The sequence below is a fragment of the Macadamia integrifolia genome, chromosome 2, assembly GCF_013358625.1.
Source record: "Macadamia integrifolia cultivar HAES 741 chromosome 2, SCU_Mint_v3, whole genome shotgun sequence".
NCBI lineage: Eukaryota > Viridiplantae > Streptophyta > Magnoliopsida > Proteales > Proteaceae > Macadamia > Macadamia integrifolia.
In genome coordinates this window covers 6,362,007-6,506,185 of record NC_056558.1, presented here as the reverse complement: position 1 = coordinate 6,506,185, position 144,179 = coordinate 6,362,007, and the positions used below count along the sequence as shown (strand labels likewise).

The window sequence follows — 144,179 nt, the reverse complement described above, 5'->3', positions numbered from 1 at the left end:
TGGTACCAGTTCTGTGATTGTCGTATGCATGTTGCATTCATGCATTGATTATGTGCATTAGAGTTAGTTGTAGTCACGGGTTACACTTTGTGGCCCAAGTCTCGCTGGTATCATGTACCTCGGGACTATATTTTTAAATGGATAAGCTTCGTGGCCGAGGTCTTACTGGTGTTACGAAGTCCATACTCAACTACTATTTGCATGCTAGATTAGGTAAATGATCTTGGGTTACACTTTGTGGCCAAGGTCTCTTTGGTATCATGTACTCGGGACTGTATTTGGAGATGGATTACACTTTGTGGCCAAGGTCTCTCCGATATCGTGTAATCTATACTAACTGTATCATTATGAAGGCATGTAGTATATATGTAGTTAGGTATCACTCCCTATGCTATGCACCCTTTCCAACAGGGGTTGAGGTGTTGGATAACCCATTGTGGTATGTTTGATGAGCCTTTTCAAAGTGCCACTCTTGCTATACAATCTGATTGTTACCGGAGGCAAGAACCTGTCTGGCGTGGTCGATGTGTTACCGGTGTCATGACTGTCAGAAGGGGGTTATCAGGGGTTTTCTAGGTGACCCATGGACACATATGGGGATCAGCATGCTTCTAATCATGGCTAGGGTTTGTATCGCTGCATAGTCAATATCGTTAATGAGATGAGGGATATAGCCTAATGTGTTGTAGTAGCATTCACCAGACTTAGTTTGTATTGTTATGTGGATAATAAACAAATGAACTGCATCACGAGCATCATGGACTATGTGTTTAATTTTCACAATCGTGCATTATAAATTATTATTGCTATCATCTTGCTTGGATGTGTTTGACCCCACCCCTCACTGAGTGAGTTGGAAAACTCACCCCACGTAAACACCCCTTTTTGGATGATGATGTAGGTACCGTGGTGCCAATGGCAAGTGACCCAGAATATTTTAGGTTGGAGTATGGTATGAGTGACTGGTGGATGCCAGAAATGGAGGAGCATAATCAGGATTGTGCTTACAATCACTGTGCTTACGTTGCAGTGTGAGATTGTACATCAAATTTTGATATTTGTAGATATAGTTGTGGTTTGTATATTTTTTTGAGATTATATTATATGTCATAGATGAATGTAATAGAATAACTCAGTTATTACTCTTATCTTATCATTAGATATTTCTCCATTTTATTTATAATTCTGCTACTATACTCTGATTTCGCTGCTTGTGTTGGTCTATGTTGTGAGATTGTGAAAATTTTAAGGTACTGCTATCAGAGATCTTGGTAGGTTTGTGAGACAGGTACGTGTCTTACTCACACCACCTGTATTCCTAATGGTAAGTTGGGTCTACTGGGAGCGGGGTGTGACACGTATGCTCTTTGGATTTTACAATGCCCCTACTATGTTTCAACAATGCATGATGAGCATATTTCCTAATATGGTCAAAAAATTATTAGAAGTATTTATGGATGACTTTTCAATTCATGGGAATTCCTATTCTGAATGTCTTCATCATCTTTCTCTAGTTTTGAAAAGGTGCATATCTAAGAATTTGATTTTGAATTGGGAGAAATGTCATTTTATGGTTAAATCTGGTATTGTTTTAGGCCATGTAATATCCAAGGAGGGAATTAAAGTAGATAGAGCCAAAGTGGATTTAATTGATAATTTATCACCTCCTCAATCTATTCAGGATGTCCAGTCTTTTCTAGGGCATGCAGGCTTCTACAGAAGGTTTATTAAGAACTTTAGCCAGTTAGCCCGACCTCTCACTTCATAACTTGCCAAAGATCAAACTTTTGAGTTTTCTAAATAGTGTCTAGAATCCTTCAAGCAACTTAAGAAGCATTTGACCAATGCACCTATTGTTCAACCACCTGTTTGGACTGAACCTTTTGAATTGATGTGTGATGCTTCGGATTTTTCCATAGGAGCGATTTTGGTCCAAGGATTAATAAGTTGCCACTGTCATTTACTATTCTAGTAGGACCTTAAATGATGCACAACTCAATTATACAACCATTGAAAAATAATTCTTAGCTGCTGTGTTTGCATTAGAAAAGTTTCGATCTTACCTAATTAGTACACATGTGGTGGTGTATACTGATCATTCTACTCATAGATACCTAGTTCAGAAGAAGGATGCCAAAGCCCATCTCATTTGGTGGGTTTTACTTTTGCAAAAGTTTGATTTAGAAATTAGGGATAAGAAAGGAGTTGAAAACCTAGTTGCAGATCATTTATCCTGGCTTCCCAATTCCTTGAGTATCGATTCTCTAGTCAATGAGAAGTTTTCATATGAATAGTTATTTACAGTGTCCAGTGAACCATAGTTTGCTGACATTGTCAACTTCTTAGTTTTAGGTGTGACTCTAGATCATTGGTCCACCCAAGATAAGTATAGGTTTTATTCCCAAGTTAAGTACTTTTTCTAGGATGATCCTTATTTGTTTAAGATATGTCCGGATCAGATTATCCGATGATGTATTCTTGATCATGAGCAATATTCTATTCTCTGTTTTTTCTTTGATCATGTATGTGGTGGACACTTTGGACCTAAGAAGACAGCCACAAAGGTTCTCTAATATGGATTTTATTGGCCCACTCTTTTTAAAGATACTTTTGATTTTTACAAGGCTTGTCCCACTTGTCAGTCTTTTGGTCGTATCAATAAGAGGAACATGATGCCCCTTAACCCTATTTTGGTAGTTGAGATCTTTGATATATGGGGCATTGATTTCATGGGACCATTCCCTAATTCCTTTGGGAATTTGTACATACTTTTAGCCATTGATTATGTTTCTAAATGGATAGAGGCCATATCTTGTAAATCTAATGACCACAAAGTGGTGGTCCAGTTTTTCAAAGAGAACATTTTTTTTCTTCTTTAGTGCACCACATGCAATAATTAGTGAGGGGTACTCATTTTTGTAATCAACCTTTTGAGGCCTCAATGAAAAGGTATGGGATCACCCATAAGGTATCTACCCCTTATCACCCCCAAAATAGTGGCCAAGTGGAGGTGTCTAATAAGCAAATCAAACAAATCTTGAAGAAAACTATTAATCCCAACCATAAGGATTGGTCCCTTAGGCTCATTAATGCCTTGTGGGTCCATCGGATTGCATTCAAGACCTACCTTAGTCAGTCTTCCTATCATTTAGTGTATGAAAATTTCTGTCACTTACCAATTGAATCAGAGGACAAGGCCTTTTGGGCCATCAAGAAGCTCTACTTTGATTTGTCTAATGTGAGAATTCATCATAGGCTCCAACTATCTGAATTAGAGGAACTTAGGAATGATACCTATGAAAGTTTTAGGATTTACAAGGAAGACAAAAGCCTTCCATAATAAGCACATTCTACGAAAATCTTTTACAATTGGTGATAAGGTTTTATTATACAACTCTCAATTACATCTTTTCCCTGGTAGGCTTATATCCCAATGGGATGGCCTATTTATTGTCCATAATGTATATCCCCATGGGGCTGTGGAGATTCTGAATCTAAGAACAGGAGTAATTTCGAAGGTTAACGCTTAGCGTTTGAAACCGTTCCTCGAGTTTCCTACTACTGGTAGTGAAAAGGTCATAGATTTCATGAACCTCTATACATAGATGATTGACTTTACCTAGGTATGACCCCCTTGCATTGTCTTTGTTTTTAATTCTTTCCATGCATTGAGGACATTACATGACTTAAGTGTGGGGGAGGGAAACCAGTTTTTGCTTTTTCCACTTTGTTTTACTTGTTTTCCTTTTGTTTTTTATCTTGTTAAGGATGAAGTCCTACCTTGGCTTTTAGTTAATGATCATACCATTCAGTTGCTTGATGTATGAAAATAAAATTTTTGATTAAGTTACCAATTTTAAACATAAAAACACCCTATTGAGAAAAAAGAAACAAGCCTGTGTCTTGAGATGGGATTTTTTTTTTTTAAATAAGAGACCCCTGTTTATGGTGTTGGACCATATGTAAGACTGTGGGTTCCTTGTACTTTTGATTTGGAGTTGAGACCTTCTTTTTAATTTGGCATGAATTGACAAATGCACAATTTTAGATGAAGTGTGAAATGTGTTATAAAGAAGAATAAGAGTTGATTTCCTTGGAACTAGATAGGGCATTAAGCTTCAGGAAGCGTGGTATCTTGATCGAAATTCCTAAGGAGAAAACTTCTGAAAGAACTCTAGCATCACTGTCTTTGTGGGCATATGCAAAAATTGAAGCCACATAGTAACTTGGGTGTCTGATGTTTGCTCCACTATGTCCTTTAGGCCAAAAGTAGTGGACTAGAATAGAGTTTATAAAACGAAAAAAGGAGAAAAAATGTGCAAATGTCATTAATCCTTGGTAACATGTTTGGTCAAAAACACTCCAATGCCTTAGTCCTTAGTTCTCTATTTCTTCACAAGTGGTTTGCCTTAAGATAAGGATATTTTGGAAGAGACGAGGTGAGTTCCAAATTAAGAAATATACTAGTGCCTGGAATTGATATTGGATAATAAAAGTTCAAGTGTGGGGGTCCCTTGTAAGAAGAATTATCTTTGCTCAGGATCCGTATGGCCCTTACCTTTAGCCAAGGTTGGGATTTGTTTATTCTGAATTTTGGGTGTACATTCACTGTAAACACCTATGAGACACAACTCATCCACTAGGAGTGACCTAGGGGTTTAAAGGCTTGTTGCAAATACTTAGTACAACCGTGATTCCTACGAAAGTGAGTTAGGTTTTTTGTTATTTACATTTTAGTATTTTTTTTTTTTTACTCGAGGACTAGCAAAGTCTAAGTGTGGGGAAATTCTAATGAGCACATTTATGTGTGAAATCTAAGTAGTAAAGCATGCATTTTTACATATTTAGAATGGAGTTACCTTGGGTTTTACTCTATTTTTGTAGGTTTTGTATTTTAAAGGCCTCAAACATTATCAGACTTCATATCTCTCTGACAACAACTACTTAGTGTAGTTGATGAGCTATGGTGTGCGAAATTTCCTTGCTCACCAGGAGGTCTCAAGTTTGAATCTCATGATTGTTTTTTTTTTTTTTTTTTTTTTTTTTTTTTAAAGAATTTTGTTGAAGATTTCTTTCTTTTCACTCACTTAAAGCACTAAGGGCATGGTGGGGATTTCCACATCAAATTAGAAGATTGTCTAAATCTTCAAAGTAAGGAAAATTGTGGGAGGGGTTTCTTGTGCAAGAAAAAATAAAAAATAAAAAAGAAAGAAAATAAGCAAAAAAATTATAGGAAATTTCTCCAAGTTTATTTCCCTTCTCTCTCCTCCACCTTAACATTTTTAGTTTCAAAATATCTCACCTGCCAATTGTGGTTTTCCCCCTTTTAAGAAAGAGAACTTTGTTACCCTACCTCCCCATTCCCTATAAATACAACTCATGTAAGAGGAGGGGAGACACTTCATTCTTTTTCTAGGGTTTTTTTTAGTTGCTCTCTCTCTCCCTCTCTCTCACTCTCTTTAGTTTTAATTCTTCTATTTTTTTTTTCTAATCACTTTTGTAATAGCTTTTATTTCAATTAATGCAAGCAATCTTTTATTCTTATTTAGTCTTTTATGTTTATGATTTATACAATTGAGTTATAATTTTTAAAGTTATAGTTCTAGGCTTAGATCTAGGTGACAAGATCACGAGCCGTGGAGCATCTTTTTTTTCTTTTTCAAATTCAGTTTTTATTTTTAAGATTTGTTTTCTCTAGGCCTAAAAATTTTAGATTTGGTTATTTCCATATCTGGTTTTTAGGGTTGTTAGTATCTCAAATCACCTAAGTTTTCAAGTTCAAGCATTGATTCAGGTAGGTAGGCTTCTTCAATAGTCTTCTCTCCCCCCCTCTCATTTCCTCTTCTAACTATCTTTTCTTTCTTAATTTAGGATTTTAATTTCAGTCATTACATTATTGTTTCCCCTTTCCCCTAAGATTCATAGCTAGTGTATGTGTTGGTTTTGCCCCTCCTAGCCATAGAACCATCATTTTATTATTTTTATTTTAATTGCCTCCCTTTCCCTAATGCCAAGTAGAGTAACCCTTATAAGAGTGACTCTCTGGTCAAGTAGGGAAGCTCATATTATGATGCATCCCTCGGGCTAAGTAGAGAAACCTACTTGTGAGTCTCTCGCTAGCTTTATCCCCTTTCTTTTACTTTATTTTTATCTCAGCATTTTTTTCTTTCATTATTTTTTAATTACGTGGGGTGTTTATTTTCAGTTATTTATTTATTTAATTTTAATTCTGTGGCTTGTGTATTTAAATTCTTAGATGATGAATGGTTAAGACGTTATTTTAGATACATATTTTTAGGTCGGTAGTTAGAATTAGATCACAACCATTATTAATCGGTTCACTTTCGTATTATTAAAAGAAGTAAAAAAAATAATGTAGCTGCTTTCCCTGTATTCGACCCATAGCTACACTGATCCGTATGCTTGCAGTTACATTTTAAATCCTAACAATACCCCAATCCATTCTTGCCCTTGTTGACAACTCGGGTTGGTAACTTGGATACACCTTGTGCGTACTTTTCCAATCCCATACTAGGGAAGTACTTCATGTTCTTCATTATTTGGCCCATAGGAGGGCTCAATGTTGCCTCATAGTCAATCGAGCTATTTTCTTTGACCGCCCCTTTTGCAATCACGGCACAAGTGCCTTCTATCTCAAATCCATCGAGGCGGACCTCTTCTATCTTCTCTTCCCCTTCCTCTATACTGGCCACAGTATTAACTACTTCCAGGTCCCCTGAGACGACAATCACTTTTCCTTCATAAATGAACTTGATTTTCTGGTGAAGGCTTGATGACACAGCCTTAGCATGATGTAACCATAGCCTCCCTAATAGTATGTTGAAGGAAGCTGATATATCAATGACTTGGAAGTTGATGTTAAATTTCACCGAATTGATCATCATAACCAAGGTAAGTATTCCCAGAATTTACCTCTTGGTGTTATGATGAGCACATTTATGTGTGAAATTTAAGTAGTAAAGCATGCATTTTTACATATTTAGAATGGAGCTATCTTGGGTTTTACTCTATTTTTGCATGTTTTGTATTTTAAAGGCCTTAAGCATTATCAGGTGTTATATCTCTACAACAACAACTACCTAGTATAGTTGGTAAGCTATAGTGTGCAAAATTCCCTTGCTCACCTGGAGGTCTCAAGTTCGAATCTCATGGTTGTCTTTTTTTTTGGAGAATTTTTTTGAAGATAAATTTGGTTGAAGATTTTTTTCTTTTCACTCACTTAAAGCACTAAGGGCTTGGAGGGGATTTCCACATCAAATTAGAAGATTGTCCAAATCTTCAAAGCAAGGAAAATCGTGGAAAGGGTTTCTTGCGTAAGAAGAAAAAAAAAGAGAAATAAATCTTGTCAAAATCTTCTTTCTCCTCCACATCATCACTAGAAGATTGCCTAAATCACACAAAGAAAGAAGGAATATCGTCCAAGGAAAAAAAAATCGGCCAACAAGGGTTGTGCGCAAGATTTGAAGAGAGGGAGAAAAAGAAGATAAAAATAAATAAAAAAAAGGAAAGAAAATAAGCAAAAAAATATTTATAGGAAATTTCTCTAAATTTATTTCTCTTTTGGTCTTAAAAGATATCACTTACCAACTGTGGGTTTTCCCCTTTTAGGAAAGAGATATTTGTTACCCTACCTCCCCATTCCCTATAAATACAACTCATGTAAGAGGAGGAGAGATATTTCATTCTTCTTCTATGGTTTTTTTTAGTTGCTCTCTCTCTCTCTCTCTCTCTCTCTCTCTTTAGTTTTAGTTCTTCTTTGTTTTTGCTTTAATCACTTTTGTAATAGATTTTTATTTCAATTAATGCAAGCACTCTTTTCTTTTTATTCAGCCTTTTATGTTTATGATTTATGCAATTGAGTTGTAATTTTTAAGATTATAGTTCTAGGCTTAGATCTAGGTGACAAGATCATGAGACGTGGAGCATTTATTTTTTTCAAGTTCAGTTTTTTTTTTTTTAATTTATTTTCTCTAAGCCTAGAAATTTTAGATTTGGTTCATTCCAGATCTGGCTTTTAGGGTTGGCAGTATCTCAAATCACCCAAGCTTTTAAGTTCAAGCATTGATTCAGGTAGGTTGGATTCTTTAATAGTCTTCTCTCCCCCCTCTCATTTTCTTTTCTGACTACCCTTTCTTTCTTAATTTAGGATTTTAATTTCAGTCATTTCATTATTGCTATCCCTTTCTCCCAAGGTTCATGGCTAGTGTATGTGTTGGCTTTGCCCCTCCTAGCCATAGAACCATCATTTTATTATTTTTATTTTAATTACCTCCCTTTCCCTAAAGCCAAGTAGAGTAAGCTTTGTAAGAGTGAGTCTCTGGCCAAGTAGGAAACCTCATATTATGATGCATTCCTCAGGATCAGTAGAAAAACCTATTTGTGAACCTCTCTCTAGCTTTATTTCTTTCTTTTACTTTATTTTTATTTCAACATTTTTTTTCTTCATTGCTTTTTAATTGTGTAGGTTATTTATTTATTTAATTTTAATTGTGTGGCTTGTGTATTTAAATTATTAAATGACGAATGGTTATGACGTTATTTTAGATACATATATTTAGGACGGTAGTTAGAATTAGATCACAACCATTAATCTATTCACTTTCGCATTATTAAAAGAAGCCAAAAATAAAGTGGTTGTTCTCCCTGTGTTTGACCCGTAGCTACACTAATCCATACACTTGTGGTTACATTTCAAATCCTAACAAGGTTTTGGTACCGTTGCTGGGGAGACAATTCTATGTTATTTTTTGCTTTCTTTTGGTAAATCGGAGTGCTTTGTTTGCTTTGCTTTATATTTTTTCTTTTTTTTTTATTGAATTCCTGAGAATAACAACTTGCAATAATAGTTGTATCAGTGGAGGTCACCATGCCTCACAGTATGATAAAGACAGGTTTCGCCCTGTAGCAGTACCTCAGGAATTGACCTGAGCAACCCCGGATCCTTGTCGGTAAACTCCCAAAAAGCAAAAAAAAAAAAATAAAAAATAAATAAATAAAAAAATCAAAAAAATCAAAAAAATCATCAAAAAGTTTTGCTATCCATTCTTTTGTGCTTGTCTTACTTTAGTTGTGGAAAGTTTTTCTGTTGCATGAGTGTTAAGTGGGTACGTAATACTAAGAATCGGTTAGAAAGAAGAGATCCAACAAGTAGTGACCCTATACGTTTGCTCTCTCTAAAACCCTTCAATATGGGAGACCAACAGCAAAACCCTTCACCTAAATCTCTGAAAGATAGGTTCTACCCTGCTAGAACAGCCCAACCTTCCTGTATAGTTCTACCACAAGCCCAGGGCAATAATTTTGAACTCAAATCTCAATACATCACTATGTTGTCCCACTTCCATGGGTTGACCTCTGAGGATGCATACCTATTTCTAAGGGAATTTAAAAAGGTATGTGTTCTAATTAAGATCCAACAGCTTTCTGATGATGCTGTTAAGCTTAGGTTTATCACTTTTGCATTGAAAGACCAAGCTAAGAAGTGGTTGTATGGATTACCCACAAATTCCATAACCTCATGGGAACAGTTCACAGTTGTCTTCCTTAAGAAGTTTTCCCCAACTCACAAGACCAATAAGCTTAGAAGTGATATCCTTCAGTTTAGGCAAAAGCCTAGTGAGTCATTTTCCAAACTTATGGAGAGATTCAAGGATCTACTCCAAGAATGCCCCCACCATGGCCTAGACCTATGGCATTTATGTCAAATAATTTATGAGGGTATTGATTACCCAACTAAACAAATGATAGAATCTATGTGCCCTGAGGGATTCACATCCTTTACAGATGAAGAAAAGGCATGGGAATTCTTACTTGACTTAGCTGACAAAACCCGTGAATGGGAATCAACCCAAGAGAGTGAAAGAACTATAAGAGGAAAAGGATATTTTGTGGATGGGATAGTAGCCAAGGAAGCCCATTTGGATATCCTAATCAAGAGGATTGAGGCTATTGTTCCTAGAGAGTCATAGAAGAATGCCCTAACACCTCTGGGGGCACTTCTAATGATAGTGTTAATGCCTTATACCAGAATAATCCATATAGTAACACATACAATCCAGGATGGAGAAATCACCCAAATTTTTCTTGGAATCAGGGCAACCAAGCAGGACCTTCCAATTTCTATAATCAAGGTCAACCTGGACCCCAAAGGCCTCCCTTTGCACAACAATCTTTTTCTCAAAATACTTTTCCTAGGTCAAATGTAGGACCTCAGGCGAGTTTTCCTAGGGCCCCTCTTCTATCATCTTATCAGCAACCCCCTGGGTTTACCAACACTGGAGAGGCAAGTAGAATAAATGACTTGGAAAAAAATATGGCCCTCCTCATGACAAGCCATCAAAATCTTACGAGAGAACTTACCCAAGTTGTCTCAATTATGCATGAGAGGAAGAAGGGAACTTTACCCAGTCAACCAGAGCCTAACCCTAGGCATCATCAACCTGTTAGTTTACAAGGACCAACTAATGCACCACTGAATATAGTACAAGGTCAGACTCAATAAGGGCCCTCTAACCAATGTAATGTTGTTTATGCCCTTAGGAGTGGCCAAGAGTACCAACAGAGTATTCCTAAATCTTCCCCATCTATTACTCCTATTAACTCTCCTTCTGTTAAGGACACAAGTGTGCCTCTTATTCCAAGTTCGTCTGATGAACCTAAAGATTTTTCTGAAACTAAAGATGATTTGGTTGAGGAAACCAAAAATGATTCTTCTGAACAGGGGCAAATCCCTAACAGTCCTTATGTTCATCCTGTCCCATTTCCTAATCGCTTGGTAAACAAAAAGAAGACTGCTTCCATGGACAAAATTTTAGAAGTCTTCAAAAAGGTAGAAATAAACATCCCTCTTTTGGATGCCATATCCCAGATCCCCACCTATGCAAAGGTACTGAAAGGTTTGTGTACTCACAAACGTATCACTAGTGTGCCCAAAAAGGCGTTCTTGGCAGGTAACATTAGTTCCATAATTACTCAGCCTATAGCAGCCAAGTATAAGGATCCAGGGAGCCCTACCATATCTTGTGTCATAGGTAACACCTATATTGAGCATGCTTTACTTGACCTTGGCGCAAGTGTGAATCTTTTACCTTACCATGTGTACAAGCAACTAGGATTGGGAGAATTAAAAGCCACTGGAACTACTCTTCAGTTGGCAGATAGATCTGTTAAGATTCCTAAAGGGATGGTTGAGGATGTCTTACTAAAGGTGGGGGAATTTATTTTCCCTATTGATTTCATTGTGTTAGATACTAAGCCCTTCTCAACCAAGGATGAGATCCCAATAATTCTAGGAAGACCATTCTTGGCTAGCAGTAATGCATTAATCAATTGCCGGAATGATTTCCTAAGATTATCTTTTGGTAACCAAACTGTTGAGTTTAACTTGTTTAGGATTGGCAAGCAACCACATATGGAAGAAGAGATCAATATGCTTGAGGATTTTCTGGATTTTTCCTATGATTTAGTTACCAACTTTGATATTGATTTTGATTCAGAATTCCAACAGTATATGGATGAGTTGGATGATAAGAGTGAAAATTTCTTTTCTGAAGTCTTGAGTCTTCACACACTTGTGGAGCCCTTAGGACCCCTTTCCAATTCCATTCCCAAACCTTCCATAGTTGAGCCCCCTAAGCTAGATCTTAAGGAGTTGCCATCTAATTTGAGATATGCTTTCCTAGGGCCTGACCAGTCTCTTCCTGTAATAATTTCTTCAAATTTGACTTCTAGCCAGGAAGAGGAGTTACTTAAAGTGTTAGAAGATAATAAGGAAGCCCTAGGTTGGACCATGGCTGATATCAAGGGTATAAGCCCTTCCATTGTGCAACATCATATACATCTTATGGAGGATTCCAAACCATCCACGGAACCCCAAAGAAGAGCTAACCCAGTGATGATGGAAGCTATTAAGAAAGAGATCCTAAAGTGCTTGGATCATGGAATAATTTATCCTATTTCTGGCAGCCAATGGGTAAGCCCAGTTCATGTAGTGCCTAAGAAGTCTAGTGTGACTGTAGTTCCTAATGCCAATAATGAGTTGATCCCTACCCGTGTCCAAACAGGATGGCGTGTGTGCATTGACTACAGGAAATTAAATGCGGCAACCTGGAAGGACCACTTCCCATTGCCATTCATTGACCAGATGTTAGAGAGGTTAGCTGGACATGAATACTATTGCTTTCTTGATGGATATTCCGGCTATAACCAAATCCCAATTGCTTTAGAGGACCAACATAAGACCACTTTTACATGCCCATATGGAACATTTGCTTACAGGCGTATGCCCTTTGGGCTTTGCAATGCCCCTGCTACGTTCCAACGATGCATGATGAGCATTTTTTCTGACATGGTCGAAAAATTCTTAGAAGTATTTATGGATGACTTTTCAATTCATGGGAATTCCTATTCTGAATGTCTTCATCATCTTTCCCTAGTTTTGAAAAGGTGCATATCTAAGAATTTGGTTTTGAATTGGGAGAAATGTCATTTTATGGTTAAATCTGGTATTGTTTTAGGCCATGTAATATCCAAGGAGGGAATTAAGGTAGATAGAGCCAAAGTGGATTTAATTGATAATTTACCACCTCCTCAATCTGTTAAGGATGTTCGGTCTTTTCTAGGGCATGCAGGCTTCTACAGAAGGTTTATTAAGAACTTTAGTCAGTTAGCCCGACCTCTCACCTCATTACTTGTCAAAGATCAGACTTTTGAGTTTTCCAAAGAGTGCCTAGAATCCTTCAAGCAACTTAAGAAGGAGTTGACCAATGCACCCATTGTTCAACCACCTGTTTGGACTGAACCTTTTGAACTGATGTGTGATGCTTCGGATTTTGCCATAGGAGCAGTTTTAGGTCAAAGGATTAATAAGTTGCCCACTGTCATTTACTATGCTAGTAGGACCTTAAATGATGCACAACTCAATTATACAACTACTGAAAAAGAATTCTTAGCTGTTGTGTTTGCATTAGAAAAGTTTCGGTCTTACTTAGTTGGTTCACATGTGGTGGTGTATACTGATCATTCTGCCCTCAGATACCTAGTTCAGAAGAAGGATGCCAAAGCCCGTCTCATTAGGTGGGTTTTACTTTTGCAAGAGTTTGATTTAGAAATTAGGGATAAGAAAGGAGTTGAAAACCTAGTTGCAGACCATTTATCCCGGCTTCCCAATTCCTTGACTGTTGATTCTCCAGTCAACGAGAACTTTCCAGATGAACAATTATTTGCAATGTCCAGTGAACCATGGTTTGCTGACATTGTCAACTTCTTAGTTTCAGGTGTGACTCCGGATCACTGGTCCACCCAAGATAAGTATAGGTTTCATTCCCAAGTTAAGCACTTTTTCTGGGATGATCCTTATTTGTTTAAGATATGTCCAGATCAGATTATCCGACGATGTGTTCCTGATCATGAGCAACATTCCATTCTCTCTTTTTGTCATGATCATGCATGTGGTGGACACTTTGGACCTAAGAAGACTGCCGCAAAGGTTCTCCAATGCGGATTTTATTGGCCCACTCTTTTTAGAGATGCTTTTGATTTTTGCAAGGCTTGCCCTGCCTGCCAGTCTTTTGGCCGTATCAATAAAAGGAACATGATGCCCCTCAACCCTATTTTGGTAGTTGAGATCTTTGATGTATGGGGCATCGATTTTATGGGACCATTCCCTAATTCCTTTGGGAATTTGTACATACTTTTGGCCGTTGATTATGTTTCTAAATGGATAGAGGCCATACCTTGTAAATCTAATGATCACAAAGTGGTGGTCCAGTTTCTCAAAGAGAACATTTTTTCCCGCTTTGGTGCACCACGTGCAATAATTAGTGATAGGGGTACTCATTTTTGTAATCGGCCTTTTGAGACCCTAATGAAAAAGTATGGGATCACTCATAAGTTATCTACCCCTTATCACCCCCAAACTAGTGGCCAAGTGGAGGTGTCTAATAGGCAGATCAAACAAATCTTGGAGAAAACTGTTAATCCCAACCGTAAGGATTGGTCCCTTAGGCTCATTGATGCCTTGTGGGCCCATCGGACTGCATTCAAGACTGACCTTGGCCAGTCTCCCTACCGTTTAGTGTATGGGAAAGCTTGTCACTTACCAGTTGAGTTGGAGCATAAGGCCTTTTGGGCCATTAAGAAGCTTAACTTTGATTTGTCTGATGCGGGAATTCATCGTAGGCTCCAACTATCTGAGTTGGAGGAACTTAGGAATGATGCCTATGAAAGTTCTAGAATTTACAAGGAAAAGACCAAAGCTTTCCATGATAAACACATTCTGCGTAAATCTTTTGCAATTGGTGATAAGGTCTTATTGTACAACTCTCGATTGCATCTTTTTCCTGGTAAGCTTAGATCCCGATGGGATGGCCCATTTATTGTTCATAATGTATATCCCCATGGGGCTGTGGAGATTTTGAATCCAGGAACAGGGGTAATTTCGAAGGTTAATGGTCAGCGTTTGAAACCGTTCCTCGAGTTTCCCACTACTAGTAGTGAAGAGGTCATGGATCTCCATGAACCTCTTTACACTGATGACTAATTTTTAATCAGGTATGACCCCCTTGCATTGTCTTTGCTTTTAATTTTTTCCATGCATTGAGGACATTGCATGACTTAAGTGTGGGGGAGGGAAACCAGTTTTTATTTTTTATTTTTTTTTCACTTTGTTTTGTTTGTTTTTCTTTTTATTTTTTGAGCTTGCTAAGGATGAAGTCCTACTTTGGCTTTTGGCTAATGATCATACCATTCGGTTGCTTGATGTATGAAAATAAAATTTTTGATTAAGGTACCCATTTTGAACGTATAAAAACCCTGTTGAGAAGAAAGAAACAAGCATGTGTCTTGAGATGGGACTTTCTTTTGAAAAATAAGAGACCCCTGTTTTATGGTGATGGACCATATGTAAGTCTGTGGGTTCCTTGTACTTTTGATTTGGAGTTGAGACCTTCTTTTTAATTTGGCATGGGTTGACAAATGCACAATTTTAAATGAAATGTGAAATGTGGTATAAAGAAGAATAAGAGTTGATTCCCTTGGAACTAGACAGGGCATTGCGCCTCAGGAAGCGTGGTGTCTTGATCGAAATTCCTTGGGAGGAAACTTCTGAAGTAACTCTAGCATCACTGCCTTTGTGGACATATGCAAAAAGTGAAGCTACATAGTAACTTGGGTGTCTGGTGTTTGCTCCACCATGTCATTCAGGCCAAAAGTAGTGGAGTAGAATAGAGTTTATTAGTAGAAAAAAAAAAAGAGAAAAAAAATGTGCAAATGTCATTATTGCTTGGTAACATGTTTGGTCAAAAACACTCCAACGCCTTAGTCATTGGTTCCCTATTTCTTCACAAGTGGTTTTGCCTTAAGATAAGGATGTTTTGGAAGAGACGAGGTGAGTTCCAAATTAAGAAATATGCTAGTGCCTGGAATTGATAAAGGGTAATAAAAGTTCAAGTGTGGGGGTCCCTTGTAAGAGAAATTATCTTTGCTCCGGATCGGTATGAGCCTTACCTTTAGCCAAAGTTGGGATTTGTTTATTCTGAATTTTGGGTGTATATTCACTGCAAACACCCACGAGACACAACTCGTCCACTAGGGGTGACCTAGGGGTTTAAAGGCTTGTTGCACATGCTAAGTGCAACCGTGATTCCTACGAAAGTGAGTTAGGTTTTTTTTATCTTTATTCTTTTTCTTTTTGTTTTGCTCGAGGACTAGCAAAGTCTAAGTGTGGGGGAATTCTGATGAGCACATTTATGTGTGAAATCTAGGGTAGTAAAACATGCATTTTACATATTTAGAATGGAGCTACCTTGGGTTTTACTCTCTTTTTGCAGGTTTTATATTTTCAAGGCCTTAAGGACTATCGGGAGCTATATCTTCAATTTTACACGTAAAGAGGTCCTATTTCTTTCCATGGTTGCGAAGAGGATGAAATTCTGAGCAAGATGGACGTGTTCAATTAAAAGTACACATTCGTTTGGTCACCCGTACAAATGATTATTCTTTTTCGGGTCAGAAAAAGAATAATGGATCAGAACTGAACCGAGATGCAGAACCAGCCCGTTTGCAATTGTCCCAGAGGTACAAGGAATACTCCAAATGCCAACAAGGATCGATGGACCACATCCTTAAGTGATTAAAGATTTGTTTTTGGTAACAACAGCTACCTAGCTTAGTTGGTGAGCTATGGTGTACAAAATTCCCTTGCTCACCAAGAGGTCTCAAGTTCGAATCTCATGGTTGTTTTTTTTAGAGGATTTTGTTGAAGATTTCCTGCTTTTCACTCACTTAAAGCACTAAGGGCATGGAGGGGATTTCCACATCAAATTAGAAGCAAGCAAAATCGTGGAAGCAAGAAGAGAAGAAAAAAAAAAGGAAAGAAAAAAAAGGGAGAACCAAAGATTGTCCAAATCTTCTCTCTCCTCCACATCATCACCAAACCTCCACATCATCACCAAAGATTGTCCAAATCACACAAAGGAAGAAAAAAAAATCGTCCCTAGGAGAGAGAAAAAAAGAAGAAAAATAAATTAGAAAAAAAAAAGGAAAGAAAATAAGCAAAAAATTTTAGGAAATTTCTCAAAATTTATTTCTCTCTTCTCTCTCCTCCATCTTAGCACTTTTGGACTCAAAAGATCTCACAATCAATTGTGGGTTTCTCTCTTTTAGGAAAGAGAAAATTGTTACCCTACCTCTCCATTCCCTATAAATACAACTCATGTAAGAGGAGGAGACACAATTCATTCTTCTTCTAGTTTTTTTTAGTTGCTCTCTCTCTCTCTTCTCTCTCTCTTTAGTTCTAGTTCTTCTCTATTTTTGCTTTAATCACTTTTGTAATAGTTTTTTTTATGTCAATTAATGCAAGCACTCTTTTATTTTTATTCAGTTCTTTTTATGTTTATGATTTATGCAATTGAGTTGTAATTTTTTAAGTTATAGTTCTAGGCTTAGATCTAGGTGACAAGATCACGAGCCGTGGAGCAATTTTTTTTCAAGTTCAAGCATTGATTCAAGTAAGTAGGCTCCTTCAGTAGTCTTCTCTCCCCCCTCTCATTCCCTCTTCTGACTACCCTTTCTTTCTTAATTTAGGATTTTTATTTTCAGTCGTTACATTATTGCTATCCCTTTCCCCCAAGGTTCATGGCTAGTGTATGTGTTGGCTTTGCCCCTCCTAGCCATAGAACCATCAATTTATTGCTTTTATTTTAATTGTCTCCCTTTCCCTAAAGCCAAGTAGAGTAACCCTTGTAAGAGTGACTCTCTGGTCAAGTAGGGAAGCTCATATTATGATGCATCCCTCGGGCTAAGTAGAGAAACCTACTTGTGAGTCTCTCTCTAGCTTTATCCCCTTTCTTTTACTTTATTTTAATTTCAGCATTTTTTTCCTTTATTGCTTTTTTTTTTTTTAAATTACATGGGTTNAATTTTAATTGCGTGGCTTGCGTCTTTGAATTCTTAGATGACGAATGGTTAGGACGTTATTTTAGATACATATGTTTAGGACGGTAATTAGAATTAGATCACAACCATTAATCAGTTCACTTTCGCATTATTAAAAGAAATAAAAAATAAAGTGGCTACTCTCCCTGTGTTCGACCCGTAGTTACATTGATCCGTACGCTTGCGGTTACATTTTAAATCTCAAACATTATCCCTTCTTCATTTATATACTGCCTTATTAGATTATGTCTAAGACGAACATGTCTCCTTTTTTACATTGTATACTCTGCTTTTTGCTTTAGCTATAGCTATAGCTATAGCTTCCTAACTATCACAATGAAGTAATATAGAAGGCACCCGTTTTGGCCACAATGGAAAATCTGCCACTAGATTTCTGAGCCACTCGACTTCAGTTCCATCCTTTTCCAAAGCGATAAATTCCACTTCCATGGTGGATCCTATACCACATGATTGTTTAACTAATTTCCATGAAACCGCTCCACCACCTAGTGAAAACACGTATCCACTAGTTGCTAATGATTTATTTGTATCTCATATTCAATTAGCATCACAATAACCTTCCACAACAGTAGAATTACTACTGTAATGAAGACCATAATTTATAGTACCCTTTAAATATCTCATTAGCATGTCTAGGGCATGCCAATGCTCTTTACTCAAATTGTGAGTGTGTTGACTCAACTTTCCAATTGCTAATGTTATATCTGGCCTAATACATTTCATCAAATATGAAACAGTACCAATAACTTGTGAGTATTTCTTTTGATTTATTGGTTCACCAAAATACTTTTGTAAATAGCATCCCACCTCTAAAGATGTCTTTGTCTTTGTCTTTGGTGAATCATAATAGCTATACTTTTTAAGCATATGTTCCACATAATGTGCTTGAGATAAGATAATCTCTCTTTCTTTCTGGATTATCTTGATACCAAGAATAACATCAACCTCACCCAAATCTTTTGTATCAAAATTGGGCATCAATAGATTTATAGTTTGCATAACAATGTCTAAATTTGTACCAATGATTAACATGTCATTCACATAAAAAAGTATAAATACACATTTATCTTAATGAAATTTACTATATAAACATCTTTCAGTGTCATTTACAACAAAACCATTTGATATTAACACCATATCAAGTTTAGCATATCATTGTTTTGGTGCTTGTTTCAGTCCATATAGTGATTTTATTAGTTTACAAACTTTTAGTTCTTTTCCAGATACTATATACCCTTCAGGTTGTTTAATGCATATTTCTTCTTCTAAGTCACCATTTAAAAATGTTGTCTTCACATCCATTTGGTGTATTACCAAATTATAGATAGAAGCCATTGCTATCGTTACTCGTATTGTAGTAATTCTAGCAACCAGAGCAAAAGTGTCAAAATAATCTATATATATATATATATATTTTTTTTTTTTTTTTTTGTCTAGAACCTTTGACGACAAGTTTAGCTTTAAACTTATCAAGTGATCCATCCGATTTCAATTTCTTTCGAAATATCCACTTGGTGTCTATTAGACACTATTGACAAATCAACTAGTTCCTAAGTATGATTGAATGAAATGGAATCTATTTCACTTTTTATAGTTTTCTTTCAAAATACCGCATCTTGAGATGTTATTGCCTCTTTATATGTAAGAGGATCCTTGTCTATAAGATAGACAAGCCAATCATCTTCTGAGTAAGTAGACTTCTTTTGTCTCTTACTTCTCCTTAGTTGACTTGCTTCATTTTCACTAGATGTAGGATCACTTTCTTTTGACATTTCTTCTCCTAAACTTAAGTCTTTTCCTATACTTAAGTCTTTTGCATTTTCCTTACTTAATTGTAAGCTGGACTTAAAAGGAAAAATATTCTCAAAAAATTCAACATCCCCGGATTCTGCAATATCATTTTCTTCACACACATCATCTAAGGTTTTGAGAATCATACAATGATATGCAGAGCTATGCTTTGCATATCCAATGAACACACAATTAAAAGTCTTAGGCCCTAGTTTTCTTTTCTTTGGTCCAGTAATTGTCACTTTTGATAAACAACCTTATACTTTTAAATGATTTACACTAAGTTTTCTACCATACCACAATTCAAATGGTAGCATTCCAATCTTCTTGTGGGGTACCCTATTTAAAATATAGCAAGCAGATAGAATTTCCTCACCCCACATATCAAGCGGTAAACCCGAACTAATTAACATTGAATTCATCATCTCTTTTAATGTTCGATTTTTCCATTCAACTATACGATTTGATTATGGTTGATAAGTGACTGTAATTTCATGAATTATACCATGATTTTCACAAAAATCATTTATGCTGAAATATTTTGAACCTCTATCAGTCCTAAGTCTTTTAATTTTCTTTCCCAATTGATTTTCAACTTCAGTTTTGTATGAAATGAATGCATTTCCCACTTCATCTTTTAAATTAAGTAAATACAACTTGGTGAATCTTGAATAATCATCAATAAAAGTTATAATATATTTTTTACCACCCCTTGATTCATGACTTAAAATCACTTAAATCACTATGTATCAAGTCTAGTAAACCACTTTTCCCAACAACTGATTTATGAGGTTTTTTGGTAAATTTACCTTCTATACAAGTGGGACACTTGTTTAGGGTAGGCTTAACTTTATTTTTAAGCAATCCTAATTTGCACATTTTAGAAATGTAAGGAGCACTACGATGTCCTAATCTACCATGCCATAAATCATAAGAGTCAACAACGTAAACAGAAGAACTTGACATTTCATTAATAATTTCAGATACACTTAATACAAACAAACCATCACTCAAATAGCCTTTGCCCACAAATACATCATTTTTCAACAAATTCAACTTTATTCGACTCAAAAGACAACTTCAACCCAGCCTTGTTTAGAAGTGGCCCTGAAATCAGATTTCTTCTTATATCCGGAACATAGAATACATCTTCCAAAACAATTGTCTTTCCAGAAGTAAGTTTTATTGAAACTTGACCTTTTTCAACTACACTTGAAGATTGGGAATTTCCCATGAAGACATTGTCATCAGTTTTTATAACAGAGTACCTAAAAAAGGAACTTCGATCTCCACTGATGTGCCTTGTAGCACCAGTATCAAGTACCCAATCTGTTGGTTTTTCAACTATATTAACCTCTGTTATCATTGTAGTAAAAATCTCACTTCCAATGAGATTGATCTTAGCATATTCAGACCCATTCTTTTTGCTCCTACAATCCTTCTTGAAATGACCTGGTTTTCTACAAAGGAAGCAATCACTTTTCTTTTCCTTGAAAGATTTGTGCTTCTTAACATGAAGGCCCTTCTTTGAGTTTCCTTGCGTCCCTGTTTCAACCAAATTTGCTTTGAGTTTGAGAATCTCAACAGCCTTGTCTTTTGCACGGTTCCTTTCTTCTATTTTGATCCAGACTACAACTTGTTCAAAGGTCCACTCCTTTCTTTTGTGCTTCATGGTTAACTTAAATGGGTTCCAAGAAGAAGAGAGTTTCTTAATTAATGAATCAGTGACAAATGCGTCTAGTAGAATTATATTCTCCTTTGCTAGCCTCTCAACAAGTACTTGAAATTTGTCAAAATCTGGAAGGAGATGTCCTCTCCATCAAACGTAACAAAATTCAAAAAGTTTGACACCATATACTTACTACTCCCTGCATCCTCAAGTGTGTACTTCTTGGATAGAGCATCCCATATCATGTATGCACTTTCAAAAGAATTAAAACATTATATAACTCAAGTGAAAGTGCATTCAAAATTCGATTCTTGCATTGAAAATCGGCCTCCACCAAAGCATGTCTTTTTGCTTCAAGTTCAGGATCCTGACTTTGTAGCGGCTTAGGTTCAATCAATGCAAAAACAACCCCAATTTGAGACAAAGCGAACAGAAGCATTTGCTTCTACCTTTTGAAATTTTGACCACTGAATTGGTCAATTTTTTCAAATTCATAAACAATCATCATCTTCTCCATGACAGGTTGAAGTGATCCAACTGTAGGCCTAACATTGGTGGGTATTGAGAGATTAGTAGATAGTAATGGTGGAGCAAAAATGACTGGAGGAATTGGTACATCAATATTGGTAGGCAAAGTTGATGTGGCCCCTTCATTAGTTTCACCATTTGCATTAGGTGAATCAAAATCCGTATCATTTGTCATAGCCTTATACCTAGTTTCAAACACCTTAAGATTTTAAGAAATAGAAACCAGCCAATAGGTATAAGACATTGACAAAAACAATTATACTAATTGAAATGTAATTACAAGTAAAATATGATTTACTTGTTCAAATGAGTAGTAGAAATTGTCCCACTTAAGTAGAGTTGAGTCGTATATGTAAATACTCTTCTTAAGGTATTTCAATGCCCCGTATATATGTATGCAATTGGGTTGACCGTACGTTCTCGCCTCCAAGATAAAACAACTCTCCAATTGCTTAAAACGCACTCCAATAAACAATTCCCACAGGTATGTCAGAAAATAATACTCAGAAATTCAAACAAAAAAGGATAACAAAGAGCAAAACAGAGAACATAAGCACTTGCAGCAAACAAAGAAGTTAAAAACTCTTATAGTATATCAATACCCGAATACAGACAAATTTCTTGTATATATTGAATGTAGGCCTCTATATACGAATAGGTATACCTGTACAGGTAGCCATACGTATACAAGTGTCTCTTTATATGGGAAGGATACATTCACTTATGGGGAAGGGTACATGACTCATACATAAAGGTGCATATACATATGTATGTACATTTATTGGGTACATACATTAATATGTATGTCCCTTAAGGAAAAGTGTGGAGCCAAGCCAAAAATTACATGTAGTAAAAGTAGTAGGTTCTTTGAACCACCCACACCCAACCCCGGCCACGGCCTTACCCAACCCGGCCCGAAAGAACCCCAGGAACCCCACACACATGACAAGGGAGGGTGCCTCTCCAAAGGGTTTGCACCCTTAACAAACATTCCCATATATATGTCCGAGTTTTCTTTCATCTCTAGCTAATGTGGAACTAAACTTTGTGAGAAGTTTTAGCTCCTTACTACTTCACAAGTGTTAAAAGACAAAACAAGAAAAGCATTTTTGGGAGGGAAAGCTGAAAATTAAAAAAAGACCTTTTGATACAAAAGACTAAAAGCAAAATTTCAAAATGACCATTTGAAAAGACAAATATAACCATATTTTGAAATTTAAATTCCAACATACTCTACTATCGACTTATAATCAAGAATCAATTCAGAAACTTGTTGGCAAAGCTACCAATTCTTCTCTCTAAGGTTGATTTTTTCAAGTGATGCTGTGTGGCCGCCTGTACACCTATGTGCCATAGGAATTCTCCAGTCAAATCTGATACCAAATTATGGGGACCAAAAACATGAAATTGACTACCATTCTCTTTAAGGAATGATAGAGGGTGGGAATGTACTCAGCCGACATGTTACAAGCTCTTCTATACCTATTTTCAAAATTTCAAGGCTTAGAAGAAGTAAAGTTCTTTAAGATTTAAAAAAAGATAAACTTCAAACTCAATACATTAATCAACTCCCTAGAATGAGCATTTACAACTCTTACATATTTAAAAGAAAATAAAGCCTAAACAATCCCTATTCAATGTCAACCACCCATCTAATTAAGCTCCTACCACTAAGAGCTGAAAGAGAAAAAAAAAGGAAAATAAGTAAGAATAGAAGGAATTCTTTGACTAAAATTGGACCCTTGTTGAAAAAGAAACCCCATAATAAAAACATGCTAAGTGCAAACAGAGAAACAAAATAAATATCTAATCCCACTTTTTGTAATTGGAATAAGAATTCATAACCAACGTAGGTTCTCTTTTAATAGTCTTATTATTGATGGTGAGAATGCTGGATACAAATTCTGCATCCCCACATCATGAAACGTGCAGTACAAGTTTAAATGAATATTACCTTAAAACCCCACAAGTGCAGGTTCTCTGAAGGATTACAGCACTCGAACTAGCAACTCTGCAGGGGTGACAAAGATAACACAACAGAAATGTTATTCTCGTCATAATTAGAATTTCACAAACCCTAGCTCTCCAACCTAAAGAGATAAGAGAGAGAAGAACTGGAGAAGGATAAATGGCTAATACTCTAATCCAATGGCATTTTGGACTAGGTTTCTTAAAGATAAGTATTATCCCTATACTGAGTTTGTGAACCCCTCATCTCTTCAAAAGACTGGATCTTATTGTAGAGAGCACCCGCACTTCATGTATTTTGTTCCTCCAACACCTAAAAATAAAAAAGTAAAAAAATAATTGTGGGGTTTATGATTATAAAAGCTTTTTATTAAGTTCCCTTAAATTCCCCTTGTAACCAAATGGAGCCTAAAGGAGAAGAGTGGCAAAGGAAAGGAATAGAGTGGAGAAAGATATAGTTTCACACATACGCTCCTATGCAGATCCAGGTTTCCCTTTCTACATACTCCTCATTTTGTTGCGCTGTAGTCGTGATGATGAGTGGATGCCCAAAAATATGGATATTAATCGGTTTGGTTAGGTTTAAATGGTTCAGATTAGTTCGGCTCTATTGTAATTGATAGAAACCAAAACCAAAACAATTATTAATAAGTTTCAAATTCCCAAATCCAAACTGAATACCAATCGGTTTCAGTTAATAGGCTTGTAAGGGGTTCAATTATACAGATTATTACCGGTTTGGTTTTAATTTTTTGTTATGTGGTTCATGTGGATCAGTTTTTTTTTTTTTTTTTTTTTTTTTTTTTCTTTGGGTGGGGAGGTGAATTAGTTATGCATATTATTTGGTTCGTAATTGGTTTTCTTCGATTTTTAATGGTTTTGTTATTCAGTTTTATTCGGTCAATGGTTTATTAGTCCAAAACCAAAACTCATTCAGTTCATTTTCTTTTATAATACATAAAAGCAACACCAAACCGAATAATAATCTTCCGGTTGAACTGGAAATATGGTTCATATTCGTCTTAGCAGTTTGGTTCTTTGGTTTCTATTCAATTTTATTTGGTTAACGGTTTATCGATTTTATTTTGGGTGAAAGATTCAAAACCAAATTAACCAAATCATTTTCTTTATAATAAGTAGAACCAACACCGAATCAAATAATATTATCCATTCCAGTTTAACTGGTTTCGTTTTGTTTCGATAAATAATGTCCGTTTGAAACCGGCACCCTTAGCATGAGGTCCTATTTTGAGTAGGGATGTAAATGGATGGTTAAAATCCAAATTCAAATCCGCATCCATCTCTGTTTAGGGGCATCTAGATCCTGATATACCATATATGAAGAAAGACCATTCAACCAATATTAAACCAGGCTTTATGGTCGGTATATATTAGTTCTACCAAGGTGATCGGTGTTACTAGACCTGACCTCAACACGGACTAAGCAATTTTTACCATAAAAAAAAAAAAAAAAAATAAAAAAAAAACACGGACTAAGCAATTACTATGCTCACTACACCTACACCTCACCTCATACAACAAAGAGGTCCATGAAGGCGTAAGTTGGAGAAACAACCTCTGGTCTTAACCACATTCCTTAACCACACAAGAGTAGACAGTTATTTAACTAGGCTTTGGTCTAGGTGGACCATGGTTAAGTTAACCGTTACAAGGTTGGCCAACTCAACAACAAGTGGAAGTGGATCTACCGATAAGCAGAGAGTCCACATCGTCCTTCAAGAAGATATCTCAACCAATCAAGAGAGGAAGGAAAATCACTATATAAAGGAATCAAAACAAACTAAGAGGGTAAGACTCTAATAATGCAAAAGATTGATCAAGAATTACTACTCTAGTTTTCAGGATTTGATTTAGGCATCGGAGCCTCCTTCTTGGAGTTCCCTCCAGGCCAGTTCTAATCTATGTTGTGTAAGTCCTCAAGGAAGACGAGATCTTGCACTCATATATCCTAATCCAAAATAATTATCAGATCTGATTAGATCATCAACTAATGATTTTGGAGATTCTTTGAAGTATAGACAGGCTCTAGAGAATGAGGAAAAAAGCTAAAACAACTAAGAAAGATGGATTAAGAGAAAATTGTATTCATTAGGGGGAGGAAGGTCCTGATTATATAAGTCAAAGAGTAAACAAATAGTCAAAAATCCGAATTCAATCCACATCCGTATCTGTTTATGGGTATTCAAATTCAGTCAAGAAATATCCAAATCCAATCACATCTAATCCTAATTCGATCCGTATTCCGTATCCAAACCATTTACATCTCTAATTTTGAGCTTCATGGGTATTGTGTAACCCCTACCTAACATTTGAATCATTCCAAAGTAATTTTGAGGAAGTGATCAATGAATTTACAAAAATTCCCCCCGAGGCCGACTAATTAAGCGCCCTGGAAATGTACCAATTTTTATGATTAGGTATCTATCATAATAAAACCCCCACTATTTTAAAATAGTTTGACACTATATAAATCCATTTGGTCATTGCTTTATGCAATATTTTATTTTCATCTAGTTAGATAGATTTCCATCTAATCCTTGCTTCTTATTTTTAGGGTGAAAATTTACTCTATGCTGGCCATACGATGTTTCAAACAGATTCAGATGGATGCATGACATTCGATGGCTGAGATGGCTGAGAGGATCCAGACAAATACCCCAATACATAGATGCACAAGAGTGCGGAATTATATGTTTGTTTAGTAACCTCACTTACATCCAATGTCAAGCATGATTTTTAGTGAATCCAATGCATAACGCACTAGTTGCAACCTCTGCTGGTAGAGCAGGTGCCAAGTTTGTGGTCTAGGGATCAACTCCTGTCACACATATTCCCCCCCCCCTTATCATCCCCCTCCCCTCTTGTGTGTGTAAGTAAAGTCCCCTTGGGCAATTCTATAGGATGTAAATAACAAAAAAAAATCAAGCATGATTTATAATTTTGGTATCGGATTGGGCATAAGAACTATGGCCAATACTGATACTTGCCTAAAGTACCTGTGGAATGATTTTATTAAAAGGGTAAAATTGTTTGAAAAATTAATTTTTACTTAAACACAAGGCAAAACCGTCCGATACAGCTCGATACAATCCTTCAATATCGACATATAATGGTCTTATACCACTATCAAGTTGTACTCGTACGATTTTTACTTTCCACCATGTTATCAATATACAAATAGCATTGATCACAATAAACCCCAAGTGTTTCGGTTTACAATCAAACCTTTATCGTTTTCTGCAATCACTAGTAATCCAAATAGGGGTGTCAATTTCGGGTGCACAACATCACGCCTGACTTAGCCCGACCAGGAAAACCCAAACTCAGTTTGGTCCATGCAAGGGTGCTACCAAACAAACACCCAACTGGGGCAACCAATGAATAGCTCAACTCAACCCAACATGCTTAAAGCCCATTTAGAACCCACTCAGAGCTTATTCAGAACCCCTTTACTCAGCTTAACACGTTTAAAGCCTAACCCATCTACAAGCCGTTCAGCTCAATTATTTGTAGCTTGATTAAAGCCTGATACCCAACCGACCATTTATAAATGGCACCATGCCTAGCCCATGAAGCCTGATAACTTACACAACAGTCACAGGGTGAGGTCATAAAGTGACAAAGCTTGATTAGGCCCAACCAATTGACACCCCTAAACCCAAGTGTGGCGCACACTCAAATTTTACAACAATGGACATTCTTCCCCTTGTTTTTATTTTTTGCCTAAAAAGACTAGGAAAATGTATATTCAAAATGAGGGGAAAGATTATAGAATTAATGTATGGACATCTACGAATGCAAAAAACACAACAGAAAGGGCAATCCCTCTTTCGAATGCCATCAGCAGGTAACACTCCACTCCTAAGTGGAAAAAAATGCATATTATTAACCTTTCTTAGAGAAACGATATCTAGGTCTGTATCGGGGATCCTTCAACAACTCTTTCAAATGAGGAGAAGCCAATCATGTAAGAAGTGGTCGCTTCCTTAGCCATGAAATTAACAATCAGATTTGCCTCCACATAGCAATGAGAAATTTTACATCAAATTGGAGAAGAAAAAAATGATTGATGATAATTCCAATCTTGCATCACGAACCAAGGAATTTTCTTAGCTTGGAATGGAAGAACAATAAAGAGTCGCACTCTATCCTAGCATCTAATCCCCCAACTCCTTTGTTTTATAAAGGCCAGAAATAAACCCAGCAAATTCAGCTTCAAAATTTGTTTTTTTGGCCAACAAACAAATCGAATGAGCAGACAACACTAAAGTGATCTCTGAAAATACCATTAGCTCCAATTCTTTCTGGATTTCCCAAAAAACATCCATCAATTTTCAATTTAATCCAATCAAAGCCGGCCTGCACCAAAAAAATCTCTTAAACATTTTGTGGAGGCCAAGTAGGGAGACCTAATCTCCTAGAACACGAGATCTCGAAAACACCCCTAACCAAACCATGCATTTTGGAACTCACCTCATTAAGATCCTGTAAGTAAGATCAAATTACAGACTTGTCTGGGAGTTCCTTTTTTATTTTTATTTTTTCAAATCTTCGAGAATTTCTTTCCATCCACCAAGTGATATGGAATAACAACAGCACCTGAGAACCAAGCACCTTCTAACAAGAAGCAATTAGTCGCTCTTCCACCACCAAAGGAGATCCAGAAAAGGAGCAAAGGGGGTGTCAAGTGAAAACGCAGCAATCTAGACAAAATCCCCAAACTGCCTTAGAGAGACTACAACCCAGAAACAAATGTTACAAAGATTCAGAATCCCCATTATAGAGCTCACATCTAGAGGCCATCTGAACACCTCTACATTGAATTTAATCATCCACAAGAAGCTTCCCATGGACCGACCACCATCCAAAGGTAGACTTCCTAGGAAGAAGGTTGCGACCCCAAATAACTGAAGCCCAAGGCACCTTAGGATTTCACATTCTACTCCTCCCAAGCAGGTTTAACAGAAAAAATCCAAAAAGGATTCAAAACTCCAATAGCACTTATCACACCACCTTGAGATAGCAAATTAATCAATCTAGCAGCATTAAGAATATTATTCATCATACCTAATGAAGCCGGAAGTAACAACCATTTACTTTCACGGATAAAATCTTAAAACCTTGGACTCAACTCAGAGACGAGATACGTCCAGCCCTAAAGACTATAATCAAATTGCTACTCAACCAGCTATCCTTCCAGAAAGTAATACTATTGTCCTCACCTACAATCCATTTTTCCTTCTGAGACGCACCAAATTTTCCTCACCTTTGGAAAAATTGATGAAGCCTTATTAACAAATCTAGCTTTGAAGAAATGACACATTGTCGAATCTTCATGCTTGATCTGCCAAGCAAGAAACTTACAAAGCAAAGCCTTGTTCACATCACGAAGCCTCCAAATGCCAAAACCACCTTCAAATTTTGGCCCATACAACTCATCCCATTTCACCACCACAAACTTCTCAGCCTCCACATCACCTATTCAAATGAAATTCCTCATCCAAGCATGGCCACCAGTACACTAACAAGTCATGTATAGGAATCCTAGAGATCACCGAATGAACAAACTACACCCTGCCAGCCAAAGATAAGTGCTTTCCCTTCCATCCAGACAATCGGCTTTCCCTTCCAAGAATCCTTTTTTACTCTTTCTTTGAAAATTTCCAACCCCATATAGTAAGAGGGAAATCTACAAATAGGCACCCCTAATCAACACAGAAATACATTGCCCCCTAAAAGAAAAAATAAATAAATAAAAACGAAGAAATGGGGTCACCCTGCCACAAACCTCTTTGCACACTAAAAAAACCCACAAGGCCACCATTAAAATTCGGAAATTCTGGTTGAAATGAGAATCGAATGCAACAATGCATCCACTTCTCACTAAATCTAAACCTCCTCAGAATCACTACACCCTGCCAGCCAAAGATAAGTGCTTTCCCTTCCATCCAGACAATCGGCTTTCCCTTCTAGGAATCCTTTTTTACTCTTTCTTTGAAAATTTCCAACCCCATATAGTAAGTGGGAAATCTACAAATAGGCACCCCTAATCAACACAGAAATACATTGCCCCCTAAAAGAAAAAATAAATAAATAAAAACGGAGAAATGGGGTCACCTTGCCACAAACCTCTTTGCACACTAAAAAAACCCACAAGGCCACCATTAAAATTCGGAAATTCTGGTTGAAATGAGAATCTAATGCAACAATGCATCCACTTCTCACTAAATCTAAACCTCCTCAGAATCACAAACAAGAATTCCTAGGAAAGAGTGTCAAAAACTTTTTGAACATCTAATTTATTACTAATACTGCCACCACTAAGATATTGATGCATTAAATTGGCTAGCACCGACGCCAAACCAATATTAGAAAGAATCAGCTTTCCATTTTGAAACACCCCTTGCTTCTTCAAAGATCAACCTGGAAGAATATGAATTACTCTCAATACCTAGATCTTTGTCAGGATCTTACAAAAGAAATTTCTCATGCAAAAAGACCTAAGCTTATCGAGAGAACTTACACCATCCACCTTGGGAATCAAGACAATAAAATTGTTATTGATCCCCTTGGGCATCACACCCAAACTGGAGGAGAAAAAAAAAAAAAAAACCAAAACCGTCAAGCATACATCATCACCAATTATATCCCAACATTTAAGAAAGAACACACTAGAGAATCCATCCAGCCCAGGAGAACTATCCAGATCCAGATTCCAAATAACTCTCTTAATCTCCTCATTATAGGGGACAGCCTCCAATCCAAAGATATCAACCTTGTCAATAATAGATGGGATGCAATTCAAGATATTTGGGTGATTTTCTTGGGACTGTTTCATGAAAATTTTCAAAATATTCCACAATATTATCCATCATTTGACTCAGTTCGGTGACCAGAACCATCCTCCTTCAGCAACAACAATAACAACCAAAACCTTATCCCAACTTAATGGGGTCGGTTATATGGGGATACCAAGCAAGGACGAGCGCAAGGATCCATGCAAAAGATTGACGGGTTATGGCTAATAATAATAAGTGTCAACTGTCAACCTGATGCACAACTACAAATCAACCACCGGCTTATAACGACAAACTATAATAAGGTACCCGTTGTCTACCTGACATACCATATAGATCAGTCAAGCCAATGTGTCCTACATGCATTACATCCACCACCAAGATAAGTCATCACCCAACCTACTTTCATAAAAGGAGGAATGAGATAACGAAACCTTGATAGCCTCGCTAAGCATGAAACCGTGTCTTTAAATTTTTAGAGTGCCACACCTTAGTGGATAAGTGAAAAAACTTAATAGTTCTTGTTCCCAGACTCCCCACTAGCAATCCACCTAATACATGATTTGTCAGTCCAAAGATTCTCATGATTTTCAAGGGCATTCAAATAAGATTAACACAATGCTCAAAAATTAGACATACAACTTAAGCACAATCTAAAAACCTCAATAGATTTCTACGTTTACAGCACAATACTTTGATTCTTTAAAAACCCTTCAAACCAAAACTAAAGGATGTGCAAAAAATGTGCAAGTCTGAGATGAAACTCTCATAAGCCTCTCTTACATAGAGAAGGAATGCCCAAGAAATGCGGCCAAAAGAGTCTCAAACAGCTCTAAGCCGGTCGATCACCTAGGTGGCCAATCAACCCCCTGGAAATAACCCTTATAAAATGGCCGTTAGAAAACCCCGTTGCTAGTCTACCAAGACATCATCTAGAATCTCTGCCCGCATAAGCTTTACAGTCAACCTTTGCTCAGTAAAAATAACATAACTTTTTCTCTCAAGTTCGGATTGACCTAATTTTTTAACCACACAAAATATAACTTGGAGAGCTACAATTTTCATGTTCTGAGATACATATCACAAATAAACAACCATATAAATTTTCCTTGAAGTTGCTGGGATTTGATCACCATGGGACCGCAAGGTCACATGTGATCATTTTCCACCATCCTGATTGCACCAATTTTACCTGCTTGAACTTTTGGGAGTGTCTTGGTAGCTTGCAATCCAGAGTATTCACTATAAAATCACACAACCTTTCTTTTGCTTTTTTTTTTTTTTGGGATTTGGAAAATGGTTCAAAGAAGAGCTCTGAATGTGTTTTTAAAATTAGTGCCCCTTGAATTCTAATTTGCTTTTATACCTGGTCATGCCAAAGGGCTAGGCCAACTCATTTTTGATGAATGAGTTGTTACCCCTGCTCTCTTTGTTTCAAGTAAAGAACACCAAGGGAAGAATAACTACACTTGCCGCAGTGGCCATCAAAGCAAGGCAATAAAGACCCAATAATTTGGGGATAATGCTTCAGATCCAGAAACATTACCACAATATATAATTCTTGGACTCGCTGCGAATCAGCAATCAACACCTATGAAGCTGCATATAGTCACAAGGGAAATAATGCACTCAACCACTGACATAGGAACCTGGAGCCTTTTCATAAAGCATGTTTCTTGCATGAATTTTTTTCTTTTTTCTTTTTTTTGGGTAAAGTTTCTTGCAAAATATCAACACAAGAGATATCTAACACCACCAAATGAACCCATGTCTCTGGACTTACATTCTCAAAATAAAACATATTGAGAACTAAGCATCTTAAAGATTTTAGACACTTCCGTATCCAACTGTCAAGTTTCAAAAGAGTTAAGATGATGCACAATTTCAAACATGGAAAGCTCCTTGAAAACAATGGAGATCATCTTCAGGGTTGTAATCTCACCTTCAACAGCAACCAGAACAAAAAGAAGCTTTAAGCACTGAAACATGCTGGACATTAGCCTATCAAGCCAAGGATTCAATCCTGGATGAGGGGTGTAAAATGACAATGCTGATATTCAGAAACCAAAACTAGAATAAGAAAATGCTTGTGCATACCCAAACCTGCAGTAACTTCACTGGATCCATGATCATCGTCCCCTGTGGTTCATTGGATCCATAGTCCAATGAGACACATCGGACTACCTTGTATAGTGCACATGCAAACAAAACCAAAGGTGAAAATAAAACGGATGCATCTCTTACCAGTTTGTGGAAGTATGGTCATGAATTAACTTCGGTCTGTGAACCCAAAAAATTGCTCCAAAGTTGGGGAGGTAAAAACATTAGAAGCAGTACGTTCCGGTCTGTTGGGAGAGATGTGGAGCTGATACTTGATGAACCTCTGAAACAAGTAGCAAGGATTAAAGAAAGATTTGTAATCGTGCATTCTATAAGGAATACAAGAAATTAGAAATCAATGGACAAAGTAGCAGAAGAAACAGGTCAAGAAAGACGAATATCATACAGCCAGCTGAAAGATGATCTCAGGATTTGAGTCAATATGCCAATCTGGTTCCAGTTGCCGAACAAATGATGTCCTGCCATTTTCTGTGCTACAGAAGAGAACCTGCAGATGCATTTAGTACAGAATTAAAATTAGTGGCAAATATAAGAAAAAAAAAAAAAAAAAAAAGCTAGTGATGACAGAAGGAAATAGACAGAACTTTAGGAGGGTTGCACAACAATTTATTGACAAATAAGATCATTCATATGAAATTTCTGGAATTCAATCACAAGCATCAGAGATTTTAATGCCTAACAATTAAAATCAAAACTGAACAGTGAAATATTGCTAGTCAGAAGACTCCACCACAATGAGCAGACCAGCGATGTCGGCCTAATCAGAACAATGAATGTGTTACCAACTTCAGGACTTATTCGGATAATTTCTATGGGAAATGCCACATTTCACCAACTTCGGAACTTCTTCGCAAAACTTCACTAAGAGTTTACTTCCTCTCCCCCCCCCCCCCCACCCACCCACCCACCCAAACAAAACCCCAGGGATAACTTTTTCACGCATCCATACTATCAAATTCAGCTTGTTCCAGAAAAAACTATTCTGAAAAAGTGAAACAATTGATAGGCGTAACTATTCTTGCTAAGTTACAGCTCAAGGTAAACCAAACATTATAAGCAACTAACAGGAGAATTTAAGTATTAACAGAAAAGGCAACATAGAGCAAAATTGAAAATTTAATAGCAATTCAAGGTCGCAGGAAGCAGGTGGTGGTAATGCTGCAAAAATAAAATATATAGTTAGATCCATTTATACAACAATGAGAACCTGCACAACTGAATTGGAAAGACATCTTAGGTAGAGACAAACTAAATCCATAATTCCAAAGGAATCATATGGTTCATCAGTATTTTTAACACTCCCAGTTATATTTTTCCAATATCTGATTATTACCTTATCTTTAACCAAGCCACCAGAAGTGAAAATCCCAGCATTCTCTAATGCCAAAAGAACTTTTTCCTGCACAGAATTGTTCCCTTCTATAGTCAGCAAGGATACTATAGTCAATAAGGACGGCTGGCAAATAGCATAAGTGCAATAAACATGTGAGGTCTGCCTCAATATCCAAGCACACAAATAGGTACATGAAATGCACATCAGATCAACTCCAGCATGCATTTGGACATAACAGGCATATCAATACTTTCCATTGTCTTAATGTTTTCATGAAACAATAATATAATGCCCAGGGGTTACATGCGAATATTTAAAAAATAACACTAGCACAGACCCCACTTTCATCATCCAGGATTCTTTCCATGAGATAAAGATCACAGAACTTTGTGATCTCCAGCAATATTTCCAGCACAGAAGACCTCACAGTAACTTGTTTCTGTCCAGAAAGAAAAGTAGACAACAATGTCAGTATTTCGGCTACATGGATCTGTCTTTAACAGTTCCACTTAATGCAAAGAAATAACAGAAAAGAAAAGTTTGAAAAAGCAGACGGAGAGTAAAAGAACATCCCACACCTGAAGCTCTTCTGGACTGCTCTCCTCAAGGATTACACCAAGCAATTGGCATGTAACCTACAAACAAGAGGGAAAAAATACCACGATACAAGCTATTTAAATTCCATGATAAGGAAGAAACAAGAATCCCTCAAAACAATAAACCAACATGTCCAATTCATCACACCAATGAAACCAAAGAACAGTTTAAATATAAGACAGCTTCGAATTGCATCAATTAAACTAACCCAGATTATTCCACTGGTATATCATTAAATTAAAATGGAAACAAATCCAGGAATTTTTTATCCTCCCAGCTTCAAATTGTTATCCTAGTATGGTACATACTAAAGAATTTGGGAACAGAAGCAGGGTATTGGATAACTTCTCTGAATTGAGAAAGGGAAAAAAACAACTCATTGGTCATCATGAAATTTGATACCTCTAGAAGGAAGTGAATCCAATGTCAGATCCCTTTGTAATTCAAAGAGGCAAACTGCCATCACATGATGTCCTACCTGACAACCCAAGAACTAACCAGCTTAAATCTACACATCATCCTCCAATGCAAATTGCCTAATATCTAACCAACATGTACTAGCAAATTCTGGCAGTGAATTGACCATAAACCATACTTGCTTCCCAGGAGCCCTGTGTATGTGATCACACTTTCCACTTGAGTTACCTGCTAAAAATAAGCAGAATCTTCTATATCTCCATAGAATACAGGCATCTCAAGCATGCCAGTTGATACCAAAGTCCCACTCAAAGTAGGTCCATTCCCACAAAACATGAAAATAAACCCAATTCAGCATCTCTCTCTCCAAAAAAATAAAATATGAAAATAAACCCAATTCAGCATCTCTCTCTCTCTCTCTCTCTCTCTCTCTCTCTCTCTCTCTCTCTCTCTCTCTCTCTCTCTCTCTCTCCCCAAAAAAATAAAAAAAGAAAAAAAAATTAGCCTTTAAAAATAAATGAAAACCAGGCTAAGCCTCAGCGCTTCTGAAGGTCCTAACACCTTTCCCAATGCCTTAAACTTTCACATATTTCCCTTTTTTCTCTGGGCAGCCTACCCACTGCATAGATATAAGACATGTCAACTTATGATTGAACATGCAATGCACCAGACAGGTATTCACTTTATTGGCAGAATATTTTTTTTTTTTTTTTTTTTTTTTGGGGGGGGGGGTGGTGGGGGGGTTGGTGGTGTTTCACTTTTCTTTGTTACATGGTTGAACCAATCAATAATTTGTAGTCCAACCAAATTTAGCAGATATGCTACATATTCCACTTCCGATAAAATTTCAATTCACTTGATTAGAATAGATTACATATATGGCAGAAGGTTCTAAAAATGCCTCTCATAGGATTTGGTGTAGAGATTCACACAGACCCACATTATTGTATTTACACATGTTCTGCGTTACCTCAATATCAATAAGCATTACTTTCTATCAAAGAGGTTAACTGTCAGATGAAAGGCGATGTGATTAGTTGCTTAATAAATGGATAGATGACAGAAAATCAAATACCTTCCTTGCTTCACACAACTTTTGCCTTACTATTTGCCCTAGTGTTGGCTGAAACAAAGAAAGCAAAGGTGTCAAAATACAGAGAATAATAAATAAGATGCAATTTGATTACAAAAACAATGACATTACACCTTTACTGGCTGGAAGAACTCATCAATTACATTCTGAGCTCTTGAATCCTCTAAAGATGAACTCAGTCCAGAAGTCACTGTAACTGCGTCTGTATGAGTATTGACTCCAGAACTACTAGGTGCCTGGGCCTGACGTTTGGGTCGTCTTCTTTGATGTGTTGGGGGAGTTCTCAACAACCTCCAAGTAAAAACTAAAGCAATAACAAGCCCCGCAAGAGCACCAACACTGCGAGTACTCTGACATCAATACAAAGGAAGTGAGAAAATCCCATTTATCAGAAAAGCTAATTTGCATGTGATATAGCTTAGCTCAAGACAATTGTAACATGTAAGTTGGCCTCATGTCCCAATTAACTGACACCCTCCGAAGCACTAAAATAGGGCGAATCATGAAGACCGTAAAAATCCAATAAAATCCAATGTTGAAGTTTCTAATGATTAAATCCAGTGGTTAGTGCAACTTCAAGAAACAATAGCATCGAGGAAAGGACAAATTGTGAGTAGGGAAGTAGTCTCAGTTTCAAAATAGGCATTAGGAACAAATATTGGTGAAATGTTCGAGAAGGATGGATTCTTCGCCCTTCGGATAATCAAAGTTACTGTAAATTCACTTCTATTAAAAATTATCACCAGAGAGCTCACAATCCCAACCCTTAGAAACATCCATTTCTAAATAATCAATAACTCCTCCCATAATACCAATATGAAGCCAGCACATGAATCATCGATCTCAAAATTAATTTCCAAACAGAATTAACAATCAGTGATTTGTTGTAAGTAAAAAGAAGAACAATCTGTTTGAAGAATAATGAAAAGGATGATAATTAGAAGAAACATTTTTTGTAAGTAGAAAAACCTAACAGATCTGCAACCAAAGTAATAAAATTCGAACGGAGATTCGAGAAGAGAAGGTAGAGATGAGAACCAGATTATCGGGGGAGATCGATAAGAGGTTAGACATCTGGACTGTAAGATACGCGCCTAATCTCTTGAGCAACTGAACCAAGTCGTCTTTAGAGGAATCAGCCATGGCAGAAACTCCAACTCTCCTTTACCTTATTGCCTCAGATAAATCCAGGAGCTCTCGAATCTGCCATGATTTCTGCAAATTTCGCGGGTGAAACCCTACAACGCCAGGTGATCCTTTTCTTCCCGCTAAGGAGAGAGAGAAACTTTGTCGACGAGCTGGAGGACAGTAATAAATTTCTCTCTTTAGCGAATCTGCCTCGCTTTCATTGTCCTCCTTTGTTCTTCTCTTCACATGCTTTTTTTTTTCTTTTTTCTACCATGGGGGCGCCGCCTGTGTCAACCGATTGGTCTCGCTTGGGCTTGGTCGCGGGCCTAACCAAGCGTCACTATTTTTTGCCCTCGCACCCATGGTTCCAGTATTGGTATCAGATCACTCGATAGGGGCGATTCATATCGGTTGAATGGTATCGATTAGGGTAAAAAGGTTAAAAATCTATTTACCGATATGGATTGATATTATATTGGTTTTGGGATGGTTGATGCCCATTCTAATATGGTGAACTAAAACCATGCTTGCACCACAACCGCTTGAACAGATAATCAGGCTTGCATATGACAGTCATGGACATAATTATAAACAGTCGGTCAGTTTTCTTGCTTTAATCAAGCTAGACGGGCTTTAAATGGACTATCGAGCCATTTATCTATAAATAGGCATTAAACAAGTTTTAAACGTGTAGGGTTGAGAGGGGGTCTAAAGACTCTAAACAGGCTTTAAATAGGCTATAAATGTGTACGGCTAAGTTGGGCTCTTAATCAGTTGGGCAACCGTTGGATAGAATTTCTGCAATAAGAAGGATAGTAAGCACAAACCTAACAAGAGCGGGAGCCTCGTGTATTGGGTACGTCTTTTTTTAAAACACAACCTGAAGCGTTTTGCTGCAAAACAAAAAGTAGAAAATAAATTAAAAATGTAATTCTGAAAAGAAGATAAAATCAATTAACATACTACATTTACAGAACTTCCACTAATATGCAAAACCCTAACTAGATGCATAAGTTAACAAAAATAGTGTTAACTAAGTTCGCATGAGCATATAAAACTCCTAAATAAAAATATAAGTAAAAAAATAGAAATAAAAAATCACAGAAAACTATGCTATGAAAATATTAGAACAAATCCAAAAAATATGAGAAAATCATAATAAACATGGAATCACATTCAACATGTTTATCAATATTGAAATGTCATAAAAATGATAGTAATTTCATATACAGTGAAAACATGCTACAAATGATGAATATACCCCTGAGATTAAGAAGAACTTGTGAGATTTAGCGAGATTCAGAAAAGAACCTGTGAGCTTAGGGAGATTCAATGAAGAAGCTGTGATTCCTTCAAACAAATCAACAAATTTATGCTTCAAGGTCAGCCTCTCTCTCTCTCTCTCTCTCTCTCTCTCATTTGAAGTTTGAGCGATCGACACTTACAAACTTATTATGGATATTGGATGCTATCTGCAATTGATGAACATTATCTATGTTTCTACTATGTCTAAAAATTTAATGTCTTTGTCTAGACTTGATTATCAAAGTTTTAATCTTAATTTTGGAAATAAAAATTTAAATGGTTATAAAGATAATGTTCTAATTTTTACTAGAAATTAATGTGATAGTCTTTATAAGTTGAATTTGGACTCTGTTTATTAGAAATCCCTTATTTATCTACATGTGAATAATGGATCTAAATGTCAATGCTACAGTGATGATTCCTCGACCTTGTGGTATAGTCGCTTATGATCATATCTTCAGACCTAGAATGGAAAGGTTAGTGAAAAAGGGTGTATTGCATACCCTAGACTTCATTGACTTTGGAACTTACCTAGATTGCATTAAAGGGGAGAAAACTAGAAAGAATAAAATGGGCCACAAGGAGTGCTACGCTTTTAGAATTAATTCATACTGATATTTGTGGACCTATCGACCCTTGTGTAATTGATGAGACGTATTTCATTACCTTTATCGATGACTATTCTCTGTATTCTTATATTTACTTATTAAAAGAAAAGGCTGGAGCTAAGGACATCTTTGAGATATTCGATGCTGAAGTTGAAAATAAGTTAATCAGAATGACTAAAGCTCGTGAAATCTGATAAAGGGAATTAAAAACTATAATAAACAGACAGATTTAGATAAAGTGAGAGACCCTTTGCCCGATTCCTCAAATTGAAGGGTATAACCCCAATATAGACTTCTTGATACGTCTAAATGAAACAAGTTTGCAGAGAGATGCAATTGTACCCTTCAAAAAATGGTATAAAGCATAATGAGTAATCTGACATTACTTGAGTTTTGTGAAGTGAGACTTTTACATGTAAATAAACCGAGTTCCCAATAAATCAGTCCCTAGAACTCCTTATGAGTTATAGATAGGAAGGAAACCGAGATTGAGACACTTAAGAATGTATACTAGATCCAGGTGCCACTAGATACATTAGTGGAGCTTGAATATATTTATTAAAAATATTTTCTATCGCATCTGGTGATAAGGTATTTATGGGAAACTCCCAAACTTCAAGTGTCATACGCAAAGGGCAAGTCACATTGAAACTAATTTCTGGAAAGACTTTGATTTTGGATGATGTGCTTCATGTTCCGGATATTTGTCAAAACTTGGTGTCAGTGCTATTTTTGAACAAGGCTAGAATGAAATTATCTCCTCAAAAGAAATATTCAGTGGCAAGAATGTAAGAAATAGAATATGGGCAATAGGTATAAGACTTTGACAAACACTTAATAAAAATATTATTAAATAAAGAAGGAGAGTATCACTTACTGATTCAAGTAGAGTTACAGAATTGTTGAAAAAAGTCCTCCAACTATAATAGAGTTGAGTCATATATATATACTCTCCTTAAGATATTTGAATACTCCGTATATTAACATGCAACCGGGTTGACCGTACGTCATCACTTCCAAGATAAAACAACTCTCAAATTGCTTAAGGTGCACTCCAATAAGCAAAACCCACAGGTATGCCCGAAGGTAATACTCAGGTATTCAAAGAAATCCAATGATAGAATAAAAACAGAGAATAAAAGCACTTGTAGTAAAACAATGAACTTAAAAACACTCCCATAGTATAACAGTATGTATTTTGTACAATACCCAAATGCAATAGTATTTTTTGTAACTTATAACCAAAATTAAATTTCTGTATATATAGAATATAGGCCTTTGTATACGAATGGGTATACCTGTACAGGTACCCATACGTATACAGATATGACTCTATGCATGTATGGGGCAACGTATCTATATATTGATACGTACAGGTGAATGTACAAACATGTATATATATAGGTAGTTGGGTTCATATAGGTACATGTGACAAAGGTGTCCCTTAGGACAAAATGTGTAAGGATGTGAAAGTTTCAACATGTAAAAAGAAGGTTCTTTGAACCCACAGCCCCACCCCCCCACCCATACCCGTGTACCACAGGAAACCCCCATGTACACACACATGACAAGGGAGGGTATTTGTCACGTCCCGTTCTCACAGAACCGGACCGGTGACCGGGTTAACTCCGGTTAACCCAAACCTGTCAGGATCGTCTGATACAGTACCCAACCACAGCATACACACATCTAAGATAAACGTTTGAAAGTTCAGCGGAAGACTTAATTTACCTGTAAATACCCCCAATATACTTGATACCCAAATTGTAGTATATAAATAAATACATTTGGGTCTGCAGGCATGATATTTACACAAAAAGAATAACAATTCATGTATCAAGTACACAAAAGGGGTCATCAAAAGAATCAAAAAGTGAAACTCTTTACGGCGTCAATACTGTGGTCCCGCAGAACAGCCCTCGCACGTGCAATCCGTACCATGCTCATACTCCTCGGGGACCCACCAATCCTCATCGGGAAACTTAACTATGGGGCCCGACCCTTGACCTTCAGGCGAGTGACCTGCAAAATCATCTAAAAGAGGTGTACACGTGGGATGAACTCACTAGCTCAGTAAGTGAAAAGAAGGACCACACAACAATCCACACAGCAATCACATCCATATGCACTACATGCTATGCAATTCATTTTAAACCTCATCCACCTAAACATTACTAAGTCTTTGGTTTAGTGCTACTACAACCACAGTGCGCGTATACTCTGGGTACGAGCCGCGAACTCCATCCCACGATACGCCCATAGGGCTGTCGGAGAAGGTCCACCGTGAGTACTCGGAAAAGTAAAGCATGCCGACTACCGGCTCTCAACATAAAGTAAATGATAGAAAGTAAAGGTGCTGACTCCAACAATTTAAAAGCAGTACGATTGCCCCTCTTGAATACGCCACCAAGGTTGCCAACTGTCATAATGACCAGCCGGGCATATGTCTAACTTCCACAGTGACCCGACAACCGCGACCACTGCTTCCCCCCAAGTGGTAACCCAACACCTCAACCCCTGTTGGGAAGGGTCGTTGCACGGGAAGATGATAATCCTAAACCGCATGCTCCTATATGACATAGTACGATTGCATAGTGCCACCGGGTCCCATTGCACGAGCCACCAATGCACTCGTTTCCAAGCCGACTACGGCATCTAGTCTAATAATGCATCATGGATAGTGATCCCATCATTCATCACATAAGCACATCAACCATTTAGCATTGAGAAAGTAAAACACAACACACATGTCATAATCCTATGAGGATGATTAAGCTACACATAATTTGCATGATGACATGGCTAGTCTAGTTACAATTGAATGATGCCAAACAAGCCTTAAAATAAAGTCAAACGTCCTCTCCCCCGTTACCTATCGTGTACAAAGACTCACGCCCGGTACGGGTGAGATTCGATGCGGGAAACGTAAATTTTGGTGAACCTATCATTAGTGAATGAGGTTAGCATTAACCCATGTTGGGGTCAAAACTAACAAGATTTGATGACAAAATCAAGTTTAGAATCATAAAAGAAGGTTGCACGTCTGTTTTGGGTCCGTTCGGACACAAAAATCATGTTGGGGGCCTCTCGGGTGGGTCGAACAGCCCACCGGTCACGACCCACCGGTCATCTTAGGTGGGTGGGGAGGCCCGTCAGTCGGCTCGTCGGTCGGCCCATCGGTGGGGACCGAGGGTCTGTCCTCTCAGCCGGGCAGGTCGACCCACTGATCGGCCCATCGGTGGGGACCGAGTGCCTGCCCTCTCAGGCGGGTGCCCTTAGGCGGGCTGTGCGGCCCACCGGTCCCAGCCCACCTGTGAGGGCGGGAAAATGCCTTTTTCTCTGAAACTTTTCCCAACCCTTGGGGAATCAAATGGGGCTTTTCCAATCCCATTTTTCACACATTCAAGGTCTTATAAGATGATTCTAACCTAAATCTAAGTTAGATTTAAGGATTGAGAAGCCATCCTACCTTCTTTGCTCAAGAACTTCTTCCAAAACCCCAAAATCACTTCTTAGCTCAAGAAATCACCAATGCTTCTCCAACCTTGTAAACACTTCTTCAAATCCTTCAAAATCAACACATAGACCACCTATTAAACCTTAGATTCATCATCTTAAGTGGGATTTACAAGATCTCAAGAAACTCTCCCCAAATCAAGGGTTTTACTTGGGTTTGGCGAAAGTTTAAGAAACTTAGCCTTTGCTCACCTCCAATCGTAGATCTCGTGTTGGGGGTCACTCTTCCAGCATCGGAATGAGAATATCAAACCTTGGCGCCGCTTAAATCCTTTCCTTCCTCCTCTTCCTTCCCCTTTCTTCTTTTACGTTCTCTTTTCTCCCTTCTTTTCTCTCTCCTCTTTACTCTTCTCACCAAACCTCTTAATGTAATAAATGAGAAAATGAAAAACATAATAATACTATTTATATTTTTTAAAACCACTAGTAATCACATGGGTGGGTCACTCAGGTGGGCGGATGCGCCCACCTGTGACCGCCCACCTAAGGGCCGAAAATTGGCCAACAAGTGGGATTTTGATGGAATTCGACTCTTGACATGTATCTCACTCTCGGCACAAGGTATATCATATGTATACGCTTTAGGATACGACTACATACCAACATTATCCGTACATGGCCTTATGATATGTGCATGTGCACGGCTTGGGTACACCCGTCTCCTCTGGCATTGATTCGGACTTGTCTGGCCAACCTGTGTTCAAAGTCACCCTTGCCATCATGGTCCATAAGGAACCCGCCTTAACCCTCTCTGGTTCGGATCCTGCATGGTTAAAACGGGTCAACCGTGTAATTAGACCGGGTTTTAAAAGTAGGGTATCACAGTACTCCTCCAAAGGGTGCTATATATATATATATATATGTATGTCCAAGTTTTCTTTCATCCCTAACCAATGTGGGACTAAACTTTGTGAGAAGTCTTAGCTCATTACAACTCCACAAGTGCTAAAGACAAAATAGAAAAGAAACTTTTGAGAGGAAAAGCATAATTTCAGAAAGACCGTTTTGAAAAGACTAATTTGACTATAGCTTGAAACTTAAATTCCAACAAATACTTATATGGTCAATAAGGCTCTAAGAAGAGTCTGTTTCATATAAACTATTATTCTTCTTTCCACTTATAAGCTACAAAACTAATACACCAAAGCTGAACACATCTGATTTGACTAATAACCATGAATTACATACTTTAGAGGCATGTAACCATGTAAGAAATACTATAAGATAACTTCAGAAACTCAAAGTAACCACAGATGTTCTACTAAACTTGTTCGTCTGTCAGTTTTCACTAAATTATTTACATAGCTTCAAGGCCTAAACAAATTTTTACTTGTACATTTTTTAGGGGGATGGGGTGAGAAATGGGTAGGGAGAAAACACGAGCTGATATATATATTTTTTTTTTATTGCCCTCTTCCGGGCATTTCTATGTGGACTAAATCATCTTCATGAAAAATCAGAATAGTTCTTTTTTATCAAAGTCTAATTGCTGTGAAACTTCTCCAAATTCAGGGCAAGAAGACTTGAATGATTGTGCATGCACTTTATTTTCCCCACCAGGCATGGGAGGAGCTTGAAAATACTAGCCAAAAAAAAAATTTTTTTTTGGGTGGAGGTGGGGGTGGGGTTGGAGAGGGGAGGAAATAGAGAAAAACCAAAGAGAAAAACTGTTCAATAACCATTTGGCAAATTGGAAAGTGTCAAAATGCTTTCTTTGATCATAAGCATGAGAATGAATATGGTTCGAAACTTACTAAGTCCCATTATTCTATTTGTCATTGCTCAAGTTTGATCCACGCCAAAAATTCGTGTTGTCCCAAAATCTGAAATATGAGGATTCATTTCCCCACTAACAAGATATTTCTTTCTTTAAGATCTCTATGGATTATTCGAAGGTGGCAATCTTCATGAAGATAAAGGAGACCCTAAGTGATCCCATTTATGATCTTTTAACGACTTTGCCAATCTAACTGTACACAATTTTTAGGATTTGTATTCATCCAAATGAAAATTAGAGTCATAACTAGGATTTTAAAAGCTGACATATAATTTATTAAGAAAAATGTTGTATGGTTGTTAAAAAAAGACTAAAAAATAAAAAAAGAAGAAGAAATATTAACTGGTGTGTGGAGAAAAGAGGATGGAGTGTCAAGGGGATCAGTTTAACTTCCACACTATACAGAAAATTGGGATGTATAACCATGTAGATCCCAAAATATGAAGTGTGAAAAGCAAACAATCCCCCCCCCCCACATAGAGAGAGAGAGTAGTCAAGGCTCTTATTGGGTACAAACTCATAGATGAGTATCTTTTCCTCTCCCTCCAAGCAAAATCCCAAGAGCCAGAGCAAATTCCGGTGTTGAAGCTTTGTAAATAGCACAACCTTTTTCTTGAATTCTTCTGCACTTTGCCTTGAGTTTCTTGAGAGCCTCTTCACAGCAATCTCTTGTCCATTAGGAAACTTACCTTGAAAACAAATTACAAGTGATTAATAAACTTCTCTACTTCATGAGAAAATCAATGCTACCTTCAATTACTCCAAATTCATAATATCAGTGCTACCTTCAATATATAAGTACTCAGATTTTCTATTCCATGGCACATTGAAAATTGACATATAGGAATTCTAGTTTGGTTACTATATATATTTGTAACTTCTTGTTTACCTTACAAAATTCACCAAATCCTCCTTTACCAATCTTATTGACATTTGCACAGTTGTTCATAGCTACAAGGATTGTATTGAAATTAAATTGTGTATTAATTGCAATCCCACTTATGCACAAAATGAATGAACCCAATAAGAGCATGAAGAATAGGAATCATTGCCTTCTTTAGCCTCTTGAGATGACAGATGTAAGATCATATTCAATACTAAACCGTAAAGAATTCAAAGGCTTGGACACTGAACTTTGCATAAATAAGTCGAGTTTTCAAAATAGATAAAAAAAAAAAACTAAAAACTAAAAACAAAAAACAAAAACAAAAACAAAAACTTAATCTTCGTACTATTCTCCTCTGATTTTTTTTGTTTTTTGTTCCGAATTACCGAACTATACAAGAGAGAAGAGAAAAGAATCACTCCTGCAGCAACCAAAACAACAATGACAACTATTTCATGGACGATTTTCCATATTTTTCTTGCATAAAATTAGAAGGAAAAAATAATTGGTGCAGTTTCACATCTGATACCACACAATTGCATATTAAGATATTCATGAGTGTCACTAAAGAGCAGGTTTTTACAAGGCATTGATCCTTCTAGATGATTCCAACCGATCCCCGCCGATTCTGTTTCAGTTCTGACCATTCATGTTGATTCAAATAAAAAAATCCCGATTCAATTTTTTATAACCCTATTAAAGAGTAAGTTCTAGTTTTGAGCTCGAAATCAGAAGCATTGTTCTCAACTCAAGGTTTGGATACAAAGTATCAAAAACTAAGGAATTAAATATGGCCAAAGTGTCTCATAATGCCATCAACATGGTCGTCCAGACTAGAGAATTAGTAACACCAACTGATTCCCTAGAAATAAAGTTGTAAACACAGCCAACAAGACAGAAGGATACGTGGAAAATATCCTTGGGAGATGAACAAACCACTAGTAGAGTAGTAGATATAGAAGACAAAATATGTATTGAAAATCCTCCTCGGTCCCAACGATAAAGAAATGGCCACAAATAATGTGAATAAGGCAAGCAATTGTTTGATGAAATTAGAAGTAATTTTCTATGTTATGAAAAAATCCTCTTTCTCATACAGGAAAAAGAAAGCTTTGAACATGGTCAAATGGGTCCATGTAGAGAGATGGATGCAAATTTTCTATATCTACGAGATATTAACTTGTTAAGTGTAAAGGTTGGGCATGTTAGCATTGTGTTTTATGTCTGCCTCTCTTTTCCCCTTAGGAAAAGTCCTTTGTCCCTCCCATTTCGGCCCTCTATTGGTTGAGCCGTTAGCTTCAGTAAAGCTAGCAACATTCTCAACGTCGTCTCAAAAATTAATTACAAAACAAGTAGATAAGAAGGACAAGTAAATGTAAAACAACATCTCTGCGGCTTTGCAAAAGTAAACGCCGTAAATGGCATTGGGGCTCCAACCAACGGTGGCGTTGCAATAGGCATTATTGGAGTTGGAGGAGAGAGAAGAGAGGAGGGTGTTGGGGTTGCACTGGTAGGTGTTGTCGGAAGCGTAGAGAGTTGTGTGTGAGCAATCGTGGTAGAGATACAGAGGGTTTGTGTAGTTATAGAAGCTAAGAAAGAAAGAGAAGGTGACGAGGAAGTGGAGCCCATGCATTGTGGATTAGGTCCTCGTACGAGAATTATTCTCGTACGGTGTTTGATACACATTTGAACTCCAGCGAAAATAAAAACGAATTAAAAGAGGAGAGAAATTTAGGAAGAATCCAAGTGTAGATCAAAAATTGTACGAGAATCATTCTCGTTCGAGTACCTGATGCAGACTCAAGCCCATGCATGGTTCCGTTAATTGTTTCTCCAACTCTCCACCTCTACCATTTATTCTCTCATTCTCTGGATTCAAGAAAGTAAAATCCATCAAGAGTTGAGTAGTCTCTGACCATTGCATCAATTTGGCTTTAGATATTAAGAGGTTTCGTCATGTCCAGTCGGTGTCCTTGCCCTACTTAAGCGCTAGATCTCCTTACGTGCCTACACATAGGCTAGGTTGAACGTTTCAAAACATGCATATTGTCTTCCCATTTGGTTAACTATTAGGGCCCGTTTGATAACATTTCTAGAAACGCGTTTCTACCATTTCTGTGTCAAGAAACGACAGAAACGGAACAAAAAGCGTTTGATAAACCTCTGTTTCTGTTTATTTTAGAAACATAAATAAAAATTTATATTGATTTATGGTTCAAGAAACAGAAACGACGGAACAAGTAGAACTTGTTTCGTCATTTTTTGAAACAGACTTGTGGACCTTTCTTTCCCCCAAACCCGACATTATTCCCTCGACACCAACGTCCGAGCATTCGATGCCCATTGAGTATGGACATTTCTTGACAAACTTGAGAGAGTCGACCAGTGTTGAGCGGAGGAATCAACATTGAGGGCTTCAAGGTAGAGAAGCTTCTCACGGAAGAAGACACCAGAATCAACAGCAAACCTTGGGTTGATGGGGAGAGGAGCAAAAAAGCAGAGCCTCAAGAATCACCTTTTGGCTGTGTGTTTTAGGTGCAACCGATGGCTTCAGCTCCAGCTTCATCAGTTGTGACTATGGCATCATCGATGGTACCCGAGAAGTCAACTTCAGTGACCGCTCTAGCTGTGGCTCCGTCGAAGGGGAAGCATTACAGAGGGGTAAGACAACGGCCATGGGGGAAAATTGAGGCGAAGATTAGAGATCCAGCGAAGAACGGAACTAGAGTTTGGCTTGGCATGTTCGAGATGGATGAGGAATCTCCTGCGCCAATTTGTAAAAACTAGGGCAGAATTTGTTTTCATTTTTTTTTTCAAAAACTTCTTTGATTTATGGATCATATAAAGGGGGAATTTGTTATTTCGATCAAGGATGGGTGAGCTGATGATCTAGACTGGTCAAGATCTTGCAAGTATGAAGTAGTGACGGGTTTGGCGGAGAAGCTCATCGATGAGAACCTTAGTGAAGGTTCCGAAACTTTGAGGGAAGTCAACCTTGCAGCCCTCTCTGGGGTCTTCTCCAAGACTCTTTGTCCGCTTCAAGCTACCATATCGAGGCAGCAGGAGCACCGGCCTGTCGTCAATGGTGATGGTGAGGTAGGATCTGTGCAACATCGTCGCTAGAGGAACAGGGTCTTAGGAGCTATTCGGTCATTCCGAGAGGGTGCAAGGAACGTGTTGTTCATTTACTGTGTTGATGGTGGTGGTGGTTGAGCTGAGAAGTGGGCGGCGGAGCTATTTTGGTCGACTCGAAAGATGGGGGATTGTGGATGTGTGGAGGAGGCGGAGTGGAGGTGGGGGGCGACATTGAACTTGGCCAAGCTGGCTCTTATGATAGAGAAACGTTTCAAGAAACAAGAGGTTTATCAAACACCCAAAATTCCATTTCTGTTCCCAGAAACGGAAATTTCTATTTCAGTCATTTTTTGAAACATAAACGGCAGAAACATTATCAAACAGGCCCTTAGAAAAAAAGCATTTAAAACAGAATTTTAAACTCATTTTTGTTTTTTATCAGTTAAAACATGTTTTGTCATATCTTTCCTAGAGATATGGGAAAAAAAGCAAATGACAAACATTCTCATTCCAAACATGTTTTAAAATGAGTTTAAAACATGTTCTCCTTTTTTGGTGTTTTCTGAGACTTGACAAGCTGAACATAATGTAACTTAATTGACCATATCTTTCTCCCATACCAGATTGACATGATTCTTCCGCCAACATATATGAAGTTTTGTTTGTGGTATTTGGTTATATTGATAGGGAGGTTTCTATCCACATCATTGCTTATCATCCAACACCGGTTCTTAATGCATACACTACACATGTCTAAAGTCTTATTGAGCAATGTGGCCTTAACTATTTAGTTGATCCCAAACTAACTTTTTTACTTTTACCTTTTTTCGGGCTGCAAGGGGGGAGATGGGGAGCAAAAAAACAAGCTGGGTTTTTTCTCGTTAGGCATTTCTAGGTGGGCTGAACCATCTTCATGAAAATTTTCAATAGTTATTTTATAGCAAGGTCTAACTGCTATGAAACTTCTCCAACTTTAGGGCACATAGACTTCAGTGATTATGCACTTAGTTTTCCCCACCGGGCATGGGAGGAGCCAAAAAAGACTAGCTAACAAACTTGGTGAAAAAGATTAATCGGACGACCAAATCTCTTGGCAGGGATAATAAAACCTAAAATTTCTCTTAAAAGTTATTTCGATAAAAAAATGATCATTTTCCCCCTAAGGTGAGTTGGGTGTTCAAATCTTATCAAAATTTCCCAAAACTTTTAAGATAACTCTGCTTAATCTTAATCATAATAATAATAATAATAATAATAATAATAATAATAATAATAATAATTATTATTATTATTATTATAATAATAATAATAATAATAATAATAATAATAATAATAATAATAATAAAAGTTAATTCTCAACTTTGGTGAGAAGACGACATTGTTTGGTTACCATTCCACATAAATATATGTTCAGCAAGCCCCTAATTTAGGCTCAATTTTGACTGTGTTCCTAACCAAATTTGTGGTTGATATTTACATCATTGGATGGTACTCGAAAACAACTTCCAATGATATATGACTCATCAAAATCAAACGAATAAATCTCCCAAAATAACTATCAGAAAATCAACCAAAAAAGTGATCATACCTGACACTGGAATTTTCTTAGGCCAATGAAAGGTGCCATGTGGCACCTTATTGGAGACCCCTCTAGAGGGGTGTCTAGACACACAACCAACTCCTCTTAGTGAAGTCTCTTGTTAAGCACAACGGTTTCTAGGAATTCAAATTCAAAATTTGAATATGAATACTAGTAGACCTAGTCAATGTATATCCCAATTTAGTAGGAACCTGTTAATGCGCTCATAAAAAATTTGAGCTTATCTCATTGTAACTCAATATTATATAAGGACAGCCAAACCCAACGATATAGGCAAGGTAGATACACTTCAAATTTGTTTCTCTTACATGGTATCAGTCGACCTTAGAGATTCTTGGTGCCAACATGTCTTCTTCTTCCACTGCTATCTCTTCCCCTTCATCCCGAGCTCCTCCCAATATTCAGCATTATCTTACCCTAAAACTCACTTCAGAAAACTATCTCCTTTGGAAAACGTAGATATACCCTTTGCTGTGAAATCAAGACTTTATCGTTTTTATTGATGGCAGTTCAACCTGTCCTTCCTCCACCCTTCTTGCTGCAGGAACTACCGATCCTCAACCCAATCCAGCTTATAGTGATTGGGTTCGTAAAGACCAGTTAGTAATGAGTTGGCTTCTCTCTTCTCTGACTCTAGATGCTCTTCCATATATAGTAGGTCTCACTACAGCTACTCAAGTTTGGAATGCCTTTCAATCTGCATTTGGTACACTATCTTACATAAGTGTACTTCAACTACAGATGCAATTGCAGAACATGACAAAGGGATCCAAATCAATTTATGAATATTTGCGTGAAGTAAAATTTATCTCTGACCAATTGGCGGCTGCCAACAAACCAATTGGAATAAAGAGCTTAATGCTATCATTTTTCGAAATCTTGGGTCTGACTTTAGCAACATAGTTGCAGCACTAGCAACCAAGGCTGAGCCCATCTCTTTCCACAATCTCCATCGCCTGTTGCTCAGCCATGAGCTTCGCCTCAAAACTGCACTCTCTATAGCTGAAGCAAATCTCAGCGATGTTCAACTTGCTGCCCCTGTTGCATTCTCTCCCACTCTAGCCCGTACAGGTCCAAACCCACCACAGTATGATAATAATAATTATACTCGTGGCTCCAACACAAAGAATAAAAGAAGAGACCGATGCCAAATCTGTGCAAAATTCAACCATACTGCTGCCAAGTGCTATTATCGATACACATATAGCAACAATGCTGCACCACAACCTATTGCTCACATGGCTGGAATTCTCCCTACTCCAACCACTGCTATGCCATAATGGTTTTCAGACATGGGAGCCACACATCATATTACTCCAGATCTTGCCAACCTCCAAATCGCTTCTGGATATAACGGTAACGATACCTTAAGGGTTGGTAATGGTGTTGGTCTACCTATCAGTAGTATTGGTTCATCTACTTTCAAATATAATTCTCATCCATTCCATTTTTCTAATATTCTCCATGTCCCAACAATGACTAAAAATCTGTTGTCAGTACATCAATTTAACAAAGACAACCACTGTTATTTTGAATTTCAGCCCACTCATTTTCTTGTGAAGGATCAGGTAAGAAAGACACCACTCCTCCAAGGAGCTCTTAAGGACGAGTTATACCAATTGCAAAATCTCCACTCCATCAATAATCAACCTTACAAAGCAGCCCATATTGGTGAAGCAGTCTCATCAGACGCCTGGCATGCTCGGTTGGGACATCCACACTCTCGCACTGTTCGGTCTATTATTAATCCCCAGTCATTACCTTGTTCTGTTTCAGCACTTAATAAATGTCCAGCTTGTTACATGGGCAAATCTTATAAAACAACCCTTCCTATGACAGGCACTATCTATCATGAACCTCTTGATTTAGTTTTTACAGATTTATGGGCTCCTGCACCTCAGACTTCTAGTACTTCTTATAATTATTTCATTATATTTGTGTACGACTTCTCCAAATTTACCTGGTATTACCCTTTATCCAAACATTCTAAAGTTCAATCAATATTTGAATGGTTTAAACTCATGGTAGAGAAACAATTTTCTCGTCCAATCAAAGCACTCCAATCAGATTGGAGTGGCGGGTTTTGCCGTTTAAATACAACACTTCAGAATGCAGGAATCCTTCGCCGATTTGCCTGTCCCCATACCCATTAACAAAATGGAGCAGCTGAACGAAAAATCCGTTGTATAGTTGATATCGGTTTAACTCTTATGGCTCATGCATCTTTGCCATTACATTTTTGGCAATATGCCTTTGAAACATCTATATTTTTGATCAATCAGTTACCAACTCCAGTGCTCAATAATTTGTCTCCTTTCCAATCTTTATTTAAATATGCCCCTAATTATAAATTCTTTTTAAGGTATTTGGTTGTACGGTATTTCCACTCCTCCATCCCTATAATTCAAATAAGTTTTCATACAGATCAATACCTTGTGTCTTTTTGGGGTACAATCCAAACCATCTTTGATATTGATGCTTGGATGTTACCGCAGGGAGAATCTACATTGCAAGGCATGCTGAGTTTATAGAGATCACTTTTCTATATGCGGCTCACTACCATACCCCTATACCACCATCAACATCTCATGACCCTTGGCTAGCAGTCACCACTTCCCCTCCCTCCTCAAGAGCACTTGGATGCGTGATGCCTAACACAGGTTTGCAAACTCTTGATCCCATACAACCTCCTTCTTCCCCTCCACCAACTAATACTACTGATATAGATCCCACCCCCTCTACTAATGATGATGCTCTAGCTGCAACTCTAATTGTTTCAGAATTACAAATGGTTCCTACGGTACAAAAGAGTCATCCTATGACTTTGAGGCCCCATCCTCACCCATCAACAAAATTTCCACTACCATCAGCTTCATTAGCTCAATATCACTCTGATATAGTGCCATCATGCTATTCGGAAGCTCACAAAGATACAAGGTGGCATGAAGCAATGCAACAAGAGTTCAACGCCCTTTTAAAAAATGGCACTTGGACATTAGTACCTCCTGCACCTGGGCTCCATGTTATTGGCTCAAAATGGGTCTTCAGAATCAAAAGGAAGTCTGATGGCACAGTTGAACGTTACAAGGCAAGGCTCGTTGCCAAAGGGTACAATCAAAGAGAAGGCATCGACTACACTGAAACCTTTAGTCCAGTAGTCAAGGCTACAACTGTACGCATAGTTCTATCTATTGCTACAGTTAACAAATGGGAACTTAAACAACTTGATGTAAGTAATGCATTCCTACATGGAAATATCAAAGAGGATGTCTAAATGTCACAACCTACTAGTTTTACTAATCCTAACAACCTTCAACACGTTTGCAAGCTTCAAAAATCTTTGTATGGACTCAAGCAAGCTCTAAGAGCTTGGTTCAATCTGTTGAGTACTTTCTTGATTCACCTTGGTTTTGAAGGTTCAAAGACAAACACCTCTTTGTTCTACTTTAAAAGGGGATCACAATGCATCTACTTACTGGTTTACGTGGATGACATTGTCATCATTGGATCCAATCCCAAGCTAATTCATCAGATCATAGTGGCTCTTAGAGAGGAATTTGCAATCCACAACCTAGGTTTGCTACACTATTTGTATCGAGGTCGTACCACATGACAAAGGTATCCGCTTATCTCAACAAAAATACACTGTGGATCTCTTATAAAAAACAAGAATGGATGGTGCCAAACCTATTTAAACTCCAATGTCTACCTCAACAAATCTGTTTCAAAAATCAGGGGAGCCCCTACTTGATGCCACTGAATACCGTAGTACGGTGGGTGCATTGCAATATGCCACCCTTGCAAGACCAGATATTTCTTTTGTGGTCAATAAAGTATGTTAGTTTCTTCAAGCGCCCACAGAAGATCATTGGTAGGCGGTCAAGTGCATATTACGGTATCTCAAGCAAACACTGACATCTGACCTACTTATTTCATGAGACTCCACCAATCAACTTCAAGCTTACAGTGATGTTGATTGGGCAGAGTGTGTCGATGATCGACGGTCCACAAGTGGCTATGCAATATTTCTTGGCTATAATCTTATCTCCTGGTCCGTGCGAAAGCAGCAAACCATTGCTCACTCTTCTACTAAATCTGAGTACCGAGCATTAGCAAATGCGACAGCAGAAATAATATGGTTGCAGTCTCTTCTACAAGAATTGGGACTCCCTATGATCGAAACTCCAGTATTATGGTGTGACAACTTAGGGGCAACATATCTCACGGCCAATCATTGTTCCATGCTCAAACAAAACATATCGAGGTGGACTTTCACTTTGTTCGGCATTTGGTCTCCCAAGGTCGTCTTCAAGTACGATTCATCTCAACCAAAGATCAAATCGCTGATATATTTACCAAGCCGTTGTCCACCATTAGATTCAATTTTTTACGTGACAAGCTGAGGAATACCCATCACCAACCATCAGCTTGAGGGGAGCTATTAAGCACAATGGTTTCTAGGAATTCAAATTCAAAATTTGAATTTGAGTACTAGTAGACCTAGTCAATGTATATCCCAATTTAGTAGGAACCTGTTAATACGCTCATAATAACTTTGAGCTTATCTCATTGTAACTGCAATTTTCAAATTTGAAACTCAATATTATATAAGGACAGCCAAACCCAACGATATGGGCAAGGCAAATACACTTCATATCTATTTCTCTTACATCGCCAAACCCCTCCTCTATCACACCTCAGAGAGCTCAAAATCTCTCACCCATGAAATTCCCTTTTGACCCTTCAGAGCGGCAGAGCCCATTATTGCCCAGAACCCAGGAGAAAGTCTGAAATCTAGGGGGATCCCAGAAAATCCATGCAACTACGAAAAAAGACCCTAAAAAAGATGTGAAAATCGTCTGCAGCTGTTGTAATGGTGTAGTGAACATTGGGTGGTTGAGAGCCCCTTGGGATGTATGTTCAAATACTCTCAGTCGTCTAATGCTCATCCCCCCTCACTGCTCACCACAAAGGACGTAGATTCAAATCCAAAAATTATAAAAATACCAAAATACCCTTGAAAGTCTGAATTTCACCTAATCCATCGCAGAAACATTAGAACTCTACAGAATAGAGCTGGTAAATCCCTTTTGACCCGAAAAAGGTATTTTTGTCTCTCCTCCATAAACCATTTTAGTTCGATCTTCAAAGAAGACACAGACCACCTGACTCCTTCCCATGGATGAAGACTTGGAAGCTTCCAATCAGATCGAAATTCAAAGTTTATGGAAATGCATTCATGAGGGTTTACCCTTTTTTTTTTTTTCTAAAGGCATTTGCCACGCCCTCCCATAGTTAGTAAAACTGAACCGTAAAAAAAGGGAAATGAATGGAATGAGTTTTAAACAGTGAATTTTTAAATGATACAATTAAATAAACAGTAAAAAAAATAGAAAATTTTGAAAAACAGGGAACGCGTGATACAGATTTAAAAGGTGTAGATTTTAAATAAATGAGATACAAAAAATAGTATACTCATATAAATTAAGAAAAAATTATGTAAATACATGCATCTAATGTCCCAATAACTATAATATCCAACATGAATGCATATATATCCCATGTCTCATTACAAGTTCTAAGACATATCGTTGAATATTATCTAACACCAATTCTAAATTCGTACACCACACATGTTCAGAGTCTTATTGAGCAATGTGGCTTGAGTGAGATGTTGTTCATTGTTGCTGACTATCGAGGATGCATGTTCAGTTGAAGTTGGGAGTCATCACTAGAAACACTTTTCAGCGAATGCATCAATTTATAACTCAATTTTGAGGTCCTCAGAATTCGGAAGAGAGATATGATCAATTAAATAAACATTATGGCAAAAAAATCAAATCTTAAAAACGCCATAAAAAAGGAACGTGTTTAGAATGAAAATACTCGCCATTTTCTGTTTTTTCTCATTATATTATGGAAAAATTGTTTTAAACGGTAAAAAAACAAAACGTGTTTAAGAGGCATCTAACAGTGCACCCTCCTTTCTTGTGAGAGAGTCAAAAGGTCGATGGGCTGCTTCAATTTTAGGACTCAGAACAAAAAATTTATCTCTGGAGAATCCAGGAAAGGACTTAACAGTGGGGTTTATAGCTCATGACCCTACTCTTCTACTTATTCGAAAGGGATCAAATCGATAGGATAGGATCCTTTTGGCCTATGCTTTGAATGCTTTCGATTGTCAAGAGGCACTGAATCTACTTGAAGAAGAAGACTTCTAATTGCCTGATTGCCCTAGGTTGGAATTCACGATTCTGATTGATACTTTCAATCTTCTAAAATGCTTCAAGGATGCTTTTAATTCCGTATAAAAAGTGATATAATCTATTATCATTGTGAAACAAGAAAATAGAAAATAATCATGTTTTAGAATACGTGCTAAACCAAGAATGGATTCTAAACACAACCTTAGGCTGTGTTTGGTATGCATTCTCAGAATGAGAATCTGCATTCCCATTCTGAAAACACAGAATGTGTTCTTAACTGAGAATGAGAAAATTGTTTGGATAAAATGTTTGTTTAAAATGCATTTTTGATGTGAGAATGTTCAAACATTTTATCAAACACCTCATGGGCAAAATCTCTTTGGTGAAAATCCCAAACAATATTGCTTACATCAAACCCATAAAGATCGCGAGGAAAACAAGAGATTCTAGGATTTTGGATTCGAGAGGAGATCTTAAGGAGAAAAGGAGAGAGATTTGGGGCAGAAGAAGCGGTTCTTAGAGAGAGAAAAGTAATTTTTGGAGATTTATAAGAATGAGACGATATTCCTTGGGAGAAAAGGTGCCTTTCATAATATTAGTTGTGGAGCAATTTTCACTGGGCTGTGCCAAGAGCTGGAGTCTGGAGAATGGAGAATGGAGAATGAAGACTGCATAATGGGAAAATATCCCATTCCAGAATGATCAGCATTCTTAACTGTGTTCTAGAATTTTGAGAATGGAATACTTACCAAACATTGTTTTTAACAGTCCAGAATGTGTTCTTGATCCAGAAATCATTCCAAGAGTGCATAACAAACACAGCCTTAGTTTATCCTCCTCATTTTTTAGCGAAATTTGTTAACCTTGAACATCTTAACCGACTTTGATACTCTTATTATTTGATTTAGTTTTTGTAATATAATCGACTTATTCATTGGAGAGGGGGTGGAAGGCTCCCAAACTTCTTTTCCCTTACTCTACAATTAGAACCCTTTCTTTGGTGCCAAGCAAGGCACTTTGGTACCATCAAAAAAGCATGTTAGGCACTTTGGGCTTTGGCCATGAGGGTACATGAAGTCTTACAACCAAGTTCACGTGCGGTGCGCAAATCTTAAGCAGATGGATAAAAGAGTCACCTTCCAAACCAAGCTTATAAGGTCGTAGAATATAGTTTCTCTCCAATGCCACCCCTAGAATCCATTGCTACTAAACCCAAATGAAGGTATTCTGGTAAAGGAATATTTTCTTTTCTCCCCCTTTAGTGAAGCAGGGAGCAATATCTTCCTACACCCATACAAGGTTGTAGGCCTTTTTCTTTCAAATTATCGTTGAACAGTGGTCTCCTTTTGTAGTCTAAATACTCATTTTGACATGCTTTATTTACTTACATTTTACAAAAACTGATTAATGAAAAAATATATTCAAGGATCTGTATTTACAATGTAAACAGAAATGGAATATCCACCAACAATTATCCATAGTTCCCCGGCAGTCAACCCTCGCTCCTCTCTTCTCTACATTTTCACCCCAAAAATATTAGCACTAGTCAATAAACCACATAAGAGAATAAAAAAGAATAGTTTCACACCTGGTGAAGATGAAACACTTTGTAAAAGTCCAACCATGACTACCTGCATGTCAATAGACAACAAGATCAACATCTTCGAAGTTATAGTCTAAAGAACAAGCTACTGCTAGAACAATCAGGAGCATCAGCTGCATAAGCAAATTGGATTTTGGATCCATAAGGGATGAGTTGCTGGATGTCAACTATAATACTTAGTAAGAAAATTGGATTTTGTAACAAAGTAGTGAATCAATGTGTATTGTGTAAGCAATTCATCTATGCACAATAGACAATCGTTTCTTTACACAAAACAATCGTAATTGAATCCAAAACGAATGCCAGCAAATGAATCCAAGGTTCAAGCCAATCCCCCTGCCCGCCTCCAAAAACAAAAAACAAAAAACCAAAAACAAAAAAAAACAAAAACAAAAACAAAACAAAAAACAAAAATACAAAAATTACAAAAATAGTAACAATTAAAGAATGGTATTGGAGAATTTTCAGTTGACAGCACATACACATTCACATGTAAACCACCATACTGACAAATGCTCACATGCATAAGCACCCATGGCTTCCAATTCAATCAGGATTCGTATTACCTTTAGTCAATTCTGCTGCCCTACTCTAAGTGATTCTCCATCTTCAAGCTCTCTTTGTTGTTATTTACAAACTCTAGGTTGATCTCCATATTCAGGGCTCTCAATGTTATTTACAAACTCAAGCGGAGTCTTTATCTTGGGACTCTCATTGTTATTTACAAAGCCCTCAGTTGATTCCGAAGAAGTTTGAAGACAACCCCAACCATTTTCTTCAATGCCATTGTAAAGTTCCGCCCCCACAGCATCAACTGCATGCATACAGTCAACAGAGCTACATCTGCTTCTGCTTGAAAGCTTCCCATCTTCAGACTGCCCAGACCTTCGATGAAGTGAACAGTTCCAATTGCTATCTAAAGCTGGCACCCTGAATTAAGTAGAATAAATGGTTTACATTTTTCTGTTATTGTAGGCCTTAAAGATACTTTAATAAGCTCTTGCTGTCAAAGCCAAAAACGGCTGATACACCAAGATGATCAGTCTCCTCAAGAAATAAAGGAGAGGGAGCAAGCCTATTAACTATTTCAGTTGTTGATCTATGAAACAAATTAAAATTAACTGCTTTCTAACAGGTAGTTAAGGCTGAGTTGGAAGTTTGGATGCAGGCAATAGTGAGGTCAAGGCAGTCACAACAAGGTGAGGTCAAGGCAGTCACAATCAAGGGATTATATAAACACTGGAAGCAAAAGGTAAGTTGCTAGGTGTTCACAAGAATTATAGCAGAACCCTGGTCTTCTGTTTGATCCGTCATGGCACAAAATTCTTGTCAGATTAAATAACAAGAAACATGGCTGTTCGTTTGGATTATGAGCAATACATAGCATCCCCAAAACTCAAGAACAAAAGACTAGATAACTGGGTTGACAGGAAAGAACATCATACATAGATAACGAACATAAGAGGATAGCAGTGCACCTTGTATGTTTCACTTGTGAAAACACTGGAACCAAATATTTTGACCTCGCTTCAATCATGCGAGTTGGAATCCTTTCAATCTCAATTTCCCCTCCTGAAGCATTTTCCCCTACTGTCTCCATGTCATTCATGACCATTACCTGAAAATATATCTGACAAATAATTATATATGCAAAGATCCTAAGGTCAAATGACCAGCAAAGATGAAAGCAGGAAAGTTTCTTTTTTTATCAGAATCACAAAAAGAAAATACCTTATATTTTGTCCACAATGGGATTCTAGCTTGATGCATCTCCAATTCAGTTTCTGAGATATACAAATGATAACTTTCCTCATCATTGATCTTCGCTTTTGTAAGTGCATGCCCATCAGAAAGAAAAATGGGATTTGCCTCTTTTACTACCTCAGGGAAAATTTTACTCCTATCACCATTACCTTGTTCACCATAAATGTCAAGATTATCTTCTCGATCTCTTCGAGTTTGTCTCTCACATATATCCCACTTCTGGAGTGCTTCCACAGCCAATCTTGCATCACATTCTGGAGATGATTCACAAGTAGTGTTCAAACCTGACACAACACTCCCAGATTCTGGTCCATCAGATAGATGCAACACATATTGTATCACACAACCATAAGGAGAGAACACCAGAAGATGGTACTTGGTCCTCAATGAGCTGTTGTCTGCATACAAATGATTTCCTTTGCAGTCATGGAAGGCAGAAGCAATAGCCCCACAAAGGGAACTGACCCTGCCAGTCGCAGCTGCTGCAGCACCACTTACAGTGCTTCTCCACCCATTATTCCCATTCTTTATTCTGCTAACAACTGACAATGTAACAGGGGGACCAGATGCACAGAAGCTCTGCTGATTCAGTTTTGACGGACCTGAATTTGGTGGCCAACAAACTGCAGTATTAGCCATCACACCCAGCCCATTGTCACCATTAGTAAGTCCAGAACCAGTAGATTGTCTGTTTACTGATCCTCCTGAAGGAGATAATGCAAACAAGTGACTCGTTCCCCTTGAGGAACTAATCATGATCCAGTGGCTGTCCTCACTGAAACTGATGTCCTGTATAACCTGATAACAAAATGAAAAAATGAGAAATAGTATCAGAACAGCTAATAACTATATGATCCAGAGATAAACAACAGGATGCTTTTACCGCATTTGTCAATCCTCGTTGCAGCCGGTAAAGATGCGCATGAGACCCACCAGCGTAAGATCCAGATGAACCACCTCCAACTGGGGGCATTATTTGAAAAACATTGATGTTGTGACCTTGAACTGAAGCAGTCACCAACAGAAGTCCACTGGGATCAAAGCACAATGCAGAAATAGGACTCCTATGTGCTCTAAACTGGGTAATAACTGATTTAGAGATAAAGTCCCGCACAATTACCTGCAGGAATCAAGATAGGCAATACTGTCAACGGAGGATTGTTGTAACAACACTTGTATCTTCACAGGAAAATGTGGGCTAAGGAAAGCAAAACTTAGGCTTTGTGTTGAGAAGATCTGAACCAATTTTGGGATAAAACAGGGTAAAATTTTGCTTCAGCAAGATTGGATTCACTTCAAACAATGGAAAATATGTTAAATAACCAAACATCAAAATTTTAGATTAAAGAAGTGGATACAGTGGGAGAAATCAAATGAATAACAACAAAAAGGCGAATGTCATTAACACAACTTGCAAGATATTTTAGCAACAACACACAGTACTAACAATGAAGCAAAGCATACCGTTCCAGCATTATCTGAATCTAGCAAATGGCCATTGACATTGCTGTCATTTTTCCTGCCTGGACTTCCAGATCTCAGAAAATTATTGCAATCAGGTAGAAGTTCAGAGTAGTATCTTGACAGTTTCTTATAGCCCATATCTCCAAGGGTCGCTATACCAGAAGCAAGTTGCTTGCTCGATTCTTTCGCGTAATGTGCGACAAGGCCACCATTTACAGAACCAGAAATACTTGCAGCATGTGTAAGATCTTCTGGACTGACATGGCCTGTATTTGAAACTACAACAGGACTTCCACTATAAGCCAACCATCTGGGACCCACTGCAAGTGGTCCATAGCCAATACCACCAGATCCAATACTACTTGAAACTATAGGACATGTAAGAATAGTATATTCTCTCTCCAATGTTACAGCATCAAAACAGTGTATCTGCAATAATATAAAAAGAAAAAAGGGAAAATGGAATCCTATTTTCAATCTATGTTTTGGAAAGATATCACTGCATGAGAGGCACAGACAAGTAACATACCTGAGCTGCCTGAGAAATAGCCACAACTCGAGGACTGCACCTTACTGAGTAAACAGCAGACCTGAACTTCAGAATATGTACATATGATTGAGATCTCAAAGAATAAAACCGAACAACTGTGGGAACAGAATTTCCATTTCCATGTTCATGGAAAGTAGTAATATTCCCATTTGCATTGGAGTGGTAGGCGAAACTATCCTGATTATTACCACCTCCAGAAAGGGATCCAGCTCCAGCAACCAGAAGCAATGGACGGGCATTAACAAACTTATCTTCTGATCTCTTTGATGCAACTGGTTTTGGTTGCAATTGTAAAAAGTAGACAGGTCCCTCATGCCTGGATACTAGCTCATGCACATTATTAGCTTCCTCAACATCCCAAACCTGGAAACCAGATCGATAACCCAGCAAGAGAACTTGACGGATTACGTCTCCATCACATTCTAGCTTGTCAAACCCAGCCCACTGCACCTTTTTCATATATATGGCAGGAAAAAATTACTGAAAGAACTTCAGATTCAATTATATTTAGCTCTAAAGAGAACTTGGATGAGAGAGAATTTATAGTTAAAAATACAAAATTGTAATAAGGAAATTGCATGAAAAGTATTGTGTGTGTGTGTGTGTGTGCAAGATAAAGTTCAACAATTTAATGGAATTATTCTCAGCAGCAAACAGAAGGTAATGAACAAAGTACAAAATTCAAGATACCAACAGAATATTAGCCATTCCCATAGTTGTCACACTAATGCAAGAAATCAACAGTCTCCATATCCATATAACCCAAATATATCCATAGCTCAGATGATAAAGGCAACACCACCCAGCTCTTACCATTAGAGCAAAGAAACAAGACATACTGAATACTAATGTAGCTTACAGGAGCGTCTTGCCAAAAGATTGTCCTAAATGAGTTACTTCAAACAGACAGTTGGAGAAATTTTAAGATCACTAAAGCTCAAAGAATAAGCACAATTCTGACCCCTCGGCAGAAGAAATTCATTAAGGTGTGCAAATAAAAATAAATAAATAAATAAAGCATAAACGCCCCCAGCTTAGCTTAGGGCACAAATTAAGCTCAACCCAAACCCAACTAAGCCAACCTGTGGGCAAGCATTGCTCTGTACATTAAGAAGTTTTTAAGACTTTTGTCATTTCCAGTGCAATGTGAAAAGTAGTCACATTATATTCTGACCCAGTCATGACCTGACCCAACATGGGAGCAGTATAATGCACTTGGAAAGGATCAAAATCATATCAGTTGGATTGAATACAATGTTATGAGTTGATCCTAGGGTTGTCCTCAGGTTTGATGTAGACACATGCTGGATTACATTATAGAAGAAGGAAGAAAGCAGCCAGCACCAGCCCAGCTTTAGGCTTATCAAGCCAGCACAAGCTGGCCCCAATTTTGTCCAGTTCTGGCATCTATAGTAGTGCCATCGAACCAGCAATTATATAGTCATTTCCTGCAGTATTAGTCTTCAGTTGGTTCCTTCTAGAACCTCACCATGCAGCCATCAATCCAGTCTCCAGCAGCCTTACATAGTTTCCTTTTTTTCAGTCCAGTGAGCTCCCTTGCTGGTGCCCTTTGTCTCTTGTGGTTTGACCAGCCAAAGTACAAGTTGGTGTGTGGAATTAGTCTTCTAGAGGATACCTTATTGTCCTCCTCTATTTTCTTAGTGAACAAGTTAGTGTCTTATTGCTTAAGTCAACTAGTTTCAATTTTTTTCTTTTTTGGGTTTCTTTCTATTATGTGAATCCCTAGCCTCTACCATTTAAAGAGGTCTTGCTGTAACAATTGAGATTTAATGAATTAATGAAGTTCATAGCCACTGTTGCTTTGATTCCTCAGAGAGGATGCTTCAAAAGTTGAGATAGCCGTGAGTGAAAGATCCAGGACTAAGAAAGTCCATCCCAGTCACATCTATCCCATCTTTGTTCTCTTTTCTTCTTTTGTTCCAGCTTGTGAGGGAGAGTTTGAGAGTTTATTACAAGTTGTTTGAAGACTTGAAGACCAGCCAAGAGGAAGAGGGATCGACAGCAGCTGTCATGGTTTTGTGACTTGATCGACCTTGGCCAGATCTCCCAATCCAGGAGCGAACTTGCAAGGCCCTTTGGAGGGTTTCAAAGAGCAGATAAAATTTTGGAATAACTCTAGTCACGGTAGGACCAAAATAGGAACGCTTCAACCTGAAAGAACTCTATTGATACAGGTTCAATCAACTTGTAATTTCAAGATTAATTTGATAACCCCTTGGACTCTAAACCCAAATGATACCAGACCAGAACAGCAAGCAATAAGGAAAATTCTGCAACCAGAACCTGGCGATAGTTGCAGGTTCATATCCAGTTCAGAGTATATATCCCATACGAGAAGGGGGTCTGGGGGGCAATAATCTAGGGGTGGGATCGCCAAAGGAGGACAACTGATGCCCCAAATTTCAGTTTGAACAAATAGGAATCAATAGAGATCGATTGTTCCATACCAGAACAGAGTGTCTCTAGTAAAGGGGAATTATAAGAATAACCAGAGTGGAAAATAAGAACAGAAGAGAAGGGGACCGAAGGGTAGAGAATGATCAGCAGTAGCAGCAATACATGATTTTCTTCAGAACTTGTGAAGAAGAAGGAGAAGAGGAGAGAGGGTGAACACAATAGGAATGGAATGGCTCAATTGTGGGCAGCTTCTCCCTGATATTAATCAAGCAACCAACTCTTAGTAGAAAACCTAATAAGAGTCCAAGTCTAATCAAAATAGAAAGAAATAACCAAGTCTAAGTCTACTTACCAAAAAAATAAGAGGAAGAAAAACTAAAAGCAAATTATAACTCAACATTATCCCATTATCCCACAGTACACTACACTCCACCCTCATGGTACACTTAACAGGTAATAAAGTCATATAGTAGACCAGCCATTCTAAAAGAGCACTTTACTAACTAACAAGGAGCTTATCGATAATACCTACCAAAGCAGTAGGTAGAAGCCATCCATGCAGTAACTTCATCAACATAGTTCCGCATGTCTTTGCTCATGGCATCTCCATTGACAAGATTACTCCTATATGCATAAGCTAAATCTAAAAAGTTGGCCAACGCATAATTAGAAGATTCAAAACAAGCATAAGCAGAAAGAAGACACTGTCTCTTCAAGGTGTGAAGCCTTAATTCTAGTTGAATGGTCTATTTTTCAAGCAGAACAAATCTGCACAATCTTATGTTGATCTAATGTTCAGATTTGAAGATATGAGGTAGTCTCAAAAATAGCAAGTCACCAAAAGAGAAACCAAATTCAGAAACTAACAGAAAATAGGAAGTAGGAACCAAGAAATAGCAAGTCAAACCCAAAATTAAAACAAGGTTCATATAGAAACTAAGGTGAACAAAAATAGCAAGTGCAACGGAAAATGGTAACTACTAGAGAATAGAAACAAAAAGTGTTTCTGTAACGGAATTCAGACATAGCAGAAAAATGCCAACAGAACAGGAGTTAGATAGGCTTGAGTTGCTGATGTGTTGGTGCTATGCATCCCACCACCAAGGGCTTCACTGCATCTCACAGCAAAGGAGCTCTGAAGCTCAAAGAACTAAAAAGCAAAAGCTATGTTTGAATCTCAGAAATCATAAGAGAGTTGTGTAACCCCTTCTTCTTATTTATAGAACTAAAAAATAATAGAATTAGGAAACCCTCCATGAAAAGCTAAGGAAATTCCCATTAAAGCTCAACTCTTGAAAATAGAAAGTATCTAGAAACTCTACAAAAATAAAAACAAACTACTAATTTCAGATACACCTCATTATAGAGTTGACCCATTATTATATAAAACCCAAAAATACTAAGCCCATGGCCCATACAACTAATTAAGCAATCAAAATTATGCCTATCAATCCATTCTTGGTCCAGTCTAACCAAACCGATGACCATGGCAGTAAAAAACAAACCTATGAAATCTATAACTTACCTTGTTTGCTCAAACAGGTACTGAAGTAAAGGAAGCTTTAAAGAAGATGAAAATGGGCAAAGCAATAGGTACAAATGGTATTCCAATAAACGTATGGAAGAGCATAGGAATTAATGGAAGAACTTCGCTAAAAGATTATAAGCATAAAAAAAATACTAGAAGAATGAAGGAGAAGCATTGTGGCAATAAATTATAAAAACGAAGGTGATATTCAGAGTCGTAAAAAACAATAAGTTATACTATGAAATAATGGAAGAGAGTAGTTGACACCCGCATGAGAGCTGAGACAAGAAACTAATATTTCAGATAACCAATTTGGTTTTATGCCAGGAAGGTCAATGATGGAAGCAATTTATTTGCTTAGGAGACTAATGAAGAGACTTAGAGAATGTAGAAAGATATTCATATGGTCTTTATTAACTTAGAAAAAAGTTTATGATAGAACACATATTGCGTCAACAAGACTTGAACCTCCGACCTTTAGGTCATATACACAATCAACAAACCATTTAGGCAATGAAGAGGCTTGTAATAACAATTGAATTACATCAATGATCAGCTTTAAGATAAAATAAGGAATGGACAAATTAGGGCTAATTAAGAAACTGCTCCAATACATAATGAGTTGAGATAATGTCATTTTAAGGTGGCACGGACATGTACAATGGAGGCCTTTGAATGCTCAAGTTAGTAGCAGTGATATGATTCAGATTAGAGGAGCGAATTGAGCCAGGGGAGGCCTAACCTTAGGAAAGTGGTGAGGAAAATCGAAGGGAACCGTGGAAAAGAATGAAGACAACAGAAAACATAAAAGGTCTTAATAGTACTTGCATCCATAAACCAATCTTAGCTGTTGAATATAGATGTAGCAAACAAAACAAGGTTTAGCCATTTGGTCCACAAACATATTAATCAGCCAGCTTCTGTTTTACTTCTACAAAATTCCCATATAATAAACATCCATATTATGTCATTGATTAACAAGAAAAATATCAAAGCTTCCAATTACAAAGTGACTGCAATTGCCTCATTAATTGAATAAAAAATGAGGCAATTAAAGGTAGAGGGAGCTAGTAATTCCAATGTCATTGCCTCATTAATTGAATAAAAAATGGTACCTGATCACGGTTGGCATCGCCATCTCTATCCAAAATCGAAGACGCAACCAAAGCACCAGTTGATCGAACTGTGGAAGCAGCAGTTGAAGCTCCCGAGGATACAATCCTCCAGTAACTCGAGATCGTGCGTAAAGAGTTTGGGATGAACCCATTGCTCCGCCCTGACTTCGGAGCTACACCCTCAGGTTTCTGAACATCATTCTTCATCCCCAACACCCAAAGATGTTTCTTTCAGCCTCAGAAGAAACAAACCCAACTTCCCAATTTCAGGTCACCGCCCTCTCCATCTCCTCTTGCTTCTGAATAATCCAAAAGTTGGTAATGTCCAAAAATACCAGAAACAAAACAAAACCTTCCGACCTTCGTCGTCTTCTTTCCTCAATTCAGCAAACAAAATAGTAATTGGGCACCAAACCTCTTAAGAAATCGGATATTTTTCCTCCTTGCTTTCAGTATCAAAAAAATAACGATTCAATCTCTTCGTCAATTACCACAATTAAAAACAAAAAAATGGAAAAGAAACCTATTTCAGTTCAATCAGAACTCCAGAATTAAAAACGGAGTCATAAAGGATAGGAATTAGAGTCATAGAAGAACTATGACACTCCACCAAAATCCGCCGCCGCCGCCGCCGTGGAATTGTTGATTGAGCTGTTTCAAATTCGCCAGCAAACAGAGATAGATTTCAATCTGGGGAAGAGAAAAAAAAAATGGATCGCTTATGATCTGATAATTAAATGATGACTCTACGTTTACGTCTCTCTCACAGTCTCACTCCCCCTTTTCGTTTTCTTAATTTCTTCTCTTCTCCTCCATTTTCCCCCTTCCTTCCTTCATTTCCCTGCGTTCTTAAGAACAAAAACCTCCAGAGTCCACAGACTCCACACACGTCTTGTCCATCTCACTGCATCCATGAACTACCTCCTCCCACCCACAAAGAGTAGAGCCGCAACAAAGGAGTTCAGTTGCCTAGTAAAAAGAGGTTTTTGATTCACTGAGCCATGGCCCGTGTGTGTCAGCTAAACTAACTCCTAACTTGAGGATCACGGGGTGGGGCTGCATGGGTCCTTAGCGGCCTCACCGGTCACGTGGGCGGAATCCGAAGCGTTCAAAGGTGGTTTCTTCTCCGGCGAGAAGGAGAGCGTTTAGTATTAAAACGTGGAAAAATGCATGGCTTATCAATGTCGTCGGATCGGAATCAACCGTTGGGTATTCGCCGTTACGCCCTAACTTATACCTTCTTTCCTCAAAGCTCCAATATGAATCACCCAAAAAATATTCAAGTTTTTAAAAAGGAAAAAAAACCCTGCCGGCTTGCATGGATTACGCTTAGATACAATGGTGGAGAAAGGCTGTGCTGCCCGTGTTGAAGTTGCTCATGCTCACCTTCCCATTGGTTGTGCGTGCTGGGGTGTACCTATGCAAGTGGCCAACGGAACAAATTTTCAATTTTGCCGGTTTTTTAAATTTGATGATAATCTTGTTTAGTTCTTCCTATTTAAAGAAAGGGAGAAAGAGTTTAACAAGGCTATAGGGCAATTGTGTAATTATAATGTACGAGGCAAAATGTTGAAAAGTTAAAGTAGTATTATATAGAAAAATTATGTGTAGCTTTTATTTTATTTTATTTTTTTGTAAAAAAAGTTTTGTAGCTTGAGACCATCAACTAACTAACAATATAATGAATAAGAATTTTTGACAATCATTATTCATTAGAGCAAAATGCTTTGAGGTAAGCCCAATATCAAACTTATAGTTTGGCGACTTACATGATTAAGAAGCACTTATGGCATAGAACTTTTGCCATTAAAAATGCTTTTACAATGTTAACATGTTGTTGTCACTTGTCACCTTATTATCCCCATGAATTACTCTTTCAAAATCATTCTAAACGTCGGATGTAGTTTTCTAACACTTAGGTTTAGAAATATTTAATTCACACAATTATCTTTCTTTTCCACTGACTCCCTTTTTTTTTTTTTTTTTTTTTTTTTTTTTTTTTTTTTTTTTTTTTTTTTTTATCTTTTTATTTATCCTTCTCAACAATACTAGATAGGTAACTCTTATTAGTAGAAATGCCGAAATTAGTTGTCCCAATAATAGGAGTTAGTACTACAAAAAAGATGTTGGTCGATCCACAAATAAGCCCCTATTAAGTATGAACTATATATAATATATCAACAAANCTAAATGTCGGATGTAGTTTTCTAACACTTAGGTTTAGAAATATTTAATTCACACAATTATCTTTCTTTTCCACTAACTCCTTTTTTTTTTTTTTTTTTTATTCCCTAAAACATGTCGAAACTTCAAGAACCCTCAAGATCATTAATTAGCTTAATATAAGGTGATAGTGAGAGCTTAGACCCTTCAGTGTTAATAGTGAATGGGAATACATGCACAAAGACACAACCCTTGTATGGTTCCAATTCAATGATCAGTTTCAATTATGAATGGGGCACTCCCTTTTACCTTTACTCTGGCCAGCTCTAGATCGCCTGCAATTGATCACTTTGTGAGAAAGAAGATGACGGTTTTGATGCATTTAAAATGCTAGGTATTAATTAATATCTTGCCTTTACAATTTTATTAAGTCCTTTGTTAAATCAGTAACATATATATATATATATATAAAAGGAAAGGGGAGATACATGATGTTTTAATTTGTTAAAAAACAAAAAAAAAAAATCAAATTGCAAGTATCAAAATTTAAAGTTTATGGGCAAGAGAACCCTACTAGCACAGGTACATGTCAAATGCATGCCAATGCGAAGGTACACGAGGGTATCTTCAATGTGGAGGTATATGGTCTTTCTACACTACTGTGTTTAGACGTATACACACACAAGTGGGTTGCATTCTTTCTTGTACAGCATCAGTTGCTATTGCGATATTGGACTACACCCTATAGACTTCAATCTGGAACTTTTCTAATCTCTGTGTAGGTACAATTAGCCAAAGTGCTCAACTAGACCATGGATTTTGTAAAGATATCAACTGATATGTTATGGTATTAGTGGAATCCAATACCGATTCCTAGTCAATCTCAGGTCCCATATTAATATCGATTAAGGGAAAAATAAAAAACAATAACAATAGTAAAAATATGGATAAAATGGTCTGATCAAAGCTGATCCAAATCGGTATCAGACCAGTTTGGCCAAGACCACATAATTAAGGTGATGATGTCATTTGGGGAATATATTGTTTCTCCTTCAAATTGCGAATAGGAAAAGGTCGGGAGGGTCATGGTGGAGCAGGGTTACAGGATTGGGACATAGGACAGGCGTGGGGGGGAAGGTGGGGAAGGATTGTTGAGAGGTACAGGAGCAGATGTGGGATGGAGAGTTAATTGAGGTGAGGGGAGGGGAGGGGAGGGGAGGGGAAATTGCAAATATGGTGGTTGGTTGTCCAGCAAGAATGAGCCCTTGGCTGCAAATGAGGTGGGGGCTGAGGGTGAAGAGGTAGAGGTAGAGGATGAAGTAGAAAGGTCACACTAAAAATATGTCTAACTTATGAACGGAAAAAACGTTCTATCCCACCCTAGAAAAACGAAAAATAAAAAATAAAAAATAAAAAATTTATCACTTTTGGAATAAGATAGTCCAAATGTGCTTTTCTCAAACATTAGGTATCTTATATATAATTTTCTTTTTATTTTTTTTTTCTTTTTCTTTTTATTTTTCTTTCTTTTTCTTTTTCTTTTTTTTTCTTTTTCTTTTTTTTTTTTATAGAAAACCTCTATATATAATTTACCCATTACTTTACGAAAAGCATGGAAAACCACAAACCACTTTTGGCTTGGAGCCAGTGAGGTATTGTTTATTCCAATTCAAGAGGGATTACTCTCACTGTCGTAGCATTTCCATAATCCATCACCTTATTAAATAATTTTTAATTTAAATTCAGGGTTACTTGGAATGAGGTTTTTAGTTTTTTCTTTCGTAACATGAAAGATAGTCATAAAACGAAATGTAAAAATTTTTTGTAGACGGTTTAAGAAGTTCAAAATTCTAATGTGATGGTGAAAAATATGATCAAATTAATTAAAAAAAAAAAGGACAAATTATACGAGTTTTTAAGTACTTGGTAGAAAGATTAGTTCAACCGGGCGTAGAGGTTACCTAATACCTTCCCATCTTTATAACCTGACACTTATCATTTATCTCTGGACCAGACGAACTCTTGAACCTTTTTCCTTATAGATTGGGCTCAACAATCGGGTCCTTGGCCCTATCCTAGGTGACGATTCCAAATATCATGTTATTTCAAACCATATGTTTACCAATAATATGCTGATCATATATTTTAATACCCATTAACTCTCAAAATTAAAAAACATCTACGAAATAGGTCTCAATGCATTTCTTTCCAAGAGTGGGGGCAATTTGGCAGTGCAGAGCCAGCATAATGGCCTTTGCCCTGACAGTTTTTCGATCCCCCTTGGATGCCATGTGTGCACATAAAGCCCCCCTAATTGACTTTTGGTGGTGGATACCACTCCTCCCATGACAAATTGTTCGTTGCTATGTTGTGGATTATATATATGGCTATTTTGGTAATATATTTCTAGGGTTTTGCTATATATTTATAGTAAGATCGTAACAAAAAAAAAAAAAACATTTAGATGTGGTTTTTTTTTTTCTTATGAGATATATTAGATGTAGCTTCGGATAACTTTCTCTCAATTTATTTTTTTTTTCTTGATTTATTCATACCTATTTCTTCTATGTTACATATAGATATAACGAATTCAACATTCTATAGTTGTTATAGAATTGATAAGTATTTTATATATGAGATAGATGGATAACAAAAAAAATAAAAAGAGAAATTATCCAATACCACCCCTAAAATTGAAAATAACTTTGAGTGATCCCCAAAAATGAAAATAATGTCTAGTAGACCCCTCACTTTCTTAAAATTATATCTAAAAAACCCATTTTGTTTGGTTTAAGGCGTTAAGTGATGATGTCATCAATCATTTCTTTTTGATAAATGGCCAATCTACCCTTATGGGTATGTTAAGTTACTATAATGACCTTCAATTGCAATCTACTCTGATTATCGCTGTTGTGCTCCGACTACCTCTGCTCCATATGTCAGCAAAGAAGAAAGGAAGAAGAAAGCAGCTCACGACTCTTTATTGTCTATTTTTTCTTACTTTCTTGGAATCTTGATACCCTTTATAATTTATCCTTTATTTTAGATGTAAATACCCCTTCTTCCCCCGATAACTATTGATCTCGGCCCTAATTTTCTTTTTTGTCTGTGTGCTCTCTCATTATCGATTATGTATCTCTGCGATTGGAGGTATAGGAATGCCAAACTCCTTATGTTTTTTCTTGAGGCTGTGAGTCTTCTTCCTGATTATCTTGTATCTCTTGTGAAACCCTAAAGACATGACAAGCACTTCATTGATCTCCTCTCACCCTCCGACATTAGGTTTCAAAATCCCACCGCTTGATTTCACTCTAGGTGAAGAGTTTGTCCCTTCATGGACATCACTCTGCATAGTATTTTTTTTATGGTTCCATCTCCTATCATCTCTAGCAAAGCCCTAAAGACACGACAATAGAGAATTAATTTCAAATAGATGATGATATCTATTATTTGCGCTTCACTGATACAGCTCTCACTCTTGGACGATAGGGTTTCAAAACCACACCACCTGAGTTCGCTCTACGTCACACCTTCGTCCTTTCTGAGAAATCATTGATAGCAGCCAACGAGGTAAATTTCTTTCTTTCTTTTTAATGGGTTAATTTAATGCGAAGAATAAAGAGCGGTACAACTGTACAAGTTCCTATCTTACTGTTTATGATATTGTTGTATTAACTGTGATGATGGGCTTGGAATACCTTTTTTCTATGTTGCCATTTGAATGTAGACAGGGTTTTAAGTATCTCCGATACCGATACGATACCCTCCGATACGTATCTTAAATTTAGTCGGCCGATACGATACACACCGATACGATACATTGAATTTTTTAAATCATTTCGTATCGATATATATCCTACAATACATACCGATATGCATCAATACACCATTAATACACATCGATACGATACGACATGCCTCGATACGACTCTATGAAAAATATAAAATTGAGGTAAAATGTACGTTTCGGTATGTATTGGTACGTATCGGTGAGTATCGGTATGTATCGATCGGTATGTATCGGTATATATCAGCACGTATCGATGAGTATCGATATATATATATATATATCAGTACGTATCGGTGAGTATCGATACGTATCGGTGCTACGGTCATATAATGGCCAATATGGGTAATTTTTCAGAAAAAAACGATTTTTTGAAGGGTTTTTGTTCCAAAGTTGTTGTCAACCATATTTTTCCCTAATTAAAGTGGAAATCAAGGTTGGGAACAAGGATTTTACATTTATGGGACACTACAGACCTTGAATTCTTAGTACGATACCCTCAATTTAGTGTTTATGCATAATACATGTTATCAATAGCTTTTTTTAACAAATTCTTTATGCAAAAGTGTTTAAAAAAATGTTTCCTATCCATTTATGTGTGTATCTTCAGCGTATCTTAATGTATCTCCGACATGATACGATACCCTCCAATACGTATCTTAATTTTGACCGACCGATATGGCGACCGATACCGATACTTTAATACTTGTAAGCCCCTATTATGCATGAATTATATATAATATATCAACAAATCAAAACCAACAACAATATAAATCAAGCAAAATTGTAAAAACTACTAAATAAATAAAATTAACTAAAATTATAACAAAATAAGACAAATAATTAGACCAACAAACTTGATAAAGTTGAACCCTTGAACTCTATATAAGCGTGACATAGACAAACAAAAGTATTATTTAAAGTGGATATGTATTATTTGCCTCCTAAGTTTTCAATCTCCTCACGAAATACAAAGAACTTACTACATTTTTTAGTTGTATGTTGTGCAATGTGAGGGAAAGCATGTTTAATCAACTAAAAATTTGTTCACTATTCTATATTTCATTTTAATCAGTAATCATGTATATATGTTAATCTTAAAAAATTAACATTCAAGAACAATAAGAGAACCTCATTACTCCCATTATCGAATTCAAACACCCACCAGACAATCTCATCGATAACCTTAGTTAGGAATCAAGGCATGAGAGACAAAAATGGTCAGACAACCTTGTTTATCTCTTAGACCAAATTCAAACATCTACCATCCAGTCTTGTCGCACAATACAGTTAGAGGCTAAAACATGCCCATTAAAGCATAATAATTGCTACAAAAATTCGAACATTTACAAAGAAAAACATTTTACCACAATTGAAAAAGAATATGATGTGATGTAATCAACCAATATAGTCTATTATATTTGATTCTATTATTTCAATATAAAAAAAAATTAAAATAGCTTGTAAGACTTTTCTTTACTTCTTTTTATCCTATGGCCCATTAAACCTCTAATTATGGCATTTTAAATTGTAATGTATCATTAAAAAAATAAAAAAAAGATTAGTATGCAATAGATACTTCTACACTATCAATGTAATAACATTAATATTGAATTAATCTTATAATCAGATAGGATATAATATTTTGAATATTTTATTATTGTCGGATAGATAAATGAATTGGATAATAATTGGTAAAAAACTAGGATTATCATATTTGTATCCGATTAGTTTTCGGACATATTAAGATAGTTTATTGATAGTGATTTTTGGGATATGGATTCTCTTAAACGAATATGAACACATATTGAATACGAATTTTCAACTATCTGTTGGCATCCCTAATACAAAAACCTAATGACTAAAGCTCTGTTAAAGACCTTAAGAGTCGAGAAAGCATATCTCCTGAAAGTTTCTAATTTTTTATGTGATTTTCATCATCATCTCTTTCTTATAAATGAAGAATGGTAGCTCGTAAACATAGACCCAAACGTTAAAAGAATGAAAAACAAATGGAATGAGGTTGAACAATTGAAGATCATGGTTGAGGCATTAGTAAATAATTTTTCAAAAGTTAGAATCCTTTTCGCACATTAAGAACTTCCTCATTGTGATGTTCAAGCTAATGAAGGTAAATATGTCCACCAACGAGCTGGACTTTCAGCTCTCAAAGGAATCTCTAAACCATGGATAACATCAAAGAAATCGTCATGGCAAAAACTTGTTTATCTATGAACAATTTTCCCACCAAAATAAAATCCCAATATATTGGCCCTTTGTTAAGTCCTTGATCATCAATGGTCAATTTCAAATCCCTTAAATATATCCACAAAGTTGGGATCAAAGTTCTAAATCTCGAGTTTCAAACTTGGACGAAATCTAGGTCGAAACTTGCGAAATTTTAAGAAATTTAGGTACTTTTTTTAGGCTATGTGGAAATCTTAGTTTCAACACTAGAAAAAAAAAAAAATTTAGTGTACGTTTTTTTTGTGTACAACATTTTTTTTACTTTTTAAAGCTAATCCATAAACTATTTTTCACAAAAATAACATTCAAAATGGTACTTGTGGTATTAACCCAGTGTACGATAACTGATGATGTACACTAGCCTTTTTTTATTTTTGTAAATAGTTATGCCCCAAGGAAAGTTGAACTCATGACCTTTTAATTTTGAGGTGTTAGTATTTAACAATATTCTTGGTAATTTATTATAAACATTATGCCTACATATAACTTAGATATTAAAAATGTAAATGTGATATTAAAACAATCAAAACATATAAATTAGTGAATTAGTAATACAACACTCACCACTCAATAATAGGAGGAGTTTCCAGGCATCTCCAATCCACGAGATACTTATCACTGCAGATGTCGTAGTCGCTCCTCTGAATGCAACATATATGAATTTCAGGACATGCTTTGGCGTTATTGTTTTGAAATTCTATCACTAACTACCTATAAGCGCCATCATCAATATGTTGCAGGTATCCCAATCTATGGAATGGCTTACTAAGATTGAGAGGATGTGGAAGTGGCACACATGGTTACTTTAAATATAATTCTACTATATTGGAAAAAAAATGAAAATTTGGAGAAAAAATGGGTTTACTTTGAAGCTCCAAGAGTCCTCTCTAGATTTGATCTTAATTGATAATGCAAAAGAGCAGAAAATTATAAAAACCTTAGCAAAAAAAATGATGTTTTGTGACCAAATTCTCATTTATTGGTTGAAACCCATGAAACTCAAGAGATTCTATCGAAATATGGGAAATATTGTATGTTTCCATCAAAACATGTCACTTATATGAGCATGGATTAGACAAGTTTAATCAAACCATGCAAAACTTGAGAAATTTTATCGAAAACTATCAAAACTAGTTATATTTGGATTTTGACCCATGGTTTTGTTTTGACCCTTTGCAAAACTGAAAAGTTTTAAGAAAATTTAGAACCTTTGACTGAGATTCATCTAATCTTCCATAGGATACGGCTCGAGCTTAGCATCCATGGAAAATAGGACATTGACAAGCATAAGATAAACCCAAGCAATTGTTTGAAGGGTTAGAAACATAGAGAAAAAGACAAAATAAAGATTAGAACCAAACTTTATCTAAGACTTAACATAACAAGCTGATCATGGATTAAGAAAAACATAAGGACAGAAGCTTATACATAACCAAATCCAAGCCGATCTAGAAACAAAATCCAGTAAGCAGGCCCTATAGATAGACTAAACCTTAACCTCAGAGAGACAAACCAAAGCCTTAAACCATTTAAGTAGGAAGACAAGAAAGAAAAAAAAAGATGGATTAAAAAAAAAACCCAAATTAAATCACATGTGTAGACGATTTATGACCAAAAGAGAAACCAACAAATTGAGAGACTAGACAGAAACTAGGTCTTAGAAAACAAAAAAGAAAATTTGAGATTCCAGACATAAACTAGATTTAACTAAGACAAAAGCATCATTAAAAAAAAAATTAAAGACAACAAAATACATCAAAAGGTAACCCAAAATGAAATGAGCCACCAAATGAGAAACCATCATATACACCATGCTCAGAAAGAATAAAGAAGCATAAATCATAAATCAAGACGTAAATAAACTGAAGACAAAATCAAACCCTAAACTCCAACATTAAACAAAACAAAACAGATTCAGAACCAACAAACATAAGAAGATCGAGAATCAATAAATAGGAGCAAAACCAAATGGGAAACCTGCACCTATGAACCACACTGGTGAGGAACTTCTACATAAATTCGTCAGAGCAACCCACCCCTTATGGGAGGAAAAAGTATCGTTGCTGATTAAAACCCTAACCTGGAGAATAATGTTTAGATGTAAAGAAAAGAAAAGAAAAATTCAAAGAAGTTCGAATTTGAGGAGAGATGGATTAAGAAACTATTATGATTTTTGTCTTATTAATATTATATATAAATATATATATATTGTATTTTTTTCTTTTCTTTTGTTTACATCCAAACATAGTCTAAACACGGGTGAGAGGAACCCTTTAAGTGCAAGAAAATATCTCGGATAAACAAGGGCTATTAAACTCTTCAAAATGTTCTGCTCTTAATGACTTTATTACTTTACCAATGTACAACAACAATTTCAAGACTTTACAGGGCACCAGTGTTGAGATAACATCCTCTGCTGAGACTTTTTAATGGATGACCCTTGGTAGGAGCAAAACAAAATGGAAAACCTACACGCATGAACCACACTAGTGAGGAACTCCAACACAAATTTTTCAGCACAAGCCACCCCCGTAGGAAGGAAAATATCACTACTGATCAAAACCCTAACCAAGGAGAACTATGTTTAGATGTAAAGAAAGAAAAGACAAAATTCAAAAAAGTTTGAAGTTAGGGGGATATGGATTAAGAAACCATTATGATTTTTGTCTTATTATTATTATGTTTTTTTTTTTTTTTCTTTTGTTTACGTCCAAACATAGCCTAAAGACCGGTGAGAGAAAACTTTGAAGTGCAAAGAAATATCTCAGGTAAATGAGGGCTATCAAACTTAATGGCTCAATTACTTTATTAATGTACGACAACAAATCCAAGACTTCACAAGGCACCAATGTTGAGATAATATTCTCTCATGAGACTTTTTAATGGACGACCCCTTTGTAGCTAGGAAAATTATCACCAAGGGAGTTATGAAAATCATCTCTTTGAACTATCAAGGCTTGGGTAAGACCTGATTATTTGATCTCTCGAGCATCTTTCCTATTCTGTTAATCCAGACATTGTCTTCTTACTGGAAACCAGAAGCTGCAAGAAGAGGATCAGTCGAATTGGTCAACACCTGAAGTTGAATTACCAGTTCTTATTAGAACCTATGAACACTGGAGGCGGTCTAACCCTTTTGTGGGATAACAATTTTGTTGTGGATATTTTATACTCTGATCACTGAATAATTGATATCAAAGTAATTTGCAATCTGAACCCTCATTTCTTTTTAACTTGTGTATATGGAGATCTTGTAAGATCTTATAGACAACTTGTATGGGGACAACATTAGTTCTTTTGGGGCTTATCGGGATGATAGTTGAATTTATATAAGAGATTTCAATTCTCACCTTGCTTGGCATGAAAAGAAAATGGGCAACAACAGAGAATTTAGAGATACTAATCTATTTCAGACTTTCTTAGACTCCTGCAAGCTTTTTGATACTAGGCATCATTGTCCTGCTGATGCTTGGAATAAAAGTAGAAAATGTTCTATTAATATCAAAGCTTAGCTAAACTTGGATTTTTTCCAATTAAGCGTGGACGAGTTGCTTTGTTGATGTTGTTATGATCCAATCTTTAATAGGTTCTGATCACCTCCCTCTAATAGTTGACACTAAAGGAGAAAAAACCATAAAAAAACAGCCCTTTCGATTTGAATAAATATGGTTCTCCTAACCTAAGTGTAAGAGCACAACTGCCCTGGTTTGGTCTCGTCCACTCTTCACCGATGTTGCTGACACCCTTCACTCGAAGTTTCAAAATTTTAATGAGGTTTTCTATAAGTGGAATAAAGATGTGTTCAACAATGTAAATAGGAGAATAAATAGTTATTTCCGAGAGTTAAAATTTCTTTAAGATCACCCTTTGGAGACATCTCATTCTAGAGAGAAGGAAATGGAGGAGCTATTAGAGATGCAATTGAACATAGAAGAATAGATGTGGCAGTAGAAGTCTCAAGTTCTATGGATAAAATATGGGGACCATAACATTAAATATTTTCACACTACAACCCTACAAAGAAATCACAAAAACAAAATCTTATGCCTCTGACTTAGCCCTAGTCATTGGGCTTAAATCGAAAATAAAGTTTTTCAAGAAATCCTCAATCAATCGGTACCATCCTCTTTATAGCTTAAAAGGATTAGATTATGATGCCCTCAATGTGGTTTTGTAAGCTATAAATCCAATAGTTGAAGATCATATGAATGAGACCCTAACCAAGGTTTCTGATGAGTCTAAAATTTGTGATGCTTTTAATGCCATAGTGCCACTCAAACCACTAGTAGATGATTTACTGTTGGCCTTTTTCCTGCATTATGGAATAGTGTGGGGGCTAAGGTTTTCAGTATGGGGTGCTTTCTCTAATTTTAAATACAACTTATATCTGTCTCATCCCCAAGATCAGCCAACCAGAGAAGGTGGATGGATAATTGTCAGCCAATTAGTTTATGTAATGTGGTTATGAAGGTAACTACTAAGATATTTGCTACTTGCCTTTAAGGATTTCTCAGCCACATCATTTTCCCTAATGAATTAGCATTTACTACTAATAGAACAATCAAATACAGCATTTTTCTCACCCCACAATGCATTTCATTATATCAAGAAAAAGAGGAGAGTAAAAAAGATGATGATAGCCTTAAAGCTTGATATGGTTAAGGTTTATGATTGTCTATTATAAAGGTTTATTGAAAGTGTTGTGGTCCTACTTGTATTCAACACTAGATGGGTAGTCATGGTTATGTAGTGTATATCGAAATTTGTTATGGTCTAATTATTAATATTTCGATAAGAGGGAAGGTTACCCCTATAAGGATCTAACAAGAGGACCCCCTCTCCCCAGCCATCTTTGTTTTCTATTCTCAAGTGTTTTCTCTTCTCAGCAAGGCTGAGTCTAATGATCTCATCTATAGAATTAAAATTCGAACTAGAGTAACACCCCTCTCCCATCTTCTCTTTGTAGATGATAACTTCTTGTTCTCTGAAGTAAGTTTGTGAGAGATCCAAAACCTTAAGGAAAGCTTGAATATCTATTTCTAAGCCAGTGGACAGCAGATCAATTGTCATAAATCTTCTCTTACCTTCAGCCCCAATACCATTCCTCGTTTTAGGAGATGGTTTTCCTGTATTCTAAAAATGCCTTATGGGAATGAGCTTAATAAATATTTGGGACTTCCTATCTAGTTATGGACTTCCAATGCTTAGTTATTTCATGAGATCAATGACAGAACTAAAGGAATACTTCGAGGCTGGAAACATAATCTCCTCTCTCATTCTGGTAAAAAAGTCATATTGAAAGTTGTAGCGTTGTCCATGAATACTTATATAGGCATCCCATTTCAAGCCCCTAGCATCCCATCATACCTCTCTTCACAGTGCTACCACTCATTTCTTGGGGAATATGAAAGGAAAAAATGACATTTGCTGAATCTCTTGGAAGAAATTATGTAGATAGAAGGAACGAGGGGGATTGGGGTTTCGAGATCCAAATCTTCAAAACAAAGCTTTGCTAGGGAAGTTGGCTTAGAGATTATGGCAGCACCTAAACTCATATTAGGCTTCCTCTATGAAACAAGTTTATTATCCCAATGTTGATTCCCTTGAGGCCAGATTGGGATCGAATCCATCCTAGGGTTGGCGTGGAATCCTTGAGGGTAGGAAGGTGATATTAGATGGATCTTATTTGGTGGTCAGCAATGTAGATGGCATTTGGGTTTGGGAAGACTATTGGATCCCTTCGTTCCCAAACTAAAAACCCCAACATCCTTATCTCAAACACCAGAGTAACATTCTAGTATCAGACCATATGGACTTTTCAAATTGGGCTTGGAAATTAAATCTTCTCAATAAATTATTTTGTCTTGATGATTGGAAGTCAATTTTGAAGATTAAATTGAGCCTGTTTAGCTTCCTAGATCGAGAGTGGGGGGGGGGGCAAATGGTATTTATAATGCCAAATATGATTATCATTTTTTATGTAACCAGCAAAACATTAAAGATAGAGCCTCTGCAGCATCATCATCGAGTAGTCCTCCTAGATGCATCCCTAATATGGTTTGGAAACATATTGGTCGACACAATGCCCCCTAAACTTCGAAGTTTTCTTTGGCGTGCTTGTGCGGAAGGACTAGCATCTAAGGAAGGATTATGCAAGAGGAAAGCCTTAGTTGACAATCATGTCACCGATGTGGAGAACCAAAAGAAAATATGGACCATATTCTCTTGGATTGCCCCTTTGCTAGTGTAGTTTAGTTTGGTTGTCGCCTCTCTTTCTCACTTCCTCCAACGGATGCTCATCGATCTTTTATGATTCAGTTATGGAGTAGGTCTCATTTTCCAATAAGCAACAAGCCAGAGAGATTGCAAATGTTGGCACCTTCATATGTTGGGTTTTGTGGAAGGCAAGGAATGACTCCATTTTCAAAGGAAAATGCTTCAATCCCCTTGAGGTCATTCAATACGCTAAGAACAAATTCAAAGAGTTTGTAGAAGTCTCCTACTGCTTAGAGTTCAGTCCATTCATCCCTACCATTAATTGGGTTTCTTAATACTGGGCTCCTCTTTCTCCTCTTCTGTATAAATTCAACTGTGACGCATCGATATGTGATGACAATGGAGGCCCAGGTTAACAAAAGAAAAGGGAGGTTTGGGCCTCATCATTTGGGACTGTAGATGTGTGCCTTTAGTGGCTATTTCTTTAGCAACTGAACTTTCTACCCCACTGCAGGGAGAAGCATTGGCTCTAAGGACTGGTCTTCTATTCGGTATTACTGAAGGGATTGATGATTTGGTAATATAATTGGACTGTAAGGATAGTATCATGTATGCTAACCAGCCTTCCCCTACCCCCACTTTAGAAGTGCTTTAGTTTTTTTTTTTTTTTTTTTCACTTGTTTATCCACATCTCAAGGAAGATTAACAACATAGTTGACTCCTTGGCTAAGAAAGCCTTATTTTATTTTTTGAAGACCTTATCAATTGCTTGCAAGACAAATAGGCCAATATCCACTCCTTAGTTATTTGACATTTGAAATTTGGAAATCTTGTGTTGGACACACTTGAATAGATAGTCTAGTATACCTCAATCTTTAGGAGGTAAAAGAAAAAAAAAAAGTACGAACATGAACTTAAACATTTTGAAACTACAAAGATAGTTATTATTAAATCATTAGCACCACATAAAAACATTCCTCCTAGAGTAACTATTAATACAAATAACAAAAACTCTGTTATAGCCATTTATGTATATTCAATGTACCCTACAGATAGAGAAATACATAGAGTTGAACATAACAAATATGTGTGTGATATCAAACCTTGTATTTCTTGGAATATCATTAGGGACGTTTTAGACTTTCAAAAGTTACATTTAATTATCTCATCTAAACCGTTTCAGAACTTGAAGAAAAAGAATAAGTAAAAAAAACTCGGCATAGGATCTGATTCCTCAAACCATGAACCTAGGAATTTTCCTTTTGATAAAGAGACGCTTTCCAAAGGAACACCTATGTACGATACTATGATATGGTTGTGGGTTAATTATTTTATGATGCTAAGTATGAAAAATCATCATATATTCTCTTTTTTTATTGGTAGGAATCATTATATCTCTAACCTCTGTTTAGTCGCAAAGTTACGTCCCAAAGTTACGTCCTGTACCTTTCTCACTTCCCCAAGCACTAAACAAACCGACAAATCCAAATCTTATACTCAATAAAAAACCCAAAAAGAACCCGACAAATACTCCTATGTTCATATCGGCGAATTCTGACACACACCGAGATCCCAGGCTATGCACTCTTCACTCGCACGTGCTGCACGTACGAAAGAACCCCTTCGGCTCTCTCCGCACAAGGTTCATGATAGTGCAATTCGACACAGATTAGAATCAGATGCGCTCCTTTTTCTGTAATTACCACCTGAAACACCGAAACCATGCAAATAAAGCGAACTTCCCACTATCAGAGTAAACTGCAACTCAAAACAACCGCCGGTTTCTGGTTTTCCGGCATCCTTTCTTCGTCGTTACTGTTTAGGGTTTCACATTCTGCAACAGAGGCATGCTACTGTGCTTGTGGATCTAATGGCGTAATGTGCTTTAATGCTCCCGGATCGTAAGTCGGAGCTGTCGGGGTTCGGTGAGTTTGTAGAAGCTGCAACTGGGTAATGTGCCGGAGATGGAGTCGATAATCGCTCGGGCTTTGGAGTATACGCTTAAGTATTGGTTGAAATCCTTCTCCAGAGAACAGTTCAAGTTGCAGGGTCGAACCGTTCAGCTTTCCAATTTAGGTAAATTTATGAAAAAATGATGGCTTTTATAGAACCTAATTCCATTTTATGAAAAGCAAAAATGGGACGAACTAAGAACTGGTTAAATTGTTTGGAATTGATAGATATAAATGGGGATGCTCTGCATGCTAGCGTTGGATTGCCACCTGCTTTGAATGTGACGACGGCGAAGGTCGGGAAGCTTGAGATAAAGGTTAGTCGTGGTTTTTTCTTATGTCTCATTCGGTTTAATTGTATTGAATTGAGGATAATCCACCCCCCCCCCCCCCCCCTTTTTCATCTTTCTTTGTTGTTTCTTATTGAGTTGGTTGTGGTGTTATTTAGCTCCCGTCGGTCAGTAATGTACAGACGGAACCAATTGCTGTTCAGATTGATAGAATCGATTTGGTTTTGGAGGAGAACTCGGATTCTCATACTGGAAAGAGCTCAAGCAGGTAATGGCATTGCAATATGGTTTAGGGCATCCACTAAGATTTGATATGACATTGCAGATTATTGAACAGTTCTGTTTTGTCTATTTTCCCTTAATTGCTTCCCTGGTCTTTTTCTTATGTCATGTGCAGTGCCCAATCATCCTCTACCTCTGGAAAGGGCAGCGGCTATGGATTTGCTGATAAGGTAAATTTTCTCGTCACGAATTGGAGATGTATTCAGCGATCACCATGTCCATTTCATCTCATGACCTAATGGAACTGAGAACGTTCTATCCATTTAATTCATGATCTTTACTGGTTCAATGGATACTTCTCATCAACTAATCTGTGACTGTCTGACATTAATGCCCCCAGCCAGCTTTTACAAGCATAGTGGATGGCCAGATACATTCAGTGGCATATATGTATATATTATAGAAATTATATATGCGAAAGCCTATGGGGTCACTTCTGTAACTGGATAACCAGCACTGAGAACCGTCTTTACATTGGATGGTTTGGTGTTTTGATGATCTCTACCTTATTGACCGCAACTTCTGTATTTATTGTCGCCTTCATTGCTGCTCCTCATGTTTTTATTCTATTCTACATTACCTGGACAGTGGTGGCTTATGAACCAGTTATTAATGTTCTGTGGTAGTGAACGATTGGACACCTGTTGTGATGCCATATGTTCTATGTGCTTCAAATTGGTTCGACTTTCATCATAAAAAATGTGAACAAAGGTGTTGTCAGCACTAGCACGAGGGTGTTGTCCCCTCCCACTCGCTTGTTTATTTTGTTTCATGTTTGATTAATTCCCTGGTTTGTTCTCATTCCCCTCCAAAAAATAAAACCAGGAAAAGAAAGATGGTTGGGCACCTCCAAATACAGGGTTCAGGGTTGCCACTAAATACATCCCTGAAGACAGACAGTAACACCTTTGTATTGTCCTGGATTTTAATGTGTCCAAGGAACTTTAAGAGGTATCATAGCTCTCTGCACTGATCTGACTACAGATTTAACTTTTGATTGATGATAATTGTAAAATTCAGTGTATGCAGATGTCAGTAAGGTGAAAAATTGGCTTTTGAAGAAAGATATCTATTTTTTATGTTGCTCTTCATTAGGGATGCATCATTGGCCTCATCTCTGATTCTGGGGAAAGTTAGGTCATTATCTTTTCTTCAATATTTTTGGGCATTACCACTGAGTGATGGACATGAACTTTTTCATATCAGATTGCAGATGGTATGACATTAGAAGTGGGCACAGTCAATCTTTTGCTTGAAACTCGTGGGGGTGGTCATCGCCAAGGAGGTGCAACATGGTAATTTCTTTGTACTGGCAAATAACAGTTAAAGTTGACTACTATGGACTAGACTATCTATTATTATTATGAATGATTTGTTCAATTTGTGAACACAGATTGTCATTTGCTTTTATCAGATATCATGCACGTAATATTTGAATAATGCTTTATCAAGCAATGTTGTGAATTGCATTTTCATGCATGCTGTGGGTGGTGTATTCTTTCACTTCTTTCCTCCATTAGTTCTTTTCAGCCTTTTTCTTGGGTATAATATTTTAGGCTCTGCTCATTTGAAAGACAGTTTTCCTTGACCGCTTGGTGAACGAGTATATATTCAGCCACTTTTATATGAACCACTGGATAAGCATCAACCGTTAAGTCATGTTGATTTTGAGTCCACATATTGGATTTGAAATGGTAATAGGAAAGAAAAGGGTATAGTATAAATATGAAGTACCTACACAAATACACAAACTTGGTCCTCGTTTTAATGTAAAGTATTGAAAGTATTTTCTGGATAATTGATTAGTTAGTGGACACTAGATGACAACCGTATGTCTCTTATCATTTATCTAACAGTGTGGAGTTTAATGAAGTTTACGACCCATAAAAGGTATTTTCCAGCCATAAATATGGAGTTTAATGATTTGTAGCCATAAAATTAGTAGAATAACTGTGGCTGGTTTTAAATTTGATTACTTACTCAAATCGGGCTTCAGGAAGAACAAAGCAATAAGTACCTTAATTTCAATAGGCCAAGTTTGTTTGATAGAGAAAAGTGGAAAAGGTAAAAAGGGATGGGAAACTTGTACTTGTTTCCCACAAATAGGAGTGTTTGGTTCGGTGGCATGGAAAACTTACTAGACAACATCATTAAATGAATTTATTCTTGGCTAGGGATGTGGCACCCATTATTCCCACCTCACTCACTTTCAAAGTCCTTTGGCACTATTCATGGGAAAGCTCATGTTGTGTTTGTCTCTCCCACCAAATCCCACCCCACCTCTATTTCCTCTCTGCCCCACAAAATCCCTCCCCACTAAAAAAAGAAAGAAAGAAAAAAAAAATACTTATTCCATCATTTCCTTCCCTCCCCTTTCCTTGTCAACCCAACTACCAACCAAGGCTAAAAAATTCAGGTTTCGACTGGTGGAAACCTGGGAATTTTTCCTGTATTGGTGGAAACCAAGGTTTCGACCCCCAAACTATATATATATATATATATTGTCTATTTTTTGTGTACATCCTATTTTTGAAATTTCTGACTTTTTCTATGAATTAGTTTCATGAAAAAAAAAAAAACCCTAAAGTGATACTTGTTACAATCCCAGATACCTTGTAATCAAACCTAAACGACAGTGCCATTGGAAAGGAGTCACATCCCCAACAGTAGTAGTAGCAGCAGCAGCAGCAGAAGTATGAGAACCACAGTTGAGATAATATAAATCATCTTTTTCACGCCATTCACCGATCGTCTTCCTTGTGTGAAGATTCTGAAAAACACAGTAAGAGGGAAAGAAGGTTACTGAGCAATTTAATTAGCTAGTTAACCGGCTCACAAAAAGAAGACTTAATGGGAATTGTGGAACATGTAACACAGAAGATAAATTCAGTGTGGATGTGGGTGATATAGTACCATGACCGAGAACCGGTGTAGAAGCACTATTGGCAAGAATAACAGATGTAGAACTGATACTAGAAGAAAAGGTTTTAAAAAGTGATGAATTACCAGTCATATGGGTAGAAGCACCTGAATCAATGATTCAGGGGATAGAGGTAGTGGTAAGAAGGGCTGAGGTACTTGCATGAGCTAAAGTGGCAGCGGATGTAGATCCACCATTGGATGTATTAGAGGATGCCTCAAGAGTGTGCAAGTGTCGGAGCAACTGATTAATGTCATCGCGCAGACTGGTAGATGAATCTCCTGAAGGTCTCTGTTTAGCATCAACGGAAGACACTGTGTCAGTACCATCATCTGACACTGCATGATTGGCTAACTGGGTTGCCCACTCTAGCTTGCCATGCTTTGCCCATCAAGTCTTTATAGTATGGTTGGGCTTCCCGCAATAAGTGCACTGGCGGGCTGCACGATCAGAAGGCTGTCCACTAGAACCTTGACTAGCCGATCCACGACCCCCCCACGACCGTGACCACGACCACGTCAACGGTTGGCAAGGAAGGCAGAATTGTCTTTGGAAGACTTATTAGATTTAGTTGATGAAGTGATACGCTGCAGTCGTGAATAAGTGTCATTCAGAGTAGGAACAATATCGCCTGCAAGTAAATGTCCCTTCATTGCTTTCAAATCATTATTCAAACCAGCCAAAAATTTGGAAACAAAAAACTCATTCCGCTGAGCTTTCAATTTGTCAATGTCTATGGTCAAGGGCTGGAAAACATTAAGTTCTTCAACCGTTCCATTGAAAGTACTATAATACTCTGAAAGAGATCTGTCAGACTGGCGAAACTAGAACAACTTCTCATAAATATCATAGATACAGGTCATGTTCTTTTCTTGAGAGTAAGTTTCCTTCAAATCGTCCCATACTCCCTTTGTAGTAGAGTGAAACATGACATTGGCAGCGACATCTGGTTCCATACTATTCCACAACTAGATTAAAATCAAAGCATTCTCCTTCATCCATTCATTATAACCCTTGTCAGATGATGAAGGAGAATCAGAAGTAGTATACTTAAGTTTATCCTTGGCCATTAGGTAAACCTTCACAGATTGAGCCCAAAGTAGGTAATTTGAGCTTCCTTTGAGCTTAATAGAAGTAATTTGGACATTGACATTGTTCGAGGCAGATGCAGTAGTCATAGAGGTAGCAGACTTGGTCTCAGCCATGAGAACAAAAAATAAAGTAGACAAATAGAGTCACCGATATCTGGCTTTCACCCAAAAATTCTTCACCCACAAATAGTCGCCGATATATGCTTTTCACCCAAAAATACCATGAAAAATAGCAAACCAACCTGAACTACAGTGACTAGATATCTGGCTTTCACCTAAGAGACCCGGATTCTATAAAGGAAAGAAGAAGATGGCTGCGGTTCAAGTTCTTCAAATCTTTAGCATAGTACCAATAGAGTACGATCCATACACCAAATAAATCACTCCATGTGATTTAATCCATAGTAGATGCAGCAATAGGTGGCTGCACACCAGCTGATTTCAGCGCAAAATAGTGATCAGCAAGGAGGATTTTGAAAAGCTTGATTTGATTACAGAAGCTCTGATACCATGTTACAATCCCAGATACCTTGTAATCAAACCAAAAGAAAACGAAAGAGAGAAAAGAAGAAAAAAAGAAGAGAGAAGAGAGAGGAACAACCGAAGGAAACTCCCAAAAGATGAGAAGAGACCTGCGATCTTTCCAGAATAGGTTGATCGCAGGTTTTAGTCCTTTAATTATATTAAAGTAATGCTGAAAGTAAAAGACAATAGTACCCCCATTGCCCAATTACAAAAAAAGCCACATCACAGAAATATGGGAGCCGATAGGACCCAAAATACCCCTATCGGCCCCTATCGGTTTTAGAGTTTAGAGCTAGGCACTAAACTCAACAATACTTATGGTGTTACCTAAGTTTGCTAATGTACGTTGACTCAAGCTGTACATTAACCTAAGTTTAAATATATAAGTTACTAGCTAAAAATGGAAATACATGATTAAAACAAACAAAACATAATATAGCTTTACAAAACAAATATTGATGTTGCATGATTGGGGTTTATTTCTCACCACTTAATTTCAGGCGGAGTGTCTAAGCGATTCTAGTCCACGAGCTTCGTACCACTGTAGATGTCGTAGCTACTCCTCTGAATGCACCACATATGAGTCCCATGACATGTTTTGGGCTCAATTATTTGGAAGTCCATCATTGCTCTTCTATAAGATTCATCATCTACATCTCTTAGGTATCCCAACCTAGGGAATGGCTCACACAAACTGATAGGATGTAGAGGTGGCACACATGGTTGGGATGGATACCCGAAGATGCTATCTACAAAAGATGTCCCACCACCTGAACTGTCCTCTTGTCCAAATGAAGTTGAAGATCCATCATATGATCCATACCCACCACCATATCCAAATGAACCAGTACTCTCGAAGGATGGTACACTAGCATATACATTATACGGTGGATACTCATAATGCGATGCAGCTGATCCGCCACTCTCAAAGCCACTATCACAATTATGTACTGGACTGAGGTTGGAGTCTATGAATTATGGTTGGAGTCTATGAATTATGGTACATGCCAATGCCCAAATCCTTTAGTTCTCCCGAACTTATGGCTTCCATTATGCCAAACAAGCTCGATATATCTATGCCCATGCCCATCCCAATTGCCTCCTCATCAAGTCTGAACTGCTGGTGAGTTCCTCGAGTGTAGATCTGAATGATGATGATTGTGGCACAAGGGCATCTGGTCCTCCTCTCGAAGGGCATATAATCTGTCACCGTCATTACACCCACCATCATCACCCCCCCCACCACCACCACCACCACCACCACCACCATCATCATCATTCCTTGGGTCCGGTTGCATGTCCTAGTGGAAGACGATGAAGGTGACCACTACATTTCCAGTACCAGGGTGGGACTCAAATGGACAGGGTGTCAATGGTGAACTCTGCCTTCTTCCATCATATGGTCATCTCGATCTAACCCACTCACAAAGGGGATCTTCTTCATCTTCATCCATTTGGAAGATATCTGCATGCTCGATTGGGCTATTATCATTCTCCATGCGAAGGCATATATGCACTTCTTTTTTATCTCATATTATAATGCACGTACACTAGGTACTCTAGCCACTTAGCACCCAATTGGTTCCGTCTCTTGGAGTATATAAGGTTGAAAGTACTTCAATTGTGCTTGCACCCAGTGGCTGAACATGTTAGGGAAAGCACTTTAATTGCTAATTTGGATAAGTTGGGTGAGTTTCTTCCATATTGTACCCACCTTTCAGCTACATAAAACCATAAAAGATTGTCAAGTGAATGCCATGATGGTGCATATCTAAATATGAACGAAAAGAATAAGATTATTGGACCAACCAGCAGCATTGCCTTCTCGACCTGTAATAGCCGCTACCCGGTCAAAACTCCTAGTACCATCCCTGAAGGCTTTACTTGTATTCATTTAAGTGTTTGGTACCAATTTTAGCAACTTAACGCTAATATCCTAAGTTAATAATTGTGTAATTTATTAATTATCACTCTCACCTTTGTATTGATAATATTTTGAGCCGTTGGATTTGCCTCAACCTTCTCCACCATGACGTGAACTACATTTATGAGATCAGTTCTCAATGCAAGCCAATGCTTGTATTGGTACTTTGGATTTAGATAGTATGCTGAAAATAAATAATACAAAATAGTGAATAAGCAACTAATTGTCAAAATTTATAAGTTCAGGTAAGGTGAATAAAGTAAAACTAACCAGCCCTATGTAGAGGATGCATGAGCTGCCTCTCCCAGCGGTCTTTGATTATGGAAAGGAACTTCCTTGTACCCTTTCTGTACACTGCCTCTGGCCCTCCACCTCCATCTTCATCATTTCCATAGCTGTCCATATGATTGGTAAGGTAGATTTCTTTTGTGAGTCGATCATCCTCAAGACACTAACGATCATGTCTAATATCCTCAGCCCCTTGCGGTCATCCCAGAATTTTTCACAAGCAATAGTTGCCTGAGCCATTTTTCCTCCTTGAGAATTAGACCCCTCCCAACCAAACCATTCCTTTGAAGCAAACATGGACCTAAGTCCAGACTTCTTCGTCTCAAAGCTCTATAACGCGATATAGTTTTTCGGGAATCTTGTCAGCCCCAACCTTACCAAGTCACCACCACATTTGCTCTTCAACAAATGCAGAGTAAATCCATGGTTGTATACAAATGTTGTCACTTGCCTTGCTTTGTCAAAAACACTTTTTACAATCTTCAAATTTCACATGTCTTTTAACATGAGATTAATGCAATGGGCTGCACAGGGAGTCCAAAATAGATTGTGCATGGGATTGCTTTATTAATTTTTCCCCAGCTTTCTTAAAATTGCTCCCATTGTTGGTGACAACTTGAGCCACATTCTTTACCCCCACATCCTTCACTTCTTTCAATAGCTTGTAAATGTATTTTGCATCATTCTTTTCGCTAGATGCATCAACTGACTTGAGGAATATAGTCCTTCCATCACAATTTACAATGAAATTGATGATGGACTGTTTAGTGGGTCCAGTCATCATCACACATCTCACTAACTCTATAATACTCTCACATGGGCTTCAGCTCCTCAATATAATCTACTCACTCCTGCTCTTGCTTGGGAAAATAAACATTGTACATCTCATATGCATTGGGCCCCTTCACACTTGGCCCTACCAATCTCATCCAACATGTTTTGGTAATGTGATCCTGTGGTGGCATTGACTAGTATGCTATGGTAGAAAGCCCACTTGGAGAAAGCCATTCTCCTCCTTTACAATGGTCCACACCTATTTGAGCTTTAATTGTCTTGAGTCTTGCTTTTGAAATAGTGTAGGATCAGCCCGAAGGACCTCAACATTACGATTACCATAGTTGTCAAGGTGTCGCTTAGGTGACGACTAGGTGTCCAGGCGGTTTGCCTGGGGCCTAGGCGACAGTCGCCTTATTGCACTGCATGCCACCTTGTGTTTTGGCACTTATTTATGCAAAATATCATTTTTCATTTACTTAAGGTATTATTCATAAATAAACAAATACCCCCTATTTGAATCCAATAAAAATAGTTTAAAAATAAAATTCCAAAAGGATAAAAAGTCAACCACCCAGTCCAAGAAGAAAAACTAGATTTTGGTTATAAGGGCGATTTTCAACGTTTAAATGCTGGAGTTTTTCTCAATTATGAAAATTTTATAAATTCTATCATGTTAAAACATTGCTAAAAACCAAAAGTCCGGTAAAATAATTTTTTGTTTTGATATCCATAAAATTATTTTCATTCAGGCGATTTTAACAGCATTCGCACATTTAAAAATAAGTTTGACCAGAACATAATTTTGTCATTACAACTCAGATTTAAGTAATCCTAGACTTGTTGGAAAGCTGGTTTTATATTATAACTGATACAAAAAGTCTCATGTAAAAATAATATCATTTGACCAGTCAAACTTATTATAGAACTAGAGCATTTCTCGAAATTTTGATTTTTTATAACTTAATATGACTTAATGTTAAATTTTTGATGATTTAATATGGTTAAATGTTGATTTTTAATGACTTGATGTTGCTTAATCTTGATTTTTTATGATACAAGGTATATATAGGTTACTAAATAATGTTAGAAAATAGGGAAAATAAAAAATAACAATTGGTCGCCTTGTTCGCCTAAACGCTTAGACAATCCTCCACCGCCTTGGTTCGCCTTGGCGCCGTGACAACTATGACGGTTACGATTTGGTGCTGGTGGTGGGGGTGTGGGTGGGGCTTGGTCTCTCACACCCTTGGACCTCATCAATGGAATCTAAGGCTCTCTATGTCCTAACCTCCTCCTCGTCCTTTGTGGCTCAGGGTCTTTTTCAGCTACTTTAGATGAACCAGCTCCCCTAGCTCTCTAGGCACGTCTTTCCTCATCAATACTAAGCTAGGCTCTGCTCACTATCTTTGCCTTCCTCAGTTTTTCAGCCTCTTACGTTGTTTCTGCATCATCCAAGTCAGGCTCATCATTGTCATAATCTTACTCCCCTAACTCTGGTAACGTCTCTAGACAACCTTCATCAAATTCTTCCCTGACTGCCCTCTTCTCCTTCCCTCCTTTTAGATGCTTTATCACATTCCTCTTTATCTCATTAGAAACATTAGGGCTTCCCAACACATTTCTGTCCCCACCAGCAAGATGCCACTTTAGTCTAGTGGTCCCACCGCCCCTAATTTTCTTGTGACAATAATTATATTCTGATTTCCTCTTGTCAGTTGTAAGAGGTCTCCCATAAAGCCATGCAATGTCCCCACCTTTGTCAACCATTATCCAATACTAATAAACTAGTACCAACATTGTTTAACAAAAAAAGAGAACGATTATTAACATACACACATCAAATATTCCTCATTAAAAATCTAAAGTTTATTATAAATTCCCCACCAAGCATGATATTTTTTGCCTATTTAAAAATATGGGGCGAAATGTTGGGCAGTTAAAAAGTGTTATATAGAGAAGCTATGTGTAGTTGAGGTGGGGATGTTAAGATGGATGTGCGATAGAACTATGAAGGATAAATTAAGGAATGAACATATTAGAGCTGATTTGGGAGTTGCCCCGATCAATGATAAGCTTCATGAAAGTTGTCTGAGGTGGTATGACCATGTTCAAAAGAGGCCTAAGGATGCTTCAGTAAAGAGGAATGGCCTAATACAGTTGGAGGGAGCTAAAAGAACTAGGGGCAAGGCTTAAAATGACCATAGAAGAAGTGGTGAAAAATGACATGCATAGTTCTCGGCCTTGTCCCAAGTATGATTTTAGATCAAGGGTCTAAGTCTCGCTTCTTTTCGGTATTTCGTGTAGGCAGTGCAATAGCTTCTGAAGCGAGCCAACATGCGAGCGGAGAGAAGGGAGATTGATGATTTTGCCTACTTCGAGTACGGGTAGTAGGTAGGTTCTAAGAAAATAAGAATTTGCTTGAAGATAAGAAGAGAAGAAGCCGAGAAGTACTGAACCTTGCCCCGAGAACCAGAAGTAGTTCTCACTGACAACTAGCTAAGGGGGGATAGAAGGACAGACAGATTGGACTCGAGAAGACTTGCTACGTCGAAGGCATAGTAGGGACAGACTGACTGACTCAATGAAGAGCCCTATGTTGAGTAAGGGGGGAGTGACTTTGTTCCTACTGAACTAGGTTAAGTCGGTTCCTTCTTCATCACGTAGTTTAGTCTAAAATCAATTCTGTGCTGAACTCGTTCAATTCATGAACTGCTACTTGTCTCCTGCACTCTCGCCTGGAACTCCACTTTCCAACTTTCAAAACCACTGAAATACTGAAATCTTGACAAGTTGCATGGAATTTTTTTTTTTTTTTTTGGTCGGCTGCCTGTTTTGGTGGTCAAACGGCTATATTATGACCTGGAACCTGGTGGGGAGCTTGTTTTAAGATTAATAAACATATTTAGAACTTAAAATTTACAAAAATATTAAAATATAGTGGTGTTTTAGAGTTGCACCATTGTTTGGCAGCAACTGTCGAATTGTTCTGGAGATTTTGTGAAATATTACTAGAACAATACATAATATGATAGTAAAACAAGTAAATAATGCATCCATGCCATGATCAAAACATACCTCAATATTAATTAACTAATATTTAGAGTCCTAGAGTAATATGGTATGCAATTCCTTAACTCCCATGTCCCAACTAAAGTCCTCCACTGATGTCTTACTCTAAAGTCCAAAAGTCTCAATATGACAATATCTCAAGTCCCAAACATATTAGTTACACAATACTAACCATAATGACTGCCTACTAGAAAGAACTATGACGGCTTGGCTGGATTCCATGCCCAGTACAATGGACTCGGCTGCATTTTCCTCTGACTGCACCACAAAGGCATGCCACGTCATATTGTGAGAGAAGAATCGAACGTAGTCCTCCACAACTGCCAAAAAATTTGAGTCATCTACATACTGATGGTAAACCTATCCGAGGGTATGTGCATCACCATAGTATAAAGAAGAACCAGCCATTGAGCTACTGTTAACTAATGATTCTGGTAGCATGTATGGCAGGGTTGGGTAGGAGAAAAAGTTGTCAACAAAGCCACCACCATGTGATTGGGTCTGGAAGCCATAGTCAACACTAAGAATGGATGAATCAGATATATGCCCAATCCCTGTGAATTGATCATAAGGTCCATAATCACCACCAACACTATAATCCGACCAGGTGCTCTCTCCAGTAAATGATGGGGTATGCAAATGCCCACTTCCTCTGCTATGACTATGTCCTCTACTCAAAACTCATTCCGCCAATAGATATAGATAGACTATCAACGTCCATATAACCTTGTTGCTTATCTCCACTAAATTGGCGACGAGGCCCTCTAGTGGAGCCTGCACTCCTCCTGCCACCTAGTTGACGTGCACCGTGATCCATACCTTGTGTGGCATGCTGAAACTGACTCTCACTAGTGTATCGCACCGGCTCCGGCCTTGGCTTTGGCTCTGGTTCGACCTATTCATACTGCTCTCGAACTCCTTTAAAGCTATCAGTACCCCCACCCACACCCACACCCACACCCACACCCACACCCACACCCACACCCCCATCACCATCACGATCACCCTCATCATTATCATCATTTCCACCATCACCATTCCCATCACTATCACCATCACCATCACCATCACCATCACCATCACCATCATCACCACCCTCATCGATATGTGGTGCGTGATGTGTCTGAGTCTAAGTCTGGGTACGACCACTTGAGGAAGTGGATCAATCATCATCTCTATCTAAAGCATCCTTACTAGGTGCGGGCTTGAATAGTCGGGGGTCTATAAATATATCCTTCCCTTTGTAGCCATATACTCATCCACATTGACCGCCATCTCTTGCTCTACATATGGGTCCAGCCTACCTCCTGGCTGATCCATCAACGGCTCACCTTTGCCCCTCATCGAGTCCACTAGAGGATCGTCTTCATCTGTGTTAATTTGAAAAACATCAGTAAGCTCGATCTGACCCCTATCATTCTCTATACCCATGCGTATGTGTTGCATCCTCATTCTCATATTGTAGTGCACATACACCAAGTCAGTGCGACGATCTGAACCTAATAGATTTTGCCTTTTCGAGTGGATGAGTGAAAATGTACTCCAGTTTTGCTCAAACAGATGTAGAACATGTTCATGAGAGGACTTTGATAGCAGTATTCCTCAATTTCGGTGCCGAACCCCCATACAACACCCACCATTCAGCTGCATTACAATTTACAACAAGTGCAAAAGATTATTTTTATTTCAAAACATTTAATACTTGTATAAGTAACATACTGAAATTTGGATTGCATACCAACATCAGTACTCTTATGACCTGCAAGTGCGGCGAGGGCTCCAAAACTGTCTAAGGCATTCTTGAATTCTTTCATTTATAACAAATTAAGAATTAGAAATAGTTAAAAACCATTGTACTGAAACTTAGATTCCTATTGTACTACAAAACTCACCTTAGTATTGGCTATGGCTTATAGACTGGACCTTGGTTGCAACTTGGCAACCACCTGCTTCATTGCTTCCAAAAGCTCTAGATTCAATGCCAGTCTATGGCTATACTTATACCTGGGGTTTAAATAGTATGTTGAAATTTGACAAAAAATATTATTGTCAATGACTCAATGTTAACATTAATGCATTTATACATTAAAATAATGTCTTCAGTTCAGATTACCAGGCTTATGCAATGGATGCTTGAGCTGGCGCTCTCAATGTTCTTCTATTATGTTCACAAATTTCTTACTTTCACTTGGATTGGCAGCATAGACATGTTCTTTCATCATTTTTATAGCAACATACAAGCTTGGCAAGGTGGGCTTGAAAGTAGAATCCACCATATTCAACATGCCACAATTGGTGACAATTATCTCATCTGATGAAATTGTTCTTGTGCTGCCCTACCATCAAGTGATCATGCTTCTTTCCACCCAAACCACTACTCAGATGCAAACATGGATCAAAGAACGACTTTCTTCGACTAAAAACTCTTGAGTACAACATAGTTTGTGGCAAATCTTGTGAGATCGGGCCTGACCAAGCCCCCCCGTACTTCTCCCTCACTAGGTTCAATGATAACCCATGATTATATACAAATGTGCTCACTTGCCTTGCCGTCTCAACCACAGTCTTCACCATTTTGAGTTTCCCCATGTCTTTCAGCATCAGATCAATGCAATGTGCTACGTAAGGAGTCCAAAAGAGTTGGAATCTGCTATTGTTCAGCATTTTCTGACTAGCCTTTTTGTAGTTCCTTTTGTTGTGCGTCACAATTTGAACAACGTTCTCTATCCCAACTTCTTCCACAATCTCCTTCAACAGCTTGCAGATGTATTTTGCATATTTTGTTTCCTAGGATGCATCAACAGATTTCAGAAAAATTGTCCTACCATCACAATAAACTGTAAAGTTGATGATGGACTTTCTCGTGGGTCTTGTCCAACCATCACACTTTATGTTGACCCTGTAGCTCTCCTATAATACCTTCAATTCATCTTTTATGTTTTTAACTCTTTTTTCTCTTGTGTCAAATGTACATTCATCACCTTGTATGCAGTGGGCCCCTTTATCCTCAGTCCGGCCTCAACAAGCATTAGCTGGTAATAGGGACCTTTAGTGGTGTTTGTTGGGATGCTATGATTTAACTTCCACTTTGATACAGCCTCTCCAACATAAGCCTTCATATTAGTCCCCATCCCCTTTATCTTATGTTGCTTGCTGCTGTACCTACGGAGATCCTATTGTAGAACCGGATTCATTCGAGGTGGTACCACTGGAGGTGGAGGTGGGGCAGCCCTTGGACTTTGTGTTCTCTTAAATGGCAAGGGAAGCTGTGAAGATCAACTAACTCCTGTTCTAGATGGACTTGTTGCTCCTTTGGTCTCTCTATGTCTGTCCTCCTCAGGAAGAGTTTGTCGGCTTAACGCTTGCCCCCGCCGCTAATTTCTAGCCTCTTCCTTTGTCTGTATATCGTCAGGCACATATATCGGGTCATCACTGTCATCATCACTATCATCATCGTAATGTTGCATAGGAGCATATTCCTCAAATTCCACCCACCAAAGCTATGGGCTTAGCAATATAATTAGGCACTTCATTGCATGTAGCCACATCTGAGCAATTTCCAACCAAATGTTGCTCAAGTCTTGTGGCTCCGCCACCCATAATCTTCTTGTGACAGTAGTTACATTCAATTTTCCTTTTATCGCCTTCAATCGGTACTCCGTGTTTCCATGCAATCTCTTCATCATCACGACTTCTATCATGTCTCCTACCTCCTCTCCCTTTTCTCCCACCTTCCTCGTCGCCTTCTCTGTCAACCATTATATATAACCTTAATACTAATGCATAGAAAAAAGAATATCATTATTAACTTACAAACATCATATGAGACCACTAAAAGTATATGGTAGCTGCTTATATTTTTTTTCTTACATAAAAAATATTTTTTAATTAATTTTGGAAAATAATCTAGTGACATAATACAACAAGGGTTAATCTGTTTGTCACTTTGGGCCGGTTAAGTTGTAACCTTTCTCTTATATCATCCTTAGATTGCCATTGCCTTTTGCTTTAGTAGGATTAAAATGTCATTTTATTTGGAATGTATAGCTAACCAAACATTAAAAAGCACAGTCCTTTAGGGTAGTAAAGTCATATGGCAAGTATTTTTCGAGGTTGGACAAAGGAGATAATCCGACCGATTTTTCGGTGGCCGTCTTGACATCGGCATAGGTGAATGTGGTTCTCGTTGACCAGAGTGAATTATTGTGTCATGGCATTCCTTTGAGACTTTTGTCAGAAATGTTGCGGATGGCTCTATAGGAGTCTTGAAGAGGATGAGACACAAATGATGAAACCCCACCTACTCGAGGTGAGAGCTAAGGACAGCCACGACATGTTTGTTCCACTTGCGTTCTCACTTCTCAGCGACCAGGTTAGTAATAAGATGAGGAAATTGCAAGGAGTGAAGAAACCTCTTGAAATGAGGACTATGAAATAGTGACACAATATGTTTGGATTTTTTGCAGTTAATGCGAAATATAAGGACTCAGTGGGTTGAATCATATTCCATGTCGATGCTTTGCTTTTCTTGGCTATATTAGATTCTCACACCAAACCTAAATCAGATGAAGAATTTAAAGAATTATTTGGGATTTTTAGCGGTAGTTCCATTTTAAATTAACCGGATGAAAGTGGCGGGTCAAACCTGCAATCATTAAAACCTGGAGATAATTGTGCTAGCTGCAATGGCATTGTTTTCTCCTCAATGGAGCTGTGCAAAGGAGACGGTTTGTAGCTGATCAACATCACCCGATAATCCCATGGCTCATTACTCTTTTTGCCTCTCAACCTTGAGGATGAAGGATTTCATGTTTATGTTGAGTACTTGAGGTAACTCACCATCTCTCCCACTCTCAGTCTCTCTCCCTCTTATCTAGTACCATAGTTTTTAAGGCGGTAAGGCGATGGAAGCGTTTGAGGGTCTTTCGGAGTGCCTTAGTGATAAAGCGGGCATAAAGCGTCGCCTTATCAACTAAAGCGTTCTTGTGTAATTTTTTTTTATAAAACCAATGTATTTGGCTCAAATCGTAGTTGAATCCTATTACTCATATGTTAAATAAATATTAAAGGTTCATATTCATACCAATGTAAGATATTCATCAAGAAAACAAATCAATAAAGTGAATAAACTAAGTTCATCTTTATCATCAATATTCAATCATCAATCATCAATCGTCAATCATCATAACATATTAACATATATTATAAATACATAATTATGAAACAAAATTATAAATATAAAGAAAAGAAGACATAAAAAATACAAGTATTTATTATACTTATCTCTATGATGCCAAAATGAGTGCCTAAGCCCTAAGGTCATCCACTATATTTCTACTCCTGTGAAAGAAGAATGAAGCTCACCGTTGCCGGAGCAACATGGTCACCTGGATCAGTGGTTCTTCTTTGTACCTTGATTCCTTCTCAAAGCCCTTTCGAAACCCTTGACAAAATCCAAACCCTGTTTGTGAATCGGGTTTTTGTTTTGTTTGTTTTGGTCATTTTTTGTGGAGTAAAGCTGATCTTATACATCTCAAGTGTTAACAAAACCATACACCTACCAATAAAAAATCTATATTTGGAATCTTCATCAAGTAATTTTAAAATGTGTTAAAAAAAAAAAAACCCCATAAGGCGCCACTTCAATAAGGCGGAGCATTGCCTTACCATCTCTAGACTGCATCAGTGCCAAGGCGCTGCTAAGGCGTCACCTTACCAACGCCTTAAAAACTATGTCTGGTACTGTTATTGTTCGCTCTGTTTTCCATTTTGCTTTGTGAAATGCAACACAGGTCCATCGGATCAAGAGTCATGTTGCATCGAAGGACCGTTGGCGATGAGAGTAATCGTTTCATCATTGCTCCATCGCCGGAGTTCTAAACGGGAGAGATTGAAAGAGAAGAAGAGGGAAGATCTGGTTGATTGACATGTGTAATGCCTTTTCTACCCTTTAAACCAAAAGTTCATAGGCATTTAAACTAGTTATACTAATATATTTGAAATTACATCATTTACCCATATGTTAAAACCGAAACCAGTTATATTGAGGGGCATTTGAAGTCCGGTTACAAGTTCTGTTTCTAACATGCTTGGTTACAAATAGACGAACCCATACAACAAAATCAAATATGGTATAACTTAACAAGCATCATGTATACGTCAAAATACTTCAAAATTAATCTCATTATTTTTCTTTATTTTTTCAAATCAAAACAAAATATTTTTCCCTTTTTTCATTTTTTTTTAATTATTAATCTATTTGTCATATGTTTTGAAAATAAAAAATAAATATTTACCGGCTAGAAAACAATTTTGATCCGATAGAATCGTAGATCGGCCAATGGTGACTAACATATATATAATTGAGTTCCATCTAAGCTATATTAACCATCATTTTATGTTGATGAAAAATATATTTTCTAAACCAGGAAAATAAAATAATTATTTATGAACAAAAAATAATTTTGACACCGTGAGGTGATAGATCGGCTTCTAGTGTCTAACATATGAAAAATCTATCCCTAACCAACATGTATATATGTTATTATTTAAAAAAAAATAGTTTGGGGAAAGTAGTTTACCTTTCCAAGGCTTGGAAGTGTGTAGATCTTCAACTTGGAGTGATTTTCAAAGGTTAGAGGTGATGATGTGGGAAAAAAAGTCTTGCACTGATTTTGTACTTGTACAGGCAAGAGCAGCCGAAATGGGTCGAGACAGTTAAGTTGAAGTCGAAATTTCGACCCTAACTCACGAGATGATGGTATTTATAACATGTGCTTGTAACATTTCGGTATCTTGCTGAAATGTTATATGAAATTTCAGCGAGATGCTGAAATTTCGACGACTGAAACTGTATACTTATTTCATTTCATAGGTGGTCTCGTTTCGGGGGAAAAAGAACCCGAAATTACTGAGATTTAGGAGGTATATAGGCGAGATTTCGAACCATGCTTTGGATAGAGCCTATTGGAGGGCTAGGATCCATGTAGCCGACTCCATTTAGCTGAGATTCTCCTATCTTGTTGGGCTGTTACCTCTTTCCTTCTACTCTCACCTTTCATCTCTCTTCTTTCTACTATCATCCTTCTTATCACATCCCTCACTATTTTTTAACGTATTTATGTAGCTGACCCCATTAAGTTGGGATAAGGCTGAGTATGTGGTTGTTGTAAAAATATTTTTTTAAAGTTAGTTTAGTAATAATTTATTTAATTAGTAAACAAAAATGAATTCAAAAACATCGCATCGTTAATCAATTTTGATTGTAAATGGATTTCTAATAATTTCAGTAATTTTCTTGCTTTTCAAATCATAAAAGAATATTTTTCATAATTATTTTCATTTTTTTAAAAATTTCAGAAAATATGTAACTAATTTTAAAAAATAAAAAACAGAAAAACCGACATCGGCACGCCTTAGATCGGCCAATGGTGTCCAACATATATTAAATTGAACACCAAACATCAAATATTAACCTTATTTTTTCATATATATGTTGTAGGAGTGGTGCGGGTTCAAGTCCTGGGAACCAGCCTCTCTGTAAAGGGGGTAAGGCTGTCTACCTATATACCCTCCTGGAACCCTGCTTAAGTGTGAGAAGCCTTTGTGCATTGGGTAACGGCCTTTATGTTGTAGGAAAGTGTATTTTAAAACATAAAATTAAAAAAATAATTTAACATGCAAAAAAGAATTTCGAAACCATGAATACGTAGATCAGGTCATTCTACCTAACATATAAAAAATTGAAAGCATTCTACTATATATACAAGTACTGAAGTACATTGTAATAACAAAATGGGGTTTACCTTTTTGCTCCAAGTACCCTTCCTTAGGTAGATTTGCTTTGGTTGTGTAAGATTCAAATTTAGAATCAAAGATTGAGGGGAAAAAATGCAATTTCTTGGTTGATTCCCATTGTTTCCAAAGTCCTACAGTCAAATGTGGGAGAGAGGAGTCGAAATATGCGAAATGGGCCTGTTTTCCACGAAACAAGCCCTTTTATTAAGGACTGGACAGACAAAAATGGTCGAACCATTCGATTTGGTCAAAATTTTGATCCTTTCAGTCGATATGGTTCAAAATCCTGGAATTTTGCTTAGTACCCTTACATTTCATATTGGGCATGGTCGACCACAACATGTGGGACCCCACCCTCACAAGTTTCCCACCCCTTTTTATCTGTCAAACAGGGGCCATAGTGTTGATATGGAAGTATGGAACAACTCTGTGGATCTTGGATACAAACCAGCTTAGTTGATAAGACAAATCTTAAAATTTTTAGGATGATTGTAAATGTAATGTAGAACCAGTCCCCAACTAGGAAACTAGGGACTAATTCCATTGTAGGATCTTTTAATTCACCAATTTCCAGCATTAAATGAAGGATTGTATTTGACTACTGGAGCTTGAAGTTTAACTGAAGAAAATTCCAATCAATGGATGCCGCAGTCTGTTCTTATGTCCCCAAATCAGATCTTGATGTAAATAGCTCAGGGTATCCGTATCATTCTAAGAACCAACAGCAGCAATAAGGTGTAGAAAAGTATCTCGGTATCCTCTATTGGATGCTTGATATAGGTGAATAAAAATAGAAATTGGAAATAAAGATCACAGAGAAGAAAGGAAGAAGGGGATAGGGGACCATCTCAGTCCAGGGTCTCTCACCCACAGCCTCTCACCAATGGCGTCTCACCATTCTCTTTCACGGAGCAAAGCACAAAAACTGTTTCTTTCTCAATCTCATTGGCTATTCTGTCCAGCCAATGATTATAAGTAAATACTTATGATATTTAATTGGTTACAGAAATATAATAAAACCAATTACAAAGTAAATCTAATCCCAGCTAATTATCTGACAAAAAAAGAGACCTAAAAATAGAAACTATTGGACTACTAATAAACCCCTACGCAAGAAACTATAATTCAGCGAATTATAGGATGATTGCAAGCTGTCATAACCCTCTAAAGGCTTCTCCACGCAATGTCCATGGGGCCCACCAAAATTTGAAGAATTCCTTCTCTTAGACAGGCTTTAGATGGCTAATCTTTGGCAGAAGTCGATTCTGGAAATCTCTCTTCAAATAAGGTTGGTCAATATGGCCAATCAGTTCCCAAAAAGAAAGCTGGTCGATCCTTCTTATGTAGGCTGAATATGGGCTTGACATGCTGGACGATATCCTCTTCAAATCTGGAAATATTCTGGCTCAAAATCTATTCAAATCTGAAGATAATCTTCCAGAATATATGCTGGACGTTAATTGTCCTTGACCAGGATTAATCTAAATAATTAATCCTCCAATTAAGCTAACCGATAACTAATTTTTTGGGAGAGTTCAATGGCTAATGGGCCAAAATCGAACTGGATTATTAAGCCCAAAATATGGGCCAAGTTTGGACCAAATTTAGAACCCAATCGAATGCCCAATCTGAGGTCTTGGACTGCATCGAAGTGGTTATTGGTTTTGGGTTTTATTCGAAGAAAGCACACTTTTTGTGTGTGTTTGTGTTCCCAATGCCTAGGAAAACCCAATTAAGGTCATTGTGCGACAAAATTCCTAATGCTGAGAGTATAAGCATCCTGGACTGCTCTAATTTATATAAAACAATCCCAAAGAGAACCTTCTCTGTCCTGTGAAGGTTTCACTATGTTGAATGTTATGATAACTTGAACACGTTAGTTTACGGAAGCTTTCACCAAGTAAGTTGTATCTTCATTATAGAATTGCAGTGCTCTTTTGTCATAATGAAAGTTTACTGAAGCTTTCACTAATTACTTGTTCTTGTTCTCTGATCAGGGCATCACCTCTGGCATCTATCACAATTCGCAAACTTTTGCTGTATACAACAGATGAAAATTGGAAGGTATTTTCTTTGATAGCTTATGATTGTTATTTATTTTCTTTGATAGCTTCATGATTGTTTATTTGATGAATTATCACCTATGCTTGTGAAGATTGAATTTAACTTGTACTATTTCTTGGTAACAGGTCGTTAATCTTAAAGATGCCAGGGATTTTTCCAATAACAAAAAGTTCATTTATGTCTTCAAAGTAATTATGCTAGCCTGTACTTCTCATTGGTATCCTAATTTTCTTATTTAAACTACCATTAGCTACTCATTAGAATTTCATTTATGAATGTTTTTGTGTTTTAACTTGTGGGATTTTTTCTTTTGGATGAAAAGATCTTCAATTGTTCACTTAAAAATGATGATGCTGGTCTGTTCTCTGTCACCAGAAACTGGAATGGGAGTCATTGTCAGTCGATCTTCTGCCTCACCCTGATATGTTTACTGATGCTCATACATACTCCAGTAATGGAGTGAGTAGACGAGATGACGATGGTGCAAAGAGGATGTTTTTTGGTGGTGAAAGGTTTCTTGAAGGGATATCTGGAGAGGCATATGTAATGAACTTGGCTCTTCGATTTAATTATTGGGAAACTCTGTTGTGGGTTTGCTACAGAGTATTGCATAAATTTATGTGGGAGATGCCATTCTGAATGTTTACTTGTAATCATGATCAGATCACAGTTCAAAGAACACAACTAAACAGCCCATTAGGGCTTGAGGTTCAATTGCATATTACAGAAGCCATTTGTCCTGCTTTAAGTGAACCAGGTAAGAAAACATGGCATATATGTTCCCATTGTTTGAGTGCCATGAATACATGATTCTAATTTGATGCAATGGAAGGAGTAGGACTTCGTGCTTTGTTGCGCTTCATGACTGGATTATATGTATGTTTAAATAGAGGAGATCTGGACCCAAAGGCACAACAGGTGTGTTTCCTTTATTGTTACTTTTTGGTAAATTTCAAGGGAAAAAATTACTTGCGAAGCATTATGCTGGCTTCATTTAATGCAAAATCTGTTGAGCATTTCTTTATTGATGCTTGCAGCGGTGTACAGAGGCAGCTGGGCGTTCTCTTGTTTCTATTGTTATAGACCATATATTTCTCTGCATAAAAGATGCAGGTGAGTTGCTTATGTCAAACATGCAACTGATTCTCGAGCTGTCCTCAATAGTTTGCTTGCATAGCTTTGGGAGTATTTTTTTTTTATGAATAAAAGATTCATTAACAAGAGAGAATAAAGAATATACAAGGGAAACAGGGGGGAAGGGAGAGGCTAACAACCAGCCAAGAAAAGGGGAACAAGCCCAACACCGGGGGGGGGGGGGGGGGTGGATGCAGATAAGTCACTTAAAGGGCTTATTTTATTAGAAATAAGCCTTGGGTTAGGTTATGTAGGTGTTGGGCCTTGATCCCATGGGTTTCTTTGTAATAGGCCACTTTAATGGGCCTAAAATATGAGTAAAAAGTAGGAAAAGGAGATTTAATTTATTAGTTTTGTTAAAGTCCTGTTTTGAGTTTATTTTCTTTGTTATTTTAGTTTCCTGTTCAGTTTATGTTTCCCTATTAGTTAAGGATTAGGTTAGGCATTTCCTTTTAGTATTTGAGTCCGTTTTGAGTTTTGTATATAAGTTTGCAAGGGGCTACAACATTGTACACGTATTTGATTGAATGAAATTTCTTTTACTATTTGCAAAGATTTTCTTGAGATTGGTTGTGTTCATCAACTGGGATAGTTGAGGATGAGAGACTCAGTCTGAGGTAGCCATTCCCATGCCTCCCCCTTTCTTCAGAAGCCGAAGGTCACATTAGTCTTTTTCTATTCTTTGTTTTACAAGTAGTTATTTACTTTTGTTCTCATCTTTCATCCTCTTGTTCCTGCTGCTGTCAAGTAAGTATTATTCTTAATTTTATTCAGCTAGAACCCTAGTTTTTAAAGCTTGGATGTCACATATTTTTTCGGATTAAGCAATTCAACCACCCGATTGTATTCAACTTTTGACCAGACCTTCTACAACAACAACAAACATAACCTTATCCTTTGACCAGACCTTCTATTTCATTAAAATAGGATCTGAGTCAAATCTAAGACAATTCTAATGGTCAGATCTGAATACATTTTGTAATTTTCAATTCTGTCCCTGCCTCCATTAGAGCTGCTTTTTAGTTCATTCCACATCTGAAGTCAAATCTGTTTTTATCTCCTATTAAGGCTACTGATATTGGATTGATTTACGTATGAAACCAGTGACCTAGTTTCTGTGATAAATTTCTGTTTTACTCCTTCCCTAGAGTTGTCAGAATTCCTTCATAATCTTGAATTGCATTCTCTGTTTTCGATCCTATTTGGTACTGTTTTATTCCTTTAAATCAGTACCACATCAGAGAGACTAACCACAAGCCAAGAAAAGAGGAACACAACCATCATGCCAGGGGATGGGGGGGGGGTTGGGGAGGGTGGTGGGACAACAAGATGGAGGGGGGAAGACCCCTAGGACACAACAATAAGCCTATACCTTGGGGAGCCCCTTACATTGTGGGGGGTGGAGAGAGACAAGTTTAGAGCTAACATCAAAATAGATGGCATTCCAAATCTTATCAAAGGATCGAAATTTGGACGCACATCTACAAAGATTCCACTCCATCCAGATATGATTGATCCTGGCACAAAAGGCTGGCTTGCCTCCGCAGATATGGAGGGAGTAACTGTTTTATTTATATGTATACATGCCTAGTAAAGTTTCTTATTTTGCTGGTTTTATCTTGTTGGCTCAATCATTCTGAACTAATTTATTTGTTTGATAGACAAGTTGGGTCCCTGCAAGAAACTATTATAAGAAGAAAAGCATAAACTTTATGGAGAGGGTCGTTTAAGCAAGTAGGGTACCCTACACCCTCTCACATTGATTTGTTTAATCATTATTTCTCTCAATTAAAAGAATTAATATAATAATTCATGCAAGGAGGCGTAGTGCACGTCTTAGGCTCCGAGGGCCTTTTCCCAAATGTTTTTTCCCTTAAAAAATTATTATACATTCTTTTAATTACAACTTCTATCATCTTCAATAATAATGCGGTTGAACTTTGTCTCATTATGAAAATAATTGTTTCTGTCCTGAATCATGAAAGGGCACCAAAAATAAACTCCTGGTATCATTCATTTATTTGTAAATATTATCTCAAGATAGGAATTCTGACAAATTTTATTTATCTGCAGAATTCCAGCTTGAGATTTTGATGCAATCGCTCCTCTTTTCTCGGGTATGCATCCATGAAGTGACCATATTTCTGAAGATATAGAAAAGAAAGAAGCCGAGGCATTATGCTAATGGCAATATAGATCCTGTTTACTTGGGATCTGCAGGGCCTTTCCTTTTCCATATAGTCCATGTCCATGTATTTTTCCCTAGTCTTAACTTTGTTTTACTATGTGCTCCGACTCTTCATGCTTTGCTGTACTATTCTGGCAGGCAAGTGTATCAGATGGAGGAAATACCAAGAACTTATCCCATATTATGGTTGGTGGACTGTTTTTGAGGTACAATTTTTCTTTCTATATGCTGATGGCTTCTTTAATTGAAATATTTCCACATGCTCATGGTTTTAAGTATCCTTAAAATATCCTTCGATACTAATTGATATGTATCGTATCTTTAAGGCACCGATACGATACATAATATAAATTTAGTATTATTACATTTAAGAAACCTCATCCTTTTATTTAATCAATTGGATGCACTTAGGTTGTTGTACTTTGTTCTCCTTTTTTATACGTAGTATATTTTACATGTACTTATTTATAGCATTTTATGTCTCAAAATTGTATTTTACCTATCCTAAGCATTGCTCCACATGGTTCTTGATTATTTCCATACATTGTCTTCAGAGTATCTTGTGTCTCCACGATACGATACGATACATCTCTTAAAATCACCCTTCCAATACATTACCCAATTCCGATTCTTTAAACCTTGATATGCTCACAGTCCAGTTTGTGTTTTGACCATAAATCAAATTATGGTGCTTGTAATTGTGGGCCGTTGAGTCCTGTGATTTGAAATTCTAAGAACATTTGCGTGTGGAATTTTTTTATTCAATGCTGCATTATGTACTAGCTCTGTCCTACTTAAGCATTGATAATCGTTCCTAAAGTATCCAGAATTAGATATCTGCATTAATGCTTACAGTGTCTGGAGTGTTTGAAAGCTAATTTAGTTGTCTGCCGAAAAAAATTTCTAGCTTTTTTTAAAGTTATGATGGCATGTAATGGAGTTCAATTTTTGAGTGCTTGGAATGCAGGGATACCATTTCTCATCCTCCCCGTACCTTAGTGCAGCCATTTATGCATGCTGTTCCAGAAGATCCTCCATTTATTCCCAAGTTTGGTATATCTTAATTCTTGATTAAGAATTCATTACCCTGAGTTATATATGCTGAGAAATGATAAAGAACTCATTACATTTAAATTTGATGTCTTTCTTTATCTTTTTGTTTGTGCAGCTGTGGATTTTTGCCCTCCCATCTATCCTTTAGGAAACCAGTGGTGGCAATTGTTTGAAAATGTTCCTCTGATTTGCCTACATACCCTTCAGATCAAACCCTCACCAGCTCCTCCATCTTTTACTTCACAAACAGTGATCATGTGCCAGCCCCTTATGGTATATTAAGATTATTATTTTCATCAGAAGTTCATTCCTAGTTCATACCATTCAATTTTTTTTTCTCTCTTTTTTAAAATTCTGGTTTGATTTTTTCTTGGTTTTTAAATTTTGGTCAGATTAATCTTCATGAGGAATCCTGTTTGAGGATTGCCTCGTTCTTAGCTGATGGTATTGTGGTCAATCCCGGCACTGTTTTACTACCGGATTTCTCTGTTAATTCTCTTGAATTTACTCTCAGAGAATTAGATCTCACTGTTCCTTTGGATTCTGGGAAGTCTGAGAATTGTGATGTTGACGGAAGCAATGGATTGCAGACACCTTTCAATGGAGCAAGGCTTCATATTGAGAACTTGTTCTTCACAGAATCTCCTAAGGTAAAGCTCCGGCTTCTGAACCTGGAAAAAGATCCTGCTTGCTTCTGTCTCTGGGATGATCAGCCAATAGATGCCAGCCAGAAGAAATGGATGATTCGAACTTCACACGTCAGCCTGTCTCTTGAAACCTGCTGTGGCTTACCAGCAGATCAAAGTTCCTTTGATCAGTCTCCAAGCCTGTGGAGATGTGTTGAACTGCATGATGCTTGTATTGAAGCAGCTGTGGCAACAGCTGATGGGAGTCCTTTAATAACTGTTCCTCCACCAGGAGGTGTTGTTAGAATTGGAGTTTTTTTCCAACAATACTTGTCCAATACCTCGATTGAGCAGCTGTTCTTTATTCTAGATCTGTATGCGTACTTCGGTAGAGTTGGTGAGAAGATAGCAAAAGTTGGAAAGAAGTCAAAGAATAACAGAAAGAAAAATAAAGGGGAAGCCTTGGGTGGAATGCTGATGGAAAGGATCCCCAGTGATACAGCTGTGAGTTTAACTGTGAAGGATCTCCAGCTTAGATTTTTAGAATCTTCCTCTCTAGATCTGCAAGGAATGACTTTGGTTCAGTTCCTTGGGGACAATCTGTTTATCAAAGTTACACATCAAACCCTAGGCGGTGCCATTGCACTTTCATCCGGCGTTATTTGGCAGGGTATTCGGGTTGATTGTGTGGATGCAGAGAGAAATCTGACCCATGCTTTGAACATGGGAAACTGGTGTCTGGGAATGGGAACCGAAAACTCAGAACCGTGTTTTGGATTGATAAAAGAAGCAAGCATCAGCCAAATGGCCTTGCCACATCAGCTCCATTTTTGGATATAAACATGGTGCATGTGATGCCGTATAATGTTCAAGACATGGAGTGTCATAGTTTGAATTTGTCTGTGAAGGTTGCCAGTGTACGCCTTGGTGGTGGAATGAACTACACTGAAGCTTTGCTGCATCGTTTTGGTATACTTGGGCCTGATGGCGGTCCTGGTGATGGGCTTTCTAAAGGTTTGAAAAATTTATCTGCCGGACCATTGTCAAAGCTTTTCAGAGCATCGCCTCTTATTGAGGATGATCAGGAAGAGGGTATGGGACAATTTCTTGTTTAATTAATGGATTGCCTTTCTTCATGCAGTTCTCTTATTTTTATTAATTCGTTATTTCAGATGAAAATTCTAAGGATGAAGTACATGGGAGTTTATTGGACATTGGAAAGCCGGATGATGTGGACATATCTATACAATTGAAGGACTGGTTGTTTGCTCTTGAAGGTGCCCAGGAGATGGCAGAAAGGTGGTGGTTTTGCAATGATGTTGGCAGAGAAGAGAGGTGCTGGCACACAACTTTCCATAGTTTGCAAGTGAAAGCAAAAAGTAGTCCAAAACAGAATAGCGGAGGAGAATCAGATAGGTTACAAAAATATCCAGTGGAAATGGTCATGGTAAGCAACTGCTTCAGTTCATGTTTTTTCCTGGCCAAATTGTGCATGAACCGAAGGTTTCCATATCTCTGAAGGAAAATGCTATTGGTAATCATTGGGACAAATTAAAGTAATCCTGATTGAGATATATTTATTTTGTTTGTTATTTGAGGTCACTGTGGAAAAGGAAATAAATTTTGAGGGCAACTATGCCTAGGCAGCATCATTCCCCCATCCATCCAGATCTGTCTCGACTCTTGAGCCTTCTTTTCCTGTAGCATTCCCTCAATGCAATACAATCCTTCTCATGCCCCTTGCACTCGTAAAATCATATGATTGCCACCCAATTACTGATTGACAATGGTTTCAACAGTATTTTTCATACATGCCGTACTGGTTATTTATTTCTTCCATATTTTAACATGTGCTTAGCCGCTTATGTGACTATCTATTAAAAAGAAAAATTATGTGCTTAATGCAACCTAAATTTCTTAGAACATATCTACCCCCAGACCTTTTTCCCCTAACCAGCCACATCAAGCAACCACTCCACTTTTGTTAGTACTAATGCACTTTCCTCCTATACTATTTATCGAACATTCTATTGGAGCTATAAAGAAAGTAAAATTACCACCTTGTGGTAATTAGCATACATATATTCCAACCCGGAGACTTTACAAAACAACATCACATCATCTTGTTTATGATGGTTTTGATAATGTTTTAATTGTGAATACTCATCGTCTTGATATTTGTTAGAACAAGGGTTCAGTGGGAAAAATTCTATTTGAAGCGTAGGCTTTGCAAGCCCATTGTTTCCAGACCCCTCCTTTGCTCTCAAAAAGAAATTAGCCTTTATGATCTAACTGAAATGCATCTTTTTGAAATTGATCCTGAATTCATGATAGAAAGGAGTATTTAGGAGTAACACCCATAGTTACTGCAGTTATACTATTACTGAATTTCAGTAACACTGATTTCAACAGCAGTAAAAGTTTTAATTTTCCCCATAGTTGATATTGCTTGTGAATTGCACTTCTATATTTATCATCTAATCTTTGCTTGTGAGAGGGCATGCAGGTTGGTGTGGAGGGCTTGCAGGCCTTGAAGCCCCAAGCCAGAAAAGAGATCTTTCAAACTGGTGTCTCATCCGGTGGGACTAAGATAACTGTTGGGAAAAGTGGAGGAGTGGATCTTGAAATCCGCATGGTGATCTCTGAGGAAAATGAGAACATTGAACTGGCTCCATGGATGGTGGAAAACGTGAAGTTTTCTGTTAAACAGCCGGTATTGAGACACATCCTTCTATTTGTTCTTTTTTGTTGAGATTGAAAAGAAATGAGCATTCCTTTCTGGTCCCTTCTTTCTTTCTATTAATGAAGTCTCTTGGACTTCTCTGTCTATTCTAATGAGTTACTGTTCTGAAGATTGAGGCAGTTGCAACCAAGGAGGAGCTGCAACATTTAGCCTCTCTGTGCAAGTCTGAAATTGATTCTATGGGTCGAATAGCTGCTGGAATTCTGCGGGTGCTTAAACTTGAAGGATCTATTGGTCAGGCAGCCCTAGATCAGCTTAGCAACCTTGGTAATCATATCTAAACTCATATCAGTACTAACTTTTGAATCAAGAAAACATAAAAAACCAAAAAAAGCTACATACTACTGCCGGAAGATTTTTTTTTCCCTACAGTTTTTTTTTGGGGGGGTGGGGGTGGCGGTGGTGGAATTAACACACATAATGCAAACTACAACGATAAAATAGGTAAGTGATAGCACAACCTCCCAAGAGGAAATCAGTTAAAATGAACTAGCCCAACATTTGTTTTCCTGTTGCCATTAACATTTGGATTTTTTTCCTTTTCATACATTTTTATATCTGTGGTACAAGCCTACCGCCTCTCTCCACTGTCCTAATTTGATCACCTTGTGTCCAGATTAATGTTCTTTTGGCATGAGGGAATTGGTTATGACTATACATCTTTGCATGCTTCTTTGGTTCCCTTTCCTCCTGATGGGATTTGCAACTTGCAGGAAGCGAGGGCTTAGAGAAGATCTTCACTCCCGAAAAGCTCAGCTGGGGAAGTAGTCCTGGCAGTCTTGCATTCAACCAGTTTCCAAATGTGATAGGTGATAACCCATATCAGGGTTTGGAATCAACTGTTGCTTCACTTGAGACAGCAATCTTGGATTCACAGGCCAAATGCGCAGCCCTCATTGCTGAATTTCGTAGTCCTGAAATTTCCTTACAACAGAGAAATCTTTCAGATATTAAACAAATCAATGAGCAGCTTGAAAGCATGCAGGCTTTGTTGACGCAGTTAAGAATTCAACTTTAAGTAGCTTTTAGTTGTCTGCAGCTGTGACATTGTTGGACTACTTTTCCAGCCACAGATTTTGCCATTCTTTCTTGTATATACAAAATATAGATTTAAAAAGAAAAATACAGGTAGAGTTTGTATCAGTCAAAATATTTCTGGAAAGGCAGAAATAAAATTGTATTATATAACCCTCTGAAAATCTTGTAGCAGAAAATTATGGTTCCTCATTGGGGGTTGATTACTAGTATGGGTGTCAAATTGGACCGGAACCGAAATCGAACTGGACTCTGAACCAAATAAATTTGTGTCCAATTCAGTTCTGGAATATAGTATCCCGAATCAGTTTGGATTTTCTGATTCCGGTTCCTATCAGTTATTGGGATACTAATATAACAACGTGGGAATATAAAAAAAACAGTTGGCTGAAATGGGGGTTTTGCTCGGGGCTAAGAAGCCAAGGGGTGAGAACTCCAAATTCTTTACTTAATTAACTGCTTTTGTTGGAATTTGAGGGGCATGAGTGCTCCTGAAAAACAAAGAAATTTTAGAAGAATGGTGATTGATGGTAATATTAAGCTGATTGTATTGATCGAAATAAGATTAAGGAGGAAAAAGTGAGCTCGTTGCTGCAAAATACAAAGAAAAATTGGAAGTATTCAAAACTGTGACCAGGGTATGACTGCAAGGATTTGCGCTGGGTGGGATCAAAGTTAAATCAAAGTTGAGGAAATTAGAAGGGTATGACTGCGGGGATTTGCATTGGGTGGGATCAAAATTTCATCAAAGTTGAGGAAATTAGAAGTTCAGATCAATTGATTCATATGAAAGTTAATATTGTGGGAACCACCACTATGTTTTTTAGTACTGCAATATATGCTTTAAATTCATTAGATGGTAGGCGGGGTTTATGGAGGATTTTGGTGGAGCTCCTATCCGGCAAGATGCTATAGATGACTATAATGCATTCTTGTTTGATGCAGAGATTCTAGATTTGAAGTGGAAAGAAGAATATTACATCTGGAGCAATTGTCAAGGGGGTCTAATAGAATTTGTTGCAAGCTTGATTGAGTTCTTGTGAATAATGCATGGATGGATAAGCTAAAAATATTCAGAAGCTTGTTTTCTTTGTCTCGGAATTTTAGACCACAGTCCATTATTTTGTCTATTTTGGAGGAAAAAAATGCTGGCCCTAAACCATTTAGATTCTTTCATGTTTGGACCACTCCCATAGGTGTGAAGTTGTTAAGAAGGGTTGGAATTTGCCGGTTTATAAATTTGATTCGGATGCTCAGATTTGTCCCTTAGCTTAAAATTTGGAAGATGTATTTGAAGCTGTTAAGGGTGCTGAAATAGAATTACAGCAGGTTCATTTACCTTATAGAAACGTTTTGTTAAGGAAAAGGAAGCAAAGAAGAAGCTAGGAGCCGCTTTGAATGTGGAAGAGAAATTTTTTAAAAGAAAAAGCAAGGGTTAAATGGCTTCGGTTAGGAGATGGAAACAAGAAGCGTTTTCATAAGGCATCGAATTGCAGACAAAATGGAAACCATATTCTGAAGGTCAAATGACCCGATAGTACTGTTGGGGAGAATATTAGGATGATTAAAGAGGCAGTTATTTCCTTCTAGAAAAGTCTCTTTGGAACTAATTTGATTGATAAGGGTTCATGTTCCAACAATGTTCCCTCAAGAGGGGTTTTATCCTATGATCAATAAGAGGGATTGAAGAAAAGTGTGACTTTAGAGCCACATTTGATCCTATGATCATCTGTTCTAGGACCATATGGTTTCAAAGCCAGATTCTACAAGTAGTCTTGGGGTGTAGTAGGTGAAGATTTGACTACTGTTGTAGGCTTCTTCTTCTTCATTTTTTTTAAGTATTCTTGTATGCCTCATTTAATTAGTGCCACTTTCATTAATCTCATTCCAAAGAGTGGTGACGTATCTTCTTTTGGTGGACACCGCCCTATAGCTTTGTGTAATCTCATTTACAAAATTATCACTTAAGTCATCTCCAAGAGATTGAAAAAAGTTGTTGGAAGTGTAGTGAGTGAGAATCAGTCAGTTTTTATCAAAGGTAGATCAATTGTTGAAAATATTTTAGTTTGCCATGATATTGTTAGATAAATTGATCAGAAAGTTGCCTCCCCCACAACTGTTCCTAAGGTGGATTTACATAAAACTTATGATTCATTGAGCAGGAAGTTCTTGTTTGAGGCGATGGAAAAAATGGGTTTTCCAGACAAATTTCTTGGTTGGGTCAAGGCTTTTGTTAGCACTTGTATGTTTTCAGCCCTCATCAATGGGAGCCCATCTGATTACTTCTCTAGTGAACGGGGTATTAGATAGGGTGACTCTCTATCACCTTATCTCTTTACTTTGGCATTGAGGTATTTTCAAGTATGATGATAAATTTGGAGATTGATGGATAGACCTAGGTGCAAGGACACTCACCTCTCTCACTTCATTTTCGCGGATGACCTAATGATCTTTATTAAGGCCATCCGCGATTAAGTTACAGCTAGTTTGGGAGCTTTAAAATAGTTGCTTCCTTCTATGGTTTTCATCTCAATAAAGCTAAGTCCTCTATTATTTTAGGGGACCTTACCCAAACTACTAGACTGTAACTATTGGAATTGACGGGTTTCACTGACACTAAGTTACCTATTAGGTATCTTGGTGTCCCTCTTATTTTAGAAAAATCATCTCGGGTGCACTATGCTCTTAATCTTGATTTGGTGAGGCGGAAGCTAGAAGGATGTAAAACTAGATTTTTATACTATGCCAATCATCACAAACTCCTCTCCTCAATGCTATAGGGAAGTCACATCTTTTGGTTTGGAATTTTTGCTTTACCAGGAAAGCTCATCTCCAAGCTAGAATCCATCTTCTCAAATTTTCTATCGTTGAGTCCATCTCTTGAGAAGAAAATGCATCTTATTTCATAGGATGCTATTTGCAAGTCAAAGTAGGAAGGAGGCCTAGGATAAAGTGCATCAAGGATATGAAGGTGGCCAGCATTATGAAGCAAGTGTGGTGGATAGCTGCTAAAAATGGTCTTTGGATCAAATGGGTGTATAATAGGTATTTGAAACAAGATTCAATTTGGACAGTAAAGATCACTAAAAGTGTTCATGGGTCTAGAGGAAAATTTTGAAGTATAGGGATAAGGTTGAGCCTTATAGTCAATAGTTCATTAGAGATGGTAGCTCAACTTATCTTTGGTTGGATAAGTGGCATTCTTTCGGAGTACAAATTAAGAGAATCGGGAGCAGGATACGCTATGATGCAGGTTTTGATCGTCATGCCATGGTGAAGGATATTTTGAAGGATGATGACTAGTACACTGGTCTCCTTTCTTCTTTGGATTTTACAGAAGGCTGTAAAGAATTAGCGAACTTAAAGAAACTCCGTCATGCTAATAATGTTTTGGTGGTTTGGATAGGTAACTCTTTTGGTCTACTAAATTTGCTTAGAATATTGTTAGAGGTACCTCAAGGAAGGTGGGTTGGTGTAATTCGATATGATGTACTAATAATATACCTAGACATTCATTCACTTTATGGAGATGCCTTGTTGATGTTTTACCTACTTAGGAGCAACTAATTCATAGAAAAACACAGGTTTAGCCTCATTGCATATTTTGTTGGGATGGCCTTGAAAGTCGCAACCACTTATTTTTTTTAATGTAATTTTACATCTATAGTATGGAAGATATTTACTTCCTTTGCTTACATGATGGAAGTGGATGCTACTATTTGGGTCCATTATTATTTTTGGAGGTGATGATCAGATTTGGGTAATAGAAAAATTAGCTCTCTGTACTATAGTACAACATTTGTGAATAGAAAGGAATTAGATGATCTTTAGAAACAAAACTAGAACAAAATTCTAGATTGTGATTGCCATGAAGGATGATATCCTTGCTAGGTGCTCTACTATTCCACTTTTGGAGTTCATAGTACAAGAAATCAGATGTTGGTAGACAATTAGGAGCTACAAATCAGATGGTGCACTTTCTGATGACAAAGCTTCATATGGTGGGATGATTCTGGGATAAAAGAAGCAACCCTATCCTTGCTTATGCAGGTTTTAGTGAGGAGCTATTCGTCCTTGCCATGAAGTTGCTTGCTATTCAAAGAGGGATTTGTTTATGTATTAACGAAGGCTTCCTAGAGGTGTTTATCAGGTCTGATTCCATATTGGCATTTGATATTCTCAATGGTAAGATATGTGGACCTTGGAATATACAAGTCTTTAGAATCAGAATTTTGCATCTTTGATCCATGCTTAGGCATGGGTGTCAATTATGAGCCCGCACCGGTAGGCTCGACCAAGCCCGACATATTTACGGCCCGACCTAGACCGGCCCAATTAATAAATGTGTCGGGCTTGAGCCCGACCGAACATACATGTTTATATGCTTGACTTGAACCGGTTCATTGTAGCCCAACCTAGTCCGACCCCCATTAATATAACATAAAATTCCTATTTTGCCACTACTAATAAGGAATAAATTAAGCTTTCTTACCCTTTGCTTTGTAATATGATTTGACTTAATTAAACTTTATTTTGTAAGTTGTAAAGGTCATAATCTTTTTTTTTTATTTGTAAGAACAACCATAATCTCATATCATTTCTTTCTTTCTTTTTTTTTTTTTTTTTTTTAATAAAAGATTTGCCAAACATATTTCTGGTCATTCAACCCACTTAAGAAAAGAATTTTAGGATAGGCATGTTTAAAGCCTGTTTAGACTTAAATAGGTCCGTAGCCTGGTTAAGGCCCGGTTAAGACCCATTTAAGGAAGCCCGACATCGATCGGTCCGATTATAAACCATACCATGCCCCCAAAGCTAGGCTCGATTTTGAGGAAGATCCACAAAATCTTGATTTCAACCATTAGAGAGAGAAAACTAAAGGAAATCTTATAGCTGCTGCTGGCCTTAATGCTTGCTACTATAACAGGGATCGAAGGTCCCTCTTGTAGCTTGGAACAACCTCTGAAGATGCCTTGTTGATCAGATAACAGAAAAGGGAAAAGAAGGAGATTGACCCCTCTCCTATTGGAACTAGGATTGCTTAATCGATTCAGGATTTCTGAAACTTTTGGGCATAATCAATACAATAACAGTAGCAACAAATAATAGATGATTGATGGTGACCGAATATAAGATTAAAAGAGAGAAGAAATAAGATAAAGTGGGGTAGGAGTGGCTATCTCGGTCAAGGCTTCTCACCCACAACTATCTCAGTTGTTCTAAGCAAATCTCTGCATATTTATTCAAATCTAAAAATTAGGTTTATATAAGCTCCTCTATATATAGAGGGTAGGACATTCCTATTTACAATCATACTACGATTAGGAATAATAAACCTATGTGGAAAATAAATAAAGTCCTAAGACAATTTGGACTGGACATACCACTTAATTAAATCGATAGGCCCAATAGGCCTCTACTTAATTAAAATAAACTAATTAAATATCCCCTAGCCGATGGGCCCAATGGGCCCTTATTTATAATTAATGACTTTGCCACTCAAGTGGACTAAATAGGGGTCTGATTGGCCTTTTTGGTTGGACCCTTCTTCCTCTCATATCTCCTTCCCTAATGTGCATCTACATCAGCTGCCCCTTTCTTAGATTCATTCAACTCCAATAAAAGGGTAAGGGACATGTAGTACTCACAGAGATCTGTGTCAAGGCATCGAAAGTTGTCAGCATGGATCCAAATACAATCTTCTCGTGGCTATCCTTTCCACTTGATATGGAAGGAGTAGTACCCTTTGCCTCCACGAACTGTGGTGAACTTGTTGTCGAGAACATCTTCAATGATATCATCTTTGGGGTTTGCAAATTGAAGAAGCTTTAGGGTGTATTTAATGTCACCTTCATCAAAATGGTGTCCCAAGTGTATCATCAGATCAGTTATATTGAAGACATTGTTGATCTTCAGAGTAGGAGAGAGCTCTAGCATGTAAGTATTAGGGCCAATGCGCTTCAAGACCTTATAGGGACCCATGTTCCAAGGATGGAGCTTGTGCATTGTACCAGGAGGAAACCTTTCAGGTGGAATTCGAACCATTACCATATCACCAGGCTGAAATTCTATGTAGTGGCGATGACTATTAGCAATTGCTTGATATTCGTCATTGCTAGCAACAATGCAACATCAGCATGTACCTCCGTGATGTGTCTAAGAAACTCATCTACTTCAACGCTAATGTGGGCCAAAGGTGGCGAAGGTACTAAGTCAACCAATCGTTGTGGCTGCAGTCCAAGAACAATTTCGAATGGTGCATGATCAGTGGTACGGTTAACAGACCTATTATAAGCAAATTCTATAATGTCTAGTATAGACGGTCAAGTCTTTTCACAGTCACGGACTAGACAACGAAGTAAGTTTCCAAGACTTCTATTCACCACTTCAGTCTGTCCGTCTGTTTGAGGATGGAATGCTATGGAGAACTTGAGTTTAGTATTTGTTTTCAGCCATAGTGTCTTCCAAAAATAACTCATGAACTTGACATCCTTATCTGAAACAATTGTCTGTGGCAAACCATGTATTCACACTATCTTTTTGAAAAAGAGTTTGGTTAAGTGACTTGTATCAAGAGTCTTCTTGCACGGGATAAAGTGTGCCATCTTGGAGAAATGATCCACTACCACAAATATAGAATCATACATTTCCCATGTAGGGGGTAAGCCTAGGAAAAAGTCCATGCTTATATCTTGCCAAGGTGCATGTGGAACGGGCAGCGGTGTGTATAATCCTACATTCTTCTTTTCTCCTTTAGCAAGTTGACAAGTGCGGCATATTTGTATCACATATTGTACATCCTTTAAGAGTTGAGGCCAAAAGTAGTCTTTTATCATAGAGTATGTTTTGTCCTTGCCAAAGTGTCCACCCATTCCTACTCCATGTAGTTCTCGAATCAAGTGATGTTTCAAATAGGTGTTTGGGATGTAGAGGCGAGTGCCCTTGAAAAGACACCCATCAGGTATAGCAAATTTATCATCCCATCCTCCTCTTTGTAGGTTGTTGAATAATTCTAAAAAATCAGCATCACTAATGTACTCCTCTTTGATATGTTCCACTCCTGCACTTTGTACTGTGAAGGTATTCATCATCATCACATTTTGACTAAGTGCATCAGTCACTTGATTCTCTTTTCCAGCTTTGTACTTGAGAGCAAATACATATCCTTGCAAGTATGAGATCCATTTAGTGTGCCGATCGCTAATAGTCTTTTGTGAGTGCAAGTATTTGAGTGATTCATGATCCGAATAGAGTACGAAGTCTTTTCCAATGAAGTAATGCCTCAAATGCTTAAGAATTTGAACAACGGCATAGAGTTCTAAGTCATAAGTAGAATACCTTCTTTTTGCATCATTTAACTTTTCACTATAGAAGACAATCGGATGACCCTCTTGCATAAGCACTCCTCCTATCCCAACATGGGATGCATTAGTAGCCTTTTCAAATATAAGATCAAAATTGGGTAGTCTAAGCATAGGTGCTTCTGTCATTTTTTGTTTGATCAAGTTGAAAGCTTTAGTGGTTGCCAGAGTCAATTAAAATGGAACTTGTCCACCTTTTGTGCATTCTGTAATTGGGGCTACAATGGCGCTGAAATTCCAGATGAATCATTGGATAGAATGAGGCAAGACCATGAAAGCTATAAATCTTGGTCAAGGTTTTTGGGATAGGCAAATCAACTATTCTTTTTACCTTCTCAGGATCAGCTTTTACGCCTTGTGAAGACATAATAAAGCCAAGGAAGATAACCCTGGGCACTATAAAGGAACACTTCTTCAAGTTGATGTACAACTTTTCTGCCCGTAGTGCTCTCATGACACGTCTTAGATGCTCCAGGTGATTATTTTGTACTTTGTTGTATATGAGTATGTCATCAAAGTATACCATAAGAAATTTTCCGATGAAGGGTCTTAGTACATATGTCATCACCCTCATGAAAGTGCTAGGTGCATTGGTGATACCGAAAGGCATAACTTTCCACTCATATAGGTCTTCTTTTGTTTTAAAGGTTATTTTCCATTCATCCGCTTGACGAATTCAAATTTTATGGTAGCCACTCCATAGATCAATCTTTGAAAAGATGGAGGCTTCTGTCAACATGTCAAGCATATCATCCAAACTAGGAATAGGAAATCTATACTTTACCGAGATTTTGTTAATAGCACAGCTATCAATGCATATACGTCATGATCCATCTTTCTTTGGTGTCAATAGGGTTGGCACTGCACATGGACTCATGCTCTCAACTAAGAACCATTTCTTTAACAAGTCATCCACTTGCCTCTTGAGCTCGGCATGCTCTATAGGACTGAGACGGTAAGTGGGCATATTAGGGAGTACTGACCCAGGCACAAGGTCAATGGCATACTGAATATCCCTCATCTGCAGTAGTTTATCTGGCAATTCCTCTGGCACCAATCTGAAAAATCAACAAGTAATTGTTTGATCTGTGGGGGATGCTTTATCTCTTTCACCGGTTCAACAGCCTTGGTAACAAGAGCTATGATTAGTCAGATTTCTTCACTAGTGGTCAAGAATTCTCTATGGGGCAACACGCATAACTTGTTGTCCAAAGTGTTCTTGCTGAAATTTTCTTTGCATGGTTGTTTCTTTTGTTCAATTGTTGTTTTGGAATAGGTCTTAGCAATATTCTTTAAAGCATGTTGTCTCCTAAGTTGGACATCCCTTAACTTGTCTTTTACTTGAGGTATGTTGAGTGGATTTAGAATGAATGGCTTGCCTTTGTGATCGAAGATGTCGGTTCTTTGTACCTCCCCACTAGCACATTGTTGTCATATAACCAAGGCCTTCAAAGTAGTACATCGATGAGGACCGTGGGGATGACATCATACTATACACTTTCTTCATAATCTGAAACTTTCAATGGGACAGAACGTCATTGAATTACAACAATGGTGTTGTTGTCTAGAAGGGATCCTTATATGGTTGTAGATGAGATTCAGTCTTAAGTTTTCCATCAATGACAAAGGCCTGAGATACCACATTCACACAACTTCCACTGTCCACAATCACTTGAGCTCCACTAGACATTAAGGTGTAGAAGACATTGTTCCTCCTCCAGTCTTCACCCTTAGTTTCAGCCACTAGGATTCTTGCAACCACATTGACATAAGCATAAGGATCATCATTCTCTGGTGCAAACTCATCTTCCAGTTCATCCTCCCCACCTTCAACTGCAACATTAACAGTCCAATCATCATCCTGAGGTTCATGTATTTGTAAATTTGGGTTGGATTTGATGGCACTGATGACGGAGTTGGATCATCCACGCTTAGGGTAGAATTTTACCGTGTGTCCAGTTCTTCCACAACTGTAGCATGTCATAGATCCACTCTCTCTCCCCATTGGAGCCTTCCCCTTATTCTGTGTATCTTGTGGAGCTCAGGTAAGAAATCCAATGGGTTTGGTTGGTACATGACTTTTTGTTGTCAGTTGGCTGGTTTACCTTCTGGAGGCTAATCTGATCATATCCTCTGCTTCTAGTGATTTGTCAAAACAAGTATTTAAAGAGTGTATCTCGATCACACCAAACTTCTCATGAATATCGTACCTCAAACCAAGTTTGAAATGGGATATGAGCAGTTCTTCATCTTTTTTACGGGCATTTGTTCGTGAAAGAAGTTCATTAAAACGATCAATATAATCTCCTACAGTTATAGTACTTTGCCTGAGTGTATTCAATATGTCGTAGAGTTGACGACAATAGGTTGGTGGTAAGAACCTATCGTTGAGGATAAATTTCAAGTCTTCCCAATTTCGAGGCATCCAACCACTGCAGATTAGTCTATCTTCTTCATTCTTCCACCAGTCCTTAGCTCCACCAGTTAGCTTATTGACCACTAGTTAGACTTTCATTTCTCCAGGCATACGATTTCACTAGAAGTAGTCATCAAAGGAAGTTACCCAGTCCTAGTAGTAGAGGGGATCGTGCTTCCCATTGTACTCTTTCAGTTCTAGCTTGACCTTGTATGTTTCATAAGGCTGATAAAGCTGATTGTCATGCTTATCATACTCCTCATTCTGAGTTAGGACATTCCTTCGAGGTTGCATATTGACTCTTCTGGGAACATTACCACTGTAATTGATAGTAAGCCGAACATTTGTTTGGACAACAGTTGGTTGGGTGTCAGAGTGAGCAGTAGTACTCTCTTTTATATCAGCTATCTGTTGATCATGCCCTTCAATCCTTACAGTCAAAGCTTGAAGGGATTTCCATATGTCTTCTAGAGTGATTTGGGGTCTTTCTCATAGTTAGCAAATTCGGATTCGGGAATTATTCGGACGGAGAATTATTCGGAATAATTCGGACGATTAATTTAAGGATTCGGTCAAAAAAGCGGTCAAAAAATCTTATTGGGGTTTTTAAAAAAAAAAAATTTGTTTTTTTATTTTTTTATTTTTTATTTTTGGTTTTTTTTTTTAAATAATGTTTAAATGGACCGAATAATTCGGTTTAATTCGGATTCGGTCCGAATTATTCGCGATTTATATTCATTTTGGAAAAAGTCGCGAATTTTAAAGAATTTTATTTTTTATTCGGATTCGGTCCGAATTTTTGATAAAATTCGGAAAAATTCGGTTCGGCCGAATAATTCACGAATTATTCGGCGAATTGATAACTATGGTCAAGCCTTCACAAACCTTGAATGAATCGTTGGTGTTTGGAGCGGATCTTTTTTTCTCTCTTTAATTCTCTACTTTTATAGGAAAAAATCATCTCCAGCTGCTAGGAAGTTTTAACCTGACATCCGATGGCTAGGAGAACTTAAGGTGAATACACGTATTGGGGCGCGTATCTAGGTCCTCCCAACCATTGAATGCCTGGGTGGGTGTTCAATCGGTTGGAAAGGAGTTGGATCCAATTTGGAAAAAGATCATCTCCAACCGGTTGGGCATCCAACAAGGCATATAACGTTTGAGAAGACCGGGATATGCACCCCAACACATGAGCATTGGTAAATGCCAATACTATACATCAATAGTTGCAGTTGTTATCCATATCAAGTCAATACTATACATCAATAGTTGCAGTTGTTATCCATATCAAGTCATCACAACGGATTTGAACGATACACATAAGATGGGTATGGATTTGCATTGCTGATCCTGTTCCAACGGTTGATCAAAAGTCCTTCGTTCTCAACATCCCACAACCATTGGTATGGATTTGCATTGCTGCCTTGCAGAGTTGCAGGTATGTGTTAAGATGTGAAACTATTAAAGGTTGTGAGCATATTCTGGAATGTGTTTGATGTTGTGCTTAAGAGAGAGAATTCTCTATGTCTCTGGTTTTTCCTGTCTGTTTCTTCTTCATTTATGTAATTTGGATTTGGTTTAACGTTAGAATTTGTGTTACAATGGTTTATTTGTTTTATTTTCTGTTCTATATACACTTTATGTCTATAAATGATTTACTTTCGTCACGCCCTCATTTTACAATCACATATGCGGATTTGCAATTGCATGTGTAAGTAGTATAATCAAATCCAAGAATTCCAATTATCAAATCTATGAATTCTCCATCAAATTTCTCAATAATATTTCTTTTTGATTGTATGGATGTAAAAGGGGGGCTACACAAGTGTGGGTGTAGGGATAAGTTCAGAAGTTATTTGGTTTTCTTGACAATTGTTATTGTTGTTCATGGTTGGGTGCTTCATAGCTATATAAATTGGTCGAGTCTCTTTTTAATTCCTAAACTCTCTCTTCCCTCCCTGCACATGTTTGATTGGTCTTCATTACCAGTTACCACTCATCTTCTTAAGATTTGACCACAAAGGGTTTTTTTTTTTTTTTTGCGGGGGGGCGGGGGGGGTGGGATTCAACTTATAGTTTCCATTAAAAAGAAATGATAAAAGAAAGTCAGTTAATGAAACAGTACTTCCTTTGATTGGATTTTTTGATTCAGATCTTTTTACTTCTCATACCAATTGAAAAGTTCAGCATTAAATAGTTTTACTACTACTAACCTCTAATGTACTTTTGATTCAAGGGTCTAATCATATTCACTCCAAAAGCTAAGTTTGCCTGTTCCTTCTGCAAGAACATATTTGCTATGATCAACGGTTGCTTAAAACTTGATAATTCTTCTAAACATTTGTCCACACAACTCTTTGTAAGTAACTTGTTCTGGATACAATCCCTGAAAAGTGATCCTACTATTCTTGTCATATATTCTTCGTTGTGATCTAGATATCATTTAATCTGTAACTTTTACTTTAAATTCTGCATCTAGAAAAGGAAAGACCCCTGCACCTGGCATGAAAATGAAGGCTCTGTGCTTCTTTGATATGGGGACCTGTGAGCTAACTATTAACTGGCCATATGCCTTTTATGTATATAAGACTCGATCTGCAGACAGATTTTGTTCATGCGCACGATCCTTCCATGGGAACCAACATCACTGTTCTCCTGTTCTTTCCAAAACAAGAATCTCAGTCTGATCCCAGCTTGAATTGCCATAATGGAGGGTAGAGATGGGAAAACAGAGAGTAAAACAAAGCGAAAAAGAGTTAATTGCATTATTAAGAACTTCAAAGCCCAAACAACACCACAAAACAGAGACAAGAGAAACCTCCCTGTTATCAGGTGTCATATAGTTCTGGTTTATTCCCTGTTGCTGTTGTTGACAGTCATCGTTACCATTTCTAGCTTTGACTGCTGCAGTGAATGCTCGCTTTTGTTTATAGATGCAAGAGTGAAAAAGGTAAAAGAAGGGGATGAAGAAGATGAAGGAAATCCCTAAGAACCCATCCTTGCTCAAAATGACTCTGGAGAAAATGAAGCCCCCAACTCAGTATTGACCATTTTCTTGTTTCTGAAGATTCTCAAAAACTCCGAACACTAGCTCCTACATTTCTGAACCTAGATTGCTCAATCCTCAAAGAGTACAACAGCAACACCAATAAATCAAGGTCATATGAGGTGCTATTGGAATAGAAGTGATGCAGAGCCATATTTCGCCAAGACAAGGGATGGGAGCCGTGCTTCACCGTTGCAAGCGGACAGTAGGAGGGAGACGAATTATTTTAAAATTTTAGTAAATAAAAGCCCCTTATGTTGTAGAAAATTATAGTTTACAAAATATTTCTTTTAAGCTTTTGATCCAAGCCATTTCAATTGTATTGACATGTCATCTCCTCCTAATCTTAATTGGAGACGACTGCTAAAGCAAAGTATTGGAGAGGAGCCGGAGCCCATATGTGATAGAGCTTAGGGACTTGGACTGTGCAGTGTTCTAGTTTGGAAGTAGCTCTTCTTCTTGAATATTATTGTTGTAATTTCCAAGTTGAATACTCCCTCCTTTATTTTTCAAGATAAATATCACAGTGTCTTGGCCTCTTGGGGCTGTTTGGGCAGCATTCTGATTATTTTCCCTTAGAAAAATTAAGTTATGCCAATCCATAAGCTGAATCTATTTTGCCAAGATAGACAGTTGTTTGCTGTGCCCTAAATGTATGACAAGAATATCTGGCATTGTTTCTGGAAGTTCGCAGTTGACAATGGGTCTGTTTTCACCTTTTAGAAAATGCTGACTTTGTATTGAAGAAAGTTGATGAACTCTTATTTCTTCTCTGTAGGCCTACTTAAGGAAAAAGGTGTTCCACAGTATATGAAGGCAGGATGATTTAAGGAAAAATTGACACACTGAATGAGCTTGCAAGGTCTGAAGGATTAAAAATGTCATGAGACACTACCAACAATAACCTGATATTTAGGCGAACTAACAAAAACCCAATATTTAGGCAATATGATTTATGCAGAGTCTGATGGATTTGCTTCAAGGTCTTGGAGGAAACCAACTTCAACCGGGAAGAGGAAGTAAACTCTGATGGTGTCTATGATTTTCTGCAGGGTTTGTATTTTTGTAGGATAGATGGTGTCGGTGACTTTAGGAGATGGATCGCCTTCTTTGGCGACTTACTTTGCTACCAGTTGGGGTTTGACTGTGATTCTCATCTCTAGTTGTGTCAGAGTCTATTTTCCCATGGAAAAAAGTGGAACTCTTGAGCTTCTTCCATCCATAACTCCAACTAGACGCACTCTTTTGCTTGATGTTGAGCTTCTCAAGTTCCTGTTGCAGTTCAGAGTAATCTTTTTGCAGTTCTTGCAGCATTGTCTTGACCATTCCTAGTTCTGCTTTGGTGCTCTCAATCTCCTTTTCTGCAGATGACCAACGATTCTCCTGTTCAGTGATCTCATCTGGAACTGGCTTCTTTTCGTGGATTGCTGCCCTCACCTTTAATTGCTCTGAGAACAACACCTGCAAGTCTCACCTTCTTTCTCAGCTAAGAAATGGTAATTTGGACCACTGATGCATTATCTCTAGTCTGTCCAGGTTATTTTGGTCATATGAAAGTGTAGTTTGAAAAAAAAAATCCAGGTTCTGTCTGTTATATAAATGTGCTCTTTCGAAGGGGACATGCCTGTGAGGCATTCCTTTTCACATGGGAAAGCAACATGTTTCCAAGTATTCATTACTTGGGAAAGAAGATGGACACCCCCTCCCAAAAAAAAGTGTGTTACCAACCTAAGATGTTATCTTATTGATCTGATGGACATGGGTGTTCTAGCATTCTCATTGTTGTGGATTGGTTCACTTGTAGGGAGTTCCCACCATTTCATGGATCCCAGTGTCCTTCCATCCATGGCAAGAACTGATGCAGTTCATGAACAACTTTGATTTGTCTCTGTTCTTTGGGACAAATGAAAAATCACAGTGTTTGACTTTTGCAAAACACTGCAAATTACCATTAATCAAGTTTATTTTAGGTGTATTTGATCTCCTAGGTGGACTGATCGTAGTGCTGACTTGGAAATATATCTGAAAGTTACCTGGATGATTGTTCTGAGGGGCAACCGATCATTTTGTCCTGCATGCATGCATGCATCGAGTGACAGCTTCTCACAGTCCATTAATTTGCACAACCTCCGCCGATCATGTTCATTTGTTGAAGGATGAGTCTGTGAGAAGATCAGACAATAAGAATGTGTAAGTGGGTTTACAGTGGAGATGCAAGACATATCTAACTTTCAGTGAAACAAGGTTGACTACCAGAAAGAATTAAAGGTTCAAGGTGGCGTTAGGGAATGAGAGATAGGTTACCTTGAGATAGGTGTCGATGGCTCTGTAAAGACCATCATCACATGCTCGTGCACCTGGAGGCAAGGCTTCAGCAAGAACTTGGAATTTGGAGATGGTAAGATTTGGGTCTCTTGCAATCTCTGCCAAATAATTGTCTAACAACTTGCCAACTTGTGAATTTTCAGAATTTTGTTGGTGCCTTTGCTGTTCATGCATCAAAAAGTACTCCACAATTCTTTGAACTGTCTCAATGTCGTGCATGGTGCATTCTCCAGATTGAGGGCTTCTTACGGTAAGTTTATTCATAAAATTGTCCGCATCAAATCCTTTTAGTTAGAGATATTATTCAATAGTTTGTTCTGACGGAATATAAGAAGCCTATAGGGGTGGCAATGAGAAAAAGGTTTAACTATGAATACTTACTGTGAGTGCTTCTCTTCATCTCCACCTCTGTAGTTTGGAATCAAAAGATCATTCACATTGGCATCCTCCAACACCATTCCAATCCTCTTCTCGAGCTCTGATACTAGTGCTGGAGTAGCTGAATATACTGTTGCCATCTTTAGCATCTGTAACAGGAACTTACATGAGACAGCTTCCTTCTCAGGTGGAAGAATGCTTATTAAGCTCTCTATTAACACCCTTTGCTCCTTATTGTAGCCTGGACTTCCTTCTTGCCTCTTTCCACTCAGAATACTCAATTGCAGCTCATGCCTTCCAGATCCCTTACCATGGTCTGTTAATCCTAAACCCATGCCACACAACCATTTCTCTCCATAGTACATAATGCATGCACCGATAACTTCTGGTTTTGCTCCTTTTGCTCTTGTTGCAGTTATAATCCTAACAAAATGATCAATGCGAAGGGTTGACACTTCATCAAACCACCATCTTTCATTATCAGTAAATTCCCCATTTGCCAAATTGTCTCTAGAGGCTTGCCAGGCAATGGAGTCACAGCACCTTCTGATAATTTGGAGGTTCTCAGCCCATGGATAGAGAGACTCACAAGATTTGAGGACAGTAATGGAGTTCTTCCAAGAAGAGAGGACTATGAATGTGAGGAAAGCCTCAGTCTTGGAGATGAGGTTGCCATCTTCAAACTCTTCAGTCATCTCCAGGAATTCTGATGCACATCTTAGTGGAGCTACATTTGTTGGAGTCAGATCTATGGGGAGACCATAGCAAAATTTTAAAATGATCTCAAATGTCCCTGATCCACCAGGGAAATTGTTAAGCTTGATATCATTATCGAAATTCGATTTAGAAGTCGACTGCAGATCGAGTCTATTGATATAGCCGCTTCTTGAAGTCAATGGATGCTGTTGAGGCATAAGGTAAAAGATCCATTAAACAAAACTAGGAGTTGCAAGGAAATTAAGTAGTTGAAGAGTGCAACATGGGCAAGGGCAGCCCTAGCTTCAAGCCTTCAACTGGCTCAACCTGGTTCTTGCTGGGCTGGGGTTCAGGTTGGAAAATGCAGATCTGAGGTTGGGTTAGACTCGATTTGGGTTGAGGCATTTGGTTCAACCGGCTAGCCAGTTCCACAACTTTTGTGCCATGTGGAGGTGGTCTTGGGGGACCCACTGTTGGATGACTATGCACCCTGTGGATCTGCCGTATGTCAAGTTTGTTGTTCCGTCAGTACTGTATTTTACCCACAAAGGGCAACGATCCCTAGGCTGTTGGCATGGGGGGGAAATCTCCCACGCCACACCAATCATCTTGTGGAAATTGGTTTTGTCAATGGGGGACCTGCAAGGTCAAGGAGGAGTGTTGGTGTACGATATCTTGTATTTCATCACAATTTAACACAGGGAGTACTGGTTTAGTCCCCCTGATAGAACAGCGATCTTGCTTTCCGTAAGTGGGTTGTGGGGGTTGCAAGGGGGCAAGAGGTCCCTATGCATAGCGCAGCTCCCACTTGAATTTTTTATTTGAGGGTAGTTTTATATTTTTCGATATTAGGGTTTTTCGCTATATATTTGTAGCAAGAGTTACTTTCTCTATAAGCAATTCTAAGAGGTGTGAAAACGAGCTCTATAACCCTATTCTTCATTGATAGTGAAGTAGAATTTCTCACCGAGGACGTAGTGTTAGTGATATGAGAGGGTGTGGAAAGAATCCCAACACTGTTGCTGTGGGAATCTTTTTTTCCCATAAACACAATACCCAAGTTCAATATTTAACCTATTCTGGAACTTTATATTTCCACATGGGACAAGGTTTGGTTCACCCCTAGCTTGTGTCACTATCTCCCCATCTCTCCTTCACCTTTGGAAAATACTCCCATACCCTTGTATCCTGGTCCCCTTCAATGGTTTGATCCCTAGCTCCAAGGAAGCTAGCGGCGCGCCTAACCTTCTCCCATATAATTTGAATAAGCATAAGAGTTATCAGGTTGATAAGATGATGTGGACTATTAGTACACAAAATTTGAGCATCAACAGAAATGTCACATGGATGAATCTGGGCCATCAAGAGAAGCTGGAGCCATCTAGGGGTATTGGGCCCTGTTTGTAATACCATATTGTTTAGCCTTATTATCGTTGGCAATAAGCATCCTTCCGCTCACATTTCAAGTGTAGGCTTTGGGGCTGGACCATTAGGTTAATCCGCGGTAGGTGAATCTGGATTGGCTTTTATAGATTGGACGACCTGTAGCAGCTCTAGGGTCAACTGGTTCAACGGGTCTGAGCGGCTGGGGCATAATGGTTTAACAATGCTTGATCCATTCTGTTCTAAGGTTGGATGGTGGGTCAACCGGTTTCATCAGCCGTGTTGGCTTGGTTTTTTTCAAAATAGTGAAGACCACCGACCTGCAAAAATGACTCATTTATAGATCTAAAGGCTTCATCAATTGTTTGGTCCTTTAGACCAGCTGACCCAGTGAATCGCCCAGTGCTGGGTCAGCTCAGCTGGTCCTGTTATTGTTAAAAATTCTTTCAGTTGCATACTTAGTCAAATCTATTCTTATATTCTAGTTACCTTGTGGGCATAAAAGGTGATGTCTCCAACTTGAACTGTCAGATCTGTTGGGACTTTGGAAGTCACAAACCTGCATAAGGCCACCAAAGATGGATCAAGAAAATGAGAAGCAACTAACATTAAAAAAATAGTGTACTCAGTACACGAGGCTCCTGCCATTTCAAGGTCGGGAGAGATTATAATATGGAGAGGCTCTTTCTTGACTTAAACCCATGACCAATAAGTAGTAATGAAGCAAGCTTACCATTGTGCTTATGTCTATCATCTAGGAAGCAACTAACTTTATAACAAGAAAAAACTGACAAAAAAACCTATTTATGATGTGTTTAAATTAAAAAAAAAAAATATCTAGTTTTGATAGTATAGTTACCATGCTTGTTCTTTCTTTTCGAAGCACTCAGTAGCTGTAATGAGTTTAGCTGGAATTGCAATACTTGAGTCACAGCCTTGGCTTTCCAGTAGACTGAACTTGGAAGAGTTCTTCATGGTTCCCATCCTTCTTTCTCCACCACAAACACATTAAGAGAAACCTTTAAATAGAGAAGAAACAGATTCAGAGAGAGACAGTAGGGCCTTGTTTGAATAAGCATGAAAGAGAAGTCTGTGGTTGTGAATCGAAAGTGTTAAATTGGGCTGTTGGAATGTCTTTTTAACATTCCTCGTATGAATGCTTATTATCACAGAATGGATTTTGGATTTGTGGTATAGAGAGAGGGAAGTAAATGGAGAGAATATAATGTTGGGATATCATGTATTGGTACGTGTAGTCTACTTCTGTCCACGTTAGTACGAAATGGACCACTGGATGAATCTGTGGCTATACATAAATATGGAAAAGAAGAACTACGTTTCAGAGTGTGACACTTGTGCTCAGACACGGGAAGGGGTGAAATAATCGCTCCGCCCCCAATGAAAGGTAAAAACTTACCCCCTTTGAAGTTTTCCTATGCGCTCTTAGAAAACTCTCCCCCGATAGATATATAGTAGGTGACACATATAAAACCAATATGAGTAAATGAACCAAACTTTCACTTGGACAAAGATTGAAGAGTTCTCTCTCCAAATGAGAGAAAACCTTGCCTTTGGTGTAAGGTTTCATTGTATTTTGTGTCACAAACCATTGGTTGTGGCTCTAATTAAACATTTAGAAGATATTTAGAAGAATTATTTGGCTAGAATCCCAAATTATTATTTGGGATTATTTTAACCGCGACTACTTTGATCTCCCTTTAATGGCCAAATATTTGTGGTGGATAATAATAGAAAGGAACCTGCAAGTCAGAATTATCTGTTTTATAATTTGTGAATAAATACTCTGATTGGCCCTCTTGGTACTCATGCTTTGCCCATGTCTTAAAAAGGGTATCCTATATCAGAAACATTTAAAGGGGTAGGCTCCACATATTTCCAGGTGGTCCATGCCCTCTCCTGACCTGAGCAAAGCATGAGAGCATTTTCATCCTGTGAAATGAGTTCCATTGGTCAACAAAATTAGATTTATAAAAGGTATACGATGGAAGTGAATGAAAAATTGTTAGAAAGAGAGAGATGACTTATATAGTTTTATGGGAAAAGGTTATATGAACATCAGTAAGTTACTTTCATTTACATTCAAAATTTTTCGTATTCATCTTTTTTTTACTGAAGAAAAAGAAAATATAATAAAAATTTAAATGTCTTTAGGCATACCCTATGCCTCATGTTAGATTCTTTTAGCTAAATCAAGGGGGGGGGAAGTTCTAGATAGTGAGTAGGTGGTTAATCAGAAGGGAGAGAGGGGGGGCTTCTCAGGTCATTTTCATCAAGAGCTCTCTGAGAGGCGGTAGAATGTGAAGGTGTTAAAAAAAATATATTAAAGCCAAGTAAGGCGAATACCATTAAAATCAGTTCTAGCCTTCACTGCTAACTATTGAGCTACTGAGATCATACTTCTGTTTTTTTTTTCTCCATCGAGGTTGAGCTAAATTAGATAAACACATCATTGAGAATGTGGATCAAGTTCTTAAATAATATTTATCCCACACATAGTATTTATCATAGGACTTCTCCTTTCATGAATCAAGATCATATAAGAGTGGACCTTATACGAAAACTTGACCTGCTCTCCATCACTGATAACTAATAGAAAAAAGAAAGAAAAAAAAATCTGCCAAACCCGTAACTATGTAAGCCATCTCTGAATCAAGACTTTCTATATTTCTGAACATGCAAAGCATGTGAAGTGGTATTTGTTTTCCCAATAAAATTCAATGGATATCTTAATTTCCACGTAGTAACCACAAGGCAGTATTGAGAATTGAATGCAAGGCACGTGGTCAAAGTTATTGATGTAGGAATCAGGATTAGGATCGGGTCCATCCGATTTTGATCCGATTTCATTTTCAAATTGAATGGAATCGGTCACGTTCCATCTGAACTCTAGATATGGAAAGTGAATTGGCCCCTTCCGAACGGGAGAAATTGGGTCCGAATTGACCAATAGGGTTCAATTTTCTTTAAATCGTGCACGTGCTTCAAACTTCGGAGGCAATATTTGTAATTGGAATCGGTTTCCCTTCTTTGAAGGGATTTTCTAATTGTATAAAGTTTTTTTTACCACACGTGCGGAATGGTTGAAAATACTTTCCACTGTTGCATGAAACTCTCTAGACACCATCCGAACCCCTAGGTCCCTCTTGAGGGTGTGTGAAAAAAAAAAACGTCTTAATCTTTAAGATTTCATCGTTATTGCTCAACCTTCATGTTGAGCCACACTTGGAATTTTTATTTTTTGGGAGAGAATGCATTCATTATGTCCATTTCCACACCTTGCAATGGAAAAAGTTTTGTGCACCAAGTATGTCCTTTAATTGACTCAAGAAAAAAAATTTCGAACACACGAGAGATCTAACAAAGATTCAATTGGTTGTGTTCATGTAAGGTGAATGGTTTGTGTCACATATATTAGGCTCTAGTTGGTTAGATGGTGCTAGTTAGCTCCATTTGTGATTATACTTACATTTGTAAATTCTCACCAAGAGATACCTATTGGTACATAACAAAGTGATAGATCTTAGAGTTATTAAAAAAAAAAAATATGTCATTATGCATCGCTAACTAGTGAAACCTAGGAGGACTGAGAATAGATCATTCTAGGAGTCATTTTGCTTAATGAAGAATAACATTTTATTATTTGTCATTTGTTAGTGTTTAGTTAATCCATGTGATAGAAGACCTCACATTTATTTTAATGATCAAATTTTAGTCGAAGTTAAGTAACAGGAGAGTGGTTTAAACTCAAATTTGTAGCTTTAATATAAATACAAAAAGATAAAAATAAAATATAAATAATATATTTTGTAATTTTAACCATCACTTCTACTAAATTGTGTATTTGTTTGCTAGGTCCTTATATTCGTAAAAATTGACCATCTACTATGTTGAAGGTTATACTTCACTCGGCATAATGACATTTAGATTATCCCTTCTTGAAACATGCAATAAAACGACCCTTCAATTGACCCAGTAAGAGTGCATGGGTCATGAAAGTAAAAAAACACTTGTCATCACCGAATCATACATAAAATGTACACCTACCGGTACCGGTAGATTTAGGAATGATCGAAGATGTGTTGAAGGGCATGGATGTAAATATAATATAATGATGCACGCCCCTGTAACACTTTTACCCGTCATCCCCCTTCGCGGGAACGAAAACATAACTGAAACGGCCAATGCCCAAAACGTCTCTTCAAAAGTATTTGCTTTACACGTGGTATTACCGCGTATACAATTTTCGTGAAAAACGAAGAAAATCAGGGGTAAAATAGTCAGGAAAACGAAACAAAGTTTGAAGTTTCTGACATCCCTTCGTCGTCGTGGCTCGTTCCCGGTTAGCTGTTTCTCTCGTTCTCTTCTCTGTTCTCTTACCTATAAAACCAAAACCGCCTCTCTCTCTCTCTCTGGCTTCGCTCCTCACCTTTCGGTTTCTCAGATTCAGATCTGCGCATCTCATCTCACCGGGAAGATAAGCGTTCTGAGGATTTGAGCGGAAGGACGGAAACCGAGAAGCCATGGCGATTGTCTCTCCTCTTGCTAAATACAAGCTCGTTTTCTTAGGCGATCAATCCGTCGGGAAAACCAGCATCATCACCCGCTTCATGTATGATAAATTCGATAGCACGTACCAGGTACTCACGATCTCTCCTTTTCTTTTCGTTCAATTTCAATCTGGTGAAGATACGGTTTGGTTTTTCTATATGTTCATTGTTTTTGGTTGGTCGATTGGGTTTTCCTTCACATATGATTTCATTGCTTATGTTTGGCTGTTGTTTGATTGCTGGAGACTGAAAATTTTGGTAATCTGGCAGGAATTGTGTCTTTTAATGTGGTTTTGTTGCTTGGATTTATTTTCAATTTGTTGATCATTGCCTTTGGCTGCATGCAGATTTTATTCATGAATTGGTGCATTCAATTTTAAAAGATTTGTTCTTTATATCAATTTCAACTCGAAATGCAAGTTTTGACATGTTCCTTAATTTAGATTCATTTCAGTTTAACTTCGATATCCCATTTCCCCGCCTATATCCTAATTGATCTTTTGAATTGTAATTTTCCATTTTCTTGAACGTGTTATGTTAATGCAACAGGATTGTGTGTTAATAACTTTATTTCCAAAAATAAAAAATTGTAATTTCATATAGGTGGTGGCGTTGCATATCGAATAATCTAGAACCATTAGATGTACGTATTTGCCTTCTTATGTCTGCATCAAATATTATTAGTCTTTTCTCTATGATTTTGGAATAACAGGAAAGATTTTGAGTTATAACCCTACAAGGTACCATACTAAATTTCAATTTGTTCGTCTTTATGTTGTGGGTACTGCATGACTGTAACATAGTTTAGCATGCAATGACATAAGTGACATGAATAACTTGAGAACAATTAATTAAATAAGTAATTGCAACCCCCAACATTCAGAATGGATACTCACCCCTTACTTCTAACCTTGGTTTCAATGTTGTTTTCTAATAATTGTGTATTTTATCCCTTTAAGTTCTGTCTAATTAATTTCATTTTCTGTTTACTTTGTTTTCTATTACAGGCTACGATCGGAATTGATTTTCTGTCAAAGACAATGTACCTTGAAGATCGCACAGTTCGTTTGCAGCTATGGTAGGACATATTAATTTCCTTATTACTTTGTCAAAACCGGATTCTCTTTTCATGTTTCCTTATGTAGATGCTTATTGGAGTTCATTTTTTAAGTTGGAAGCATGTTTCTATGGCACATGAGTGCAAATTCATTTTTTCTTATTTCCCATAGATGGAAAACATGAGCATTCAATGCATGTGAAACAGGGGAGGTACATAAGCTGATCTCTAGCAACAGATAGGGAGGCAGTTCTTGTGATTTGTGAACAATAAGATGAAAACTTATCATTTTCAGTAGTCCGTTGTCAATTTAAGTTTGAAAATTCTTGATTCATATGTTCTTTGGTTCCTGCATGTATGTTTGGTAATGTGGCTTCCGTTGTAGGATTCCAGTGGTCGCAATACTGCAGGACCTTAAGGCAGATCTTTGAATTCTAGTATGAAGTTCCTCTTTGGTGGGTAAGATGGATTATAGCTAGACCTCAACCAGTAATTGTATCAGAAAATAAAAATACAGGCCAGTTTAGTAAATTGACTTGCATTTTATGGGCAAGATTTGATTCTCACCAGGAAAAGAAGGATGTATTATGGTTCGTAAACCTAAAAACAAATAGTGGCTAAACCATCCTCTGAAGAATTGGATTCTTGGTGGATAGAACTGAGAATTGTCTGTGCGTCTCAATGACAGTTACACCTTCATGCAATGCCTACAGGAGTTTGGTACTGTTAACTTATCTCTTAATATGGGAATCGTGTGCTAGGTTGAGGTCAGGAAGATGATTATCAACTCCTTCAATTAAATGGATCTCAGTACTGTAGTTTATCATCAAAAGCCACTACAGAGTAATTTTGTGATTATGAAGAATTCTCAGAGGCAGAATGGCTTTAGGGTTGCCTAATTATCTAAATTTGGAGTTTTACTCTGTTGTCTTGCCCCTGTTTTAAAGGGTCCTTAATAGACAATTTCTTCATCAATTATCTCAAACATTGGAGGAAAAAATTGATGGTGGAGAAAATAAAAAAACATGAAAAGATGTTGCGGCATTTAAATGCCGTTACATCACATTGCTGCTAAAATTTTCGGGTTGCTTCTTTCTGTTTTCCGTCCTGGTTGCTTTGCTTTGCAATGATATATGCCTTTTGTTACCCATTACGTTGGTGTATTACCATTATAGAAACCTCATATTCTAAATCTACAGGGATACTGCTGGACAGGAGAGATTTAGGAGTCTTATTCCAAGCTACATCAGAGATTCTTCTGTTGCAGTCATTGTCTATGATGTATCCAGTGAGCAGTAGTTTTCTTGGCATACTTATAAATGTTTTCTGTATTCTCTTATTTCCTTCTCTTTGATCACTTTTGAATACCTTAAGCATGGCTGCATGGTTGATAAACGAAAAATTTCCTGTAGTCACTAAAAGCTGTATATATATATATATTTAGTATTTTTCTTCTTGTTCATTAATATTTGATTTATTTTGGATGGGTAAACTATCCTTGCAGCTCTGCATCGACCTCCCCTCTAACAAAGCTTTTTATTAATAGTTACCAAGGCAGCTCTTGCTTTTTTAACATTTTCAAATTAGCATGCTTAATTCCAGATTTGGAATCTGGTAATAGTCAGATGCTGGACGAATTGGCTAAGCCCGATATGTTGACAATATTTCACATGCACACCCTATCCTAGCTGTAAACCATCAACTTGTTATGCAACAAAATTTTGCAAAAACCACTATCTAGATTCATTAGATCCATGTGAACCAACATGTGCAGATATCATTGTTGTTGTGTTTCACTATCTGACTTGATGCAGATCGGCAATCATTTCTGAGCACCACTAAGTGGATAGAGGAAGTACGCACTGAACGAGGTAGTGATGTGATTATTGTCCTTGTTGGGAACAAAACCGATTTAGTTGAAAAGAGGTAGGTAATGAGCTGACATTTTGACAAGTCTTGTTTGTCTTAAGTTCTAGAAAAGCTCATTTCTGATGCATATTTTCTTGATAAATGCCCTTCCCCGGGTTTTATGTCATTTTTTCTTTCATGTCATATATCTGTACTGCACCACTGAGGTGTCTGCAAACTACACTTGGGCAGCTGCTTGATATACTGATTCTTGAACATGCAATTTAGTTTTCTTATTTTTTTATCCTCTCATTGTGTACGGCTTTCGGACCTATCTTCTGTCAAATCTTAGAGAGGACCTATCTGTTTGAATGTCAATGATAATGCATGAAAAACTATCTAAATTCTGCACCCATTTGGCTGTATTCCTTATAGTGACTCTAGTTTAGTGTCTATTTAGTATTCCTCTTGGTCTGTGGAGATGCATTTACTACTAATCAGATTTAGTAGAATGTCAGTGAGGATTCCATGATACTTCTAGAAAATTTAAGGTGGGTTTATCAAGTTGTCATGCATCATCAAAGTAGTTTTTGTAATCTTTATTATGATCCTAAGATTTTTTTATTTTTTTTATTTTTCAAACAGGCAAGTTTCTATAGAGGAGGGAGATGCCAGATCCCGTGACTCTGGTGTCATGTTCATAGAGACCAGTGCGAAAGCTGGATTCAATATCAAGGTGGATAGCATATTCTTTTCTTACGTTAATTTTTTTTTCTTTTAATGAACATGTGCAGCAGTATGCAATTCTTCTTACCTTTGCATCTCGTTAGCATATTTTTTCACATAGGAAAAATTTATCTGCACTTCTATCCTAATCAATGTACTTATTACAGACAGAGAGAAACATGTTGTAGTCCCGAATCTTTACATTGCAGATAGTTACCCGATTGACTCTGTTTTGACATAGTTCTTGCATGGACAGCTTGAATTGGCACCATCTTGAGTGCCATCATTTTGTATAAATGTGCTAATTGTACACCACAGAGAATGGAAGCAAGTTTTTCATTTACTTTTTCCTTTTCCTTCTTGTGAATTGAATATTGACAAATTTCTTCTCTTTATCTTTGATCAATAATGCAGCCATTATTCCGAAAGATTGCTGCTGCCTTGCCAGGAATGGAGACACTCTCCTCAACTAAACAAGAAGATATGGTCGATGTGAACCTGAAGCCTACTGTAAATTCATCCCAGCAAGAGCAGCAAGGAGGTGGCTGTGCTTGCTAGAGCATTACATCATCTATTGGAGGACAAAGAGTGATATAATTTGATTCAGTCAATTTCCATGTCAACAGTTGGAAAAGGATAATCTCAAGGATTACTAAAGCTAAATTAGATCACGCTTACACAGATCAAATGCCCTTGGGGAAATTGTTGGTTCACTAAATGGCAAGTCATTACAAATCTTGGGCCAAAGTAAGTGCTGTTCATAATATATTCATGTTTTTTTGCAGTAGCAGTTGTGGTTGGTCGTTTAGTCTTTTCGAGGTTGTATAATGAAAGCGAGTCTCTTTTTTTTCCCTTTTTCCTTCATTTTTTTATTGTAACATTTTTGTGACATTACTAGTTACTGCTTGCTGAAGATTCTTCAATATGAGTGCCTCTGTTCCCTTTTGTATAAAGGTTTTACAGAAAGCCTATTTCTTCTGTTGTAGTGCTGCTAGTCATGGTTTTCTTTGGTTTTCACAGTGTAATGGGAATAAAAAAGGATAAAAATGTGCTCAATTCAATGGAAGTTTATGGGAGAACAGTCCAGGTTTCGGAATCTTGGTTTGTGTATGTTGAGTTCTCCTAGGCTGGGTGAAGCTGGATCAAGTCAGAGTTGTATCTTGCAATGACATTAGAAGACGCAGCTGGATTAGGGTTGGGGAATTCCAGATGTCAGCTTGCCCCTACATTGAGGACTCTCATTGTCTATGCAAAATTTCAAATGGTCCCTCCCTTGATACCGATGTCCAAGGAACAAGGCTTTTTGTGCGCAAAAAGCCCATGCTCACCAGGAGGTGTCAAGTTTTTTATGCATATATTATTTTGATATACTGAATCTGAATTTGATGTGTATGACCAAATCACTGAATATCCCATATGGTGGAAATTTGATATCATATTCCAAGTGGCAAAAACTTGGTGTAGAGATACTCTTTATGCCAGCAAGTGTAGAGAAACTTTTCATTTAGGCTCCGTTTGGTTGCAATGGGAATTTAAAGGGAAGGGAAGTGAAATTTTCATACTTTAAAAGGAAATGTTTATAATCATTACCCCAAGTGAATGTATAAACTATTTAATTTTTTTAATCATATTTAGTAATGAAATATTTTACATATTATAGCAAAGGGATTTGGATGCAAAGTAAAGTAAAATTTTATAATCAAATATAGAATGACTTGCCACATGGTAATGATTACATATATTTCTTTTTTAAGTATGAAAATTCCACTTCCGTTCCCATTAATTCCCTTTACAACCAAACATAGCCTATATGTAACTTAAAATTGTGTTGTATATATATATATATATATATATATATATTAAAAGATAATCAGTCGGGGTAAAAAGTGGGTTGAATTTGCTCTTTCCGAGCTGCACCGATTTGGATTCTGCTCTAATAATGTTGGAAGTCACTATATTGCAACTTGACTTAAGCTTACACAAGCACAAACTTCTATTGATGACAACCACTTCTTATTTTTTAAAACCTAAGAAGGAAAATATTGACCACTAAAATAAACAACTTCGATAAAGTCTATTTGGAATCTTGAGGGGTAATTGTTTAGTAATAATTTCACATTGGCTAAATTTGAGACTTTAGATGATTTCATATACTAATTATTGAATTGGACAACTCAATAAGTATAAATATCCAACTTAAAGCTTCCATTCTTCCTCCACGTTTTGTCACTCTTGTTAGTGAAGCTTAAGATGAACATACACAAGTCATCTATAAATTTTCAACTCTCTCTCTTGCGCACACACACAACATTGAAAATTTCCTTTTACTTCGATTTTTATCTGCATAAAAATGGCGTTAAATTTTATAAGTGATTTATTTATTTTTAAGGCTACTAAAATCTAGTTTTCAAGAGAACTGAAATTAAGATAAATTTATGTGATGAAATGTTTTTGTTAACAAATGAATTTGTGTCAAAAGAGAGACAGATCAATGAGGTAAGGGTTGGTCCTATGGCCAATTTTTTTTCTTTATATATCATGAATTTATCGAGGATGGACCTCAGCGCAAAAATAACATTTCTATCTGCTATCTATTGGTCATGGATTCGAGTGGAGAAACAACTTCTCTGCAAAGCAGAGAGAAAGCTGTGTACATATGATCATACTTAGATCCCACAACGATGAAAACCTTATGCACTAAGTGCACATTTTTTTTGCATATTATCAATTTATTTTCCTCACCAATACGTAGCCCCCATTTCAATCCCTCATTATCAACAACTAGAGACCTTACCACCAAGCCAAGTTTGGTACCTCGAGCCAACCATAAATGCATGGGCTTTTATTAAGTGGATTATAATGTGATATAGAGGAGCCTTCATTCAATCATCCTCAAGGCCTCAGAGAGTGGTCCCTCTTCGTTGAAGCTAACATATACAATACTTTAGTTTGGAAGGCCAACTGATCGAAATATGTGAAACAGACTATGGTATTCGTAATTGCTTTGAAGTCAATTCACTACAGTGCAGTCAGTCTCACACCATTTGGTTTTGGATGTAAACCTTCCATTTTCAATCTCAAGTCAAGTGAAGTAGCTAGGAAGCTATAGACTTCTTTCTTCTTATTGGATTCTTTTGCTGCTTTTAAGTGTAGGTTGGTAGCTAATCTTCTTCATCTATAGTGTTTCTTGTTTGACTTTTTCAGCATTTATTTATTTTTCCTATTGTTTTATTTCTCATGGTTTTGTTTTGTTTTGTTTTGTTTTTTTCTCTTATAAAAAAAATAGATCAATAAAAATAAATAAATAAAATAAAATAAACAGACTAATCCTTTGGTATGGCGCACAGGCTTTAAACCTACACGTTACCATAGAATTTGGAGAACATAGATTCAACTTCAATCTATGAGATAGATCTCAAACCATTGAATCATTTGTTTTTTTCCGCTCCTTCATCAGCTCACTCATTCTTTTCTATTCATAGTTTTTCAACGTGGGTGCCGTTTACATAACAACCAGCACTAACTATTACTTACTGTATGATCATATTCTATAATACAATGTAAATGATTGAATTTTCCTTCATCCATGATGAAAAAGAATCTTCTAATTCATATGAATTTGACCTTCGGTTTGGAATATTTCAGACTTAAATTCAGTCAGATATTTATTATGTCGATGCATGTCTATGGTATCCTATAGTACTCTGACTCTGCACTTTTCCACAATTTTGGAATTTTCAAAGTTTTGTTTTAACACTTCAAAAACTGAGTCAACTGAAACATACATATGACTAAAGACTTTGCACCATAAATGTTCACCACATATTTTGTAAGTACCATCTGATATATCATGTAATAGATATTTGAGCTAATATATATATATATATATATATATATGAGCTAACTTTAGAATTGTGATAGAATTCTATCAAATTAATTGGAATGACCAATAATACTTTCCACAAAGCTCCAAATAAAAGGTAAAGCCCTCTCAAACACAACATGGTCAGAAAGTCTAATCCATAAGGTCAAGCCATTTGGTATTATTTAGTACCAAGTGGTGTCCATTATTAACTTAATTAATTCCATAGCAAAACACCATGAAGGAAAGATGGGGTCAAAACAATCTTAATTCTTGAAATTTTTTATTAAAAAAATAAATAAAAAAGAAGAAGAAGAAGAAAAGAAATATCTGGAACTAAAATCTTGGAGACTTATAAGCAAAAGAGAGATCAGATGAGATTGGATCCATTGCTCATAAGATCGTATATGCAAATATCCAACATTTGTTCTATTTTCTATCATTACAAAGTGAAAAGTATATTTAAAAAATAAGAAAAGACAGGTGTTGGATAATCTCATGGAGGACGATTTTTTTTTTCGATCAAATGAGGGAGAGGTCACCAGCATCATAGACCTTTTTTTTTTTTTTTGGTGTGTAGTGGGGTTATGTTAAGGGTGTTAATCGGTTCGGTTTCTATTTAAACGATTCGATTTGGTTCGGTTCACATATATTTTGGCTGAAACCATAACTACACCATTGACTAAAGGGTTGCACTTTCTGAAACCGCAACCATTTAGTAAACGGTTTTGGTTTCCACGGTTTTTAAACGGTTTCGGTTTCGATTTCGATTCATTCCATACGGTTTCTAAACGGTTAGCAATCGGTTTGCTAGTTTACTCACATGTTTACTAAAATTTGCTTTTGTTGATAAACGATTCAATCTTGAGAATGTGAAATGAAAACCATTATGTTTTGTTAAAACAATCAAACAACTAAGCAAAAAAAAATATTTTGATAGAAATAGTCTCAAGCGCATCTAACAAGTCAATAAGTAATGCTTACAGCAGGGATTTTCTTCTTCTCCCCCCTCCCAAATAATGTGTTATAATATTAGAAAATATATATTTATTATGGCATGGTATAATAAAAAATTGTATTTTTATTAGTATACATTCTTCTTAGTGGGTTGGATTAATTTAATCGGCATTCCAAATAATGAGCAAGCTACCTCTAGAATTACTTGCAGGCTTGCAGCACTCAATCTTTGAATCAAATAAGATATTAATGATATTTTGCAACCACCTTATTTAATCTTTAAACGGGTTAATCGAATTGGTTTTGACGGTTTAAATGGTTCGATTTTCACGATTTAAACGGTTTGATTTTTACAATTTAAAAGGTTTGATTTTTACAGTTTCAATTCGGTTTGAAATCATGGGTTAAATAGATCGGTTCGGTTTCAAGCTGTTTAGCTAATCGGCCTAAAACTTGAAACTATAATCAAACCATTTATTAAATAGTTTTACGATTTCCATATAAACGGCCTGATTCGATTGCGATAAACAGTTTCGATTTCATACTCACATCCTCAGGTTATGTGGGCCAGGCGCGGTTAGATAATCCCTCCACCAGCTTCTAGATGGAAAAATGGTGTGTTTTAGGTAAAACTTTTGGGAGAGGGATCCATTGGTAAAAGGCTGTGCGCCGCCCCAATGTGTCATTCTCTTTCTCTTTCTTCGGAAGCTCTCTTACCCTCAAAAGTCCAACTTGTAATTGGTGTATATCATTAATTTACAAATGAAACATACTTAACTGGGACAAGAAAGTACACTGTGAACGTTCTTTTTAGTCGTGATATATAAACGCGATCCCTTGTCCCCTCCGCTCATCCACACAGAGAGAGAGAGAGAGAGAGAGAGAGAGAGAGAGAGAGAGAGAGAGAGAGAGAGAGAGAGAGAGAATGGCAGGAGGACTGTTAGCAGTTGGTGACGGAAATGTCAGTGGCTTTGGAGGGAGGTTAACGGCGTCGGTGGTGATCACCTGCATCGTTGCTGCTTCTGGTGGCTT

The 144,179-nt window shown here is 37.4% G+C and overlaps 5 protein-coding genes, 1 non-coding gene and 1 pseudogene across 15 annotated transcripts in view; 3 read left to right on the top strand and 4 right to left on the bottom strand.

The window, feature by feature from the left end:
• Window positions 1–9,596: 9,596 nt before the first annotated feature.
• Window positions 9,597–9,703, bottom strand: LOC122072437. Its single transcript, XR_006138452.1, has one exon. It is a non-coding gene; the product is annotated as a small nucleolar RNA R71 (small nucleolar RNA).
• Window positions 9,704–31,906: 22,203 nt separating this feature from the next.
• LOC122072114 (peroxisome biogenesis protein 22-like) lies at window positions 31,907–37,173 on the bottom strand. 9 transcript variants are annotated; one of them, XR_006138333.1, is made up of 10 exons: window positions 36,849–37,173; window positions 35,924–36,160; window positions 35,793–35,840; window positions 34,282–34,338; window positions 34,041–34,142; window positions 33,704–33,769; window positions 32,756–32,857; window positions 32,494–32,632; window positions 32,347–32,388; window positions 31,907–32,272 (listed from the first exon to the last, which is right to left on the bottom strand). XR_006138333.1 is itself a non-coding variant. In XM_042636664.1 (9 exons), the coding sequence occupies exons 1-8, from the start codon at window positions 36,951–36,953 to the stop codon at window positions 32,519–32,521; spliced, it is 831 nt and encodes a 276-aa protein (XP_042492598.1). In that variant the 5' UTR covers window positions 36,954–37,173; the 3' UTR covers window positions 31,907–32,272; window positions 32,494–32,518. The 9 variants fall into 9 exon arrangements, 5 of the variants coding, with proteins under 5 accessions (XP_042492598.1, XP_042492599.1, XP_042492600.1 ...); XR_006138332.1 differs by having other exon boundaries at window positions 31,907–32,250; XR_006138335.1 differs by having other exon boundaries at window positions 31,907–32,191.
• Window positions 37,174–57,255: 20,082 nt separating this feature from the next.
• LOC122072112 lies at window positions 57,256–67,463 on the bottom strand (annotated as a pseudogene).
• A 14,973-nt stretch (window positions 67,464–82,436) lies between these two features.
• Window positions 82,437–112,733, top strand: LOC122062938. The gene is given in 21 exon segments (XM_042626603.1): window positions 82,437–82,842; window positions 82,947–83,035; window positions 83,167–83,276; window positions 83,406–83,460; window positions 84,497–84,585; window positions 103,679–103,745; window positions 103,871–103,933; window positions 104,121–104,288; window positions 104,409–104,502; window positions 104,584–104,663; window positions 104,783–104,858; window positions 106,953–106,996; window positions 107,206–107,273; window positions 108,035–108,120; window positions 108,236–108,393; window positions 108,513–109,461; window positions 109,464–109,838; window positions 109,919–110,193; window positions 111,253–111,459; window positions 111,600–111,756; window positions 112,203–112,733. Coding segments are annotated over 21 exon segments (3,627 nt in total). The 5' UTR covers window positions 82,437–82,730; the 3' UTR covers window positions 112,508–112,733.
• Window positions 112,734–126,001: 13,268 nt separating this feature from the next.
• LOC122091469 (BTB/POZ domain-containing protein DOT3) lies at window positions 126,002–131,144 on the bottom strand. 2 transcript variants are annotated; one of them, XM_042661443.1, is made up of 6 exons: window positions 130,989–131,144; window positions 130,619–130,688; window positions 128,054–128,952; window positions 127,652–127,916; window positions 127,381–127,509; window positions 126,002–126,808 (listed from the first exon to the last, which is right to left on the bottom strand). In XM_042661443.1, the coding sequence occupies exons 1-6, from the start codon at window positions 131,111–131,113 to the stop codon at window positions 126,437–126,439; spliced, it is 1,860 nt and encodes a 619-aa protein (XP_042517377.1). In that variant the 5' UTR covers window positions 131,114–131,144; the 3' UTR covers window positions 126,002–126,436. The 2 variants fall into 2 exon arrangements, with proteins under 2 accessions (XP_042517377.1, XP_042517385.1); XM_042661451.1 differs by having other exon boundaries at window positions 127,652–127,913.
• A 3,343-nt stretch (window positions 131,145–134,487) lies between these two features.
• LOC122057403 (ras-related protein RABH1e-like) lies at window positions 134,488–139,251 on the top strand. Its single transcript, XM_042619487.1, has 6 exons — window positions 134,488–134,787; window positions 135,705–135,775; window positions 136,954–137,042; window positions 137,569–137,680; window positions 138,248–138,338; window positions 138,743–139,251. Exons 1-6 carry the CDS (start codon window positions 134,671–134,673, stop codon window positions 138,884–138,886), a joined length of 624 nt encoding a protein of 207 aa, XP_042475421.1. The 5' UTR covers window positions 134,488–134,670; the 3' UTR covers window positions 138,887–139,251.
• Window positions 139,252–144,046: 4,795 nt separating this feature from the next.
• LOC122072246 (sugar transport protein 5-like) overlaps window positions 144,047–144,179 on the top strand; it is a 4,930-nt gene continuing 4,797 nt past the window's right edge. Inside the window, exon 1 of the mRNA XM_042636833.1 lies at window positions 144,047–144,179. This exon is cut by the window's right edge and continues 29 nt beyond it. Within this exon, the coding sequence (XP_042492767.1) occupies window positions 144,073–144,179 (107 nt within the window). The 5' untranslated portion in view covers window positions 144,047–144,072.

Bases quoted from the DNA above. Each gene is read 5' to 3' on its own strand.
- LOC122057403 (XM_042619487.1), top strand. From the start codon at position 134,671: ATGGCGATTGTCTCTCCTCTTGCTAAATACAAGCTCGTTTTCTTAGGC. The intron at 137,043-137,568 runs GTGAGCAGTAGT...GACTTGATGCAG, and splicing joins CATTGTCTATGATGTATCCA to ATCGGCAATCATTTCTGAGC. The intron at 138,339-138,742 runs GTGGATAGCATA...TCAATAATGCAG, and splicing joins AAGCTGGATTCAATATCAAG to CCATTATTCCGAAAGATTGC.
- LOC122072114 (XM_042636664.1), bottom strand. From the start codon at position 36,953: ATGGCTGATTCCTCTAAAGACGACTTGGTTCAGTTGCTCAAGAGATTA. The intron at 36,161-36,848 runs GTTCTCATCTCT...TATTGATGTCAG, and splicing joins CGATCTCCCCCGATAATCTG to AGTACTCGCAGTGTTGGTGC. The intron at 34,143-34,281 runs GTGTGGGATGTT...CTTTCTGGACAG, and splicing joins GCAGTCCAGAAGAGCTTCAG to AAACAAGTTACTGTGAGGTC.
- LOC122091469 (XM_042661443.1), bottom strand. From the start codon at position 131,113: ATGGGAACCATGAAGAACTCTTCCAAGTTCAGTCTACTGGAAAGCCAA. The intron at 127,510-127,651 runs GTAACCTATCTC...ATCTTCTCACAG, and splicing joins CCATCGACACCTATCTCAAG to ACTCATCCTTCAACAAATGA. The intron at 126,809-127,380 runs GTAACTTTCAGA...TGAGACTTGCAG, and splicing joins CCCTCAGAACAATCATCCAG to GTGTTGTTCTCAGAGCAATT.